Source organism: Podarcis bocagei (assembly GCF_964188305.1).
Source record: "Podarcis bocagei genome assembly, chromosome: 14".
Taxonomy (NCBI): domain Eukaryota; kingdom Metazoa; phylum Chordata; class Lepidosauria; order Squamata; family Lacertidae; genus Podarcis; species Podarcis bocagei.
Window position 1 is genome coordinate 29,259,073 of NC_138139.1, and position 108,548 is coordinate 29,367,620.

The 108,548-nt window shown below is 43.6% G+C and overlaps 4 protein-coding genes and 1 long non-coding RNA gene across 6 annotated transcripts; 2 read left to right on the forward strand and 3 right to left on the reverse strand.

The window, feature by feature from the left end:
• Positions 1-8,924: 8,924 nt before the first annotated feature.
• CIAO2A (cytosolic iron-sulfur assembly component 2A) lies at positions 8,925-13,972 on the reverse strand. The gene is made up of 5 exons (XM_081171342.1): positions 13,675-13,972; positions 11,944-12,108; positions 11,240-11,289; positions 10,153-10,198; positions 8,925-9,424 (listed from the first exon to the last, which is right to left on the reverse strand). The coding sequence occupies exons 1-5, from the start codon at positions 13,832-13,834 to the stop codon at positions 9,327-9,329; spliced, it is 519 nt and encodes a 172-aa protein (XP_081027468.1). The 5' UTR covers positions 13,835-13,972; the 3' UTR covers positions 8,925-9,326.
• Positions 13,973-14,169: 197 nt separating this feature from the next.
• On the forward strand, positions 14,170-49,787 carry SPG11 (SPG11 vesicle trafficking associated, spatacsin). Its single transcript, XM_081171352.1, has 40 exons — positions 14,170-14,495; positions 16,076-16,260; positions 19,161-19,391; positions 20,437-20,632; positions 21,021-21,158; positions 21,533-21,981; positions 22,173-22,318; positions 23,025-23,157; positions 23,647-23,802; positions 24,632-24,810; positions 25,518-25,694; positions 26,689-26,760; positions 27,140-27,267; positions 27,622-27,794; positions 29,180-29,378; positions 29,824-30,027; positions 30,502-30,608; positions 31,494-31,639; positions 31,862-32,014; positions 33,843-33,909; positions 36,132-36,297; positions 36,606-36,811; positions 37,178-37,286; positions 38,254-38,413; positions 38,808-39,080; positions 39,260-39,460; positions 39,885-39,992; positions 40,313-40,475; positions 41,279-41,493; positions 42,084-42,855; positions 43,417-43,559; positions 43,727-43,928; positions 44,098-44,235; positions 45,402-45,535; positions 46,006-46,113; positions 46,783-46,951; positions 47,620-47,708; positions 47,929-48,084; positions 48,199-48,350; positions 48,789-49,787. The coding sequence occupies exons 1-40, from the start codon at positions 14,275-14,277 to the stop codon at positions 48,967-48,969; spliced, it is 7,305 nt and encodes a 2,434-aa protein (XP_081027478.1). The 5' UTR covers positions 14,170-14,274; the 3' UTR covers positions 48,970-49,787.
• Positions 49,788-50,518: 731 nt separating this feature from the next.
• On the reverse strand, positions 50,519-58,941 carry EIF3J (eukaryotic translation initiation factor 3 subunit J). The gene is made up of 8 exons (XM_081171321.1): positions 58,812-58,941; positions 58,595-58,704; positions 55,542-55,596; positions 55,250-55,341; positions 53,728-53,842; positions 53,370-53,528; positions 52,416-52,489; positions 50,519-51,505 (listed from the first exon to the last, which is right to left on the reverse strand). The coding sequence occupies exons 1-8, from the start codon at positions 58,834-58,836 to the stop codon at positions 51,374-51,376; spliced, it is 762 nt and encodes a 253-aa protein (XP_081027447.1). The 5' UTR covers positions 58,837-58,941; the 3' UTR covers positions 50,519-51,373.
• A 4,451-nt stretch (positions 58,942-63,392) lies between these two features.
• On the reverse strand, positions 63,393-103,004 carry CTDSPL2 (CTD small phosphatase like 2). 2 transcript variants are annotated; one of them, XM_081171220.1, is made up of 14 exons: positions 102,765-103,004; positions 96,938-97,115; positions 84,937-85,144; positions 82,127-82,265; positions 80,049-80,198; positions 79,609-79,824; positions 77,788-77,866; positions 76,546-76,657; positions 76,234-76,320; positions 71,154-71,216; positions 70,987-71,066; positions 68,532-68,658; positions 67,672-67,767; positions 63,393-66,206 (listed from the first exon to the last, which is right to left on the reverse strand). In XM_081171220.1, the coding sequence occupies exons 3-14, from the start codon at positions 85,120-85,122 to the stop codon at positions 66,141-66,143; spliced, it is 1,401 nt and encodes a 466-aa protein (XP_081027346.1). In that variant the 5' UTR covers positions 85,123-85,144; positions 96,938-97,115; positions 102,765-103,004; the 3' UTR covers positions 63,393-66,140. The 2 variants fall into 2 exon arrangements, with proteins under 2 accessions (XP_081027346.1, XP_081027345.1); XM_081171219.1 differs by lacking the exon at positions 96,938-97,115 and having other exon boundaries at positions 102,765-103,003.
• A 155-nt stretch (positions 103,005-103,159) lies between these two features.
• LOC308573909 lies at positions 103,160-108,255 on the forward strand. Its single transcript, XR_014002219.1, has 3 exons — positions 103,160-103,856; positions 104,199-104,432; positions 107,875-108,255. It is a non-coding gene; the product is annotated as an uncharacterized lncRNA (long non-coding RNA).
• Positions 108,256-108,548: the final 293 nt, after the last annotated feature.

Below are 108,548 nucleotides of genomic sequence, written 5' to 3' on the forward strand. Positions count from 1 at the left end.
ATTTCATGCCATTTCTACTCGGCACGTGGCTGGAAAAAGTAGCGCCGTCTTTCATTCTCATGAGATTGTTCTCCAAACGTCTGTTTCCTGTAAACACTGAGTCATATCTGGTTGCTATTGTGGATGGTGATACCTTTTTGCTTTTCTAGACCATCATGTTAATATTGTACTAACTTTGCAGCACAAAGTCGGAGAGAATACAACAGCTGGGCTCCCATCCTGCACACTTGCAAATTTGCCAGTACAAGGGAAGGGAAGTGATGCTCTGCGCAGTCATTTGGCACCAGCTTGGCAGCAGGAGTCGCGGAAAGGAGGCGTACAAGGTGCCATCCAAGGCAGCGGCGTAGCGTGAGTTCTCAGCACCCGGGGCAACGCAAGTAATTTGCGCCCCCTAACCCGGGGCAAGGCAAGTAATTTGCGCCCCCCCTAACCCGCGAGTTGCCGCTGGCGCTGCCGCCCAAACGACGCCGCTTGCCCGGAGGAGGAGGGGGGCAGAGAGGCGAGGAAAATGCAACTGCCCAGCAGCTGCAGCAGCACCGGCGGAGGCGGGGCTGTGAAGAGGGGCTGCCTGGCGCGTCCTCCGCGGCGAGCGCTGAGAGCCGCTGCCTGCCGGGCGCCTTCAGCCCGGACGCGCGCACAGCTCGTCGGTTCCGCGAGACATGCGGCTCTGCTACAGCCTGCGCCCGAGGCTCTTCGGCGACTCCAGAGGCAGCGAGCGTGCCCCCCCCAGATGTTGCGCCCGGTGCGGCCGGCACCCCTGGCACCCCCCACGCTACGCCACTGATCCAAGGGACGCCACTCCAGATTTGTATAGGGCAGGGGTCAGCAAACCTTTTCAGCAGGGGGCCGGTCAGACCTTGTGGGGGGCTGGACTATATTTTGGGGGGGGAAATGAATGAATTCATATGCCCCACAAATAACCCAGAGATGCATTTTAAATAAAAGGACACATTCTACTCATGTAAAAACACGCTGATTCCCAGACTGTCTGCGGGCCGGATTTAGAAGGCGATTGGGCCGGATCTGGCCCCTGGGCCTTAGTTTGCCTACCTATGGTATAGGGTTTACTCCTTAGCCTTTTCTTCTCCAGAAGACGTCTCACAAGGCAGTGGAGGTTTAGGATCACAGTTTTCCTTTGCCTAGATGAGCTACCTTCTCAGGTTGATGAGCCCCACCTGTTCTTCACTTCCTTCTACAGCACATATGGAAACTGCCTTCTTGATGTTGTTGTTGTTTAGTCATTTAGTCGTGTCCGACTCTTCGTGACCCCATGGACAAGAGCACGCCAGTCACTCCTGTCTTCCACTGCCTCCTGCAGTTTGGTCAGACTCATGTTGGTAGCTTCAAGAACACTGTCCAACCATCTCGTCCTCTGTCGTCCCCTTCTCCTTGTGCCCTCCATCTTTCCCAACATCAGGGTCTTTTCCAGGGAGTCTTCTCTTCTCATGAGGTGGCCAAAGTATTGGAGCCTCAGCTTCATGATCTGTCCTTCCAGTGAGCACTTCTTGATGTAATCAGTACCAAATTAGGTGGGAACCTGCCAAACATATGTTTGTTTTCTAATATGCATCCAATACCTCCACCCCATAGTGGTGTAGTCCATTGGCTTTGCAGTGCCTTGTGAAACACACACTGAATGAGTAAATTATTCTGAAACTGCAATAAGCAAGGCCTTCTTAAACCAGATGTTAAGGGGAAAGTATGGCTTATATCTCTGCCCTTGGGCAGTGGCGCAGCGTGGGTTGTCAGCACCCGGGGCAAGGCAAGTAATTTGTGCCCCCTAACCCGTGGATTTGTGCCCCCTAACCCGTGGATTTGCGCCCCCTAACTCTAACCCCCAGATGTTGCGCCCGGTGCGGCTGGCCCCCCCTGCACCCCCCACGCTACGCCCTTGGGTGATGCTCAGTCTGGCTGCAGCCAACAAATATATAACAGATTTACAGACTAATTCTGCATTGTCTGATATTGATACAGTGGATGGTATAGTTGATATTATAAAACACAGAAGAAAGTAGTTGTTCAGGAGTCTGGGAACAAATTGCATTTTCAGTACAGTGGTACCTCTGGTTACAAACTTAATTTGTTCCAGAGGTCCGTTCTTAACCTGAAACCGGTCTTAACCTGAGGTACCACTTTAGCTAATGGGGCCTCCTGCTGCCACCGCGCCACTGGCAGACGATTTCTGTTCTCATCCTGAGGTAAAGTTCTTAACCTGAGGTATTTTTCCAGGTTAGCAGAGTCTGTAACTCAAAGTATTTATAACCCGAGGTGTTTGTAACCTGAGGTACCACTGTAACTGAAGTTTTAATATATTAAGTGGTTTGATCTTCAAATATTCTTGCCCTTTTCCAAAACAAAAAATTAAAAAAATGTGTTGAACACTTTCACATTTAATTCTGTTACCAAGAAGATACCCCATTTCACATGTCGTTTACCAAAACAAACATTTGGTCTTGTTGCACATTAATGCTGCCTTCAGCTGGTTTCAATAAGGAAAAGACGCCAAAGCAGGGGAGGAGAGAGTGCTCACCATACTGTATTGTTGTTTTTTAAAGTCCTAAACAGCAAAGACAGAAAGACCATCCTAAGATAACAATGTAATCCAGATGATTTTCAAAAGGAGGAAATTACTTTCACAGCAAGAGGAACCATTATTATTATTATTATTATTTTCGAAACCTGCGTTCTTGTAACAGGCAGCATCAGCCAGCTCTTACCCTTTGGGGCACGAGGCGTCTGCATGAAGGAAAAGCTTTCAAGCAGATTTTCCAGCGGGGGTGAACATCTGCGAAGCCTCAGCCATGCAGAAAAATGAGGGCTGGAGCTCTCGCAACCCCCGCAAGAACCAGCCATGGAGGGAAGGATCCTGTGGGAGTGGGGGGGGGGCAATGAACACGCAGGCACACTGTGGCCCCTCTCAGCTTCATGATGTCCCTTCTTCACACATGGTGGCCGGAGGAATTAGAAGAAACGTGGAAACACTTTTCTTTCCAAAGGGAAGGATAAGCAGGGAAAGGTTTTCCCAGGAGTTCTTCGTACTATATATTTTTTCCTCCCTCTCTCATAACACCAGGACTTGTGGACATCCACCAAAGCTGAATGTTGGAAGATTCAGGACAGATCAGAGAAAGAACTTCTCTGTGCAGCATATAAACTGTGGAACTCACTGCCACAGGAGACAGTGATGGCCTCCAACTTGGATGGCTTTAAAAGAGGATCACCCAGATTCAAGGAGGAGAGGGCTATTGATAGCTGCTAGCCTTGATAGAGGTTATACTCTGCCTCCACAGTTGGAGGCAGCAATGCTTCTGAATACAGTGGTACCTTGGGTTAAAGACACTTCAGGTTACAGACGCTTCAGGTTACAGACTCCGCTAACCCAGAAATAGTACCTCGGTGTTATGTACTGAGTTGAATAGGATCCAAAAGGCAGCAGTCTGATTGGTCCTAGAACAATAGGATTCAGAATGCAGCAGTCTGATTGGTCCACAGGAGCCACCCAATCCAGCTCCAGGTGGAAGTGAATCCACAACCTGATTAGCCTACAGGTGAATACCGGAATTAGGCAATCACTTGGGGCCCATTGTGTAAATAATGTATATAAAAGCAGACATTCTGGGGGAACTTCCATTCCTCCTCACCACTATGAGCTGAATAAAGAGTATGAAATCCACTCTCGACTCCAAGTATATTTCACTCGGGTTAAGAACTTTGCTTCAGGATGAGAACAGAAATCGTGCTCCGGCGGCACGGCAGCAGCGGGAGGCCTCATTAGCTAAAGTGGTACCTCAGGTTAAGAACAGTTTCAGGTTAAGAACAGACCTCCAGAACCAATTAAGTTCTTAACCTGAGGTACAACTGTATCAGCTTCTGGAAACTACAGACAGAGTGCTTCTGTGGTCTAATCCAGCTGGGTTTCCCATATGAATCTGTTTGGCCTCTGTGAGAATAGGATGTGGAAGTAGATGGGCCATTGGCCATATCTCTTCTTATATAAAAAAGCTTTTCACCGCCCTCTCTGTATGTTTCTCTTTCAAGTCCTATTTGATTGTTGTACATCGCTTGGACACCTTAGGTCAGCTTCCTCCAATCTGGTACCCTCCTGATGTTTTAGGTGACCACCCCTCAGTCCGCAGAGCAAAAGTCAACATGCTACAACATCTCATTTTCACAGCCTTCAGAGGACGGTCTGTTTCGTGCCTCCGAGGGTTGCTCATTACAAAGGAAGAGTCATAGTTCCAAATCCTTGGAAATCCCAACAGATGTTTGAATTGTCCCAAACATTTATGAGAGTGTAACTGAGTACCACCCCCTGCTTCTCATCCTTTCTGAGCAGCAGATCTGTTTCCCAAGCCCCAGAGAGAATCATGTGTCAACCACAGATGGGAACTTTGTCTGCGGTGTGCTCCATTCACCGAACACACATCCTCTACTATGAGAGAGGAAAGGAAACGCTCAGCTTTCCAAATAATACAGAGCCATGGGAAAAGATTCCAGGTGTAAATTAGTGGAGAGGGATGCTGTTTAACAACCTTTGTTTAGGTGGAGCAGAGATGGATGGGGAAGGAGGTAGCTAGGCAACAGGCTGGAACCACAGATTCCATAACAGAAATACACTTGAGGCAAGTTTCTAGGATCTGGCTATTTTTTTTAAGGACTGGAGGTGTGAAGAGATACAATTCTACGGGTTATCAACACACTGAAAATTAGTAATTCACAAGGTTTCATTGGCATCCAACCAAGAGCTTGTAAGACAAAACACACACTTCTTAAATTGGCAAGCTTCTAACAGGAATATGCAGCTCCCCCCCCCAAAAAAAAATTGTCCTCCAATACGAAGGATTGGAAAGGAGCAAACACTGGTTTAAAAATAAATAAAGAAAGAAGGATAATGGTGGTGAGATCCAGGAAATTGTCAGGTCATTTAGCTTAATGCCTATTCCAGTAAAATTGATTTTAAAAGTGTGATTAAACATTGAGGTCTCCAGCCTTTTTTTGGGGCGGGGCGGGGTGCATCTGAAAATTGAAGAAACTGTCATAGGTATTGCAATAAATAAATAAATCCCATTTATATGAAAATGATTCACAGATGATACCTAACTCTGAGTAGGTTGGCTAAGATGTATAAAGCAGAATCAGATATGTGTTGGAAATGTAAAAAAAAATATGGAGGAAACTTTTTTCGTATGCGGTGGACATGTAAAAACGGTAAAAGAATATTGGGGAATGATTTATAATGGGTTGAAAAAAATGTTTAAAATAACCTTCCCAAAAAGACCGGAATCCTTCTTATTGGGAGTAATTCAGACAGACACTCCTAGGTGTCAGAAAGGTTTCTTTATGTATGCAACAGCGGCTCGAGTTCTGATAGCCCCAAAATGGAAAGTGAGTGAGGTCCCTGGTAAAGAGAAATGGCAACTTAAGATGTTAGAATATGCAGAATCTGCAGGTTTAACATACAGAATAAGAGATCAAGAAGAACATATATTTAAAGAATAGTGAAAAATATTTATTGACTTTATGGAAAATAACTGTACACAGCATTAAGATAAAATCAGCAGTGTAATCAATTTGTGATGATAAAGTGGAGAACTGACCTAAATAGTTATAGTAAAATATACGGGAATGAAAGATATGTAAAATGAACCATGGAAGGAGGAGGAAAGTCACTGGATATTCAAAAGTATGTAAAATGTTTATTTTGAAATGTAAACATTGAAAATGTACGGTAATTTATTTTTTTTACAAAAAATCACATAAGGAAAAATGGTAGTTCATCATCTCACCCCAGTCTACAGGTAAAACACACCCTCCAATCAGCTATAACAGACAAAAAAGCACCCCCCCCCCCAAGGAGACACCCTCCAACTGAAGACCGTCATATAATTGGATTCTTTGGACCCAGCTCACATTCAGCTCATGAAGCTGCTAAGATGTCAATGGTGGCACAATAAATGTGTGTGGGATGGGTGGGTTGATAATTATTGTTAATTGCACATGAAGTTAACTGAAACTTCAGTGGCAACTCCTTGCCTTCATGTTTCTAGCTGGAGAACATTCCAAGTTACCTCTGGATTTCGGGGATGAGATGAAATGCAGCCCCCAGATACCCAAACAGGATGGATAGTTGCCATCTCTGTCATTGCTCAGGGTGGTGTAGGGGTTAGTGGGTGAGACCTGGATTCAAATCCCACCCCCCTCAGTCAATGAAGCTCATAGGGCGACCATGGGCCAGTCACTGCCTCTCAGCTTAACCTACCTCACAGAGCTGTTGTGAAGATAAAATGGGGAGGTGGGGAGAACCAGGTACCAGTGGCGTAGCGTGGGTTGTCAGCACCCGGGGCAAGGCAAGTAATTTGCGCCCCCTAACCCTAACCCCCAGATGTTGCGCCCGGTGCGGCCGGCCCCCCCCTGCACCCCCCACGCTACGCCACTGCCAGGTACACCTCCTTGCAAGAAAGGCAGGATATGAAAGTGTAAATGATAGCGGGAAAAGCCAAAGCAATTCACAGCTGAACTATCGTGCCCGAGTGTGAGGTCAGCTGTATTACTAACAAGGTGGAGGCTTGGGGTTTGGAAATGGCCCCCAGACCTCTGTATCTGGCCCTTGGGACCCTCCTCAGGCCATGGCACTCACCAGCCCTGCTCTATGGCCTTCTGGAGTGCTTCTGTTTGGTTGGAAAGTGTCCTTGAACTATGATCCAGCCTCTCGCTTGCCTGGATGGAGAGAAGAGTGGGTGGAAGAGAAACCTCTGGCTTCTTTCTGTGAGGCTGGAAAGCTGTCTGCTGTACAAAGGCAAGTGTCGCATCCATTGCCCAGTTTTGTGTCTGGCCCTGGCAGATGGTCAGCCACAAGCAAATGTGTCTCTGCGACTGAGAAAGGCTCCCCAGCCCCCCTATATAGACACACAGAGAAGCAGGAGGCTAGAATTGCCCACAGGAAGTGTTAATTAGCACAGGAGTGTCATCTACTGGCTTTGTGAGGAACAGCACCAGAACAACAGCAAAGACAGTTTTTACAGTATGGGGATTTCTCCTTCCAACAGGTTCTGGTCACAAAAATCTTGCCTTGGTACAGCAAGGCTTCTGTGGTTGAGACAGCTGCAGCGCCAACTTGGCTGAGAGATGGAGGGGGAAAACACAGTCCAAGTCTTCCCCTCCACCTGACTATAAGAGCCTAGGTAAAGGCAAAGGGACCCCTGACCATTAGGTCCAGTCGTGGCAGACTCTGGGGTTGCGGCGCTCATCTCGCTTTACTGGCCGAGGGAGCCAGCGTACAGTTTCCGGTCATGTGGCCAGCATGACTAAGCCGCTTCTGGCAAACCAGAGCAGCGCACAGAAACGCCGTTTACCTTCACACCAGAGCGGTACCTATTTATCTACTTGCACTTTGATGTGCTTTCAAACGGCTAGGATGGCAGGAGCAGGGACTGAGCAGCGGGAGCTCACCCTGTCACGGGGATCCGAACTGCCGACCTTCTGGTTGGCAAGTCCTAGGTTCTGTGGTTTAACCCACAGCGCCACCCGCGTCCTTAAGGTAGTAAAGGTAAAAGGTAAAGGATCCCTGGATGGTTAAGTCCAGTCAAAGGCGACTATGGGGCGCGGTGCTCATCTTGCTTTTAGGCCAAGGGAGCCAGCATTTGTCCACAGACACCTTTCTGGGTCATGTGCCCAGTGTGACTAAACCACTTCTGGCATAACAGGACACTGTCAAGAACAGAAGGCACGAAGCAGAATTCAGAGAGCATTGCAGTACAACATTCCAGTAAAAAGATTGTCCTTTATTGCACCGCTATGACTATCTTCCTTTCGTTCCAAGATGAAAAGCAGCTATTACTTACAGCTTAAAGTTGAAGGAAATATTTAACTCTGATTCCTTAGAATACCTCTAGGTTCTTTTTAACTGATTAAAATCCAACAAAATTGGATATTGAAAAAAGCTTTACTTCAGAAAATTTATACAAAACTTTCCAAAGGTTCTCAGTGTGCATCAGAATTCCTCATTAAGAGTTATCTTGCTCCTTTCCCCATCACGCCTTTAATTAATGCCTCTTTTTCATGTTTCAAATGACATTTAATTTTTTTAATTAATTCTTATTTTGCATGACTTCACGAGCCACTTTTACGTGCACTTGTTGATGCTGCTGTAATAAATAAAAAAACAAAACAAGTTTGTTATTGATACAGGAAGAAAAGCAATATACCAGCCAAGAAATTTCACATTGCAAGGTGTTGTTAGAAAATTTTGCATGAACCACTTTCTTTTTGCAAGTTGGCAATAACCTGAACTTGATCAAACTTAATTAAACAGAACAAACTCATTGGCAATCCAGCCCTAGACAGTAAAGTACCACTGGAGCCTGCAGAACTTACTTCTGAGTTTATGTAAGTTCTACAGGCTACTGTGATACTTTACTGTCTAGTAAATATCTACAAGGTTGCAGCCACCACATTATTTTTATCTGTCTTCAGAAATGCCTAGTTAAATATATCTTTTTTTAATCTACTTTGGTTTAAAGGTAAAGGTAAAGGTACCCCTGCCCGTACGGGCCAGTCTTGCCAGACTCTAGGGTTGTGCGCCCATCTCACTCAAGAGGCCGGGGGCCAGCGCTGTCCGAAGACACTTCCAGGTCACGTGGCCAGCGTGACATCGCTGCTCTGGCGAACCAGAGCTGCACACGGAAACGCCGTTTACCTTCCCGCTTGTAAGCGGTCCCTATTAATCTACTTGCACCCGGGGGTGCTTTCGAACTGCTAGGTTGGCAGGCGCTGGGACCGAATGACGGGAGCGCACCCCGCCGCAGGGATTCGAACCGCCGACCTTTCGATCGGCAAGCCCTAGGCGCTGAGGCTTTTACCCACAGCGCTACTTTGGTTTACACCATTAAAAAAATTTATAGGGAAGTTTTCATATTGAAGACAACTTGTGTTTCTAAAACTCTGTACTTTATTTATCTCTCACACTGACAGCTAATCAAACACATTCCATCATACCAATGTGTAAAATTCAATCTTCAAAATCAGTTGTGTTTTTTTAAAAAAAATTACAATGTATATTCATGAGGTGTCAACATAATGGTTTCATAATAATTTTTTTTTTATTGTGAACTTCTCACAATCCTTCAAAATTAATCTAAGACTATACATGGCTCACTCTCCTTCGTAAATTAAATGGATTTTTTTAATAAAATAATTTATTAAAAATATACAGGAGGTACAAAGAACTGTCCAGTATCAAATTCAAGGCCTCCATTCCCCACCCAAAAAGACATGAACACCAAAGTGCTAGAAAGATCCCAGGTCAACAGGAGCTGCTGTCACGGTTGCTAGTCTGGATCCAGAACACACTGCTCCACAATCTCCCGCAGGTGAGGATTCTCCATTGCAGCGGCAACTCTCTCTTTGTCATTTATCTGCTTGTTAACTGTAGCACGACGAAAAACAAACAAGTCATCTTTGGTTAATGATGAACAGAAATGCACTAGAATATCGCAAAACACACACACCCGATGTGTATGCACATGAAGATGCAAGTCCTACAGAGACAAACACAGATTTGTCAAGGATTAGAGCTCAGTGAATGCCTCCCACAATCTGCTGTCCAATGCCTGCAACTTTTAGATCTCATCACCGTCTTACGGGGCTTTTAGGGAAGGGTAAGAACATTAGAAGTGGCCAACCACATGCCTATTGTGGGAAACCAGCAAGCAGGACCCGAGTACCTCTCTAATTATTTTTTAAAGCCATCTAGTTTGGTGTCTCCTGTGGGAACGGTACATTGGATTGTTTTTTTAATTGCTTCTGCTTGCAGGGAATTTATGTTGGCCAGTTTCAACAATATTGTTTTTAACTTTGTTTTTTAATTTTATGTACTTCTGCCCTAGAACCTTTGGGCATATGATAAATAAACAGAGAAGTCATGCAATGCTAAGATTGCAAGAGATCTTGCAAACAAGTATGAAAGCAGAAGCTAATGTGTTCCAGCTCATATGCATCACTTCCTATGGTGCTGGGTGCCAGGTCCTCCCAGCCTGACTGCCACACAAGAAGATTGAAGACATGCTCAACGGGAAAATTCAACACACACACACACTTGGTGATGTATATCAAGAGGCTGCTTTATTGCCCAACGCAAGCTGAAGACATACTTACTGTCCTCCTCTGTGGAATGCGCTCCCTCTGAAATGTAGATTTCCAACTACATGAGAGAGAAAATGACTGCTTAATATGTTTTTATAGCACAGGTGTGCATCTGCACAGAATATACAACACTGTTTCGATGGCTTGCTATACAGTGGACCCTCTGGATACGAATGTAATTTGTTCCAGGGGTCCATCCATACCCCGAAAAATCTGCAAGTAGAGCTGCTGCTTCTGCAAATGCATGCGTGATAGACTGTTTCTGCGCATGCGCAAGGCGCGCAGAACACTTATGCGCATGCGCGTGTGGTGAAACCCGGAAGAATATGCTTCCAGGTTTGTTGCGTTCGCAACCTGAAAGTTATGTTATCCAAAAGTAACGTAACCCGAGGATCCACTGTAATGGGCAAGTCTCACTTGTGTTTGCAATATGAAAGGTCTCTCTTTTTCTCTGCAGTGCAATCTCCACATCCACTCAGGGGTTTGTTATATGGTAAGGAAGCATGGCCTCTTACAATCTGGCAGTTCTCACATGCCTGCCAAAGCTGTGTACATAATACAGTCTCCTGAGAATCTTATGGTACCTTAAAGACTGTGATTAGCTGTGATTCCTGCCCTGCAAGGGGTTGGACTAGATGACCCTTTGGTTACCTTACAACTCTAAAATTATATGATTCTTGTACAAATTTATTATGACTTAAACTTTGGTAGACTACAAACCACTTCAGCAGATGCATGAAGTGTACCTGATGAAGTAGACTGCAGTGAGTGAAAGCTTACGCAACAATAAATGTGTTAGTCACAGAAATCTGTGTTGTTCTTCCTGCAAGAGACTAGCATGGTTGCAATCCCTCTGGAAATCCTGCCAACAAAAGCACTCTGGGTTCTTCATTTCACGTCCTCTTTTAAGACCACATTTTGCATGAGCAACAGATAACACCATCCCTTGAAATTCCCCATACAAGCAAACATGCAAAACATTTGGGGGGAAGTTGGAAGTGGAATGTGTGGCCAGAAAATGCCCTCTAAACATGCATTTCTGGAGAGTCAGCTGCAGTATGTTTTTAGAAATACAAACAAAAGCGTACAAATTGCGTACCTTGTGTTTAAAAGGCAAACATCTCTGCAGCTTGATCCTCAAACACAGCCCTGCATTTTAAAGAAAAAAGATGTCATTTTTCTTTTCAAGCACTACCCTTCCATTATCTTTCTACCAAAAGAGTTGGTGGCATGTGGTCATATTGCTCAACCATCTGTAATTGTGTTTTATAAACACGTGAGGGAGAGCTGGCCTTGGTTCTCAGTGTATCTTGCTCTAAAGATAGCAAGCGTTGCCTCATCTAAACTGTGAAAAAGGCTGGGAGATGAAGTGAGCTGCATCCATTTTCGAGATCTGCTTTCAAGCACAGAACTGCTTTACAATTTGGTAATAAGCTGTGAAAGACTGAAGAGTTTCGCACCACACACTGCCAGGGCATGAGCTCTGATTGGGATCAGGACACTAATGTGTTGAGCTTTACACAGGGACACAGTCTTCAGTCTGCCTTGCAAAAATAAGGTTAAATTGGTTCCAGAGAAGCCTATCCCTAAAGGAAACATTTTTCAACATGAAAGGTCCTGCAACCCATTCATATTTAATAATTCACAATACTGCTGCTGCATGTTTCAATGCACAAATCCAGAAATGCTTCCAGAAGAACTGAGTGTCCCTTTATTTGCCTTTCCAATATCTTTGTTTACTTAATGTCATGAAACTAACAACTTCACAAATTGCTCAAAGAACCCCCTCCCCCCAGATCTTACCTATGAGAGTGGCCAAAGAGCAATGAGGTACCGTTGGTGTAAACCTGATTGTGACCAAATATTCATCTTCCCCAATTTCATGCACTTCAACACAGCTTTCTGTTACCACGTCTAGTTCTTCTAAAGTGTTGGGCTTCTCTGGGTCCCGGATAGTTCGAATTATATCTAAGCAGAAACAAACAGATCACAAGTGTCTGATTATGGGGAAAAGGTTGAGTGATCAAACTCTAGGCCTGGAGTCAGCTGCAAATCCACTTGCGTGTGACATAAAAGGGAGTTTGATGCCAGCCTTGCCAAGACTCTTCACAATCTGGTCCCTCTCAGCCTTTAGGAGGAACAAAGGTTGCAAGTGACATTTCAAATGAGAAATGAGAAAACAACATATGAAATGTGTTTTGAGGCTCATTGCTTCATGACCAGTGAGCCTTGCAAGCAAGTGGGTACTGTGGAGTGAATTTGGGGTTTGTTTGTTTTTTGGTCTCTTCTGGATTGGAAATAATCTTGCCACTGTGACTCATGCATTGTTATCCTCAAGAAAGGAACTATCGCAATAAACCTGGGCAAGGGATTACCTGAGTGGGGGGAGGTAAGAGGCATGGAGGCTGGAGATGTAAATATCAGACTTTGAAAAGCTGGTATCACTGTATCAAGTTCAACAGCTTTGTTGAATTAATTAAACTAAAACTATTTTTAAATTAATTAAACTAAATTATTTATTGTTAAATTAATTGAACTAAAATTGGATTTTGAATAAATGTGCAATTAATTGTTACAATTTGGAATTTGATTGTTATCTTCCTTCATGGGTCATGCAAACCACCATTATGAATCATGCTATTTACTGGGAAGGCTAAGGGCAGTGGGAATGAGTTTCTGGAACTAAGAGTGTGGTGGCCCCAAAAAAGTTTAGGATCCACTGCAATAAACTCTATGTGGGGCTACCCTTAAGAGTGACCTGGAAGTTAAAGGCAACGCAAAATGTATTAGCTGGCATACTGTTGTCACGCATGTTACAGTGTGCTTAAAAGAGCCTCATGTTGCTGCCAATAAATTACTGGATCAGGGTTAAGTTTCAACTTATAATACCCTAAACAGGTACCTGAAGGATTGCCTTCTTCCCTATCTCCCTGTCTGGCAGCTAGGACTGTCTGGTGAGGCCCTCCTGGCTGTGTCCACAGATCCCATGGGCCGTAAGCAAGGGGAAGAAGGCCTTTTGGGTAGCAGCCCCCTCTCTTTGGAATCCCCTTCCTTCAGAGACATACAGGCAAGTGCCAACCCCAGAATCAACTGGGCCTCTGCCAAAAACGCATTTATTTCCTCTGGCTAGTCATTAGTGACAGTGGGCTGTAGAAGTTATCATAAAAAATAGAAATTAAAATTTGTACATTTTAAAGTGCGCACTCTGACACACTTGGCTGCTGGTTTAGTTTGTGCTGCAGTCTCAATACATTTTTAGCACCTTGTCGTTTCAGACGAAAGGAGGTGCGTAAGTTTAAACTGTTCTCGGTTTATTGTTGATTTTATGTGTTGAATGATTTACAGAGCTGCTTTTGGGGTTTTTTGTTTTTAATTTTTATCTTACTGCTTTCTTCTCTTCGTACACTCCTTCAAGGTTTCGGTTTTCTTTTTAAACAACCCCTCCTCCAACTGCGAGGCAAGCCGGGTCCTGGGCCGCGAAAGACCTCCCGCCCCGTGAAGACTGGATAGGGACGGGGGTGGGGAGCCACTGACCGTAGACCTCCAGGGCCCGCTCCTGCTCCTGCTCCATGGCAGCGGCGGCGGTTCTGCTCGGGGCCTCGGGCCGGTGGTGGGCCTGGTGGTCGTCCTCCTTCTCCCGGGCCTCATGCCCCCCGCTAGAGAGCGCCCGCCAGAGCAGCCCCAGGGACAGCATCCCACCCCGAGCCAAGCCCGCTCGCAGCCTCCATCAACCGGCCCGCCTGCAGTCACTCAGGCGGCCCTCGCGGGCACTTCCGGTCTCGGGGTGGGCGGGGCGCTCCACAGGCAAAGCGACGCTGTACTGTACTCACAAACGCGCCCTCTTCTCAACCAAGACTACATTTCCCGCCGCCCAACGCGCTCGCTCCCCCGGCTTTCCGCGCGGCGAGGACTACATCTCCCGACTCGCAACGCTCTCACTCGCCGCCTGTAGTGCGGCAGCTTATCCCCGCGAGGCATTCTGGGAAGGTTAGTCCGAAGGAAGAGCGTCGGCCTCCGCCCTCCCGGCTTTCGTTCTCTTGTTGTGGCTCTGCCCCAAGATGGCGGCGGCCGCGGTAGGTTTCTGAGGAGACCCACGAACCCGGCGGTCGCGGTTCTCTCAGGGAAAAGAGGAGAATGGCGGCGTCGGAGGCTGGGTCGCTTCGCGTTCTGCTGCAGCCGTTCCGCAGCCCCAGCCAGGGCATCACCCGGGCCAAGCTCAGCGGCGGCCGAGACGCGCTGGCGACCGTGACGGGGGCGGAGCTGCGCTTGACGGGGCTGGTGTCAGCCAGGCTCGACGGCGGGCAGGACGGGCCCAGCGGGGACGGCAGTATCGCCCTGCCCGGCGCCTGGGAAGAGTAAGTGGGGGTGGAGCAAGAGCCGGGCCTGGGGGGTCCCAAGTCCAGCGTCGACCCACCCCCCCATAGGTGGTAACGGACTCGACCCCCGTCTCCCCCCAGCGACAGCTTCCCCCCCATTTAAAAACGTTTCGTAGTCGAGGACCAGGCACCCACCCACATGGTGATTTCAGAGGCTAACTTACTATTGCTTTTGAAGCACAACAATCCTTCTCCGCAGCAAAAGGGTGTTTGTCCCCACGTAAATGTCGGGGCAGCAGAAGGAAACGGTGTTTGTTTGTTTGTTCGTTTGTTTGTTTTTTCATAAAATTTATGCACCTCTTGATTGTTTTTTAAAAAAGGCCTCAAAGCGGTTTACAAAAAAAGAAAGATAAAACAGTGGAATTATTAAGAAAATTTAACCATGATTTTAAGTTTCCGAAAAGTTAAAATAACAGTTTAGGCTTGCATCAAGTTTCTAAGCATTGGAGTAGGCTTGACTAGACAATGTTTTTAGCAGGCACTGAAATGTTTATGTGTTATAAACAAAAATAAAACAATAAACTTACAAAAAGAGTACAGTACAGTGAAGGTGCCTGCCACACTAAAAGTTTGAGTTCTTACAAAGGCAGAAAGTGTTATTTTGTGGCACCTGTAACAGTACCAATTCCGCTGATTGCTTCAGCACATATGGGTTTGTTGCTGCATTCATGATGGTGCATTGTTAAAAAATGCATATGACTTCAGTATTATCACCATTAGGTCTCGCCAACCTTTTGGGGGCCTTTATCACCTTTGCAAATCGGAGGAATTGTCATGGGTACCCCCCCCCCCGCATTGCAACTAAGGACACACCACACAAACTATCCTGTTGCTTCTTTAAAACCTCATTTTAGGAGAGGGGGCTGGAGACACATAACCAAAAGCCTCTGTTGGCAACCCTTGAATGTAGAAGTAGTTGTAAAGCATGGATTGCGGGTGAGGGAGAGAAGAGAAGTGTCAGTTTTGGCCTTCATTACGGCAATAATGCACATAGTTGTCTAAAGAGGGGGGCGGGGCTGTCAGACCATTAAGTCCAAAATGATCTAGCCACACCACTGAGGATGGTTTATCCAATCCCCCCCCCCCATTACTGCCCAGTTTCACTTGAATCAACCACTTCTCTGGCTCAGCATCCCATTTTGCAACAGCCCCACCTGCTGTGAGGCTTTGAGCCTGCATGTAAAATGAGCTGTCAGAATCTACAGTTCCCCAGTTCACCTTCTGGTCCCTTCCTACCTCTGTTGTTATGAAATTGAGTTGCTTGGAATTTTTCTTTGGATAAATAGGAAGTATTACTACTCTTGTTAGAGAAATAGACAAAATTGTAAACCCAAGTAGATTATTATTGGTTTCACTCCCTAGAGTTTTTGTTTCATTGATTGTATGTTGGTTGTCCTTTTCAACTGCTGTGTTCTTCTAAGCTTTGTGATCATTTTTTGTGCAAGTGGACAGTAATGTAATTCAGTTAAGTAATTTGTCTCTAAAAGGCACAGCATCCTTAAAATTTCAAAGAAGAACAATTGGAGGTATGGCTCATGTATTGAGTATTGCTTTCCTAGCTTCACGTGGGAGAGTGTGGAAGATGAGGACCTTCCAGTGGACAGTCTTAAACTACTTGCTGTCAGTAAGACCCATGAACTTCTCGTATATGAAATTAATCTAGCGGTTGGAAAATGTGATGCAACACTCTTGCAGAGCTGCAGTGAAGATACGCAGAAACAACTCATCAAATTTAAAAATATTAGTGAGTATAACATTCATTCAAGATGTAAGATACTACAGCTCAAGAACTACCGCCCTATATCGCTGCTTAATGTGGATTACAAAATCTTCGCAGATATTTTGGCTAAAAGATTAAAAAAGGTGTTAGCAGAAGAAATTCATATAGACCAAGCAGGCTTTCTCCCGGGCAGGCATTTGTCTGACAATACGAGGAATATAATTAATATTCTAGAAAAACTACAAGTGAATATTAATACTAAAGCAGTCTTGATATTTGTGGATGCAGAGAAAGCCTTTGACAATATTTCTTGGAGTTTTATGAAGAAGAATCTACAGGGGATGGGGGTAGGACAAGGTTTTGAAAATGGTATAGGTGCAATTTATTCAGAACAAAAGGCAAAATTAATTGTGAATAATGTGATGACAGAAGAGTTTAAGATTGAAAAAGGGACACGACAAGGTTGCCCAATTTCTCCATTGCTTTTTATATCGGTCTTCGAGGTTTTGCTAAACATGATTAGAAAGGACCAAGAGGTTAAAGGTATACAGGTGGGAGCTAAACAGTACAAATTGAAAGCATTTGCTGATGATTTAGTATTGACTTTACAGGAGCCAGAACCTAGTACTAAAAGGGTATTGGAACTGATTCAAGAATTTGGACAGGTTGCAGGTTTCAAGTTGAATAAGATGAAAACCAAGGTTTTAGAGAAAAATTTAACTATGAATGAGAGAGAGAAGTTTCAGGAGGAGACAGGACTAACATTGGTTAAAAAATGAAATATTTAGGGGTTAACATGACTGCTAAAAATGTGAACTTATTCAAGGATAATTATGAAAAATGTTGGGCTGAAGTGAAAAAGGATTTAGAAGTATGGAAAAATTTGAAGTTATCATTGTTAGGCCGAATTGCTGTGATAAAAATGAATGTGCTGCCAAGGATGTTATTTTTGTTCCAAACATTACAAATTTTGGATAAGATGGATTGCTTTAAGAAGTGGCAGAAGGATATTTCTAGATTTGTCTGGCAGGGCAAGAAGCCTCGAATAAAATTCAAGATATTAACGGATGCTAAAGAAAGAGGTGGATTTGCCCTGCCAGACCTTAAATTTTATTATGAATCAGCTGCTTTTTGCTGGCTGAGAGAATGGCTGCTTCTTGAAAATACTGAAGTGTTGGATTTAGAAGGTTTTAACAATGTATTTGGTTGGCATGCATATTTGTGGTACGATAAGGTTAAAGTACATAAAGCATTTAAAAATCATATTGTTAGAAAAGCATTGTTTAATGTTTGGATAAGATATAAGGATTTGTTAGAAAAGAAAACCCCAAGATGGTTGTCCCCAATGGAAGCGAAGGCACAGAAAAAACTCAATATGGAGGCCAAATGGCCGAAATATTGGGAAATTCTGGAACAAGATGGAGACAGAATAAAATTGCAGAGCTTTGAAAAGTTGAAAAACAAAGTGTGAGATTGGCTCCATTATTATCAAATAATGGAGGCATACAAATTGGACAAAAAAGTTGGTTTCCAGGTGGAAAAATCAAAATTGGAAACAGAATTGTTAGATTCAAAAACCAAGAATTTGTCAAGAATGTATAACTTGCTGTTGAAATGGAACACTCAGGATGAAACGGTGAAATCAGCTATGATTAAATGGGCACAATATGTTGGACATAACATAATGATGGCTGACTGGGAACGGTTATGGACCACAGGTATGAAATTTACGGCATGTAATGCCCTAAGAGAAAATTTAATGAAAATGATTTACAGGTGGTACATGACACCAGTCAAGCTTGCAAAAATTTACCATTTGCCCGACAATAAATGTTGGAAATGTAATGAGACTGAAGGTACATTCTTTCACCTTTGGTGGGCGTGGCCAAGGATTAAGACATTCTGGGAGATGATATATAATGAAATGAAAAAGGTATTTAAACATACATTCATTAAGAAACCAGAGGCCTTTCTCCTGGGCATGGTCGGCCAATTGGTGTTAAAGAAGGATAGAACTTTCTTTATGTATGCAACAACAGCAGCAAGAATACTCATCGCAAAATATTGGAAGACACAAGATTTACCCACCAGGGAAGAATGGCAGATGAAGTTGATGGACTACATGGAATTGGCGGAAATGACTGGCAGAATCCGAGACCAGGGGGAAGAGTTGGTGGAAAAAGACTGGAAAAAGTTTAAAGACTATTTACAGAAATACTGAATGTTAGAAAAATGTTGGAATGAAACTATATGGCTTTAGTAGAAATGTTACAAGGAATTAAGTATAAATAGATTAATAGAGCTTTAAAGAGAAAAACATAGTTAGATGTGGTAAGACAATTATAGGATAGAAAACAGAGGAAGATGGAAAGGGATTGCTGAAACAATTAACAGAAGTGGAATACAAAAGGGGAGGTGTGAGGAGGTCGAGGAAATAAGGGAAAGAAAGATAAGATGTTGAAATTGGATTGTGTTTTAAATGGTTTTTATTTTGTTTTGTTTTGTTTGTTTCTTTTTTCTTTGTATTGTACTGTATGTTTTTTCTTTCTTGGTGTTTTGTAGTGTTGTGTTTAATTTGTTGAAAAACTAATAAATATTATTTTTTTAAAAAAACAAGATGTAAGATATTAGTTTATTAATTTGTTTATTGATTTGGAGGCCATTCTGCAGCTGTGTCTAGAAAACAAAATACGTTATATGGTATCTATTGCAGACCTTAGCCCATGAGTTGTAACATGTTGTAGACAGGTAATGCTTATAAACGTTGGTGGGGCTATTTCAAACATTGAATGCAGACGGCCTGACTTTTGCCACTTGTGGGATGGGTGATCCATTTATCTTTATTCGGACTGTGTTGTATTGCTTGTTTATCTGCACCTATTGTTACTGCATATGAAAATATCCCTTTTGTCTTCGTCATGCAGGTTTATCTTCAATCTCCTCTTTGCGAGTGCTGTCATTTAAAAATGGCAAAGCTTTGATGCTGCTCAACAACTGTATTATTGCACAACTTGCTTTTCTTGGAGGAGAACTGAAAGCAGAAAAGTTGGAGGAATGCTTTCTTCTTGATCTGTCATCAGAAGCTCTGGAAAGGATAGTAGATGTTGCCTTTTGCAGAGGTGTTCTTTTCTTGTTAGAGGAATCTGGATGGATATGTATCCTTTTAAACTGAGTTTTAAAATCCTGTCCTTCCTGCAGCACAGAGTGGTTTGCAAAACAAATGTATAATATAAGCAGTAAAATAAAACACTAGCAGATAGTTGTCTGTGTTGCTCAGTAATGCTTAAGAAACAGACAAATACTGAGATATATAAATGGATATTTTGTTGTTGTTGTATGTCTCTTAATAAATAAAGTGCTAGCCTTGAGTAATACAAAAGGTAAGATGCAGAAATAGTCCAGGATCAAAACAAGGTCAAAACCCATTAGGTCACAAGGCAAGTCAGGATGCTAATGCAAGGATTTTGTTCAAGCACTCTGGAGAGGAGAGGAGAGGAGAGGAGGCTGAGGGAACACTCCACAAGGGAAGGTGTTTGAAAAGGGGTGAGAGGCTGCTAGGTTTGTCGGCAAGGGGTGACATAACTGGACTCCTGAGCCCCCATGGGTGCCGCAGAAAATGTAGTTAGTCAAGGGAGCCATGGACTCAAAAAGGTTGAAAACCTCTGGCCTGAGAAGTTTGGTCTTCTCATGAGGAGGAGCGTCTTCACAAGTAACACTTTATTTTCAAGGAGTCCTTGTTCTTTGGGTGGGTGCACCTGTACCTTTATCCGCCAGCATGTCACCAGACTTGGTGCTAACTAAGCCTCTGCCTCTGATTCTTTGCAGGGGCCCTCTCTGTCTTGCAGAGAAGATTGGGATGCTCTGATACCTGAAGGTCCCAGATCCCCCTGCTCTGTCTCACTGTGCATTGACACAGCCGGTTTCTCTTTCATTCTTGTTTTGTGGAGCTCCAAATCTTTCTGTGAAGAGGATTGTTCTAGCCATGTGCCTGACAGTTGCAATATCTTAAGAGGTGTCCAAATGCATGCAGTTTGGAATGGTTCAGTCTACTATTTTGATTTGAAACAGTGCCCAGTGGTCTTGCACATTAGGTCTAAGTAAGCATGCATAGGATTGCCATGTCGGGATGGTGGGTTTTCCTTTGCATGTGTGCCTGTTCATGAGACTCAGAAAGTGTCTTTCTTTGACATTGTTGCAAAGATATTTTTGATGCTACGGATGGTGCCTACCTTGCCCATGTTGATGTCTCCCTCTATCAAACAGAGGGGCAAGATGAGAAGCGTCTGGACATCCTGTCTTCTCTTACACTGTTAAATATATCTCATGATCTCAGTGTTGCTGTGGTTGCCAACAGCTCCAGTTGTGTCGTGGCTATTGACCTCCATTTATACTTCAAGTAGGTTGGCCACAATATGCTATAAAGTGGTATTGGGCAGGCAGATTTTCACTTTTTAAATTCTTTGCCAGTTCTAGCTTTTCCTCTCTCTCTCTCTCTCTCTCTCTCTCTTTCTCCTGAAAAGTCTGATGGTCCTGCTCTCTTGAAACATTTAGAAAAATGGTTAAAACTTTTTATTGTGCTGGGCGTTTGTGGTCTTAATCTCACTTTCTCCCCCTGCTGCTTAAATTGCTTTCAATGACTTTTTAATGCTCACTGTTTTTTATTGTTATAATTTATTGTCAGTTAAATTTTTTTTTAGATTAACTGTTATAGGGAACTTTTTGAGGGTTGAAAGGTGGAGTTGAAATCATCTTATTTATAAATATACACTCCCCCCCCCCCGCAGAGAATATCCTGAGCATTTAATTTGCAAGAAAAACTTTGACAACCTTCCTGTAGAACAGTTGGAGGGGACAGATGAGGATGACCTCAGAAGTTCAGATTACAGCATGAAACTTATGCAGCATCCATTTCGGACCGACAGGTATGTCTACAGAACTTCTGCCTTGCATCATTAATCTATGTGGAAAAGAGGGATATGTTTGTTCAGTCCTACTTGCCACTTTAGCTCTCTGGTTCCTGCTGTTACTGCTGATACTGCTGGTAAAACAGCTTTAGAACGTTAGGATGAATTAGTATAAGCTTAGACATGTGGCATCATTTCCAAATAGATGCACAAGTATGTCTAAACACCGTCCTCCCCAGGACTAGTTTGCAGTTGTTTTGATGGCAAGAAACTATTTGTACTTATCCAATCTGTTTATCTGTATTACAAATCTTTTTTGTTCAAGCAATACAACTATAGATAATTCATATTCATTGTTTAAAATGTTGATGTGATTTTTCTCCTTTTTCCAGATCCTGGAAGGCACATTTGTCTTCATTGTTTGACATAACAAAAGGATCTAATTCTTCAAATTTGGCAGCCAACGTTTTCCTGCCTTGGTGTCAGTATCCTTTGCATCTAGAGCACTGTGACTGTAAGACTCGTGAAGCTTCTGAGGCCTCCTTTCTGCATGATGCTGCTCATGTCCTTTCAAACTCAAGAAGAAAAGATCCCCAAAACACAGGCAAAAGAGACAGACTATGGAAGAGCATAGATTTAGGAGGACTAGAAGATGGTGTGAAACTCGAGTGTAAATCTGTGACAGGATTTAGTGCATTGTTCACTCTCTCAAGTGAGAGTGAAGGACTGATTCTTTTTCTGTGGGACTTGGAGACCCAAGACGTGATGCGTTCTTGGGTGGGCAAAAATTCATTTTTTGTGGAGTGTAACGGAGAGGAGCAGTTATGTCCCATCCTTTCAGGTGAGCATCTTTTAGTTGCAAATAAAAACCAAAGCCTGCAGTCTAGAAACCAGAAGCATTTCTTTGTTTGTAAGTACTGACACCACTGAGGGTGATGCAAGAAGATTGCATTCAGTCTCATAAAGTACCATATAGATCATGTTTGATATGACAGGTGAATAAGTTCTTCTTTTATTTATTATAACCCTTAGAGCCCGGCCTCTCCTTGGTTCTGTTTGGCTTGACTCAAGAGGAATTCTTGAATAGACTGATCATCCATGGAAGTGCTGGCACTGTAGATTCTCTTTGCCAGCTCAATGGATGGGGAAGATGCTCTATTCCCATACATGCCTTGGAGGTAAAGAAACACTTGTGGCCCTTGAGGTTCTGTGCCTCCCACATCCCCCAGTGCTGGGAGTGGTGGGATCTTGCAACTGGCAGGGGATTCTTTTTTTCTTTTTCTTTTTGACAGCCTCAAATGTTTACTTTGCACTTATCTAACCTGCAGCCTTTGCAGGCTACTTGGAAAGGGCACCTCCCAAAGTAATATGTGGAGCTGCCGTGTGGATAAATTGTGGAGCATGGCAAAACTGACTGCTCTTGATGACTCTGCCTTCCAGCCCTAGTTTTTTATTCTGCTGCAGTATTTTCGGCATGAGGTGATCCTTCTTTTCCTGATTTGTGCTGCACATCCTATCTAGGAAAGTCCTCCTCCCACAAAAAGACAAATGGTAGTTCTTACCTGCTGGGCATCTATTTTTCTGATAGGTAGGAGGACATTCCACCCTCCTTCATGAAGCCTCACTTAATGGGTCCATAGTGGAATAGTGTTTGGGGAAAACAGGCTCTCTTGTCTTCTTGCAGGACTTTTTGGCTTATTTAATTGCATTCTTGCATGGATGCTTTTTTTGTAATACTTTGTTCTTGTCTTGTTGTTTAACCATCCTGGAAATCGGTAGAAAGTAACATTTCAATCCGCAAAAAGAATATCAGTCCCTTAGTTAAGAACTTCTGTTTCTACATGTTGCTGCATTTTTAACAGTGATTCTGTTGTTGCTGTTTAGGCTGGCTTAGAGAACCGTCAGTTGGACACAGTGGATTTCTTTTTAAAGAACAAAGAGAATATTTTCAGTCCCTCTGCAACTTGCTCCTTACAAGATCAGCCTGCAAGCACTATGTCAGATTTTTACTTCAAGAGTAAGTAAAACAATGTAAATGCTGAAATGGACATTGATTTGACACAGACCTTCACAAAGCATAGTGTAGTCTTCCCCTGTCTGATGCCTTCCAGATATTTTGGACTACGGTTCCCATCAGCCCCAGCCAACATGGCCATATGTTGTCGAGACTGATGGCAAGCCAAAACATCTGGAAAGTTCCATGTTAGGAAAGACTGGTGTAGTGAAGATGAAAGAAGTTCACTGTGGTACAGCTCGTGTGAAATTAAAGCTGCACAAGCCACATAGAAAATAATGAGAGCTATATAAGGGCATACTATGTTCAGCGAAGAATTCTTGGGAGAGATGGAACATGCCTTGTGTATTCAGAAAGTGCAATGGGGTAAATGGATGCCATAGAAAAGATGGAGGCAAGCTGTGCTTTCATTTCTGAGAATCCTTTTTTGTGGGGGGTGGGGAGGACATATTAAAGTGATCATCTGGTCATTTCCTGCTTTTTCTCACACAGGCATGGAAGAGCTTACACCAGCCTTAGATTTGCTTTGCATGGCAATCCGAGAAAATGATTTGGAAGCACAGAGCAAGCATTTCTCTGAGCAGCTGCTGAACCTCACCCTGTCTTTCCTTAACAAACAGCTCCGTGAAATTTGTATCCACAAAGAAGGTAACGGTTGTGCTTGTGTTGCTTGAATTATCATCATTCCCTGCATTTCCCCCGTAATGGGCCATGAAACCTTTCTACTATTTGAGCTATTTTCATGTACAAGCTGTGTGCTCCTGCATGTGACCTTGTTGTTTTTTTGGTTTGTTTTTTTAAAAAAACCCTCTCCAGTGGTAGTGTTTGATGAGAGAGGAGGAGGAGCTATTCAGGCCTCAGCTCAGTGAATAATGTATAATTGTTTTCTCCCATTACCATAATGTCCAAATCCTATACACACATACTTGGAGGTGTGCCCTTTTGGACTCTGTGGGATGTGCTCGTGAATAAACACGCAGACAATCACAGTCGCTGTATGGGCTCTAAAGCTGTGATTCATAAAACGATTAAGTCAGTTTTCCAGAATTTAAGCTGACTTAACAACCTAGTCCTTTGGACTAGCTGGACCAACACCTGTACTGGGTCAGGAGGGGTCAGTACCTTATAGTCAGTTCATACTGTGGGCTTTGGCACTTTTGCATCTTGTGTGTTTCTCTCTATACTATATTTGGACTCCTTTGTCATCATGTTGTTGACTGAGTGCACCTGTGTGAGTGGGCAGGTGAGTAGCTCAGGCAGGCTTCCCTGTGTTCCTGCTGTCACTGTCACCCCTGGTAATGAGGAGAGGAATGAAAGGGAGAATGTCTTTCTCTCTGCACCAATGCAAGTAGAACAGGATATGGTGGGATATGTCTTTGAATATGTTAATGTTCATTGGGCTGCCCTTAGTGTTGCCAGTCTCCCAGGGAGATGTTTTCATTCCTTCCTTTAAGTGTCTTCCTGATATTCTTCACAGAGCTGGATGAAAATCTGGACAAATGTGTTGATATTTTAACCAGCTACATCAATAAACTTAGGATGTTTATGATAAAGTTCCCTCACAAGTCTTCCAGTGTCACCAGCTTCACGTGCGATCTTGAAGAAGACGTGCCCTGCGTAGAACAAAGCCAGAAGTGGGAAAAGTTCAATACAGAGGTAACCGGAGAATCAGTTTCAACAACTCCTGAGCATATATTGTCCAAGACATTGTGTCTGTTTGCTAAACAATTTCATTATCCCAAGGAAAAATTAGTGACCTAAAGCCACATTTATGGCAGAATCCAGCCATAGTTAAGCATTTGGAAGTCCTGTTGATTTCAGTGAGAGAGCTAGAGACTGTGTGCCAAACACTCCCATTGAAATGAAAGGCAGGTAGCACAATAAAAACATTAACTTGGTGTGGAGCAATTTTTGAAAAGTTGTGTGCTAAGGAAGGATTTGAAAGTACAACTTGATAGTATAGCAATGGAAGACTTTGACCAGTTCTGGCTGCCTCAAACAGAAAAGGATATCCTGGAACTGGAAAATATGTAGGAGGGCTACCAGAATGATCAAGTGGTAGCATGGAGGGAAAGTAGCAAGAGAGACATTTCCCCCCTTCCTCATAATCATAGAATTGTAGAGTTGAAAGGGACCCCGAGGGTCATCTAGTTCAGCCCCCTGCAATGCAGGAATCTCAGCTAAAGCAGGCGACTTCCTGTGTTTTTAAGACTGGGTTGTGTGCCCTTAACAACTTCCACCCACTTCGCCTCCACCATTCCCCAATTTGCCTCTCCTGATCCTTCAGGAAAGAGGTTGAATGTCAGGCATGGTGTTTTTCAAAAGCAGCTAGTTGCATTGCATGCCTTTCTTTGCTCTTTCAGCAAACGGTTGCTGAAGCCATATTAAACAACAAGCTCCCGGAGGCTCAGACCTTCTTCCGGATGGCAGGTAACCCTGCCCAGAATCTTAAGGTGCTGACCCAGATAGGACTGGATCTGGTGTACAAAAGCCTTCTGAAGGATGATGTCAAAGAAGCCTCCAAACTCTTAAGAAACATGGTGAGTAATGCATGTCCAGAGCGTGGCTTGATCTACAGTGCTTACTTCAGTGTATTTGCATGTACAGTGGTACCTCGGGTTAAGTACTTAATTCGTTTTGGAGGTCTGTTCTTAACCTGAAACTGTTCTTAACCTGAAGCACAACTTTAGCTAATGGGGCCTCCTGCTGCCACCACGCCGCCGGAGCCTGATTTCTGTTCTTATTCTGAAGCAAAGTTCTTAACCTGAAGCACTATTTCTGGGTTAGTGGAGTGTGTAACCTGAAGCGTATGTAACCTGAAGCGTATGTAACCCGAGGTACCACTGTACACACAGCAAGGGATTGGCTTTGCTTCTTCAGGTGCTAAAGATTGGCCATTGGGGGTCCTTGGTGAGTTAACAATGGGAGTTGAACTCATTAAGGATTTTCTTTGTCCTGTCATATTCTGCTTAATTGGGGGGACAGGGAGAGAAGTATCTAACATAGGAGAAAAATAAGTGTGGGCATGATCCATTGAAGGGTAAGCACACACACACACAAACGCACACTGACGTTTATATATGTGTGCGTGTATGCATTTGATTCTTAATTGGGTGGGTAACATAGTTCTGTTGTCACTTTCTGCAGTCATCTTTTAAAAAAGGGTAGTATTTTCCTTTTATGTACATAAATTTGGATAATCACTTTAAGTCTTGTTTTCTTGCCATTTTTATATTTGGTTTTAATATCTTTTCGTATCTCTATTTTTATTATGTAAGTCACTTTGAGACACTTTGCTCTACAAAGCAACCAACAGTAACAGTAATAATTTGTCTGAGGTAGGGAGGCAGGAGTTTTTAAGGGTTGAGCATTTTAAGCCCATTTCTCAATCTGTTGAAATTTCTCCAGTCTTTTGCAAGCTGCAGCCGAGCCCTGAAATCCTTTGTAGATATGCACAAAAGAAAGCCTATGAGAGAAAATAAGCCATTAATACTTTCTTGTGTAAACTCTTCTACCCTTCCCCTCTCTTGACAGGGCTTCAATGTGATGGAGCAGCTGCGCAAAATATGTTTCTACGTAACTGATCACCGTGTTCGTGACTTTTTGGTGAGTGCGGGGGAAACCTTTGCATGGGTTGTGGTCCTTTAATTTCATATGTCTCACCTGCATGTGCAGGGTACATTCCTGGGTGACTTCTGCTACTGCCTGCCCCCACCTCACAAATTGTGTTAGTTTTCACCCAAGTCCCGGTGATGACTTCACTTTCATGTTGTCTCTTTGGCATTAGTAGCTGATGTGGAAATCTTGTTGCGGTGACATCAGTGCCATCAGGGATCCACACCACATTGTTTTGTTCTAGACCACTTCCAGTTCCTGCTTATATTTTTGATTTGACAACAAACCCTTTAAGGAGTTGCTTTTCCGGTGCCTTTGATGTTAGGGTGCAAACTGCATTGCTAGTTAATGTTTTGGTCTGACTCTCAAGGTGAACATACTGAAAGAGGAAAACTACTTTTCTGAAGCTGAGAAGGAAATGATAGACTTTGTGCATAAGGTGGAAAATGTCTATGCAAAAACTTTCCAAGAGAAGGAAAAGACTACAGCCCAGCCCAGGTAATAGATTTTCAGCCTCAATTTTTAAAAACATCATCTTTACCAACAGTGATGTGATGAGAATTGTGTGAGGTTTTGAATTTCTATCCATGCAGCAAAAAAACGCGAGTCCTTGTTTGCTCCTGCTTTCTCCAGCTGCAAGCTTTCTTTCCGTGGAAAGTGTGAGATGATCTTCCTTCTTACTCAACTGGTTGTTAGCAGTTCCAGCTTAACTGTGCTGTAGGCTGCAAACTTTCACTGTTCATTGGAATTGGTTGTATTGGGAACAAGGTGGCTAGCTTGAAAATCTGAACTCACCAGGAAGAGTAGATAAATGACATGGACCTCATAGAGGTGTTTTGTTCTCATTTTCAGTTCCTGGAGAAAAGAACAAGATCTGTCTATCCACATTCCTGTTCTTAATTCATTCCTGCAATGCAATGAAGACGGAGTTAATATTGCAGAGTATAGCATTATGTTAAACTGGGCTCAGTGGTGGGATCAGGTTACCCGAGAGACGATTCTTCTTCCTGTGCAATCTCCTGAAGGCAAGTACTCTGCCATAAATATGTTGTGGTCAGGGAGCTTTGTGTCTTAAGGCTGTTCTTTTGGGACTAACAATAGGCCACAATGTTTTAAAGCAAGTGTGGGGATATCTGACCCCCAAGTCAGATGCAACCCTCAGAGGCTTCCCGTCTGGCCCCTGAAGCTTCACTTGCTCCCCACCCTCAATTTCTGTAGTGGCTGCAGAGGGAAGGGAAAAAACAGGAAATGGCAGGCACTGGGGACTTGTTTTCGATTAGGACTCTATGCTCGGCCAAGAGCGCCAAGAGGGCCAAACATGGAGTCCAGCACTCTTCCGTTGCGCAGCTTTGCTAACTGTCCGTGCCGATCCAAACGTCCTTCCTCCTCTTTGACCGGTAGCAGAGCGATCACAGCGGTTAGAAGCAATTGCAGTGTGTGGGTAATAATTCAGAACAGACACAAGGCATTCCTTATCTTCTTAGCCTTTAATCATGTAGTATAACAGCATAAATCACACCCGGCGAAACCTCGCACATTCTTCCTCTCGCATAGCGTACCAGACACAGACAGACTGAAACACTCAGAGCAAACCACTCCCGTAAAAGTCTGTGACCACGCCTCAGGAAAGAGATGTCACTCAGAACTCTTTAACCCTGTGAGTTCTGAAACCCTGTTCTTTTGGGACTAACAATAGGCCACAATGTTTTAAAGCAAGTGTGGGGATATCTGACCCCCCAAGTCAGATGCAACCCTCAGAGGCTTCCCGTCTGGCCCCTGAAGCTTCACTTGCTCCCCACCCTCAATTTCTGTAGTGGCTGCAGAGGGAAGGGAAAAAACAGGAAATGGCAGGCACTGGGGACTTGTTTTCGATTAGGACTCTACCCAGCATGTGAGGAGCTTTTAACCCCCTGTTACCTTCTGCAGCCCACATCTGGGATGAGCCCTCTCCCTTGCCTACAGTTTGCATTGATAATAAGGGATCTGTTGAAAGGAATGAATCGGGAGTATCCTGGATTTGGGCCAGAGTGGGGAGCAAAGGGTCATGTATTCAGTAATCAGAGCATAGCTGCCAAGAAGACCTTTTACCTTGTCCTAACTAACTCTGCCTCGGCCACAGACAGGATATAGACAGGAACCTCTCTGATAGAGTGAGGGCAGACTGATGTTGGTGAAGCAGCCCCTTGGGTATCCTGCACCCAGATTGCTAAGGGTTTTAAGGATAAGACCTAATTCTTTGCATTACACCAGGAAACAGATTGGCTCATACACATTTACTCTTCCTAAGGTTACAGTGCTTTATTTTACAGTGACAGTGGGGACTAACCCTGTGACCCTATACACAGTGTGCACCTACAGGCATGCACATAGTTTATTGTACTGACTACCCTTTTTAAAAAACCACACACAGAACGCAAATCATGTGATCCAGAGGTTCTTTGGATGCACCTGTCATCTTGGCATGACTACTCCAGTATGAGCTCATGGATTGCAGCAACTCAGCAACAGGAGAGTAACACAAACTGGCCACGGCTGACAACAGAGACCATTGAGCGCAGAACATTGTGTAGCCACTACATGCAAAATGAAATATTGGACAATTTAGCCAGGTATGTGCCTTGTCAAGTCTTGGTTGGGGGAACCTCTGGCCACGGGTCTCATTCAGTCCACTAGGCCAATTCTAGCAAACTGTGCCCACTTGCCAATTGTATGACATCATTTGACATCAGTCATTTTGATCTGCCCTGCAACTTTCTGTAGTTTCCTGGGTTGGACTTATAATTGCCCATAATTTTACATAATCTATGTTGTGAAATTGGCCTTGGCCACTTTCATCTCTTACCCACCCACCATTGGAATGTGGCCCCTGAAGACTAGCCAGGTTTTGAATCTGACCTTTAGGCTGAAAGGGGTTCCCCAGTCTAGCTCTAAATTGATGATCAACTTCTGTCAAGCTTTCCTAGTATTGTTTATTGGTGGAAGTCTCCTTAACAACTTTGTGAAGAGATCACTGGCTGCTTTGCATTAAAAAGATTGCTTTGTTTTTCTTGGTAGCAATGGAATATTTGTGCCAGTGGAACTAGAAGACTTTGAATGCCTTCTCCAGAGATTGACTCTTGTTGGAGGAGTGATGCAGAATCCTCATCCTGTTCCAGAATATATGTCCACCAGTGGCTTAGATTTCCATGCCTGCTTTATCCTGTACTGTTTAGAACATGGGCTGGACCATCTTCTCTACATCTATCTCGACTACTATAGGTAGGAATACATGACCTGAAGTGGTTTCGTATACGCACATTTGTATATGTGTCTACCTGCTTTGTCTACCTGTGATGGGAGTTGTAGTTCAGGTTGGTGAAGCCTCGTCAGACATCCTCTTTCCACCACCACCTCCAAAATGTTTTCAGAACAAAGGCAACAGAACATCTCCCCATGCCCCCAGACTGTTGCCTTCCTGAGCTTTGTTCAGGACTCTGCGGCTGGAGCATCATCTAACTTTGTAACCTAAAGGAGCAGAGATGTGAGAGTGCTTGTCCAGTGGGGTCTGTGTGGCCAGTACACCCCTAACTAACTAAGATAGCAGTCTCTTTTACTCCTGCCAAAGCAGTTGGTCTTCTCAAAATCCATGTGGCTGCTTGCGCAGCCTTCTATTGGCCCATATTTTAGAAGGTAGAAATAACTTGTTTTTCTTTTTCATTCTATGAAATTGATATTTTGTCCTTGATTTTGCAGTTTATTTCCTCCAAATTGCCCTCTTTTGGATGACAAAGCACTTCACGAAGCTCATCCGTGGTTTGAGTTTTTAGTGCGGTGTCGAGCCATTGCCAGCAATTCTGGAGGTAGGAACCTTCATCTGTGATTCTCTTCTGAGCCAATGTTCTTTGAGCAATTCTGATTAAAAACAAACATTTGTGAGCCATTGACCATCCCAAGTGATGATGGATTCTCCCTTAATGGTCAGCTTGGAACTCACCTGGGCTTGACCTTTTCTGTGGATGCTTAGGTGGTCGCTGTGGGGATGAGCACCTTTTATACCAGCTTTGTCTGGTCTGTGGGCTTTCTGGCATCCTATTCTGAGAAATGGGGACCCAGCCACTGTCAATAACAGTCTGCTAACCTCAAAGATTAGGTTTCTGCAATGTGCTTTATGTGGGGCTGCCTTTAAAAAATGTTTGGATGCAACAGCTGGTCCAGAACGTACTGGGCTTTCGACATAGGAATGAAATCTTTTTTGTTCTTAACTGACTCCTGGTTGATTTCTGGACCCAACTCAAAGGGGTGGTAAGTCCTGCTCTAGGTTCCCCTACCTACAGCATTGTGGTGGGGGAACTGTTTATAGCAGTGCCCAATCTAGGGAACCTTCCCCACAGGGAGCTTTCAGAGAGAGGGTTGTATATGCCATGGGTTGGATTTTTATTTTTATTTAAATTGGAGATAACATTCTGGCTGACATTAGAAAAATTAACTGTTGATCAACTTATTATTGTTGCCATATGCTTGGCCTTTAAAAGTTTTGCTGTGTTTTAACTGGTTTTAATATTGTATTTTAAAATTGTTGTAATGGTGAAAGGCAGGTAAGAAATCAAATAATAATAAAAATAATAAATAATAATGTGTGAATTTCTTCTCTTTGCCATCCGCCTTTGGAGCCTGTTCTTGGGCAGAAAACAGGGTATAATAATGGAAAACAAGGCAACAGTTTTTTCTTTCTTTTCTCCCTCCAGATGCAAATAAGATTTTCCAAGCTAGCCTGGCAAACGCCCAGATCTTGATTCCCAGCAACCAGGCCAGTGTGAGCACAATGCTGTTGGAAGGCCGAACGCTCCTTGCTCTTGCCACCACAATGTACACCCCTGGAGGTATTGACCAGGTATGCTGTAGAATATTGGCAGGCTGTTGATGACCTTTTCCTTTCAAAGTGACAGCAAATGTCAAAAAGATCTTAAATGCCAGCAGCCTCAGAAAATTTGGGTTGTGTTCTTTCTCTGAAGGTGCAGATAAAGCCTTGTGCCAGGTGCTGTGGCTTGTGCCAATGAACTGTTCGGTTCCCATTTCCTTGCAAGTGTATTCAGGTTCTTCTTCTTCATTGTAGGTCCTTCAGAATGGAGATGGAGGAGAGAAAGTAGATGCCCAGCTCTTCAGGATGGCCCTTGCTCCTTATCCCAAACTGAGAGCAGCCCTCTTCCCCCAGTTTACCAGTCATGGGACCTTGCCTTCCGACATTTCTCTCTACCACCTTGTCCAGGTATAAATATATACCTATCTGCCCCCAATACAAATAGAATCATAGAATTGTAGGGTTGGAAGGGACCCCAAGGGTTATCCAGCCCAACCCCCTGCAATGCAGGAAACTCATCCAACCTCTGCTGAAAACCCTCCAAGGAAGGAGGTTTATCACTTTTCAGTCTTCTCTTCCAGGCTAAACGTACACAACTCCTTCAACTGTTCCTCATAAGACTTGATTTGTAGACCCTTGATTTGTTAGTGGCCCTCCTCTGCCCATGTTCCAGCTTGTCCATATCCTTCTTAAAATGTGGTGCCCAGGTGGGGTTTGAGCAAGGCAGAATAGAGTGGAACTATTACTTCCCTTGATCTGGGTGCTGTAATGCTATAGTCTAGTTACAGCAACTGCCACTTTACCCAAACTTACACCAGTAAGACTTGAAAAAGGGCTGTATTGGGAAAGTGGGGCACAGGTTTGAGTTCCTTTCCTGCAAAATGCTGAAGGTGACCTCTGCAAGGCATTGCTTCTTCCTTCTGGGTATTCTGCAAGCAGCATTAATTTGGGATTGGATAGGGAGAGGCTGCAGCCTCCAGCTTCACAGAGCAGCTCCCTAATCACACAGTCACAGGAGCAGGTAGGAAAAAAGCCACATGACTGAAGCTGTGTGGATCTCCTAGGGGCTTAGCCTATGACACACCTCCTTCCAACGTACAGGGGCCCAGGGCTCCCAGCAGTGTACACTAGAACATATATACATACATAATTTTATTTGCATGTCACCTTTCCATAGTTAAAGCCATCCTCAAGGCAGCTTGTAACATTAAAAATGACACATAATTGCAAGCGTAAGTTGTCATAAATGGTAAATAAAACATCAAATAGTGCACAACCAAATTAAACAGTTTCCACATAAATCATAATAAGATTTAAAATAAAGGCACAAAACAATTAATAGAAACAAGAACAACTACCCTGCCCCCAACTACACCCCCCAACCTAAGAATCTGTTCAGCAGCCTCAGCTTTTGTAGCTGGAGTCAGTCTTCCCAGGCCAAGTGGAAAAAGCCTTGCAAGGCAGGGAGCAGTACTGCCGGTGACATGGCTCTCATACCACCACCCCTTGGCCACTTCTCCCCATCTTAGCCACAGCTACATAGCAATAGCCCTGGCTTGCACAAGTGGAAGGGCACCTGCTTCTCCCACCATCACTTACCACAAGAGCATTTCATGGAGCTGCTGTGTCTTGTTGGATGCTTAAGCAGGGATCAGCAAACTTTTTCAGCAGAGGGCCGGTCCACTGTCCCTCAGACCTTGTGGGGGGCTGGACTATATTTTCAAAATAAAATAAAAATGAACGAATTCCTATGCCCCACAAATAACCCAGAGATGCATTTTAAATAAAAGCACACATTCTACTCATATAAAAAGACGCTGATTCCCTGACCGTCTGCGGGCCGGATTTAGAAGGTGATTGGGCTGGATCTGGCCCCTGGGCCCTAGTTTGCCTACCCATGTTTAAGAGTGAAATGCCCTTTTGCTCGCCCTCTGTGGATAATTTTCTCCTCTCAGCTTGGTTTCACTTGACACGGATACTTTAAAATATTAAGTGGCTTAAATATTCTTTTGAATAAATAAAATCCTCTGGAGCTGCACTCTGCTCTGTGGAGTGTATGTATATAAGACTGGGTTTGAATTTGATGTGACTGTTTCACTCCAGAATATCTGGGTCAGTGTGTGGCAGCAGCTGTACTACATGTGTAAGATGCTGCACAAGATGTGTGCTCAGTCGAGCAGCTTGGGTTAACATGTTAAGCAGGCCTTGAAATTAATGTTGTGTTCTAATTTTTCAGGCGTTAGTTCCATTTGATCCCACAAAATTGTTTGGCTGGCAGTCAGCAAATACGCTTGTCATACCTGGTAGGTAACTTTTGCCGTATCTTGTTACTATTTAAAATGAGTATAAAGTACACGTGTGTGGAATCTCCCAGTATTTCATTCTGTTAAACAGACATTTCTCTGGGGGCTGACAAGATGCTGAGAGGTTTGGCTTCCAGCAGAATCTTCTTTGCTCTCCCTGTTGCATCTGATCTTTCAAAAGGTGAAATTGAGCCCTAGAATTAGGCAAGTTTGTATTCTAGCCTCTTAGCTGTTTATCTTGAATCTAAATGGTGTCCCAGACTGCCACTCTCCTAAAGTTGGCAACAAGAAAATTTCTGTGTTGTCTTTTTGCCAGTTATTAAGACTTGATCTTAAATGGTTTTTGGCCATGTTGTCTTGCACCTGTAATTTAAATTGTTTAGGGATTACTATTTTTTTAAAAGTTTATTCAGTGGATGTGGCTATTGGACAGCCAAATTCTTGAACAAATTCTTGAAAAAAAAGTTCTCCTTCCCTTGGAGCTCCCTTTCATCATTCCACTTCTTGGCTTTCACACACAAACTTCACGCTGTCCAGTAAGCCACTGCAAGTCAGACAATGGTCCTGTGGTTCTTCTGTATCAGAGGAGGCCAGCCTGTTCCAGCAGCAATGAAATGTTTACCATTCCAAAGTCTCAGTCCAAATTCTTTACAGGGTTGCAGTCTGGATCAGATGCAGCCACTGCTTTGGAAACTGGCCCCACAGATTTTAGGGCATGGTTGGCTGCTTGAAAACTTTAGCTCTGTATCCACATTTACTAAAGTGTCTTTGGCTCCAAGTGACAGCTGTAATAGTATATGGATGAAAATGGACTCTCTTAGAATACCTGCAGCAGCACTGGACTGTGCCCCTCTTTTCTTTAAGCCAAGTTCAGTTGCACAACAAGTTTAATCAAATCCAGTCCTTCAATATAATGTTTTCAAGAGCTCTTGGTTCATACAAATAAAAATTTCTCTGCACTTTTTAAAATTATCGATGGAAAATGTATCCAATTTATCAATTATTTGTACAAGATGCCACTTGTGTTTTACTTCTCTCACCCTGGATGTTCTGCATTCCCAAGTTTTATTTAGAAGGTTTGTTGACAGTTTGGTGGTCTAGAGAGAGTGAAGGTCTAATGGAAGTGGAAATGTTGGGTAAAGTCCTCCCTTCTTGCCATTTTTATTCTGGAATTTGAAACCTATTAGTTGTCCTCCTTCTGGCCACTACTGGATAGGTCAGTAAGTTTTTATACAAGTGGTTCGATAAGCAGATAAAACTCCTGGGGTTTCACTGGCAGAGAAGACCAGAAAGCAGCTGGTTAAAAGACACCATAATTTATTGTCCCAGGGATTGTCCTTGTGGGTTTTGTTTTGTTTAATGGGTTGTGTGCTCTTCTATATAGTAATTGTGTTCATATCTGTGATGTATCTAGATATGGATTATAGAGTGCAATAATAAATCAAGATACTTTATGCAAGTGGAACTTGCTTTTAGAAACCAGTGCAGTTCCCCTCAGAAGTTTTTGGCAGTGGTGTGGCTGCTTCAGCTGCAGCTATTAGAAGGGCATGTGGAGGCTATGTGGGAAAATAGCCCCCACCCCAGTCTGCTTCCATTGGCAGCTGGACAGCCTGTAACTCTGTTGCTCTTCCAATGTTGGGACCCTATGGAGGCTATGGGGTAGTTTGCCAGCTTGGCCTTATTTGGCTGGTGTTGATGGGAGTTGTAGTCAAAAACATCTGGAGAGCGCTAGTTTGGCAAGGCTTCCTCTTTCAAGGGTCGAAAGTGTCCATCCCCAAGGCTATAATTGCTGTTGCTGGTGTTTCAACTGTAATCCCATACGGTGCTCTGGCACTCAGGTCCTGTGTTGGGGCTTCTGTTTGGCCATTGTGAGAACAGGATGCTGGTTTAGACAGACCTTTGTGCCTGATCCAATAGGCTCTTAAGTTTTTATGTAGATTGCTGAGATTTTCAGTTACTTCCTGGTGTAGACACTGAGCAGCAAAACTTCCTACCAGAAACTTTTCCTGCGCCAGCCCCATTGAAACCCACAACACTTATACATGAAAGGACAGAGGTGCCTTTTTGTAGCTTTTTCAGTGGGCTGATCCAAGAGAAGTGCCTTTGGCCAGGTGTGAGGCCAAGTTTCAAGGAGTCAGCCAGAAGAATTGTGTCTGGCACTTGGGCCTGTGGAGCCTGCTATTTTTCTGTCTACTCACCACCATGTTCTCCCTTCTCTTTAGATACCTGTAGTGACCTTCCTCACTTCTCAAGTGCCACTTTTGTCAACAAATATGCTGTAGTTGAACGTCTGGATTTCTCCTACTTCTTGCGTCATGAACGCCCCTCATTTGCTTTTGGGACTTTTTTAGTCCAGCAGCTGGCGAAGAGCAAAACTCCAAAGCAGCTGTGAGTATTTGAAAGCAGCAGGGATTTGGAAAGGAGCCTCTCATGTTCTTGACAGAACATTTTCTATGGAGAAATCTTTGTATTGCAATAAGGTATTGTGTTGCTTTAGATAGATGTAAGCTGCCTTGTAAGGTGGGGTATTAATTTATATAAAGTACTTTTCAGATTTGGACCCCAGATTTTTCCTGACCTGCTTTACAGTCCCCTTGGCTTTGATTTTGACTGTGTGCAGAGTTGGGTCCTTTCATTGCAACTTCTCTGCTGTTCCAGATGCATGATGCTAACGGCTGCTGCTTTTTCTTCCCTAGGATCCAGCAAGCAGGCAATGACGCCTACTCCTTGGCCCTCTCCTTCTTTTATGTGCCGTCTGTGGCTTCCGCCTGCGCCTGCTTTTTGGAACTGCTGGGCCTTGATAGCCTCAAACTCCGGGTGGATGTTAAAGCTGCCAACGTGATCCTGAGCTTCATGTCTCGAAGAGAAGAGCCTCAGCATAACTCGATCAGGCAGTCCTTGGGTAGTGTTTCTTCTACATGTTTTCTATATTGGAGAAAAGAGTGTAATATTTGATGGGCGCACAAGAGCAGAAAGCCCCCTGCCCTTTTGTTCCTGAATGGCAAAGTCCACATCCACAGTGAAGTTAGAACTGTTATACTTATTTAATCAGTTTGTAGACTGTTTGATATTTTTAAAATTCCAAGAGATTTACAAAGTAGACACCATAAAATCACAAGGTTAGAATACCAGCAAAACAAAAATACATAATGTTGATAAAAGCGCCAAAACGCTAAACCAAAGGTAGATAACCTATTGGAAGAAAAATATAACTTTGAAGTATTCTGCAGCCACATGAAGCAGAATGCTTTGCCTTTTCTGTTTGCAGTTGAAAAGCTGACTCAGCTGGCAGAGGGAGAAAAAACAGCAGCAGAAGAACTCCTTGTCTGCTTGGAGGAAGCCGTGTGGGATAAGATGGAGCACCAGGAGATAAGCAAGTGAGTCAGCCCTTTGAGCCCAGTGGTGGGAATTTGCTATACATTCTTTGTGGCCTTATATTACTTCTATGAAGACTTAAGGATTCAAATTTGGAAGGATTGATTTGATTTTTGAGTAGATTTGATTTGATTTATTATATTTCTATGCCACTTTTCATTCAAGTGAATCTCATAGCAACTTACAAACAATAAATAACAATAACATAATAGAACATCACAAATACAGCTTAAGGTTGAAGTGTGATGTATAGAACACAAAAAAGGAGGAAAACAAGTATAGCTTGCATGCTGCCTCCACCCCCTTTACTTTTTAGCCTGGAATCCCTGCTAGCTGCATATTAGCAAAGAGAGATTCCCCTTCCAAATTCTGTTTCTGTGTTTCAGTTTCCTGTATCTCCACATTCACTTGAATCACAGGGGATGGAGAGGGGTAGTTAAGAACACCACAAAGCAAGGAGGGGCAGAGAAGAGTGTAAGAAGCAAAGGGCCCAATTAATCCAGTGCTGTTTCCAGATACCTCTGAGGCACGAGAGCAATGGCACTCTCCCACCCATAGCAGCTGCCATTCATAGGAATGACACTGGAGGTAGTAATATCTCGCTGTCATAACCAGTAGCCTTTGATAGCTTTGTTCCCTGTGAATGCTGACCCCTTTCAAAGCAACCCAGATCATGGCCATCGCTATGTTTTATGTTAGCAAATTCTTGCAATGTCTTTCCTTTTGTTTGTCTCTACTCTTCCTCCATTTATCTTGATTGGATGACCTAAGTGTGGTCTAGTATTATGTGTTCGTTTTCTGCAAACCATGCATAATAATAATGTTCTATGCCTTCACTTGCCTTTTCTTTGGAGGGCTGTTGTGCTAGTCCCTTGATGGTTTTGGTTGTTCTTGGCAAGTGTTTTTTATGGAGGTGGAAGCTTAAGTCACTGGCTGTTTCAGTAGAACTAATACAGCCCTTCCCCATAGGACATCCAGCGAGGCAAGGAAGCAGTGGTCTCTGGTGGCCCAGTTTTGCAGGCTCCATGGCCTCAAGCTGAGCATGTCATACCTGAAGGTGTGTGCGAGATCCAGCGAATGGCTGCAGTTCCTCATTGAAGCCCAGAGGTACAACTACCAACCCTCTGAGGTAAGGAGCCCTTCAGGCAAAAGTGATATGGCCGTCTTTATTAATTTGGGGTTTAGTCTTTGCAGTGGCCCCTTTGAACAGACATTGCTCTTGAAATAGGGGGAGAGATCACTAATGTGGCTTCATTTGCCCTGGCAGCAGAAAGACAGGTACAAATCTATAAAGGCATTAATATAGTAGAGTTCTAATTTGTGTTTTGTATATGTACCACTTTGCTGTGACTCATGAGCTCAAGACAATAAACTAGACTTCCAGGTGCTTTGTTCTGCAACTCCCATCAGTCCCTCGAGGGCACCAAGTTGGTGAAGACTTCGATAAACCATTGTCTGCTTGCCTCTTTGCGCTGTTTGTTCACTTTATATTGTTCACCTAGTTTGTTCTTTCCCTTCCCCAGGTTGCCCCCATCCTCCAGGAGTTCCCCCCTCCTCTGCAGGACCACTTGAGGCTGGCCTTGGAGAGTTTGCAGTCCTCAGTTACTCCATTGGAGGACGGTCAGGGTGGCAACTCCCACCGGCCGAGGCATGAGCAAAAGCCAGGCACCCACACCAGTGATCTTTTCCGCATTCTCCTTTGGTGTCAGGAGCAGCCGCGTCCCTGGCATTACCTTCTGGGTGAAGCTGTGAAACACCAGGCTCCCATCCTGAGCGTCCTTGCTGCATGCTTCCAGGTAAGAATGCTCTGAGGATGGCCCTGTGCTTCTGTTGTTCATTTATTTTCGTAGGCCGTATGTGTGATATTTTAGAAATATTTGCAAGTACATTCCTCAACATGGGTCACTTCCTCCTTGTATCTAACTTTCTTTACCTCTTTTCCACTCCTCTCTGGCCACATTCACCCGTTTGGAAGGACACGAGTATTATCCATTGCCTCTGTGTTTGGCTCATAACTTCCTTGGATAGCTCCACCACTGCCCAAGTGACAGACCACTTGGAAGGCTCAGCTGAAACCCATGAATGGGATCTTCAGGACTTGGCCGCCCTCTGGCAGACACTTCTCCAGAGGCAGAAAATCCAAACTCTTCTTCGCGGCTTTCAGTTCTTTCTGAAGGTAACTCTTTAAGTCCCTTTACCTGATATTACTTGGGCTGCCTCTGCTAGGTGCACCAGAAACCGCCCCAGCATGCAACTTCCATTTGTTTAACTTGTGCTGCTTCACATTTTCTAGAGTGCCTTTGAAAATAAATGTAACGGGTTCCTGTGTGTGTGTGTGTGTGTGTGTGTGTGTGATTTCTTCAAACTGAAAGCTTCACGAGACATGGAGACTGCACATGGAGCCGCCCAAATGAACCCTCCATTCCAAGTTAAGGAAGGGAAATGGTCCAATTTCTGCCCCCTGCTGTGGTTACACTTTCAGAGCCTCAGGAGCTAGATTGGGGGGGGGGGTGTTCAATGTCAGAGGTGTATTTTTAAATAAATAAATGGTGCAACACTTGTGAAGAATGTTGAACATAAATTCGCATCAATCTATTCAGGACTCCCCTTTGCTGATGATCCTGGAGCTGTACGAGTTGTGCATGGACTACAGAAACTACAGCGAAGCGCAGAGCAGACTCCTTGCATTCCAAGCCAGTATCTCAAGAGTAAGCAGACCCTTCCCTTTGCTTGCTGAAGCTTTTGAACCAACTCTTTAATTACAGAGGTAGCTAGCATCTCTAGGCTAGAGCATGGTCTTCTCTTGAGTGTGTGAGGTTTAATTTTTCCAGTTGAAGGATTGTTTGAGCATGCGGGCACACACGTATGGCTGCCCACCCTTCTTCCTTGGGTGTGTCCTTCCCAGTTCCCTACCACGCGACTTCTTTGCATTGTACAAGTTGGCTTACTTTGTCAGAGAGATGAAGGAGAGGGTGGGGGAGAGGCATGTTTTGGCACTTGGATAACTTTCAAAATGATTTTTGCACAGCTGCAAGCCTTACCCGAAGGTCCACCTCTCCTCTTGCCTGTGCCCTGGCTGGTGTCGCAGGCTTCATTTCTTCTTGAGCTGATGCTCCAGCAGTGCAGGACTCAGTACGAGCTGGGAAAGGTCCTTCAGCTTTTTGCAGATACGGACACTGTTCTCCCTCACGGTAAGGACAGTTTCCTTTGGTTCCCTGTCAGTAATTTGTTACCTGCACAGCCAAGACTTCCTCTTGAAATCTGCTTTCAGTGCCTGATACCAGGCAGCCCTCAGGAGGTGGTAGTAAAGGAGCATCAGCTGTTGAGTTCATTCTGCTTTTAAGTGTAGTCAAATCATTGGTTTCCGGGGCATGGAAATAAGATGGGAATCCAGGAGGTTTGGAAGACCAGAAAAAGGGATGCACATGTGTGAAAGCAGCCCCTTCCTTTCCAAGTCCCGCCTCTCCTTGGCATGTTGGGAAACCCAGTCACTTCTCTCTTTGTCCATCATGTGCATTCTCAGTGCTGCTTAGAAAGGCAGGGACTGATCTGCATGAGAGATGATTGTCTTCTGCTTCATTTTTATACCACCTTTCATCTAAAATGATCCCAGGTTGGCTTGTGAACTTTAAAGATAGAAGAAGTAAAACATGGGAATAAACTAGTGAATTAGAAGTAACAGCAGCACGTCAGCAATTTAAAAGCATTGGGGTGAACAAGAAGGTTTTTGGTCTGGTGTCTAAAATAAAATAAAAATACTGATGCCAAGTGGGCCTCCCCTAGTTGGGGCTCTGCAGCCAAAAAGACCTCCCTTCCTAGGCCTCCCTTTGTTGCCCTCCACTTCACTTCTGCCAAAGCTGTTGCTCAGCAAAGGGCCACAGCATGGGCAGCTTGATGGGGATCCTCTTTGCTCCTTTCCAGAAAAACCTGTGTCATTAAAGCACAGACTATCCAGTTAAAGACCTGTTTCTTTTTGGGCTGCTTTTGTGCTTAGGGCCTGATATGAAGAAGCTGAGTGCCCTCAGTTTCACCTTGAAGGACTCTCCTGTCTCCATTGACTGTGCCATTCTCAGCAGTTACACCCCAGAGAATTTCCAGAAGGAGTGCAGAAGAATTCTGGAGGAGCTGCAGGACCAAAGCTCTTTCCTAATAGCACGGAAGGTGGCAGAGCTGGCAGAGCTGCCTGTGGACAATGTGGTGATCCAAGAGGTGCGCTAACCTTTTGACAACTCATGTTTTGGTTGATTATGTTCCATCTCCAACCAAGGCACAATTAGAATGTGGCTTTCCCATCTATTGGACTCAGCCTCTAGTTTTGGTGGCTCAGTCCCAGATCCGGTGCTGCCTTTGGCTACATATGAGTAAGTAAGGGAACTTGGGGACCAAGAATGAGGTGCTTGTAGTTTCCTGCTGTGGGGCAGTGAGAGGGGAATACGTATTTATCTGTCTCAGTCTCAGTCTCAGTCAGTTTTATTGCACATAGCCAAAGGCTGCCGCAAGTATTTATCTGTCAAAGCCATCACCTTGGACTCAGGCAACCAGTGCAGGTCTCTCAAAGCTGTAGGTACATGTTCTTGAGCCATCAGGCCCATCAGTATGCTAGCAGCTACATTTGTCATTATCTTCCATCTCCACACAGTTCTCAAGAGCAGTCCCATGTTATGTAAACAGGAGTTGCAACCAGGCTCTCCCTATCGACAAATGGCCATAGCTGGTGAATCAGTAGTTCAGCTTCCTTTCATTGGTTGTCATGGAAAGATGGGGCTGAGAATCCCTTTGATCTTTTGTGTGTTTTGCAGGTCCTCCAGAATATTCATCTCTTGCAACAAATTGGCCACTGGCCTCAGAAGCGGACAAGGATCGAGTTCTGGGGAAAATGCCACGAAAACTATATGAGAAATGCAATCTCAACCCAAGCGGCCTCCAATTTCTTCTTAGCTCAGGCAGACCTTCTGTCTGAGTCCTTGGATGAGGGGAGAACATCTGGCATCTCGGAGAGGCAACTTCTGCTGACCTTGGCTGGCCACTGGTTAGCTAAAAGCGATCCGGTTCCGCTTCAGGAGCTGGAAGGGATTGAGAAAGAAATCTGGCTTTGCCGCATCGCTCAGCAGACCTTGAACCAGGGCCCTGAGAAGGCCAAGCACAGATTCTCCCACCAGATTTCTATGAGCGGTGAAGTGTCCTTTGATTCCTTAGCCAAGAATTTTTCCTTTTCCAAGCTGGCTGCCTTGAACGTGCCCAAGTACTTGCAGCTGGAGGGTTTGCCCTCACACAATGCATCCTTGCAAGCCACACTTTCTGCGGCTGATGTGGAATCGCTGAGCTTTCTGGTTGGGCGCCTGCTGGACGAGGGGAGCATCCACGAGGCCAGCCGGGTTTGCCGGTACTTTAACTTCTACAGCCGAGATGTCTTGCTGGTCTTGCACTGCAGAGTGCTGGCCTCTGGAGAAGTCCTTCGGAGTGAGTTTCACTCAGAGGTTCATGCCATCCTTGCAGCAAGAGACAGAGAGGAGGCGAAGGACAAGAATAATGGAGGGGGAGAGGACTCTTCAAAGAAAAAATCTCTGAGCAGTAAGTAGCAGGAGCATTTGGAGCTGCAAATTGGACAAAAGCATCTCTCCTCAGGAGTCCACAGAGGACCCTCCTGGGCCATTTCTTCCTTTCTCTGCCATTTTGTGGGTCTTGTCATTGCCCGTTCTTTAGAAATGTAGGTGTTTCTTAGATCTCAAACTTTGCCATTTGTTGCATTCAAAACTGCTGCAATGTTTTTCCTTCAAAAATTGGGAGGGGGGAAGAGAAGGGAAGGCGGCAGCTGATCAGTAGAGAACCACTGAACATTTCCAATGCTCAGGTTTGTCATAGAATCATGGCAGTGTCGAGTTGAAGGGACCCAAAGGGTCATCTAAACCAGTCCTCTGCAATATAGGAATCACAGCTAAATAATCCCTGTGTTTAAAAATCTCCGGCCTCCAGAGCTCAGAAGAGCAAGAAATGTGCCCTTATCCCACCCAGTGTTGGTTTTCTCCTCCCAGTTTTGCCCTGTCCATCTCCAGTCTTGTCTTTCCCCCCTGCCCAAGCAACCCTCTCAGCCTGCTCATTCCTTGCTACCCTGAGTCTCTGTTTCCTTTTCAGCCTCGAGCCTTGAGTCCTGGTCTTTTGTAGGAGGTCCAGGCCCAGAGAGCGAGGTGGTGAGCAGCCTGCAGGCCCTGCTGGCGGAATGTGTCCACGGGCGGAACTACTGCCGGCAGGTCCTCTGCCTGTTTGAGCTGTCCAAGGTGAGTGCGGGTTGGGAACTGGGGAGGGGCAGCCATTGTGCTACAGTGGTGGGAGCTGCAGGATCTCTCCAGTGGGGGCCTTGCCTTCCAGCATGGCACTGAGGGGCCCTTTGAGGAGGAGACGCCTCAGGATCCCAGACGTAAGACTTCCCCATGGTCTTTTGCAGGAACTGGGCTGTCCCTTCAGTGAGATCTCTGCCCATGATTCCGAGAAGCTGCTTCGGGTGATCCTGTCTTCTCAGCAGCCGGACAGGTGCAAAAAAGCCCAGGCCTTTGTCACTACACAGGGAATGGAGCTGGAAACCGTGGCAGAGATTGTGGCCGAGGAAGTCACCCGAGAGCTGCTGGCCCCTTTGCAAGGGAAAGGCAGTGAGTCCTGCTTTGTTGTTATTGACCAAGGAGAATAATCCTATAACTTGTGGGGAGGCGGAAAGACTCAGGATTGGGTTTGGGCAGGAGTGGAGGTGGTGCTGTTTCTTCCCCTTCCCCCTGTCAGCTGGAGAATATCCTGTCACCAATATGTCATTTGTATATACAGAACAAAAGCAAATTCTGAACCCAGCAGAGGAGAGCCAGGCATTCCTGCAGCTGGCTAAACTGTGCCAGGACCACACGTTGGTTGGCATGAAGCTATTGGACAAGATCTCATCTGTGCCGCACGGGGAACTTGCATGCAGTAAGTCAATGATGGGCAGGTGGAGGATCCTTTTTGGCCAGGGATCAAACATCCAGTAACAGCACACTAGCATGCTGCATGGCTAAGGCTGCGATCCAAAGCCTGCTTACTTGAATGCAGATCTTATTCAGGTTCTTAGGACTATGCTTCTACATAAACATAGGTGGGGTTAGGCCTCAGGAGGAGGGTGCCCTTTTTCTGTTTGCTGTCTTTGTGTGGTTTTCATTTGGAAAATGCAACCACCCCACCCCACCCTCGATCATGTTCATTGATGCCAGGAAGCTGGAGCTGTGGTCGTGAAGGGTTTGACCCACATGCTGCCGTTCTCCATCTGTCTTAGCAGTAGTACAGGTTTTTGCTGGAGCCTTTCATAAAAGAGCATTTAGCAGTTCTGGGGGGAAAGGGAGTAGCCTCTGACTTCACCTAGCTGTCCTCAAGGCAGGGAACAGGTTTGTCTATGAGCATCTGAGGAGCTTTTGCCTCCAAGAGCTGCTGTCCCTGTCCAGTGTATGTGAAAGTGACAGTTGTTGTTCCACTTTGCAGTTGAGGGACCAGATGCCACACAATCTTTGGCCAAGGGAGAAATTTAAATTGGGGCGGGGAGGGGGTCTCCCTTGTATTGGAGAGCACCTGCAAAACTGCAAAAAATGTGCTTGCTGATGAAGACCCCTGTGGCGATCACACACAGGGCCCCCGGATGTTTGACGGTCTATTGACCCTGTGCCGCCACTGCGATTGCTTTCTCCGCTGCCACCACCCCGTATCTCACGGGAACGCACGGAGTCCAGTCAGTTGTTAACATAAACAAATAATCAAGTTTATTTTTAAATGCAGGAACAAGCTTATAGTTTCAGTTAATTTTACTTGGCAGTTTCTTATTCTTAGTTCCTAACAACTCCAGACTGATTATTCCAACTATCTATCTGACTCCACCTAACAATTCCTCTCACTCTCTCACAATACAACTCTACCAACCCACACCTAAGCCTCCCAAACCTCAACTCAACTCAACTCTCAACTCAACTCCACTGACTTTCAAAAACTCCCACTCTAACTTTTATTCCCTCCTTGCATTCTCACTGGCCAATCACATCACACTTATTTTAACCCTTTCCTTATGACCCACCTAGGAGGCAAACACCACAACCCCTTTCCTCCTTTTTCAGCTACAGAGCTGCTGATCTTGGCCCACAACTGCTTCAGCTTGACCTGTCACATGGAAGGGATCACGCGGGTTCTGCAAGCTGCCCGGCTGCTCACAGAGGAGCATTTGGCACCCAATGAAGAATATGGCCTTGTGGTACGTGACTGCTCTAAAGCTGCCCTATTTGTGGGAAATGTGAACTGGTTGCAGGGACACACCCACACCCACACACCCCAGGCCTTCGAAGGGTCCTGCCGATTCCAAGACATCCCCTTGCTTTGCTGAAAAAGGAAGGTAGTGGCAGGTCAAAGACTCCCAGAGATGGTTCATGCTCTGCTGCTCTCTGCATTGATGTTAGCAAGTAGCTCCTCTTATAAGAAGCAGTATGTGCAGCCTTCATTGGCTTCCCCTGGCCTGGCAGGAAAGCTGCCTTTGCTTTCCCCTGACCATCTATTGGAAATGGCTGATCAGTAACCTTCCACAGACTTCTGTTGTGCCCCCTAAGAAGGGGTGGTGGCGGCTGCCATGACCTTCTGGCTTACCTCGGTGTGCATGATGACACAGAGTAAGGCCCTTCTGCCTGCCTTGCTGTACAAGTCCTTATCTCTTCTTCCTCCCTACCAAAGGTTCGGCTTCTCACTGGCATTGGCAGATACAACGAGATGACATATATCTTTGACCTGCTGCACGAGAAGCATTACTTTGAGGTGCTCATGAGGAAAAAGCTGGATCCGGTGAGTGCAGGAGACGCAAATCTGCCTCATCCTTTCTCAAGAGTTCCAACCCTTCCATGAGAGGGACAATAGAGGGAATCCAAATGTAAATGTGTCATTGAGTCTGAAGCCTTTATTTTCAGCAGGATGTGGATGAGGCTTAGTCTGCCTGCCTGCCATCACATGGGGATTATCATCCTGAGTGATCCAAGGGAGGGAGGTTGAAGCCAGGATATGTGCTGGCTCTTTATTCTGAAGGGAACTTGACTGGCCTGGGACAGGTGGCAGTTGTATGCAGCTCAAAGTATTTCTCTATCTGAAGGCTCATTCTCAATTCTCCAATCTGCTTCCCCCGCAGTGCCTTCAGTCTTCCCATTTGTTACCTTCTTGCCAAATCATCATTCCAGTCACAGCATCCCCACTTCAGAATGTCCCTGCTTAGTAAAGCCATAAAGCTAAAACACTCCTTTTTTCATAGTGGCTTTTTCTCTCTCACTTGTTGAAATGCAGCTATTCCTTTCCTTAACACTTGTGGCTCCAGCTCTTCTAATCCTTTTTAGATACACTTTTTTTTTGGGGGGGGGGGCTGGGGGCTCTGCCTGAGAGCTCTAGCTTCCACTGTTCTCAGCTGCAAGCTTTCTCAACTCCTCTTTGTCACATCCACTCCTTGCCTCCCTCCCACTTTGGCAGAGCGGGACCCTCAAGACAGCTCTGCTGGACTACATCAAGCGCTGTCGCCCGGGGGACAGCGAGAAGCACAACATGATTGCCCTCTGCTTCAGCATGTGCCGAGAGATTGGGGAGAACCACGAGGCGGCAGCCAACACCCAGCTGAAGCTCATTGAATCCCAGCCGTGGGGTAAGTTGCCAGACGAATGGGTAGTGGGTAGATGGGCAGTCTGTCTGAAGAGAAATGAACTCCTTTGCCAGCCTGGTGCTGTTCAGATAGTTTGGACTACAACTCTCATCAGCTCCAGCTAAAGAGGAGCCAGTATACTCCAGACATGCAGAGAGCCCACCTGCCCAGGATAACAGGTGCTCAACACCCTGGTTCCTTATTCACCGCTTGTGAAGAAGATGTGATGGAACCACGAGAGCAGCTCCATAGTTTAAGGAAGCAACTATCATTCTAGACCCCAAAATTCTGGTCCCTAAAACTGACTGTTCGTCCTAGCAGTATGAAATTTAGCACATGGAGTCTGTTCAGTAAGGTGTATGATATGCCTAAATTTCAGAAAAATCAGGCAGTGGCCAGTAGAGCCACAGCAAGTTTAAAACTTGGCATTAGGGAGGCCTATACCTGAAAGTACACAATGCCCTGAATCAGCCTAGGTTGATCTAATGAAAGGCATAATCTGCTTGCTTTGTGCCTATCATTTGAGTCCTCACTGAGGTGCCTGGATTAGCTTTGGTGGATACATCTTTGGTTCACTTGCTACCTCTCTTCCCTCCCTCTGGATTTGGCATTTGGTTCTGTATTTGCTGCCTTCTCCCCATGAAGGTATTCAACACCTCTTTCCTTTTCAGAGGAGTGCCTGCAGGATGTGCCCAATCTGAAGAAGCTCCTGATGAAAGCCCTGACCCTCTACATAGATGCTGCAGAAAGCTATTCCAAGGCAAGTTGGGAGTGGGACTGAGTGAAGGTGGAAAGGCGAGCGGCAGGGCCTTGTTAGTGTTTGCTTCAGGGATTGATGTGTCCCGTAGAGTTACAGAGTTGGCATCAGATGTGAGAAGAGGGCTGTGACCAGCGAGATGTTTGCAAGTGTGTGTGTGGAGAAGGGAAGGCAGTTGCAGCCACTCAGCTTCATCCGTGCATCTTTGACTCCCTTCTCTTAGGACTTCTGTGTGCGCCAGTCTTTGCGCTGCAACAGGCTGACAAAGCTCATCACCCTGCAACTCCACTTCCTGAACAGCAGCCACAGCACCAAGCTGATCAATCTGAGCAGGAAGAGCCTGCTGGAGTGTATCATGTCCCTGCCCAGGTTCTACCAGGTAAGGATGCCAGGCACCATCACAAGAGCCTGTGGTGTCCTATTGATGGAAGAACACAGTGCACATTCCTGGGAGGATGATGTCAGCTGGCATTTCTCTTCCGTCTCTCCCCAGGCTGCCATTGTGGCTGAGGCCTACGACTTCATCCCAGACTGGGCTGAGGTCCTGTATCAGCACGTGATCCTGAAGGGAGACTTCAGCTACCTGGAGGAGTACAAGCAGCGTGGCCTGCTCAAGACCAGCACCTTTGAGGAAATAGCCCGGAAGTGAGTCCAAGGGAACCATTTGCAGCCCACTTCTCCCAGTGGGAGACATTCCCCAAATCAGGCTTTCTGTAGAGTCGAGATCCTCACTCTAATCCTCGGTTGAAGGTTGCAATCCTGCAAGTTGAAATACAAGCAAAGTGGAGAGCTTTTAAGCTCTCTGCCGTGCTTGGGAAGCAGGGCCCACTCCAGAAGGTTCACACAGGAGCAGTTCCAAGGTTTATATAGGACCCTTGGAACCAACCCCCCACCCCGGTAAGATGCAGTCATACTGTATGTACTGAAAGTAGAGTTCTCCCTCCACTGGGCACCATTTTGTCCCAAGGGCAACACCTTCCTCCCTTGCTGCACTTAGCTGGCAGGTAGAAGTGGGATCCTGTCCGAGGGCAGAGTGTGGAGGACGAGGCTTATGTCTAACCCCTCTGTGACCTTCTGTTCCAGGTTCAAGCAGCACACAGCCAATGAGCCTGCTCTGAAAAACCTGAAGCGGCTGCTGACCTACTGCGATGACATCTATGTGTATTACAAGCTGGCTTATGACAACCAGTTCAGCGACGTAGTGAACACGCTTCTAAAAGATGCTCAGACAGGTTGTTGTCTGAAGGACCTGCTGGCCAACTAGACGATGCTTGGGAGAAAGAAGAGCCACAGCCATCACTGGTGTTGTAGGAAACTCCGGTCAGTACAGGCAGGGGTTTGTGCAGAAGCGGTTACATTTGTTTCAGTATCTGAAACGTGCAACAAAGCGGACGACAGCATTAATCAATGGTATGAAATAGTAAGGAATATTAACCTCAGGGTTGGTTTCGAGTTAATTTGACAGTTGAAGTTAGAACTTTTTATTAGGAGAGAGCTTTTCTCTCTGGGAATCCTTGTGTTGAATATAGAGGTTACTTAAAAACTAAGCTGGCTCTTGAAGCTGCAGCTGAGTTTCTGGGTTACAAAATGATGAGGGCAGGCTTTCTCTTCGGTAACCTCTCCCCCTTGCATATTGCTGGATGATATGAATAACTGGAGAACCATTTGCTGTATAAAAATATTTTTTGTGCAGATTTAATATTGAACATATGGTATAAACTTTGCCATACCTGCTTTTCCCTGGTTATGTATAATTTAATGTTCTCAAAGTATTTCGGGTACAAGGTAGGTGGAGTGTCATAGAAACTTGGAGGCACTATCTGAGAGTGCTGAGCTCCTCTAACCCTTAGGACTCCAGTGCATGAGTTGATCTTGCTCATTTCTGCAAAGCTGTTCCTTAGCCAACACCAGTGCCCAGCTTTTACTACCTTTCAGAATGAGCATCAACAACAGTGGCACTGTGTGTTTTTGTCTGTAGGAAGGTAGTTAAATGAGGAGTGTTTATAGAAATGGTCTTCCAATGTTTCGGTTACTCATGTTTTGCTGTGTGTTTCTAAAGTCACCAATACAGCTTGAGCTATGGCGGTGTTTACTTGTGTGAAGACTACAGAACATTACAAGGCTCCCTGTAGTTTGGGTACACAGTGAGCCAAAGAAGCTCTTTTGGGGAAAGAAATCTCTGCTTGACTACAATTCTTGCTTGCTCCTCAAATACATATCCATTTGCAAGCTTGTAGCTGTTAGTGGGGGCAAGTCAGAGGGGATAGGAAGAAAGAAAACATAGCAACCTCTTACAGGTTGATGGTTTTATTGCTTTTTGGCAAATTAAAATTAAATCTTCCCATAAGCATCTGATTAAATAACAGCCTTTTGACCCTAGAGAGCAGGGGTGGGGAATCTCTGGACATGATCCATTTCCCCCAAACCATGCCTGCCCACCAGTCTAGTCCTTCACCCCCACCTTGCTTACAGCAAGCCTGCCTAGCATCTCCCCATAGATCCATCCCTCAAATAGCAGTGGAAAGGAAGAGGGATATGGGTAGGATAAACACTACTTGTTGGCCTCTGGCTCTGCTGTTGGGGAAGAGCAATCAGTTGCCCAAGCAGTCCTACTTCACTCCTCCCTGCTTCTAAACCCCTTTGGACTTTTTTTTGGCAGGGATGGAGTTACTGCAGTTCACAAAAACTAAGACATCTGTTAGAATTCTGTGGTGCCACAAGACTTTATGTCCAGTGATTAAACACCCTGCAGTGGGTTTGCCCCAATCCAGCAACAGTTCTTGCCCGAGGTGGAAGCACAGCCAAACCAAAGCTCTCAGTCCTCACAATAGTGATTTTATTAAATTAGTTGCTTTTATAAAACATTACAGATGTCATAATTGTTAACATAACAATTTACCCAACTGTCGTAACTGTTGCAGTTTGCTAAGCAGGATTCCTGTAAATGAAAAAAAAAAAAAAGAAAAACAGCAAAGTCTTGTGAGAGCTCAACTAAAGCCACCACAACCTGGTGACAAAGAATTCTCCCAAAGAGTCAGGAAAAAAATGTGTATAAACTAAACTGTTTAGATTTAAGCCACAAGTTCCCCCCGCCCAATGCAACAGAACCAGCCTCTGTTCTGACCCAAAGAAAGGGCTATTTGCTGCTTTCAAAAGCTCCAATGTCCAAGTGCAGAATCTTCTCCCTCAGGCCATTTGCCAACCTACTGAAACACCTCAAGCTCTAGTTTAATAGATAAAAGCCATTTTTAATACTAAATACACACCATGCCCCCTTGCTGCAAACTGCTTTTGTTGTCTGGATAGTCAGTGGAAGAGGTACAGTTAAGGCTGTTATGACTAAACTGTGCTGGTAAGAATACAATTTTGGCCTTGTTGAAATTAATTAGTTTCCAATTCAGTGCTGCTTCTGCTGCTATGAAGTCAAACATGAAGAAAGTTCCATTATTTCCTATGATTAAGCAATTGAGCCTCATAATTTTACTCCCTTGGCATTGAGATGGGCATCCCAATGCTTCAGCAGCTGAGTGGCGACAGGCTAACCCAACAGCACAAATATACTGCCCTTTTTTTGATTGTAGCATTTGGCAGAATTTAAAGGAAAGAAGTTGTGCTACACATTTAAGGGATTATGGGCAACAGAAAGACAACAGGAGGGAGAAGAAATGTCACATGAAGTCTTCAAAGTCTTGTACATAGCCACCGTCATAACCACCATAGTCTGCCAGGTCGTCTTTCATAGTCGCTTTTAAACCACCTCCTGGCACCACACCCTTTTTCTTCTTTTTGGCTTTGTTTTGCTGCGGGAAAGACAGAAGCAGTTTAGGAAGGGAACAATAAAGCCCAGCCTCAGCATTCCTACCCCCAGTTAGTGAAAAGAGAACAGCACTTTCTATAAACACAGAACATGATTTATTTCATGCAATTTATATGTCACTAGATTCTTAAAAACAAACCCACCACCCGCAAAGCGATTTACAAATAAAAGAATGGCCATTGCCTGAATTTTCTTTCATGGAGAAAGAGGTAGTCAAACACAATATTCTGTACCATCTACTGACTATGTGTGTACAGTACTGTGTTTCACCAGGAAAATTTATGGATTTAATTAGGCAGCGAGAATCGAGAAACTGAACACATTAAACATGGCAATCTTGGGATGCTTCAGCAAAGGTATTGCAAAGATGCACATGGTAAGAGGGATATGGCAAAGAGTTCTAGCATCAGTCCTTCCATTTATATCATACAATCCTTCCCTGATCTGGCATGGTCCAGATGTATGGCACTACAGCTCCCATAATCCCAAGCCACTGAGGGGGACTTGGGCGTCCGACAACACCTGAAGGGCACCCAGTTGGGGAAAGTTGGATTAGCAACTTACAAAGGTGTACGAACCGAATGCTGCCAGGGTCACTGGAAAGAAGCATTCTACAGACGCTCAGCATCACCTAGAGCAGGGGTCAGCAACCTAAGGACCATGGGCTGGAAGCAGCCCGCAGAGGTTGTTTGACCAGCCCACGAGCCGCCCCCAAACCCAGTTGCGCTACCTGCTGCACTAAACTGGAGCAGTGCAGGAATTTGCTTCCGCAGTGCTGGAAATCATGCCTGTGCACGTGTGCAATCCGGCCCAGGCAAGATAAACCTTGCCGACCCCTGACCTAGAGGGCACCCAACACAAACATTCTCAGAGGAAATTTGCTCAAGACGTACCTTCTCTTGTTTCTGCTTCTCGCTGCATAGCACTGTCAAGGAATTTGTGACCTTTTTCAAGTCATCAACTTCCACTAAATTGGAAATAAAAGCACAGTAAGGATGGTCATTCATATGGCTTTCCAAGCACTGGACCCAGTTTGTTTCTCTTACTGAACAATGGGATTCCTATTTACAAAACAAGTGTGGCATTTTAGATCTCCACAGGAAGCCCCTTTCAGAAAAAAATGCTTCAGACGGAATGGAAAGAAGCCAAGGGAAAGAAGGGCTGAAGCTTACTAGCAAAGCATTGTGGGTGTTCAGATGCTTGTGGCCACAGGTTCAGCCGCTGCCATCTCCAGGTTACAAGCATCTCAAATGCAGAGCTGAAAAAGACCCCTCTGCCAAGCAGGGTAGACAGCCCTGGGTCAATATTCCCAGGTCAAGGCGGCTCTTCCTTATACTGCTTGTAAGTGGAAAACAGGAGACAGATGAAATAAGCAATTGCTCACAAGCTCTCACATCTCTGAAAGGAATACCCGTCAAGTCTCCCCCTTGGGGAGGCCGCCCAGCTGCTGTGACAGAGATATAAAGGACAAGGCTGATCATAGTGGCACAACCCAATCACAGAAAATATTTTAGGTGGTCATGTTGGTCCAGTAAATAGAGATTATAATCCCAAAACCCCTCAGGCAATGCCGATTAGGACTAACTAAAATGCCACAAGGATGCTGACTGTTACGTAAAACAGCAAAACGGAGTAGAAGGGGTGCCAAGTGTAAAATAAGTCACAAAAATGCCCAAAGTGCTGCAGTTTGAAACAGTCTTCAGATGGAGCACAGGACATATTATACAGACTAAGAACACCAGATTAACCCCACCTGACCACCCAGGCTCTCCCAATTGATCCCCATTTTATCTCTTCCACATGTTTAGAAGAAGAGCAGAGTGCAAATTTGTGATAAGCATACTTACATGAAATACATACATCTCGAACTAATGCTTCCAAAAAACCAGCATAATATAGGGATTTCTCATACTGTGTTATTTTCTCTTTTAACAATTTGCCGAACTCCGTGAAGTCATCTTTGGAAGATGGATTCATGGCATCTATTCCACACGTGCTATTTACACCTGTAGAAAGAACAGCCAATTGATCAGAGTGGTGTTGGAGACAGGGTGGCAAAAATCAATTACCTTTCTGTGGTGCCCAGAAGTGAGGGGCAAACCCACCCACCCCATTTCAAGTATCAGGCTCCCTGGTGGCAAATATGACAAGAGAACATACTTGTGTATTCCATACATGTCCCTGCAGCAGTCTCTTAACACTTACCAAAGGTTTCTTTTGCTAACTCAAGGTCTGCCTCTTCTTGCAATTTCTGCAGCCGTAGTTTGTCTGCTAACTGTTCTTCTGGCGTAAGTTCTTTAGAGTCTTCCGATTCCTCTAACTTGAAAGAAGTAACAAAATCAAGATCAATTACATGCAGCAGCTCTTTTGTCAATGCTGCTTAATAAACTAAATATGGAAGCCAATGTGGGTTTTAGAAAGCTTGGCATTCACATAGTGAGCAAACAATGGGAATATTTTGGATCTTTACTTTAATGTCCTTACATGAACACCCCCTCTAGAAAAAAAATTCGACCACTTAGTTGAGCATGCCAGGGTACCACAAACAGGTTTAACTCTTGCTTTATTCAACTATATTTAAAAAAGTGAAACTTCAAAAATAATTGTGTGTGTGTGTATGTGTGTGTGTGTGTGTGTGTGTGTGTGTGTGTGTGTGTATATATATATATAAAAATAAAACTAAGCAACAACATAGCAAAAATTGCAGAGTCCAGTATGAAACAAAATGGATAGTCATGTGAGACTTTAATAACACTGCTTCTACAGGGTCAAATTGACCCCCCCCTTTTTGCACAAGTTAGCTTTTCAGTCAGTCATTTGTGTCCATCACTAGGCACAAGAATGATGAAAAACAAGATAAAATACTTCTAAAGCAGGCATAGGCAAACTCTGCCCTCCAGATGTTTTGGGACAACAACTCCCATCATCCCTAGCTAACAGGACCAGTGGCCAGGGATGATGGGAGTTGCAGTCCCAAAACATCTGGAGGGCCAAGTTTGCCTATGCCTGCTCTAAAGTCAATATAGTTTGGTTAAAATACAAACACCCCTTCCCCTTCCTTATTGGAGCCTGGGAAGAGGCCTCAGCATCAAGATGGGGCCTTTAAAGATCCACAAGACCCCTGTAGTGCTCAGGGTGGTCATCCCTATTTACCCAGTGTGACAGCTGGCTGTTATGAAAACTTTTTGCAGTTTTTGGTTTCTTCTGCTAGCTTGATTGTTGTCTTAAAAAACACTTTCCTTTTTAATTATAATCAAGTTTGCCGGTACTTTCTGTTGTTGTGGTTGGTAAGATACAACACTACAAATCCCAGCAGCAAAATCAAGGGCCTTCCCCTCAGAGAAGTCATGTTCACCTGGGGAGTTGGAGGGTGCCTCTCAAAGCTAACCTCACCAGGTGATCTACATACAAGCAGAGGGAACTGATTTGGGGCAGCTACGTATGTCGCAACTCACTCAAAGCAGCAACAACTGGAGCAGCTCAGTGTGACCTCATGGGACAAACTTGGAACATCCAGACAAAGATCTCACTGTGTGGACAGAGCTGGCCTTTGATAACTCAGATAAGTATTCCCCATCCCCAGCTCTTTGACATCCTCATAGGCAAAGGCTATTGGGGCTTACTCCTTAACAAACCAAAAGGGCAGGTAAAACTGAATCAAGGCACTGAAATTTATCTGGTGCATGAAGTAGGATCTCCACCCTCTCCTATCTCAGAAATGCCTTACCCTTTTTTTAATCTCCTCTTGCTTTTTCTTCTGCAGTTTTTCCCTCTCTTTTATTTTTTCTGCTATTTTCTTCTTTTCTGAAACTTTGGGTTCTGCAAACAGGGCACAACATTATTTCCTTCCATTTTATTTTTCAGTGCTAAGGATTCAGAACAAGAACTGCTACCCACACATCATCCATAGGTATCCAATCCCATCTGCAGGAAACATGCATGAGGCTGCCCAAGCCACAACCAGCATCCTCCTGCCCCACAAAAGGAGCAGAGTCCCCCTCCCCCGCCATATTTCTCACCTGTCTTTACATCCGCCTCCTTTTCTTCTTCCTCTTCCTCATCATCCCAATTATCCTAGATGGGGGAAAGAGTAGGTAGGACTCGTTGTCAGTAATCATGCCCAATGCAGCAGCCCCTGACCCCAACACTAGATCCTTTTTCAAATAATTCAATGCAGTCTTTGGAACCGGAGTGGAGAACTTGGGACCAGGCTTACCACTGAAGCGGCCAGGTACATTTCCACCACTTCAGATCACTGAGGCCTTATGCAAGGAAAGTTGGCAGAATTATGACTGCTCTTTAAGAGTCTCACTGCTCCCACCCTTAAGAGTTACAGGAACTGAGAGATGGACTCTCAACTAAGGCCAAGCTCAGCCAGTAGGCTGGCTTCCTTTATGACCCACTCAACAGAATGTTTTTCCAAGGACAAAATAAAATTTTCATTGGAAAATGAGAAACATTCCCACAGTGTAAAAAGCTATAGAATTTCACCCTGTGTGGATGCTGTTCCAGGGAGGAGCCCTCAACCGGAGCACTAAAGCCAGCCATCAGCTGCTTAGCTATTTCCACCAAAGACATCTTAAGACAACATCCTTGAGCTAATATAGCTGCTGCACGATGGCATCTCGGCATCTCACTGGAGCCAGCTCAGCTGCAGACTCGGGTCCTTCCGGCCTTGAAGAATTGCAACAAAGCATCAGACTTAATTGCTAACTCCAAGTAGCACACTTTAATTACCAACATAAGTGAAAAACAAGAGGGGAGGAACTGGACTTCCCAGTCCAGAGTGCTTTGCTCACCCAGCAAGTACAAGAACACAAGAGTTCTGCCTGGAGCTGCAGCTCCAACACATGGCGCATTGGCTCAGCAAGGTCATCTTCCCTTGCACACTATTCTTTCAGTCTGCAACTAACAATAAAACAAGAACTGCCTTCCCTGCCTGGAAGTTCTTACTTGCTGCAGGCAGCCAAAGTAGTGGCTATTTACAAACCTGTTTTTGAAACAGTAGCAAGGGAGTCTCCTATTTCCATTCATGGGGAAACTTTTTCAATAATCAACAGCAATGATTTACAAGTTACTCATCTCTGCATCCTTGAAAAACTCACACTCTGTGTGTGGATAGAGACCAACTTATCTTTTGCAAATAACGTTTCTGACAAAATATACAAGTGTCAACAGATATTTGAAGTATAAGCCAAGGAAACTGAATGTGGCTATTTTTACCCGCAGGGATTATGACATACATCAGGCAGTCACTCATCTCCCACAAGTAAACTAGTGTGCCTGGCCATATTCTAGGGACAGGCCCTCTGACATCCCACTTCCAGAGTCTAGCTTCTCAGCAGCAACCCTACAAGCAGCCACACCCTCTTGCCTGGCTTGACACACCTCCATGCCCATGGCTGATAAGGGCAAGACTGAACATATGGCTCTGCCCCAAGTCCATTTGCTCCCCTGATACAACCATGGCTGGATCCCCAGAAAAGCAAAACAAATTCATGACAGTTATTCCAGCTCTAAGAATATGATCACTATAGAAATAAACTATATATAGACAATATGCTCATTCTGAAAGAATCTGGCAAGGTAGCTGCATCAGAGAAAGCTAACAGAAACCAGAAGAGACTCAAACATGAACCATCAACAGGGTTATTAACTTACATTAAACTTCCATCAGAGCACCAAAGTTTGTGCCCCAAGATGACAGACATGGAAAATGTTACTGTTCGGTTGTTTTAAGAGAATTCAAAAATATATTAAAAACTCTTCCATCATTAAGAATTTTAGCACGTCCATGATTTTTGTTGGAGACAAATCCAGTAAGAATGGCTTGATCAATTGGAAATATCTCCCTCTCAAACACTGCACCGTTCCCCAGCTTTCTGTTGTTAAGCCCCCTGCTACATCACAGAAAGGTACAGTTGCCTGACAAGTTTTATTTCATGATTTACCTTGTCTGCTTTTAAGGGGAAATGTGCAAAACTCAACAAGAACCTTGCCTGAAAGATACTAAACCTATTTCATGTTCTTAGGTTAACCTGAAGTCTGAACCTGCTTGATTCAAACTACCTATTTCACCTGCCTGGGCACCAGTGTAATGTTACCTGGTGTAGGAGATGGTAGCTGCTCCCACCTTTATGCCCTTCCCCTTCATGATCTCACACTCTTTCCAAAACATATAGTAATTAGATACTGACTGGTCAGCGGGCAGCTACAGCTGGGTAACCCCACCTGCCTTTCTCTCTGCGGGCTGTGAGCAAGGGAGGCCCCACAGCCTAAGCCAAGAAACGGACCCAGCCAGCTGCAAGCAAGAGAAGCAGGACTTGACAACGAGAGGTCTCAAGTCCATAGAAAAAACGCGGGGTGTCCTACAAAGATGACCCCTACCCAGTGGGCCAGGGCCATATAGGCCTTGCTGAGATCTCCTTAGGCCCGTTCTCCCCTCCCCACATATATACAGGCAGCGTAAAGCATTTGGCCCTGGTGGTGCCACATGCCCCAGGGCCAAATCCTGCCCTAGATGAGCAAGTGCCAAAGCCGAGCCCGACACAACCAAGTCCCACGCGACTTCTCCCGCGGCGGGGCCAACTTCCAGATCGACTGGGAAAACGGCTTCCATGTCCGGGGCTCCCTGGAAGGACTGGCAAGGGGGCGGAAGGGGGCGCCGAGGGGCCGCGCTGGCCGAGCAGCCCCGGCACCTGTTGGGCCGCCACATGGCAGAAGCGGAAGCGGCCCAGCAGGCGGCGGTCTAAGCAGCCCCCACCCCCCTTACATACAGGATCCTTTCCTGCTGAGTCATCAGCCCCTTTCCCGAGCCGGAGGAAGACCCAGCCCGAGAGGGAGGAGACCCAGCTCGACATATGGAGGGCCGAGGAGAAAGGACGGGGAGGCAGATCCAACACGCTCCCCCCGCCCTGTTCCCGCTCGGAGAAGACCCCCCCCAATCCGCTTCAAAGTCCCCACCCCTGTCGCGGGGGGAGGCAGGGGCGTCTCCATAGCGACCGGGCCTACGAGGGGCCGGGAGGGGAGAAGCCTCTTGACAGGCCTGAGTGGGGGCCCCTCCGCTGCCCACCTTGACGTCGTCGTCCTCGTCCTCGCCGGCCCATCGATCCACCACCACCCCGGCCGGCGTGGGTAGGAGCCGCCTGGCCACGGGGTCGGGCGCCTCGAAGGAGTCCACGTCTGTGGCGGGAGAAGGAGGGAAAGCGGCGTCAGCAAACGGCGCAGGGCCGAGGGGAAGGGGGGAGGGAGTCGCGCCGCTGGGCCGGACTAGGCCGGGCCGGACTTACCCCAGGAATCCGCCTCGGCCGCCATCTTGCCCGCTTGCTCGCTCAGGCCAGTCAGGCAAGCAGGAGGGAGGAGAAGTAGGCGTCAGGCGCGCGGAGCATGCCGGGATGGAGGAGGCGGAGTGGAGCAATAGGCGGAACTTCCCGCCGACCCGCTCCGCCCCCTCTCAGACCCCGACGGCGACGTTGGCCATAGATTTACTAAAATGGTGACTTGACCGCGGGGACCCAGCTTCCGGCTCTGTTTAGGCCGGATGGGAGTTACCCGAAAAAGCAGAGGGAGAAGCAGGGTCTCTGCAGACTCCCGGCCGCCGCCTTGACATTCATTTATTCTACGGGTGAGGAAAAACAGCCCCAGACCTCATGGTTTACGCTCTGACACAATCACGGCGCAAAAGCGAAAGGGGTTGCAGGGCGGAGATCGGGGAAGCGGAGCAGCCTCAGGCCCTGGAATTCTTGGCATGGCCAGCTTGGGGGAGGCAGAACAGCTTAAGCAGAGGCGGCGACAAAAGTTGCTGGTGGGGAGGCCCTGCGCTCCAAGTGCAATGCCTGCGGATGGCTGACCCTTGAGGGAGGAGCCCGTGGAGTTTATTCCATGCTGCTTCTCCCAACTTGCTGCCTTCCAACTTCCAGCAGACCCCAGCCTGCGCCACCATGGGGATATCATAGAACTGCATGGAGTTGGAAGGGACCCCAAGAGTCATCTAGTCCAACCCCACACAATGCAAGAATCACAGCTAAAGAATTCCTGACAACCGCTACTTAAAAACCTCCCATCAAGGTGAGGCCACCACTTTCTGAGGAAGTCCGTTCCACTGTCCCAACAGTTCTTACGGTCAGAAAGCTCCTCCTGATGTTTAGTCACAATCTCCTTTCTTGTCATTTGAATTCATTGGTTCGGGTCCTTCAATCTAGAGCAGCAGAAAACAAGTTTGCTCCATATTCCATGAGACAGCCCATAAAATATAAAACACAGTGCACTTATAGAAAATATGAAACACTTATGCCTGCAGGGATTTGAGCTGGTGACCCTGCGGCCTGTCTTAGTGCCCTTCACTTTTGCATTACTGCAAGTCTACTGACCTTTCCCAGCTGTTGTCTCCACTTTCATGGCTTCGAATGCAGAATAAAGTTGACTGTTGCTTTTTGCTACTTGAAAACAATGGTTCTGTTACATTAGGCTTTTTTGTAGCCTTACACCATGACTGCCTCCTGATCGCTGCTATTCACTGCTATCCTGAGAGCCTTTTCACACATGACACTGTCAAGACAGATAGTCACCACCCTACCTATTGTTTAATTCAATCCCAGCCTCTCATCTTTGGGCAGAATGACAGCAAGAGCACCAGTGTGGTGTTTGAATTTGGGAATTAGAATAGCTGGCAGGCAGCGACAACCATGCCTGGGCAAGTATGCCTGTCTCCTTTATGTTTTGCTTTGAACTGTTGTGACTGAAGTGGGAGCTCACGGTCATGGAGCCTCAGGACTTTGCAACAGGCAAAATACCCACCTTTAACTCTAGGGGGCGCCCTGCCACCTCCTTGCTCAGCTCTAATCAGCAGTCAAGACTGAGTTACATCTGGCAGCTCTGAGAATCTGCAGAGGTTTTTAAAGCACTTTAAGCACATGCATGTTTCAGATTGTGTGATCAATTTTGTAGGGGCCGGACAGGAGACTGCAGAATACACTAGACCTGCCCTGGATGCTGCAATCAAAAGGGACAGATAGGCAGTTAGCAGCCTCCAGGTCGCTGGGAATCAGGATTGGTAGAGCTGGAAGGGAGCCGAAGAGTAATCTAGTCCAACCTTGTTTCTCAAGTGCCTCTGAAAAGCCTGCCTATAAAGAGAGGCACTTTAGGGAAGTCAATAGCAGGTAGCCTGCCAAATGACCAGCAGCAGCTTTCACCAACCTGGTGCCCTCAAGGTGTTTTGGACTACAACTCTCATCAGTTTTGCCTGGGCTTTCTCTGCTTTTTGCCACTGGATGGGTTTTGAGATTCTTTGATTCAGCTTGGCTCAGGGCATCTTTTGCTGACCAGGGGGCTGATGGGAGTTAATGGTCCAAATCATTTGAAGGCACCACTCTAGCAGAGGGTGTGTTAAAGTAAAGGTAAAGGGACCCCTGACCATTAGGTCCAGTCGTGGCCAACTCTGGGGTTGCAGCGCTCATCTCGCTTTACTGGCCGAGGGAGCTGGCATACAGCTTCCGGGTCATGTGGCTGGCATGACTAAGCCGCTTCTGGCGAACCAGAGCAGTGCACGGAAACACCATTTACCTTCCCGCCAGAGCAGTACCTATTTATCTACTTGCACTTTGACGTGCTTTCGAACTGCTAGGTGGGAAGGAGCTGGGACCGAACAACGGGAGCTCACCCCGTTGCGGGGATTTGAACCGCCGACCTTCCAATCAGCAAGTCCTAGGCTCTGTGGTTTAACCCACAGCGCCACCCGCGTCCGAGGTTGTGTTAGGTTCTAACAAAAAACAAACACTAGTTTGCCGTCACCACCCCTTTTGTATTTAAAAAGAGTAAATCTCTTTTGTGTGTGAATTACTTCTAAGAGAAGAAGATAAAGATTTGATTTAACTTAAAGCTGCGTTTGTTAGGAAACCTGATGTCTTGAGCATGCTCAAACCAAGCACTTGCACAACCCTGCTCAGGGAAGTTTTTAGTTTGTGATGCTATATTGTGTTTTTACTATTTTTTGTTGGGAGCTGCCCAGAGTGGTTGGGGCAACCCATATAAGTAAATAATAATAATAGGAGAGATCCACAAACCTATGGAGATGTACGTAAGATAATAGATCTAATTTTTACTGTTTACAAAGCGCTGCACACCCATTAACTTTAGAAAAGTTTTGTTAGAATTTAATTCTTTTTTAAAAAGCTGGAGTTGTGGATAGGTGGTGCCAGATGACTTGCTGCCCCCATTTCTGATGTTTACTTGAGTGAGGGAATTCAATATCCTAAGCTGTTCAGGAAGGAATGTCATTTGCTGCTTAGGGGTTAGTAGTAGGTTTTGCTTTAGGTTTTAAGTTCTTTCTTGCTGTTCACCTCTAACCCACAAGCCAGTGTCAGCCATATTATGCATGCAAAATCCTTGAAAAAGAAACTTAAAACAAAGGAAAATGTATAGTAGAAATAACATATTATGCCCTTGTAATAACTAAACAGTGGGGGTAGTGTCATATATTCTTGTTAAACAGTTTTCATCAGGGAGCGAGAAAAACTGGTATGTCCCATTACATAGTTCTTTTCAAAGTAACATTCAGAGTCTCTACTGATCATTTCACTGGAGGGTTCTTTTTTAAAATTACTAAGCCATTTGCAAAATGCCTAAATATTGTGATTTGCTTTAGCCAATCTATGGCTGCTTTCTTATTTTTATTTTAATAGTCTGTATATTTTAATACAGTATGTGATTGGTCAATCATAAACTATATTCATAATTAACTGGTTTTTTAAAGGCACCAAAAAAATGAACAATGACTCACATTTTGAGCATCAGAAACCAGTTTACAAAAGGATGCAAAACATGACAGCCAGTGAATGAAGAATTAAGACACTGATCTGAAAGTGCTCAAATCTTCATGAATACAAAGTAGCAGCAGTTTGTTGTGATAGCCAAACCCAGACTAAACCCTACAAAGGGAAAGTGCTCCTAAAATAATTCTTAGCAGATTGGAACTTGATACGGTTCAATAGCCAAACCAAACTATAGTTGAGGAAGCTTAATTATGGTTTGGGCTGATACGTGAATTGACCAAGCATACTCTGCAGCAATTGGACTCAGACACCATGGCTTGTGCTAACTAGGCCATGGCACAATGTCTGACTTGGCAAACCATAACTACAGCTGTAGCTTTACCTCCAAGAGAATGGAAACAGGGATTGCTGAGCACATGGAACATAAAAGGAGGCAGCAGCTTTAAGCTGTGTCTGCCTGTCCATTTGGAAAAGAATCATCTGGTTTGGTGATAGGGTTTTTAAAAATCACATCAAAGATGGAAAAGGGTGGTGGTGACAGATGAGGAAAATTTGAACAACTTTGGACTTTTCTTTATGCAAGTAGGAATTCAGCTGGAGTAAGTGATGGAATACAAGTTTGTGTCCTTTACCTTTTTTCAGTGATAGTTCTCAAAATGCATTTGGCCTAAATGGTTTGTTCTCTATAACAAAAGGAAGACCTTCCCATACTACCTTGTTTAGTTATTCCAAATTCAAGAAAAAAACAACCAAACCATGCCAAAAGATTGAAATCACAACACCGTATGACATTTACAATAACCATAGTAGCATTTTTACATTTCCACTGAAAAGGGACAATGGGAATTAAAAATCAGACTTGCACCAACTTACAAAATGATACTTTAATATGTATTTACAGAGCAGCCTGCAATGGTTGATTTAGCTGTCCTAGGTAGGACTGTAGATTTCCCTACAATTTCTAATAATCGTTGTTGTAAAAGCTCACATTCTTTCTTCTTTTCTCTTTTCAGTGATCACATAACAGGTAGGTTAGTAATATGCACTGTGTCAGCTTCACGAAAAGCAGTGGGGTTTGTAATGGATTTAAAAAAATAAGAATAATGGAAATGCACAAATGCTTCAGAAAGGTACTCTAAAGAAGATGCTGTACAGTTTTTCCTTCAAGTCACCAAAAAATGTCCAGCTATTTATTTGGTGGGGAGGAGGTTCTACTCACTTATTTGTGAACTGCAGAAAATAAAGAATCTCTCTGTGCCTACCTTCCACTGAGGCAGGTACATTTTGCTCCCATCGCAGCTGCCATTATCGTGCTGCTGTCACCCCACTTTTAGCTGGTGCTTCTATCAAGCTGAAGAAACTCAGCCTGGGCAGGTGTCCCTGCAAAGCCTCCTCGGTCAACTTCTGTATCCAAGTGTGAACAGAAAGAGTGTGCAGGGGATGCCATGCCTCTTCCTAGAGACCACTGGGAAAAACTGCTGTGGGTTGCTAGCATCGGTAGGAGCAATAAGGGAGTGTTTCTTGGTTATCACTAGATGTATCTTTTCCTTTAAAAAAAAATGTGGGAAATTTAAAATGTAACATTTTCAAAATCAAATGTATCTATATCCCTATTTTTAGCAAAACAGGAAGGGAGTGGTTACAGGGGTCACTTCTCTGCAAACACATACACATTTATAATTATATATGTATATATATATTAATATACATATACATATATATATATAATTTATTATACATACATATATATGTATATACACATTTATATATATATATATATATATAAAATTAGTAACATTATGTACATTTTATTTCAATAAAGACGTTAAGACAAACAGCATAAAGATGTTCAGATGCCCTAAAGATAAATACATTTCAGAGATTCTCATTAAAATGAATTTGTATCATTTTCCTGCAAGCAAAATACCTTTAGCATTCTAGATAGCAAATGCCTTTCTTTCTTTCTTTTTCTTTCTTTCTTTCTGCAGAAAATCCACCAAAATTTTGTTTCAAATGAATAATGATTTTCCACAAAGCAGGCTTGCTCTACATGCTTACTTTTTTTTAACAGTTCAGTGACACAATGTGCTAGCTACATATACAACAGAGAATATAGTAAGAAAACACTCAACCTGATGAAAAGTTAAAATCTTCATTAATACATTGGAAAAAGTTGATATAACTCATGCCTTTTAAAATCAAAAAATACAAAAATTAAATGTTTTCCTAAAAAGATTTTCCTTATTTTAAGGACTCATTTGAAAATGAAGTTGCGTGTAATTTGTACAATAAAATTGTACAAGTAAACAGGTAATATACATAAAAAATTAATTGACATACTTCTCAATTATCAGTTGTCCACCTTTAATTTCCAATACTGTACTTTCTTTAACAAGCATACAAAATATCAAACTTCTCTTTAGAAAAAGTGCCATTCTGCAACACCCTTTACACAAAAACAGCCCGAGCCTATGGCATGTCAATGCAGTTTAGAGGCAAAGCTTACTAACTTTTACAAATTTTTCCCTTCCATAAAAAGCCTCCTAAAAAGGAGATTACACTCCATTAAAAAAATATCAGCCTCTTTGTACAAGCTGCATTAGAGAACCAAGGCTTGAAAACCATTTCCATATAGCATAGAAAACCACTCTGATAGCATATCAGCTGCACTGGTGGCAAAGGAGTGTACTGAACCACAGGGTTATGCACAGTTACTGTGGTGGCCCTGTCCCTGCTAGGCAAGAAGTTTAGCGTTGATTGTAACAAGCTGCATAGCAGAGAGACCAACCCACGCAAGACAGTTTCAAATACTGAACTGCTCTCCACAATACTTCATTCTTGGAGGACACTGAAGGCAGAAGTAACTGAATTGCATTAGACCAAGCAAGCTCTCCCCAAGGACTTGTATTATGCACAGTAGACTCTGAGGTATTGATCCTTGTCCATCAGCCAAGTGCACCACCACAATAGATCATCTCTGTCCAGAGTACATGCCATCACAATGGTTTAAATATTCTGAATATTAGTAATTCTTATATTTTTTCTTATCTAGCCAGTCTCTTGATTTTTTTTGAAAAGATTTCCACTACAGTAGAATATTACAGAAACAAAAAATATATATTTAAACGCAGATTTCTAAATGAAACTTACATGGAATAAAACTAGATAATATTTTTAAACAAATATACAGTATGCAGGCAGTCAAAGCAGGAAAATGGCCATTCAATTGTATAATAAAAAACTAATAAAACTTGGCTATTCCCAGAAAAACTATGAAGCCGCCTCAACTAAAAGGAATGCATAATGAAATTCTAAACTCTAATACAAGTCAAAAATGTAAGAAGGTTATAAACCTTAACAGGAAAAAAAAACATTTACTGGCCATTCCTGTTGAAATGAGAATCTTAAAAGTAACACAAAGTGGCTATAAACCCACTTAGAGAGCACCGAACAGAGAGAAAAGAAAAAGAGTCCATTTTCAATCTCTGTTATTTCATAAAATCCTGTGTGTGTGTTTATAGGTCAAACTGCTGGTGGCAGAAACAGAATTCTTTAAAAACGGCAGATGTCCTGTACATAAAAAAAATTATTGGAGTTGCACTAGTTCTAAAGACGCTTCTGTTCTAGCCTACCTACTGTATGGATTCCATTTGGCGAATATTATTATATAAAGTTCTTCTGTAACCCTTGATTATTGTTGGGCACCAGAGATAAGAAAAGCGAGACAGGGTACAAAAATGCAAAAATTTCAACAGTAATGGCAATGTTTTTGTTTTAGTCCAAAAAGAAAAGAAAAAAAAAAGGTCCTGCATTTTCTTCTCCTTCAGCTACCTGGCAAAGCATTGGTGTTTAGTCAGGGGGTAGTAAGTCGTGCAAGCGAAATCTGTCTCTGATGTGAGGTCGAACATCTTCATTCTAAAAAGAAGCAAGGAAAGAAAAACCAGTAACTTCCATGTCTCAAATGTAAGAAGCAGCTCCACTTGTAAAGTGCACGGTAGTTCACCACCACGGCAGAAGAAAAGATGTCAACAGAGATTCTAATTTTCAACTGCTCACCAGCAATTTTTCCACAATTCTCTTTTACTCAATGTTATGCCTAAGCCTACTTCTATGCAGAATTTCCAAGTACACTGACTTCTTGCATGCATGTAAAATCCAGCAAATGATTTTGCTTTTGTTCCTCTCCAACCCAATTCCAGAGACTCAAGGCAGCTCCACTACTCTAGCCATCTTCTGCAAAATTCCACATTGCTCGGCCTCCTGAAAGCGTTCATCCTTGAGCTTTGGCAGACTTTACATTTACTAATGCAGAAGCTATAGCAGGAGCGGGGAACCGCCAACCCGTGTGCTAAATTGGAACCTGTGCTGGGCCAAATTAAGCCAGGCAGGCTACAGGTTTCCCGCCCCTGCGCTAGCTTCTTTTTCCCAAACCACACCAACCTGCCCCACACCTAATGAGATATGCAGCATCAGGTGTGGGGCAGGTGCACAAAGTGCCAAACCTTAGAACCTGATTGCTGCCACCACCAATTGGTGAATGGGCACTTAAAAAGGTAGAGGGACCCCTGACCATTAGGTCCAGTCGTAGCAGACTCTGGGGTTGTGGGGCTCATCTCGCTTTATTGGCCGAGGTAGCCGGCGTACAGCTTCCGGGTCATGTGACCAGCATGACTAAGCTGCTTCTGGCGAACCAGAACAGCGCACGGAAACGCCGTTTACCTTCCCGCCGGAGCGGTACCTATTTATCTACTTAAACTTTGACGTGCTTTCGAACTGCTAGGTTGGCAGGAGAAGGGACCAAGCAACGGGAGCTCACCCCATCGCGGGTATTCGAACCGCCGACCTTCTGATCGGCAAGTCCTAGGCTTTGTGGTTTAACCCACAGCGCCACCCACATCCCTCTGAATAGGCACTAAGTGCAAGCCAAATGGATTGGGTGCACTACTAAATTCCCCATGGGGAATTCCATAGTGCAGCCAACCCCACAAGAAAGCAGAAGTCAATGACTATCAACTAACATATGCTAACTTCAAGCTCCATGGGACTTGTTGTACTACTGAGCTCCCCAAACAGAACTCCACAAGGAGTTGAAGGGGCTTGCAAAGAGCAGAGGAAAAGCTCCTTGCAGGCAGCCCTGCTAAGTGTTTTGAAGTGCCCATGATCAGCTGATCAGTGGTGCTGAAATCACTGTGCAGAAATATCTGCAAACCCTGCATGATGATCTGGAATCCCAAACAATGTTTTTTTAGGGAAGGCTTTTTACATCAACATCAGCATCCTGAATTATGCCCAGAAAGCAACACAGGGCCACTACACTTGTAATGCTATCAAGTTTTAAGAGGAAAAATTCTATCAAAAGATTAATCACTAAAATACATACCATTTCTACAAGTTTCTCCAGAAAAGGAATCAATTTTAGGAGCTCATTGTCATTTTTATCCATGAACCAGCTCTCTATAGGAATTCCATTTGAAAGCTAGAAAAAGCAAAATATCAGAGGCAAGTTAAATTATTTATATATTTTTATTTAAATTTATAAACCCATCCTTCATTCAGCTCACAAGGCATATTATAATTAAATACATGCAATTAAATGGGCCAACACCAGACATATGGTCAATTTACAAGAATTTCTGGAGCGAGTTCAGGCAAGTAGCAATACCATCTTACTGTGAGTTTCATTTTTGGCAATTCCCCTAAGAGCCCAACTGTCCCCAAATATGAAAAGCTGTAACAGTGGGAAAGAAGGCTGGGGAAAGCAGCTGGAAACTTCAGTGCATTAAGTGCATCTTGCCTTACTACAGATTGTAGCCACAATCAATACAGTGCAACTTCTATTTCTGTCAACGGATCATATCAAAACTTTGTTTGTTTCCTCTCCATTCCAGAGATTTCATGCTTAGTGCTGAAACATCCTGGCCCATAATCCAGGAAGGCGTGTGAGGGCAAATCTCTTAACATGAGCAAAACTAATACAGGATAAGGTCAACAGCAGTGTCCTAATTCTGATTCAACCACATAATTTTACATAAGCACACTTTTCCAATATTTATCATGAAATATTGTGATAGCAAACTGCCCTTCAAATTGTAAAATACCGTATACGTTTTGTGGTGAATTAGGTACTTGCCCCCACATGCATAAACAAAAATCATGCTTTTTTACTTGCTGAGGCTACAGATGAAGTTACGTTAGCATTTGTTTTGTCTGCAAAGTCAGCTGCGGAGAAAAAACACTCACCTGATAGGCAAAGGCTTGTGGTGAATTGTCAATAATAATAGTTTTTGAGAGATCTCTACCAAGGATATTTAAATCCTTTATGTAGTTTCCTTGTACACAAACACAATGCTCACGGAAAAGTCGATGCCTGTATTTGGTTAAAAGAACACATTCAGATTACATGGAGAAAAATGTATATGAAGAAAATGCTGCTTTTTACAAGATTTCCTCTCTTTCACGGGATTTAATGTTAAGAATTGTCTTTTTATTAAATGGTAGTTTTTTGGTGTGTGTGGTGAAAAATAGATGTTAAAAACACAGCTAAAGGTTGCTGGTTTTTGGCTGAAAAACAGGATTTTAATTCTCTGCAGTACAATATATTTACCATATATACAATCATGCAAAACCAAACAAGGCCTTGTGTTCTTAGTGATTAATTTGACCAGGAGGTGGAGCACCTGTGCTGTTAACTATGGAAGAAAATCAAGCAATGATGAAGTGTTTTTACAATGATCCCATAACATTTGGAGAGAACCCAAAGACAGCCAAGCCTCAACTGCCATCTTTCACGCACAAGTCCACCAGGAGAATTCAGTTGTTGTTCTTATGTTGTTGTAGTTTTCATGTTTGAGCCTAATTTATTTGTATTGATTTAATTTTTAATATAATCTGCCAAAAGAACTTTTGTTATTGTGTCGGATATAAATATTATGAATAAATAAAATAGGATGGCTCATTTTCAGGGTTCCAAACATCCAGCTGTGTCTTCCTTCAGAATAGTACACACTATCAGACCAACAGACCCCTCCCCCCAAGTTTCTGTTTTTCTTTCCCAATATTCCAACATTTTGTGGCTCGTGGACACTACTGAGCATGCCCAGCAAACATTTGGGAGTTTTTCTTTTTTGCTATTAAAAATGTTTTGTACTTCTGCATACCTCGGGGTTCACCCAAGCGTGCCGATACCTCCCTCCTGTTCCTCAGTAGCCCAATTCTGTCTGCACTCAGCCACATGAGTTCACTATTAGAAGGAACAAGTGGGACCTGCAACAAAATGTTGCATCATTAACACGAGTGCTTCTCTTCAGACTTCTAGTCAGTCACATATTTTTCCAGGATACAAGGTGCTGCTAGGGACTCAAGCAAGTCAGTCCACCCCACCCCCCATTCCAGGCCAACTGAGAATCCTATTTTTCATTTACCAGTACACTCCCTCATATATGTAGGAAGCGCTACCTCATTGGCAGGTAGCCCCATTTTTCTCCCATGTGGACCCTTCAGGTGATGCTGGACTCCAACTCCCAGCACCCCCAGCAGCTAATCAATGGTCAGGGATAGGGATGATGATGGTCAGGGATGGTGTGAGCTGTAACCAACCACATCCAGAGCGCCCCCACAGATTTCCCACCCCTGCACTAGACCATCTGAGTTGCTACCGCATATATGAATAAAATGGATAATCAAATCCTCCAATAGCAAACTCAAGGGGATTGAGTGATGACAGGGAACTGAAGCCAAAATGGGGTCACTGAGAATCAAGAGGAATATTTAAAAATGCTTAGTGATCCCTAAAGTATGCAGAAATACAACACTTTAAAAAACATCCTGTGGCGATCACACAGGGTCCCCGGACGTTTGACAGTTTATTGATCCCCGTGCCACCACTGTGATTGCCTCCTCATTGCCACCAACCCGTTTCTCTCGGGTACACATGGAGTCCAGACAGTTGTTAACATTAACAAATAATCAAGTTTATTTTATAAGCATGAACAACAACTTATAAGCATGTTCCTAACAACTTCAAACTGATTATCCCAACTATCTTTTTGACTCCACCTAATAGTTCCTCTCACTCTCTCACATTAAAACTAGACCAACCCACAAACTTATCCTCCCTCTTTCTTCTCCAACTCCCCACTGACTTCCAAACAACTCCAACTCTAACTCTAACTCCTCCCCTTGGGTTCCCACTGGCCAATCACTTCACACTCACTTAACTCTTTCCTTATGACCCACCTAGGAGGGCAAACGCCACCCCCCCCACCCCGGAACATAAGAGTCCAATGAGAACTGAGCATGCCACCAGTGGCCACTGCAAGCTGCTATGGAACGCTGACGTAATTTGGTAAAGAAAACCAGGAAATTGAAGGCTGGGGTGGGTAGAAATGGAACGAACTGGCCTGCTTGAGCCCCTCAGAACTTGGGGAAGGTATGGCTGGCAGGTGGGAACCCTGAACATGAGCACTCAGTAGGGCCTGAGGAGACACTGCAGCATTTTGTTGCAGGCACCCATTTGTTGTTGTACTGTTCAACGTTTCCAAGGTTTCAAAATAGCCTGTTGTCAGCATTTTATCTGTGTTTCCATGTGTATTCAGCTATGATAACTAAAATGCACTCAGGTTCTACATCATAATAGTGTGTGCTGCAATTCTGATTTAAAAAGAAATAACAGCCACCACTTGGTCATTAAGCTTACCTGACCAGTTGCTTTTTGGGGTCTAGTATGTTCAGCAATTTGTCTGCATATACCTTCTTTGAAGCAGTAAAAAGAATGATCTGAAAATGAAGGGAGGACATTGTTATTATCTGTTCTACTGCTGAAGGCTAAGATAATCATACAAGATCCAAATTAAGTCCCTTTACCTCGTAGATTTGGGACATACGCTCCAAAAATTCTCTGAAGAATGGTCTTAATCTCACATAAACCTAGAACAAAAAGAAAAAGCAATTTTAAAATACACAGAATAGGGACATTTTGCTTCAAATGGCAGGGGTTTCTGAAACTATAGTTGGTGGACAGCAGTGAAAATTTACAGTAAAATACTTATTATATTCAGTAATTGAAGAAGAAATAGTAATGCTAGAGAGGGTGTAAAATTCTTATTACTGTTTGCTTGTAAAATTGGAAAACAAAACAAAACAAAAAACAACCCAGTTATTGTTTGGTTCGTATGCTAGTTTGTCCATATGTTTTATGATAAATCAATAAAAATTACTATTACTACAACTCACTCAAAAACTTGTAGCATCATCTATTGCACTTGATACAATGGCAATTGTACCAGGCAGTATCTTATTTTTATTTATAAGAATATTTATAAACCACCAGCACATAAAAAGTATCAAAACAGTGTACAGTAAAATCATCATAAAAGTTTTAAAATCTTAAAATTATAGAATCATAAAATACAGAACACTTTGTCTCACCAAAACTGTATCAAATTAATTTTCTACAAACAAATAAGTTTTCCACAGGCAACAAAATACCAGGATTGTAGGTGCCTGGAACAGTGTTCCAAATTACTGAAAGCCTTGGTATGCTATTTCAGCAAGTTCCCCTATACTGAAAGCCTTGGTATGTGGAGAAACTAAAAAAGTATGGGATAACTGGGACAATCAGGAAAGCTTCTCCAGATAAGCACAGTACATAAGGAATAAGGCAGTCCCTTCAGGTAACCTGGTCCCAGGTCATTTAGGTTTATACACCTTTATAATACATTGAGCTTAGTTCAATAATGTACTGGCAGCCAGTGCAGAGCTTTCTTCATCTGTGTAATATGCAGTGTTCCATCAACAATTCGGGTGCAGCATTCTGCACTAGCTACAATTTCTGAACCAACCTCTAGAGCAGCCCCAAACAGAGTGTGTAGTTCAGTCTAGAAGGTGACCAAGGGCAGTACTATTGTGGCCAAACTATCCCTCCTGACATAGGTGTGTACAGGATGGAAGCCTTAGCTGTACTCTGTAGCTTCCACAAGAATGTTCCTCAGCAAAAATCCCCGTTTAAAGCAGGGATGTGCCACCATTTAGCTCACAAAGGACACATGTGAGTGGTTAGCGGCTGCATGCCTGTGGGCAAGGCTGGTGTTGGCTGGGGCTGGAGAAAAGGAGAGCTGAATGACGTGCACCCCAGTGCCCAACGGTGCCTTCATTATGTATCTTAGGCACCAGGCAAACACATCCTCCTTCTCCCAGGCCTTTGGCTAATTAAACAATCTATGGCCTTTAAAACTGCATGAGGTGGGAGGTATTGCTTTAGTTTGTTACTATGTTATGTATTTTTGTGCTTTTATATTGTAAATCGCCCTGTGGTCCTTAGATGAAGCCAAAAAGCGAACCATTGCAGCAAATTGGGCTCAAGAAATGGAAGAGATACAGCAGCAGATGCTTTGCTGTTCATCTGCTTTGGTGCCTGGGGCAAGTTATGGTGGGAAGGGCCACCTGTTTTGTATGCAGAAGGTCCCAGGTTCAATCCCCAACATCTCCAGGTACAGCTGGGAGAGAAAATACTGAGTTCAGCAGACAAACTGTCTAAGTCTAAGTCAGCTTCCTATGTTCTGGTGTTCCCAGGTTATCCCCAGGCGCCTTCCTCCCTATGTAAACAGCACGCCCCAGTCTGGCAAACAGCTCTTTAGCAAGGTATGGGAAGAGTGAGTGTGATGTGGAGGAAGGGGTAACTCTCCCTGAATACCTTCCAGTCCATCCAAATTGTGCTCCCTCAGGTGGGTGGGTGGGGGGTGAAATTCAGCAGTGAGGGTGGATTGAGTGCCTGTGGTGAGTCACACTGAAGGGCATGAGAAGGCTGCTCTCTAGTGAACTAAAGAGAAGTCTTATTCACTGATTAACAATCCCTTCATCAGAACCTCTGCAAGTGCCAATACAAGTTATTAGTACCCAAGTGTGTACTGAGTACTGACTCATAGAATCACAGAGTTGGAAGGTACCCCCAAGTGCCATCTAGTCCAACCCCCTGCAATGCAGGAATTGGTTTCCATCCAGAAGAACAAACAATATTTGGCTGCAAAGTGGACAAAGAAGTTCTTGGGTTCATATTATTTCCAGTTGGTGTCAATAATTTAAGACAAGCTACCAATATGCCTCCGTCTAAGGGAAAAGCACAAATGCTAAAGGAGTGAGCAAGGCCTTTAGAAAAACCTCAACTCTAGACAGCTGCTATATTTTAGGATACTTAATTCTATAGTATCTTTCAGTGCCCAACTTGGTTTACAACTCTCATTTGCCTTCAAAACCACACTGAGAAACAAATTAAGCAGATCACCACTTCCAAAGGACCACATGATAGGGAATTTAAACCCCATACTGCCATCTTGAATCAGTACTGTCACCACAGGCCTTTGCAATCAACAGAAGATGATCATTAAAAAGGGTGGGGAGAGCAAAAGAGTGAACTTGCATGGTCTCAGTCATTCTTCGCACAGTTAAGTAACTACTTGAACCTTCCTTCCTACTATTATTATTATTATTAATTAAATTTTTAGTCAACAACTCCAAAGCCTCCTGATGACTTACAATAAAATAATTTAAAATATCAAATAAGCAAATACAACCTGTAAGATAAATACAGCATAACCAAGTTTTTAACAAAGCAACAAACTAATAACAAAATCCACTCAAGTATGGGCACAACCCCCATTAAAATTTAAAAAATCGAGCTATCCTGGCAGATAGCATTAAGGGCACCAACTGAGAAGAAGATAGTAAACTGCCTGGGAGGAAAGACAGGTATTTGCCTGCTGCCACAAAGACTGGTGCCAGGGGAGCAACTCTGGAGAAAGCACCCCAGAAATGGGGGACAACCACAAAAAAAGTCTCTCTTTTTGCCATTCTGATTTTCAGCAAGATCTTGGAGGAAGTCTTCTGGATGACCAAAGGACCCAGATAAGCTCAAGCTTGGCTGCAGTAATGGACCACATCACTACAACACTTGATCATCATTGTGACCATTTGCACCAAATTAGTTCTTAATAAATTATGTAGCAAATAAAGAGGACTCTGGTCCACAAATGGCTTTTGATTGTTTTTGCCTTTTGGAGTTTGACTGAATAATGGTTTTTCACAGACTAACAATAATATTATGAAGCTGACACTTCAAACTTCCTTGCCATTTTCACTGGGCCCATATCAAAATAGAAGAAATGACACTCAAACGTAATAGGGGCAAACTCTGTTTATCTATAGCCATAGATGGCCGTGACTGCAATTTTAAGCATACTTGGAAACTGGTTTCCCCTCAAAGCAATGAAACGTACTTCCAGATGTGAGCATTTGGCTTGAGAGGCAAAATGCTTAAGGGTTAGGACCAGGTCTGGAACATTTACAGCTGCAGTTCTTAACCTGCTTACTCTGGAGGAGCTTTTTATGAGACTGGCAGTGGAATAAGTGGATAGAGGATTACAAAGGTTAATTTATAGAGGTCACTAAACTCCTAACTAAATGCCCAAGTTTGCAAAAATCAAGTTTTATGGTGCTAGCCCTGTGCTAGGCAGAAAAGGACTGCCAAGAAACCAATCACTCAATCATTTTATTTGTATGCCGCCTTTCCAAATTTAAAACTATGCTCAAGGCAGCTTACAACATATAAAAAAATTGCATAACTACTAATGTAACAAAAGTAGTTATAAACACTAAAAAAAATCAAAACTATTGAACACTTTCCACATAATTTTTAGGATTTTTATTTTGGATTTTACAATTTAACAGCAACAGTAACAACCCCACCCCAAACAACACCCCCTAAACAATAGCCCAGCCCAAGAACCAAGGAGGGGTTCTACATTTATTCTACCCAAGACTCAAATGTGTTGTTGCTCACTTCAGCAATATTTATATAAAGAAACCTCATAAAGTAGTGTTTACTTCTCAGCAAGATGTAATATTGGCAAGCCACAGAAAAGAAGATGATGCTATCAGCCAATTTTCAGCTCCTGCTTTTACTCTCCAAAATATTCTAAGGTAACTTCCTAACTTATCTAATTAAAGAGGAAGCTGAACATTGGTGTCACTAAACATGATTTCTTCTGGGGAAATACCTTATTTTAACCTCAGAATTTTGGTGGGTTTTACAGAACAAAAAGACAAAATGCAAGTTTTTAAATTAGGGTAAAATACCTGGACAAGTGTCCATTTAAGGTGCCTGATGTCATTCTCCAAAGATACTACAGAGGAGTTCAATATCGTGCAAATTGTATGAAGGGAAGCTGTTGCTACTCCCAGGTACATCACACAATAGGGACCTGAGAACAACAGCCGGGGTCAGTGCAGCATCTTTGGCAGTTGCTGGAACACACCTCCAACTCTTCCTCTTTCCTCTGTTCTTCACTGACCGAATTGTTGTACACACAGTAGATGGAAGCTAATAATATGTTGTGAAGCACAACCAACAGCTAGCAATCTGGTAGTCTCCATCAACAAAAGCAACTCCTGCCACACAAGCAGCACCTAACTATGAAGGAAGAGATGGATCTGCACATGTTATTCCTAGGTCTGTATTTTTAATCCCTTCTGAGCAGAATAGCATGGGTCGATTTTACTCAGGCAAGGCAGAAAAGCAAATCTGCACTAAGCTCTTCGGCAGTAAAATTATTTAAGCTTCCAGAACTCCTGCCTCCACCTGCTGGCAGGGAGAAAAGCTGCCACGTAGAAAGATAGCTAAGAGGAAGCCTTCTGGCTTCCTCATGCTTGAGCTCTTTACAAATAAAAGAAAAGGAAGTGTAAAAGTATGCAAGTGTACAAGGAAGAAGCAGTGTGTCACAATACATCTAATACCTGAGGACTTGCCTGACAAAATTTCAAAGAATGTAATCAATACTGCTTAATTGCCAATGTTCCAGGAGGGCAAGAAGACACCATGTGCATGACAAGTGTTTGCCCATTTAATTTATATAAGCAGTTTTATACTTCACCGGAACGTGGTTTTGATTACCTGGTAAATGACATCTTGGAAAAGGACTGGAAATGTGAGTGCAGCATCTTCCAGTTCATTTAGACTACAGTGGACTAGTGTTTCATCCTATAAAGAATTAAGAAAATGAGATGACTTAGAAGGCAGGTAGAAATAAAGTATGTTCGGAAATGAAGCCCTCCCACCTGCAATTTGCACAGCATACATCTCCATCTCTCTCTCTCTCTCTCTCTCTCTCTCTCTCACACACACACACACACACACACACACACACACACACACACACACACACACACCTTTCTATCATAACTAATGCCAATATGTATTCCTTACCAAGTCTAGAACTAAAGAAAATTCTGGTGTGCTTCTCGTTTTCAATGGAAGAGCAGGCTTCCGATTAAGTTGTTCTTCTGTTAGTGGTGGAACATGTTTGATGAAGTAGTACCTAGAAGAAAGGCAAACCAATATACGGTTTGGTAATTTATTACAACTGCTGCTTTACAACTCTTGGGACAAATTTGGAAAGCCGCCCTGGCAGGCTAATGTAATGGACCACCAGGGAGGTAAGAAGACATCTTCAGCAATCCCAGTCCCCACTGGATGCAGGATGGAAATAGACACACAACTAATCTGGGAAGCCCTGGAAAACTTTCCTGTATGATTCAATGGGATGTGGCGTGCGTGTGCAATTGTAATGTTTTGGGATCAAATGAAGATGTTTTGAGATAAAACCTTTTTATTCACTCATCTAAGGACTGTTGATTTTTCTTTTACCTGCAGGTCTTTTTTATGTATAAACGTTTTATGTACATACAGGCAGATCCCCATTTACATGGGGATACCTTCTAAGGCATCGCACGCACCAGCGGGATGATATAAGCCCACCCCATTCTGCCCCACCCCCTTGCAGTGTGCCTGTCAGCAGTCATGCACGTGCTGATCATGTGCAAATGGGGAAGTACCTGTATGTGAGTGGGAGCTGTAAATGTTGCAGCAGCGTGGCATGCTCCTGCTCAGGGTTCTAGACAGCTGACTCGGCTCTCTTCCAAGATATTCTATTCTATTCCACCACACACCCCCTCAGTTTATTCCCCCCCCCCAGACATCAAGAATTCTGTAACCAGTAAGCATGCAGTCCTCACTGGGTTGTTTTTTTCAAATGCCTCCATACATTTTCCTCTTTTTTCCATTTCTGCAAACCATATGGTTCCCTTGAGCACATCAATATCTCATCCTTGTTTCTCAGCAGCCAAGTTTGGGCCATACTCTTGTCAGTGCTCACTAGCTGAGTTTGCTGTTAGAGAACGTAATGTATATTTTATTCTTCTTAAACCTTGTAAACTCCACTGAAATCAATTTTGATGAAGAGCAGTATAAAGAGGGTTCAAATAAATAATTGTTGATTTTACTGCTATGGCTCTACAACTGAGGCTGGTAGAACTGCTGCAGTATTGTGCTCAAAATAAATGTTAAGTACTGCAGTCTTCAACACTGACTCACAAAGATGGCAAAGTATTTTATTTCTCAAAATGTCATATCTAGAATTACAAAGTGAAATCAAACATGAACACATACGGATCAAAAACTTCCCAGTCTTCCTCATAGGCACCTTCCGCATGAGCTGATGAGTAACCACTGTCCGGAGATACTGGTGCTAATAAACACAAAAGCTCCTCATTAGTTCATCTGAAGAGGGGAGGAAAGCTCCAGTTAGCAGCTAAGTGGAATATTCAATAATCAAAATATTTCTAGTCTCCATTTTTGCCTTAAATTACATTTAATCACATTTTCAGGATTGGTTTTTTTTTTGTCTGTTCTATTTAATCTGTGTGGGACATGGGTGGCGCTGTGGGTAAAACCTCAGTGCCTAGGACTTGCTGACTGTATGGTCGGCGGTTCGAATCCCCGCGGCGGGGTGAGCTCCCGTCGTTCGGTCCCAGCTCCTGCCCACCTAGCAGTTCGAAAGCACCCTTAAGTGCAAGTAAATAAATAGGTACTGCTTTATAGCGGGAAGGTAAACGGCGTTTTCGTGTGCTGCACTGGTGCTGGCTCGCCAGCTGCAGCTTAATCACGCTGGCCACGTGACCCGGAAGTGTCTTCGGATGGCACCGGCTCACAGCCTCTTGAGCGAGATGAGCGCGCAACCCTAGAGTCGGACACGACTGGCCCGTACGGGCAGGGGTACCTTTACCTTTATTTAATCTGTGTAAGCTTCCATCAGTCCTGGTGTGGGGGAGAGGTAGGATAGATGTAAAAATATAATACTACTAAAATAATTAGTGGGAACCTCCCCAGAATGGTCCTACATATAACTATTTCACCTCTAATAACAGCTTTTATCAATCTATTAAAGTCTTAAATGCTAAGTTTCAAGTGTCAGCTATAATTTCATTTGAATGTTACAACAGAGCATAGTTAATGACACACTGAAACTAGAATGTACAAACGTAAGACAGAAAAAACCACCATCCATTTCTTCGGCTACATTCTCATCCACCAAAGAGTTATTCCCCTTGGTTTTCTTTTCTTTCTTTGGCACTAAGACACTCAATGCAATTACAGTGGTACCTCGAGTTACAAACATCTCAGGTTACAAACACTTCAGGTTTCAAACTACGCTAACCTGGAAGCGTCACTTTGAGTTGAGAACTTTGCCCCAGGACGAGAACGGAAATCGTGTGCCGGAGGCGCAGCAGCAGCAAGAGGCCCCATTAGCGAAAGCACGCCTCTAGTTAAGAACAGTTTCAGGTTAAGAATGGACCTCTGGAACAAATTAAGTTTGTAACTAGAGGTACCACTGCATTTAGTTCTAAGTTGTGAAACTCCCTCCTCACAGAGGTGCACCTGGCATTATATATCTTTCAGTGAAGGCAGAAGATACACCTCTTTCCCCTGGCTTCTGACATTTGAGATGTACATTTTTAAGACCCCCATTATTTCTGTGATTGTAAAGTGTTTTCAACATGGTGTTTTATTGTTGTAAGCCACCCTAGGACCTTAGTGTGAAGGGTGGATAAATAAGAATGATAGTAACAACAACAACAACAACAATTGTTAATTCATGCTCAGGTAAACTAGATTTGCACCATTCCCATTCAAAATTGCAGAGCACTGTTCACCAGAATAAGTCCAGATAAAAGCTCTCTGCTCCTGCAGTCCATGGCTATAGAAACGCTTGGAGTATCTCAAGGAAGGGAAGTTTAGGACATCATTCTCTCCCAACAAATCATGGAAAGGTAGCTATGCAGACCGCACAACCATGCTGGTCATGGAGAATCCTGTGTCCCTGAGCCATTCGGTTCAGAAGAGTGAGGGCGTACCCCACCCCAACCCCCCAAAATTAGTCATGTACATAAGATTTAAAAACAACCACACCAAAATATGCCTGGTTCTTACCAGTGAGAGGAGGCAAATCACGATCAGTTACATCCTCTACTTCCTCCAAGCCATTGTTGATCGTTGATCTGACTTGCACTGCTTGGCTAGTATATGATGCTCCATTGGCTGAAGTTGCAGTGCTAGTGATAATCTCATCCACCTGCTCCATATCAAGCTGCTTCACTATTTCTTCAGCTTCAACAGCTTGCCCCGGAGAGTCTGAGCCGGCTGTCCCTGAAATGATGTTTTCGGTTCACAAATTGCTATTGCACTTAGGTAAGAATTAACATTCTTATTTCATTTTTAGCTTCAGAATCTTTAAATATTTTTTTAAAAAAGAGTAATCAAAACATACCTATCTTTTGCCCAGCATTGAGACAGGAGATTACTTTATCTAAATTGCTATTTTATTTTTAAGTGTATATAACACATTAAACATGGTTTTGCATAATACTTGCCATTTTTATTTGCTGGTGAGAAAAAATTGAAGACGGGAGAAAATATGGTCCCCAATAAAGTAGTTCGTGGAGGGCTGCCGGTTGCGGGATTATCTTCCAATTTTCCATTTTGCCTAACATGCTGGTTTGTCAGTTCATAATTTCCAGCTTCTAGAATGCAGACACAAAACATTTGACTTGACAGTATTGTACAATGCTCACATTGTTCCTGATGTCATTTTTACTACATAGGTTGGAATGTCACACAGTATCTTCAAGTAAATTTCCAGGGCCAGAACAAGACATTTTGCTGCCTGAGGCAGACTTCTCCTTGCAGCCATACTGGAGGCGAAAGGGGAGCTGGCATTACATCCAAACACAGTCAATACGTATGAGTAGCAATAGCAATATTTTTGTTTCTTATCAGGATTTCAGTAGGCAATATTTTCAATCCATACAAACACATGCTTAGTTCAACAAATACTTATTTCAGGAGTTTAATCCTCTTAAAACTAGAACAAGAGGTTTCTGCGTTTTACAGTAAAAAAAACACCACAAAAACCCCTGCAATTAAACACCAGAACAGCCACTCAATATCCAGGAAACCCATAAAGAGCTGATGAGATTAAATCCTATGGCCTGCAGTCTTCAAGGCAGTAAAGCAAGCAGCATCACAATTGGTCACCTCTGACTACCAAATCCCTATTAAAGATACAGTTATTTGCTCACAACATGTATCCCAACAATACACAGTGGCTGCTTGCACCATAATCTATCTGGAATATCAGATAGATACTAAAGTCAGACACCCACTCACCCGCAGGCTCTATCCACTCAGTTGTCAGGACCTTCTTAAATATGGAAGGGAAAGGGAACTGAAGGGTCAGTTTCCCTCCCACCCAAGGTAAGAACAGCTCAATTTGCATATTATTGCCTAGTGGAGCAGCCAACTCACCCAACTATCCTCTCCTTTCTAAGGGAAAACAATACTGTTTTCTTTCTTTTCTTAAGTGATCCATTTGTGTAAAACAAAAATGCAGTTCAGCATATTAAGCATTAACTGTCCCCAATGCAAACAATATAGCCCATTTCATTGAAGGAGGAAAAGGAGTGTGTGATCCTGCTAACTATGCAGCTACAAGCTATGCAAGAGTACTCTGCTCCATTGCCAAACATCATTAACCACTACAGTGTAGGTGGGGTGGGGTCAGCCAATGTGCTGCCCTCCATATGTTGTTGGACTTCAACTCCTATCAGTTCTAGTCAACATGGCCAATGGTCAAGGACAATGGAGCTGTAGCCCAAGATTTGGAGGGCACCATGTTGGCTACTCTGTCAAGAGGTTTGAGTGGACACGCATCACATTTCAAACCCTAGTTCAGTAAGGCAAAACACTCTTTTAGCCTTTGTTTATAACAAAATAAATAAATCTGGATTCTAAGATAAGTTTAATTAAGGAAGTTTATGGAGATATGGTTTTGTGTTCCCTTCTACCTACAGCAGATCCCCGGCCCCAATGCCCCCCAAAATCTTCTCTGGACAATGTTTGATGTTGTGCAGGGGGCTGCTGTGGGAGGGAGAAATCCTTCCGTACCATGCATGGATCCAAAGATGGTAACTAAATGAAAATCACAGCCCATCCCTTCCTTCCGTCAGGAGTCCTCCCTGCCCTTCTAATATTGCTCAGGATGGCCAACCAATACTCTGCAGAGCCTACTGTGGGTGGGGGTCACAAGTAGCTCGGGAGGGGGGGTAAGGGAGGAAAGGAGGGGACTGCAAACTTTTCTTCTGTGAATTTTCTTAAACTAACTTCTCTAAGGACCCAACCATTTTGACTTATGTCAGACTGGGCTACTGTAAACATCAAGAAAAAAACCTGCAATGTATTTTACACAATAAAGGCACTAGGTTTACTTCTAAACCACCCAAATAAGTTGGTTTTACATATTTATATGCTGCCCAATAACCAATGTGCACTCCTGGCACTGCAGGCTCAAATTTTCTCTTCCATGAAACCAGGACACAAAATCTTAATTACTTCAATGGTGTAGAAAGACCAAAGGCTTCATAGGAGTCACTTGAGTAGAATATTTACAAACCTCCATTCACTTGACTTTTCCGCCTAACTCGAGAAATCTGTTTGTTAGGTTTTTCTCCTGTTCGAGGAGTGGATGTAATCAAGTTGTCATCTATATCACGTTCAGTTCTACTCCTCTTTGCAGGATGTTCTCTTTCATCCTTAAAGAATAAAGCATAAACAATTTATTATCTGATATGTAGGTTACTAACAAACTTTCTATGCCCTTTTAAAAACTGATCCTCACTTTTATGCTCATGGTGGTGGCACTGTTAGCATCTACCACATTTTCGTTTCCACATATCTCATTTCATAAGGTTCAGCTCTGACTGTTTTGGCAGAAAATATGTCATAAAAGGCTGAAATAAAGGGGCCCTTCAGTTGAAAGCAAGTGAAAGCTGCACAGGTCCCATCCCCGCCTGGGACAAAAGTGTGGTTGGGTGTGTTGGTTTCTTGTGTGTGCTCAAAGACTCAAGTTGGAACCTTCAAAGTCCAAGCTTTTGGTTTGTTTGTTTTTTAAAAAATATTCCTTATACTTATACAGCTCTATAGAAAAATACAGTTATAGAAATTGTTACACTATAGGAGGGAAGGGAGAAATAGAAGGATCAAACTTCTTTCTTTTCAACACTTGTATTCTAAAATTATAATAGCTGTATGAGGACTGGCTGCTTTTTTACCTATATTTGAGGTACTACAAACTGAAATTCTCTAACAACCTAAAATGTTGTCTTTAAAACTCTCCCAAAATCACTGCTTGGAGTTTTGTGGAAAGTTATTACTGGGAAACACATGGCTCTACTAAAGTATGAGCTTTTTACAAAATGTCCTGCATTCTTGTGTGAAACAAGAATAGGGTGGATGAGGAACTTTCTCTCTTGAGATAATCCCAATTAAAGTCTGCTCCATTGTCACCAACCTGAATGATGGAAATTTCCCAGGAAGTTTCCATTCTTATCACTGAGAAGACATGCTGAATCACTTTTCCAGCACCCTGGGAGGAATTCATCTGCACACTCTTCTTATTGTTCCATCAACAAAATGACCTCTTCTCTTCTCCCACTGTGTGCTGTTCTGGGAGTTCCCTCCAGAGAAGGTTGGGGGAGGGGGCAGGCAGGAGAGGAGGGAAGCCCCTTCCTGCTAGCATTTGCATTGGGGATTCCTGCCCTTGCATTACATAATTCCTACACCAGCTACATAGATGTTTATTTCCAGGTTCAATTTAATGTGCTGGCATTGATCCTTAAATCCCTAAAACATTTGGAGCCATGTTAGATGAAGGTCTGACAGCTCTCATAATAACCTACTTGAGATTAGCTTTATGAAATAGCAAGGACAGAGCCTTTTCAGTGGTGGCCCCATGTTTTTGTACAGTGGTGCCTCGCAAGACGAAATTAATTCGTTCCGCGAGTTTTTTCGTCTAGCGAATTTTTCGTCTTGCGAAGCACGGTGTCGGAAAAGTTTTGGAAAAGCTTCAAAAATCACCAAAAACCTCAAAAAAGGCTACCACACCGCGTTCTATGAGTTGCTCCTCGAAGTCAAGTCGCAACTGTATTAACGGTGTTAAGAAAAAGGAAACAAACTTGCAAAAAACGCAAGACGTTTTCGTCTTGCGAAGCAAGCCCATAGGGAAATTCGTCTTGCAAAGCAGCTCAAAAACCGCAAAACCCTTTTGTTTAGCGAGTTTTTCATCTTGCGAGGCATTCGTCTTGCGGGGCACCACTGTAATTTCCTTCATAGGGAACTTTACCAAGTCTGCTTTCTTGCTATCTTTACGATTACTTCCCCACCTGCTTATCTCAGTAGCCTTGCAGCTTCAGGCCACTCACTGCATCTTATTTTGTATGGGAAGCTTGCCCTCCCCCTCCCCCCCCCCCGCAAAGTGAACTAGAATTCTAAGGCCATGCTAGCTTTGCTGTGCCAATCCCTTTGAGAAATCTCTCTATCCCTTCATGAAGTGGCAGTCTAGCTATCCCTAATATGAGCACTAGATGCCCCAGCCAACACAACTGGTAGGGCCACTCCACACACAGGCCTTAGTGGATGTGTTAAGATTTATTCTGTAAGGTCCAGTTTCTATTCTGGCATTATGTTTACAATTTTGGTTCAAAGGGACCAACATTTATACAGGTATAAAGGAGAATTCCTGGGTGCCAAGATCCAAGTTTAGGGCAAGTACTCTTTTGGTGAGAGAACCCTAACAGAAATTTGAAATCACAAAATATACAGCAAAGTAAAGTGTGGAAATACAGGCTGTAGAACCTTAAAATGTGCCAGTTAAAGTGAGTATCAAATTGTCCCCTTAAAAGGCTTATTTCCAAAGTTTCCCACTGGCATACAAAAACACCACACATCTGGTAAGTTAAAAACGGCTTACTTATAATCATTTCAAATGTCAGATTCATGTGCTTTTCCATACAGCATTCAGAAAAAGTCACAGGAAGTAAAACTTACCTTAGTTACAGAGTGGTGAAAGTTCCTTGGTTACTGGTATAGGAAATCAAGAGTGGCTTGTGAGAGCCATGCAGTCTGAGCCGGAGCAACCAACTCAAAACTCTTCACATGGGAGCTTCTCAAGTAGACCCTTCCAAGTTGAGCAAAGCTGGGCAGGACAGCTTGCTCTATGGTCTTAACCCCTTCATGCATTAATTAGACTTAAGTATGTTGGTTATGTGAGGCTGCTTATTCCACATACAACTAATGTGTTTACATTTCTTTTTTATTGTGAATTTTTGTGGTTTTAAAACTTTTTTATGTAAATCCCTTTTGGGAAGACTATGGTGATAAATATTCCATAGATAGATTAGCATGATCAAAATATTTGAAGCTTACCTTTGGGGTGCTTCCTTTAATAAACTTTTTGATTGAAGATAATAAGCCTGTTTCATTTTTCTGAGGTTTTCCTCCCCCAACAGGTAAGCTCTCTTCTACATCTGAGTACTTTCTCTTCACCCTCAGTGCACGCTGTGTGTGATTTTGATTTGACTGCTGAGAAGCTTTCCGCGTTCTCAGCCTCATTTTGTTGGTATCACATGTAAAACTGTAAGAGAACAAGCACATAACATTAACTAAAGCTCAAGAAGTACTAATCATCTATGGTTTTATAGCATTTTCAATAATTAATCCAAAGCTGGGGTAACTGTTTTTCTTTTTTAACTATTTTATTTATTTAAAATAAATAAAAGAAATGTCACATGCACAACTGGTTCCTAGCTCCCTAAAATGTTAAGGTTGGCATGTAGGAATTTGAAAATTCAGCCATTCCTGGCTAAAGAACATATGTTTGAGTCTCCTACACACTATTTGATCAAGGTCAAGACATGAGAACTTGAGGGGTCAGGTACCCATTACTCAGGTGAGCTATATTTTCACAGGGGACATTAGCACATGCTCAGGATATTTGCAACATTTCTATCCAGAATCTCAACATGCCTTTCAGCAGGACTCTTCATGGATGCTGCTCTGGAGTAGGTCTTCTAGCAAGAAAGGGGCAACCATTCAACACTGAGAAATCTAAAGGATGCAGTTTGTGATTCTACTCTCACAAAAGATAAACCTACCCCATACATAGGGCCTCTCTGACTCCCAGAGATCAGTATACCTAACAGTTGTAGAAAATTTCATGGGTTTCTAAAGAAGAAGTTAAAGCATCATCTCCCCATTGCTATGACAAGTTAGCCACTGAAGAAAACAAGGCAGGCGCCTTCCTGCAACTTTTCTGCCCTGACCTGGAACAGGGTCATTGGTCTTACTGGCTCTTTCCCCTGAAAATAAGTTCAGCATGACCAAGAGATGGAAGTACGGAACTGAATAAAAAATTATTTTCTCTCATTTATGTGCATTAGGACACATACTGACAAGCCCGGTCTATCCCAGCAGAGCACAAAGAAAAATACCAGGCAGTTTATTTGTTTGCTGCATTATCACTGTGCAAATTAAGGTGTAAAACAGCCATGTCCTAATCACATTCTAATTGAACACTTATGTTTCAGAGGGCAAATGGAATATGTTACTTTGTACATCCATATTCGCAAAAGGGTAATTCAGTGACTGGCACCTGAACACACACCATATCAATTTCCAGCTCTCCTACACACTTCCTGCATGGCTAGAGGCAAGCCACAACCTGTCAGATCCTCTGCTTACCATCTGGGGAACAAGTATGTTTGTGTGGCCCACCAGAGGGAGGGAGAGGAAATGAGCTTTCACTAATGTTTGTAAGCTGCTAACAAACAACAATGAGGAGGGAGACAAGTCTGCTAAACTCCAAGTGCTCTGTGCGAAGGGTATCTAACTTTGCCAAAGTTAACAAACCAGTAAAAATATTACATCATGAAAACAGTATGCTTAGGTAAATGGGATTCCATTTGTCAGTGTTGATAACTTCAACTTCTACATTTATAAAACACAGGACTACACTGTGAACTGATTTTCTCTAACAATTGTGGTTGTTGTTTAGTCGTGTCTGACTCTTCGTGTCTCTAACAATAAAAAGCCTTAATTAGCAGTTTTATTGACATTATACCTAAGAATCACCACCCATAAACAGAGCTGTGAAATCTTAACCAGGTAAAATGAAACACGAAGGTGTAGTCTTGCCTTAATTGTTACTTTCCATTTGAAGTAGCTAAGATAAGGAGCATACAGTTTCATGCTGAAACTCTTTAATTTTAAGTTAATTTAAAAGAAGCAGTTATTGCATGAGTATGGGGAGGAGGCGTTAGGGGAGGAGTAGTACCTCTGGTAGGGACACAGCCTGCTCTTTCTGCGGTAGTTTGTCCACCTTTGGTCCTCACCCTGCACTGAGCTCTCACCAAGGTGGTGCCAAACGTATTGCTCTGCTTTCTTTTGGACCACATCAGCAAGCTAGAGGGTGTTCTTATCATCTGGGCCCAGGACCTCCACACACACTGCCCAGGCTTGTGCCCTGGGGAGGTCACTTCAGTGCTGCTAGCACAGTGGTTTGATTTCACTCTCAGAGGCGTTCTCCACTGTCTCTCAACAACAGAGTGCATTACCCAATTATAAAATGTGCCTTGGGAATTTTGTTAGGATATTATTAACAGGGCAAGATCCAAGCAATGCCAAGTCTTTTAATGTCCCATTGGTTTCAATAGGACAGTGTTATCCAAAACAATTCCATTGGAATTAATGAGGCTTCCAGGTGTTTGTTGGAATGTATCCTTAGTTTGGGGAAAACATATTACCAGTCCTCTATCCAAAAGGTGTGAAAGGGAACACTGCACTTCTTTACAGAAAGCAATAGAAGGCTGCAAACGTGCACACAGAGTAAATATTTTTGAATGGGAGATTAGGTGTCTATATTGAGAGAGCATGAGCGTTATCCTCTAAGCTGCAGTTCATTTAACTGGGCCGACTGCTAGTGCCAGAGAGTCTTTGGCTTACTTCACATCCTGGCTATCAAACCTCAGTTATAAATATCCTTAATGGACTTAGCAACAGGTACCTACAATCCTCTTGATGACAGAAGTTTGTTTTCCCATTACCTGATGCACCCAGAACACAAGGGCTGTTTTGACTTGAATTGCACACAAACAAAACACAGATGAATCAGCACAACATTAAATATTTGTGCTAAAGGAACACGTTCACTCAATTCAGACATTTACTGGTAGCCCACCATGCTGAAGGAGATTGATTCCTCGTAGAAGTTTTATGCCTTTAACAGTTATATGACGGGCAGAAATTCAACTGGTGCAGCATTCCCTTCCACAGCAATGCATATATAGCACTAGTTAAAGGCTGATAAGCCTGAAATTCTAATGGGAAACACAAGACAAAGAACTGCCTGATCTGAGAAGGTACCTCATGCTCTCTTCCTATGAGACACAGTAGTGAAGTGTGTGCAGTGAATTCCAGGTTCTATCAGATCTGAGCTGCTTTCCATAATTAGACACGAGGCTTCCTTTCTGGCTTGCCAAAAGTTTGGAGCAGCGCACTAGCAACCAACAAAGAATGTTGCTACCTGTACAACTCTAAGAAATGCTAGAAAATCAGATAATAGTGACAGAGGGCAGTAAAGAGAGATGCATAAGGATGGGGAAATGTGTAAAATATTTCTTCCATATAATGGAAGACATAGAGAACTACTGTATTTACTTGAATCTAACGATCACCTTTTGGGGCCAAATTACGTGGTGAAAATTAAGGTGCGCATTAGATTTGATGGAACATTTACATTCGCCAGCAAACACTTTTTTTGGTTTCAAGGTTCTGAAAATTGAGATGTGCATTAAATTCGATGGCATATTAGACTCGAGTAAATACAGTATTATTTGTTATATACAACTGTGAAATTCCCTTCCTATAAAGAGTATGAACACCTTTCAGAAACATATCCTTTTCAACAGGCTATAAGATTGGACCCAAACTAGTAAAAATACCTTTTCTAACACCTCCTTCCATAACATTACAAGAAAAGCCTTTTTAATCTGCAGATGTGTTTGCAGTTTGTGCCTCACAAACACTGAGCAGAGTTCTAAGAGGCCGATCAATCAGCAGGAGTTCGGAAGTCGTGTTGTAATTGGCAGCTGTTGCTGCCTGTCACTCTAGAATTGTATATTTCAGCCCACCAAGCATAGATGTGTGGAGGCTGGAATTGGGAGGCATGAAGCAATGTTTCTATGAATACGCCAAGTCATGCAAAGCTGACACTCGATGAATTCTGACAGATTACAGGTACATCAGTGGCAGGATAGAGTCAAACTGCCTGCTTTTCCTAAGAACATGGGTTTGAGTTGGAAGGGCAAATATAGTCCCAACTGGAGCTCCATCTAGACTGCCTGAGATATATCAAGACGTGTGGTGTGGTTTCTGCTTGAAGTGGAAATAGCTACACCTCCAGTGTAACACCACACATATTTCACTGTAAGCTTCACTCACTTTCACAACACAGAAACACAGCAGCAACTGTCCATATGCCAATTCATGTCTAAGTCCAGACCTGGCCAATGAAAGGATGCACTGAAGCTGCATCAAATTGAAAAGAACAGGGCTTCAAGCGTTAATCAATTTAACTGAACATTCATCAACCAATGAAGGGAGCAGGAGGCCTTTAAACTGTTGGTGCAGGACTGAATGACATTTTAAAAACCAAATCCGTTTTGACTCTTTTTATTTAAAACAAGTGTGACAAAGCATTTTCTACTAGTGATGATGAAAAAGCTGTTAATTAAACTCTAATTTATCTATATTTCCTTCAATATCCACAAAAACACTATTTGTAATATCCAAATGTAAATAGATTTAATCCATCTATTGACATTAAGATGATTAGACAATTAAAAACTTTGGACAGCAGCAAGTATGATTCCACAAAAAAGAAATGAGTTGAGATGAGCTTTACATTATAATATTCTTGTACACTTGCCCCCTCCCCCACCAAGAATTTTAAGATCCTGCACTGACAATTCACAAAACTTTGTTAAGTTGCAATGCCTAAGTCCAATGAACTCAGCAGGGCTTCCTTTTGAATATATATCCGCAAGACTGAACTGTTAGTGGCTTATAAGTTTCAGCAAAACCTGTGCAGTTCCTGTTGGGATTCTGGAATGAAACAGCTGCTCCTGGAGACATTAAGCTCTCTGGATTTATAATCCATAGCACTGGACATGCAGAAGCCTATTTTTGGAAGTAATTTTCCTCTTGTTTCAAAGCTGATGTAGTATAGCCAGACTGCTAAAAACTTCCTGAATGTGCCCTTTAGGTTTTTCATGGGAAGTCATGACCCTAAATAATAATTTTATTGGCATCTTTAATTGCTTACCTCAGGCATGTTTGTAATTTTGAGCAAAACAAAGTAATTATAAGACTTAACTGGCTTAATTTTTGTGGTTCCCAGGCATTTATTCTTACACTATAAGCTTTATCAGCCAGTAATTATTTCTGCCTACTATTTAACACTTGGTAGGCTAACAAGTAAGGACTAACTGGCATACTACACAACACACAAGTAGGAAGAGTCCTGAAATGGTGTGGGAGTCAGTGTAAAGTTATCTTAGGCATGGACTTGCTGCTGTCTGAATTGCAGCATCTTTATGGAATGAATGCAAGAATCACCGTGCTGGGTTTTGTTAATGGTCAGGGGGTACCTTTACCTTTTAATGAAGAATTAGAGAAAAAATGTTTTTAAAGGGTTTTGGGGTACTACTGACCTCTAAAACAGTTTGTAGTGATATTAAGGGAAGTGAAATGTCTACTATGAAAATGGACAAAATATTCTATTTTCACCCTTCGTGTGACTTTCTCACAAGAACCACTACTGGTTTAAGATTCTACAGAGATGAGAAATATCTAAAATATTAAACATAATTTTGTGGAGTTCTTTTGACTTATGTGTATTATCAGTCTGAATTCTCTATGGTAAGCAGAAGTGACCCCCAAAGCTGTAAGAATAAGGCATACTTTTCTTTAACTAGGCGTTCGCGCTCTCTCTCTCTGTGTGTGTGTGTGTGTGTGTGTGTGTGTGTGTGAGAGAGAGAGAGAGAGAGAGAGAGAGAGAGAACCACATGGCAATTTATGGCTTATTTTGATTGAGGAATATCTAGAGAATGAAGTTGCAGAAGAATAGCACAAAAGTGTTTTCATTTTTTGTATCACTGTTGGGATATTTATTTATATAACCTCCAAACACTAACCGGTAGTTAATGTCTAGCCCACTGTGCAAGCATAAAAAATAAGTCTAGTCTATTGTGACCGACCAGAATGTTAAAAATAATTTCCTTACTCCAAAGAGATGAAAACCTGTCCAACTCATTCAAGTCTCATTCTGTGATGTTGTTGTCTGTTACCACCAACTGGAAGTTTAAATAACCCCTAAAATTTAACAAAGGCACTCTTATCTTTTTTGAAGATTTGCTTATGCCCAGAGTGCCCACTACTGGAGGCAGGCATTTGTTCTTCCCATGCAGCAGCAGCAGCAGACTGCATGGAGAAAAATAAAACAGGCAGCAGCACCTGTTAAATGGCAGCAATTTGGGGGAAAAGACAATGCAGAGTGTTGTGGCAACTTAAAGGACTAACAGTTTTATTATTATATAAGCTTCCATGGGCTGCAGCCCATTTCCATCAGATACAAAAACTGTTCTCTTTGAATATTATACACATATATACAGAGGGGGAAATTATAAACAGTAGGGCCTTGAAATGCAGGAAGGCTATCACATGTCTCTGCAAAGCTAAAATGTATATGAGACACACACACACTTCACAACAGGAGTAATTTAAATAGTAACCAATTGAAAAGCTACAGACACTACCCCCCCCAAGGGTAGTGAAGCATCATAGAATTGTAGAGTTGAAAAGAACCCACTGCAATAAAAGAATCTCAGCCAGCTCATACATGACAGATGACCATCCAACCTCCAAGGAAAGGGAGTCCACCACCTCTCAGGGGCGTCTGTTCCACTGTCAAACAGCTCTTACTGCCGGAAAATTCTTCCTGATGTTCAGCCACCTCTGATTCCCCTGGTTTTCCACCCACTTTTAAATAATATTAGTCATCTGTATGATGTGGCGGGGTGGAGAGCCAGAGGTCTTTAGATGTTATTATTTATTAAATTTATTAATAATTTTCAAACATGACCAAAAAAACCACAAAAAGTATTCTAAGCAAAAAACAAGAACACATACATTAAAACCAGATTATTTTTTAAAAAAACTTGTCTAAAAGATAATTTTATTTTTTTAAAGCTAGATTAAAACATTCCACTATGCAACAAGGCCATAGATAATTAAAAGCCAAAGGCCTGGTGGAAAAAGTTTGCATTTCCTTAACAGGTATGCTCACCCATGCAAAAAGACCTGGTGTCTAAAGCCAATTAATCTTAAGTAATCCATCAGATTCTACATCAATCTTGCCTCCACCTTCTCCCCAAAAGAAAACAGTGTTCAAAGTTCTAAAAGTAGCATGACTTGTGGGGGAAATTGAGTGGAAACTAAAAAATGTAATTCATCAGAGACAAATGCAAAGCTCTGCACATAGTGAAGCAAACATATATTCACAAACAGTAATAAGATGGGAGATACAGTCATACCTTGTGTTGTGTCCACTTCATGTTGCATCTTTTCGCGTTACGTCCCGCGGCAACCCGGAAGTACCGGAACAGGTTACTTCCGGGTTTCGCCACTCACGCATGCGCAGAAGCACCAAATTGCGCTTCGCGCATGTGCAGAAACACCAAATCACGCCATGTGCCTGCGCAGACGCAGTGCTTTGAGTTGTGGGCATTTCACATTACGGATGGGCCTCCGGAACGGATCCCGTCCATAACAGAAGATACCACTGTACCCTGCTTGGAAACAGCACATATGAAAAGGCTGCAAAAGGCCTACTGTGATTTTAGGCTGCATTAATCGAACCACAGTTTCCAAATAACAAGAAGCAACAGCTCCACTTTATTCTGCATTAGTACACCTCATCTGGAATTTTATGTCCATTTCTGGGCACTTTAAAAAGTGGTGTGGTACACTGGATTGGCCTTTCAGGGCTGCTGTCATTTTGTTGTATGGAATTCATATTGGCCTGTTTTGATATTACTGCTTAACTTTGATTTTATGTATTTCTACTCTGGGATCTTTCAGCAAAGGCAGACTATAAAAATGGCAAATTAAAAAAACCATCAAACCCGTTTCCAATCTATGCCTAATCATCAACTTTTTAGATGACTTTGACCAAGCCAAATAAATTATACTCCGTTCAAACTATATTTTAAATGTTAAATGGGATTACTAATTACCTGTCTCATATGACTCAGTGGCAATGTTCATACGGCTATAACCATGGTCTAGCACACTTTTGGGGAACCTAAGATCTAGGTGCAAAATGGAGCCCCCCTGCAGGCCCCTCTATCAAGTCTCTGGCCACACCCCTTCTTCTCAGGCCACACCTCTCACAAGCCCTATTTCTGTAGTCTACTCAAGTGTTCGATTGGCTGGAATGTGTCCTTGAACTGTGATTGCATGGATGAAAATATGTGAAGGGGTGGGAAGAGACACTTGTAGAAACCTCTGACTTTGCATGGCTGGAATGTAGCCTACTCTACAAAGGAAAGAGTAGCATGTATATCTATCCAAAACAAAAACATAGTGTAAGAATGACCCCTCAGGCCCAGACATTGAGCAACTTGTCCTCGAGGTCACACAGCATAACATTAATTTGACTCAGCTCAACTGGTTGCTGGTCATACTTCCTACTAATTTCATTAAAACTAGTTTCCAAATAAACACACTTAATACTGCAGCCTAATAGAATTTTGTATTAAAAGCTAAGTCACTGATTAAATAAGGACCATTGAAAGCACACAGTCTAAAATAATTGTAGGAATACTACTTTGTATGTATTTGTACAAAGTACATCATGAAAAATGTATATGCCTGAATCAGACTTGCCCCTTCTTAAACACAATAACTATATTGGTCTAACTTGTCAAAATGCAATATAGAAAAGTTATTATTTACACATGGCAACTATTCTGCTCGTAACTATTTCCTTGGGAGTCAAGCCGAACTGAATGAAAACAGTGTGGGGAGGGCAAAAGAAGAAGATACATGTTTTGTTTTCACACATTGAAAGATCTAAAATTAAACTGAAATCGTGGCACAATTTTCTAATGAAATGAGCGTTTCCCCCCAAAAGATATACAAAGGCCTCATTTGGACTATGCCTTAACATTATGTGAACAAACCTCCCGTCCCCAATGTGATCATGAAGAGATCTGCTGATGTCACTTCCATTTTCAATAAACCATAGCATGAAGTTGACTAGTTTCAGTAAACCATAGTTAAGACTACCCAGTTTCCCCAGCTGCAGTTAGAAATAGAACAAAAGCTTCCCATTTCCTCCATACATCCACACCAAAGGAGAGAGGAATATATGAGACTGAGGTTCATTCACAAAACACTACAACATTGGTTAGTGTTTAAATAAGGACCATTGAAAGCACACAGTCTAAAATAATTGTAGGAATACTACTTTGTATGTATTTGTACAAAGTACATCATGAAAAATGTATATGCCTGAATCAGACTTGCCCCTTCTTAAACACAATAACTATATTGGTCTAACTTGTCAAAATGCAATATAGAAAAGTTATTATTTACACATGGCAACTATTCTGCTCGTAACTATTTCCTTGGGAGTCAAGCCGAACTGAATGAAAACAGTGTGGGGAGGGCAAAAGAAGAAGATACATGTTTTGTTTTCACACATTGAAAGATCTAAAATTAAACTGAAATCGTGGCACAATTTTCTAATGAAATGAGCGTTTCCCCCCAAAAGATATACAAAGGCCTCATTTGGACTATGCCTTAACATTATGTGAACAAACCTCCCGTCCCCAATGTGATCATGAAGAGATCTGCTGATGTCACTTCCATTTTCAATAAACCATAGCATGAAGTTGACTAGTTTCAGTAAACCATAGTTAAGACTACCCAGTTTCCCCAGCTGCAGTTAGAAATAGAACAAAAGCTTCCCATTTCCTCCATACATCCACACCAAAGGAGAGAGGAATATATGAGACTGAGGTTCATTCACAAAACACTACAACATTGGTTAGTGTGATATCCAAATGAGGCTAAAGAGTACCTCCAATTCTCTCCAATACAGTGGTACCTCAGGTTAAGAACAGTTTCAGGTTAAGAATGGACCTCCAGAACGAATTAAGTTCTTAACCCGAGGTACCACTGTACTTATTGATGTAGCATATAGGACATTCAATGTCACCACTGCATTTTAATATGATGGTTGTTTGTTTTTATTTGCTTTTATTGTGTAAAATGTTTTGAAGACCTCTACTGTAGTTGGAAAGGTGGAATATAATTTTTTTTTTAAATGACAGTGTATGGTTCTCCCACCAAGTAAATTATTTATCTTGCTGTGATCCTAAAGGTTCAGTTTGGATTAAATGCATGATACTAATACAGTGGTACCTCGGGTTAAGTACTTAATTCGTTCCGGAGGTCCGTACTTAACCTGAAACTGTTCTTAACCTGAAGCACCACTTTAGCTAATGGGGCCTCCTGCTGCTGCCGCGCCGCCGGAGCACGATTTCTGTTCTTATCCTGAAGCAAAGTTCTTAACCTGAAGTGTATGTAACCCGAGGTACCATTGTAATTAAAATAAGTATTTTTACTAAATTGCTTCCCCATTTAAATCTACAACAGCATTTATATTAGCAATTCAGAAGTAGAATATATTGCTACATAACTGATAATTAATTGCAATACAGCGATCATGACACTCGTATCACTCTGTTCCATATAGTTGATCACACAAGATATCATACATCAAGGTCGGACTGCTGCAATGTGCTGTACGCAGGACTGCCATTTTAATTATATGTCTTGTCATTACAGTTGACTCAAAATGCTGCATCCTGCTGTTGACAGGGGTCCATTACTTGGAGCATGCAACTCTGTTGCTACTTCAATCCACAGTGCTCCAAATGCAATTCCAAGCCCAACTGAAAGTGCAGGTGGTTACCTTTAAACCCCTATATTAGGGTTGCCATATTTCAAAAAGTAAAAACCAGAACACCCCAAAAGTTGTTGAGGAAACCACCAAAATTGTGGAACTTGTTGTATATATAAGATATATCTGGTGAATATGAAGGACAGAGCCTTCTTGGTGATGTCACCCTTGGGAAGCCAGTTCAGTGCCGCCACCCCCACTACCACTTTCCCGGTTTTGTTGTGTTCAGACATATGTTTGATGTTATCCAATCTCCGAAGTAATGGTTTATCAAGATGCTGTTTTGGTTTTCTGGTGTTTGTTTAAACTGATTATTTTATTTTTGGATTGTAATTTTATTATGTTTTGTGAGCTTCCTCGGGGGTCCTATTTGGTGCCCCCAAACAGCATTTAAATATATTTAAAGAATAAAACACTATTGCCCCCAAATGAAACAAACTTAGTAGATTCTCCTAGACCCTAAGAGGAAACATCTTATGAAAGCCAATACTATCCAAATGGACTGACTTCAGAAGTCTGGTTGAGAGATGCTCTGTAGTCTCTGGTTGGCAAATATTTTTTTTAATTATTTTTTACCAGAGGGAAAGGCTGAAAGGACAGTAACATTGGTTTCACCCAAGCTAGGGCACAGGCAAAGAGCTCTTTGATTTCCTCATTCCTAATGTAAGTGTAAATAGAGGACTTGGCAGGCACCACCTAATGCACCTTATCCATTCATGATACAGGAAGACATGGCAAAATGATGTTTAATCCCTCCCTTCCACATTAACTTCATGGACAGCTCTATCAAAATTTTCATTCTTACACACCTTACTTCCTTTTACTAGTTTCTTAGTTAATGCACTGGAATGAGAAACTGATGTGCATATTGAGAGGGCAGCCTGAGATTGCCTGGGTAAAAGAACAAAACTGTTTATCCCTACCATAGGCACAAACATGAAGTTCAAAGTCAGTAAATAGCAATAAGGAGCAACATGGGGGGCGGGGGAAGAGAAGAGAAGAGAAGAGAAGAGAAGAGAAGAGAAGAGAAGAGAAGAGAAAAGAAAAGGGATCAGTCACAAAGCCATAAATCTGGAAGAACAACTTTGTAATCTCATGCATAGGTCAGACTTAACAACAGTAATTTGAAACTTATTTCCTCATTTTCAGAGTTTGTATTTCTTCACCAAACATGAAGAAAGCTCACCCAAAATGTTACCGTAGCTATACTGAATTTGAGAGAGCCACTCAATAATAATGACAATGCAAGACTATTCGTTTGGAACCGTATTTTTTATTTCCTTCCCTACATATATATATCCATTCAATTAGGTCATATGCTGCTTGAGAAAAGCCACTCACAGAAATGGGTCTGGAAATTTCCAGGGTGCCTGGACACCTAGGTATCAAAGGATTTCGTGCTGCAAACTCTGATGGCCCTTCTTGAATACTTTGTTCAGATTTCTGGGTTGTTGAGATATTTTTCCAGACCTGCTCCAGAGGAGACTAACATTTGGAAGACTGAAGTGTCATGGAACTGCTGAAAACAACAAGCCAAATATCAGGCCAGGAAAGTTTGTTTACATATATCCAACAACAGTTTACCAATTAATATTGTATGCACATTTCAAACAAGTCTGCATATTCTTGAAACAGAAACAATGTCTCTGTTTCAATCATCCAATGCACACACTGTGCATGCACACACTGACTATTCTGAAGGATCTTCCACATACTTCACATAAGGTTTAATGTCTACCTAGCAATGTAGAAATATGCTTTCCTATAAATTACTTAGTCCTGGTGTGCAAACACCTTAAAGTCATTAAATATGTGAGAAAGAAGCTTCCTCATGGTCTACCACTGAAAACCAGTAAAATGCAAACTATTGCAGGTACAGTATATTGAAAATATGATATCACACCTGCCCTACCAATTATAAACTTTGGCACCACAAGTGTTACTCTGAGGAATGACAACTTTGTTTCAATATATTTGCAAGTAGTACATACCCAGTATCATTTCTCTTTTCATGTACAAGATTTGAATTGAAAAAACTGAAGCTGCTCCTGGTTTTCAAAACCCACAACTAAAAGACCAGGACAAGAAAAATACATTACCAGGCTTCTACAGGAAAAGGGAAACAGTCTCTCTCAAATTGGGATGTGCTATAAATAAGACGTTTGAAACTGTATGCAGTAGATTTATCAGTGAAGCCTCATTGTATCCTAAATGGAATCTGGCAGGGAGAGGCTGGGGAATGGAGTCCCTGACTCCAATAGGCTCAGGTTGGCAATGAGATGCTATGTGAAGAAGAGGAAAGATTTGTTGAGTGGATGCAACCCAATGAGGTGGAGATTCACAAAATTTGAAAAAAATTGGAGGAGCAAAGAATTTCATAAACCAGAACCACACTCCACCTGCAAGGAGAAACCACTCACCACTAAATAATGGCAATAAAATGGGATGTATCAGAGCAATGATGCCACATAGGGGTTCTACTCAGAGTAGACCCACTAAAACCAATTAAACGGGCAGGGAAGATACATCAGGGTGGCTGTTGGCTGCCCTGGGCATCAAATACAGAAAGGTGGCTTACAAACTCTTATTAACAAAACAAACAAATCCTGCATGTCCCAGAGAATGTGCTCAGCTAGGAAACAAGACACCATGTGGAAGCAAACAAGGAAGTAGCATCACTAACCATCCAGCTGCCAGTTTGCAGGGGACATATGCCCCATGCCCTCTGGAAAGGGCCCCAGCTCACCTCCTGCTTTACTTCAGGGGAGGAGCTACAGCTCAAGGAGCAGTGCTCCTGCTTTGATTGCAAAAGGTCCCAGGGTCAATTGCTAGTACAGTGGTACCTCAGGTTACAGACACTTCAGGTTACAGATGCTTCAGGTTGAAGACTCCGCAAACGCAGAAATAGTACCCCAGGCTAAGAACTTTACTTCAGTGAGAGGCCCCATTAGCTAAAGTGGTACCTCAGGTTAAGAACAGTTTCAGGTTAAGAACGGACCTGCAGAACGAATTAAGTTCTTACCCTGACATACCACTGTACAGTGGTACCTCTGGTTGGGGACACGATCCATTCTGGGGTGCCGTTTGCACCCCAAAAAGTCCGTAACCAGAGCGGCGCTTCTGCACATGTGTGAAGCGTGATAGAGAGCTTCTGCGCAGAACGCTTCTGCGCATGCAGAGAAACCCGGAAGTGAACACTTCTGGGTTTGCCGCATTCTTAACCCGAAAAAATGCAATATGAAGTGTTCGCAAGAAGAGGTATGACTGTATCTCCTGTTAAAAGGACCACATCAAATGATGGAGAAAGGACTCTGCCCGTGATCTTGGACAGCCACTGTCAATCAAAGCAACTAATAATGGCCAGATGGGCAAATGATCTGCTCTAGTATAAGGCCATTTCCAGTGTTAGAAACTGAGATATGAAAGCTAGGAGCCAAATTAAGGTTACCAGATTTTTTTCCAATAAATCTGGGGACACTTTTCAACTTCTCACTAAATATATGGATTTTGTCAGGGGACTGATTTGTAAATCTGGGGACTGTCCCCAGGAAACCAGGACATCTGGCAACCTTAAGCAAATGGCACCTTAAACCTAGGTTATGGGTGCAACAACAGAATGTCTAGTGTACTTATTTATAACAAGAATACAAAGCTGAAAATGAATAAACTGCAGATAAAATATTATGTTCATTTTTTACATGATCTAGTCCTTCCCCTGCCCACCCCCTAATATTCTTAAGAGGGTCTCTTCTCCAGTCTTCAGAGAGTAGCTGGAAGTGGGGAGGCAGAAATATGTCCTCCTTTCCTTCCACTCTGCAGTTTAAATCTGAAATCTTAGACACAGTACTTGTGCCCAGAGCTCAGAAACTGCTTGCACTAATGAAATTCCCTGTCGCAAAATGCGCCTAGAACAATGGGAGTTTCAAACACTGGCCGTTCCCCAATTTGCCCAAACCTACACCCTCATCCTGGGAAAACCCTATGGCTCTATTCTTCTCAGGCCCCTTGTTCTTCCCTCACCCAACATTTGACCCTACCTAACTTCCCATCTCCACTCCAAGACAGGACTAGATCCTTGCCATTTCCCTATCTTTAGTTGTTAGGGCAGGAGGAAGAGCTTTACAGTAGGCAGATGCCACACAAGGGGCTCCAACTACTTCTACACATTCCAACAACTACCCACACTCACACTCACCTCTCTCTCTCTCTCTCTCTCTCTCTCTCTCTCTCACCCCTTTGGGATGCACAGCAAATTTGGTTGACCAGGGACAACAAATTGTGGCTGACTAATAAACCTAGCCAAAATCTGAAAAGCCCCCAAAACTATAACTCTAAAAGTAATTCTCTGATGCAAAAGTGGAAGCTCAGGAGAAGAAAGAATATGCCCATTTCACTGAAATGAAGTTTGTTTTCTATTTAGGCAATGCTTTATTACAGGCTGGAAAAGTAGCACTCAAATGTGTTCTGTCACCCATGTACAACATTTATTAAAGCATCACAGGTGTTCGGTACCTCCATTCTTTCATGTGCAGATGAGATACAACTATCATACTTCACAGGGCTACCATTAAATTAAACCAGTAACTTACAGTTTCATTTCTGTGGGCCATTTTCCATTCAAAGCCCTTTGTTTACACTAATAATTAACCTTTGCAGCACCAGCCCTTTGTAATAGATTGGAAATAAATATTACTATTTTTGTTCAATACAAGCTAGCAGTAATTAATGCTCACAAATGGATTTGAAACCTTCTAGGGAAAACAGGAGTCAAACTAGTGCTGTACTCATATATCAACAAGAGATGACACTTTCTTCAAATTTCTCAAAGATTTATTTTTCATGAGGCCTTTGACTTGGCTCCCTTGTTCCTATGTCCTATAGTGCTCTTCACCAACTGGGTGCCCTTCTGGTTGTTTTGGACTATAACAAAAAAAGGGAGCTGTGGTACAAAACTTTTGGAAAACACCAGGTTGCCCGGCTGCAATTAAACCTGCAACCAAGCTTAAGCCATTGCAACAACCGCTTATTCCTTCCCCGTTTATCTCACCTGCCCTTCCCCTGCTCTCAATGTATCAAATTTTAGATTGTAAGCTCCTCAGGGCATGTCTCCCTAAAGCACCACAGGCACTGACAGTGTTATATAAATAGCAATAATAAGAAAGTGAATCCATAAACAAAGTTGGAGTTGTAAACTCCCGTATTAGAAACTCAGCACTTGGGAGTATTATTAGTTTAGAATTCGGCAGACACATTCAAGCACTGTGCTTTGAAACTATTTCCACCACAAGCCATGGGCAGGTGAAGCACTGCTGATGCCAAACAGGTAACTACATTCATTCAGATTTAATTGCCCAAATATTGAGAGCAACAGGCAGCCTCAGTGCAGAGTTGTATACATTTGTTCAGCAACACAATCTGATAATTCCTACTATTTTGATGCAGCTGATGGATGAGTAAAACATACCACTTGACTCCCAGTCCCCATAAACCATATATTGTTGTACTGATTGCTGTGAATACTCTTTATCTCCGTAATAATAGCTTAGCTACTTGAGTTCAATGAAATATTGTCTCACTTTTCCTATCAAAGGACCCCCAATTGCTTTATTCTTGGTATGCGTTTGGCAGACAAAGCCACATCCAAAGCATCACTGGCAGGTACTTGGTTGCCTGGACACATTCTTCAATGCCATTGTGAGCAGTCAAAATTTGTCCTACCCCAGCAGAGGTATGGCCCCTTAGCTTAGAACATGCCACAAGTCCCTAAGGATTTGAGCTTAATTCTATGGCCAAGACAATAACCTCTCCCCACAGTCTCAACAAATACATTAAAAAGGAACACTGGGTAGCCCCACATTGGACATTCCTAATAAACAACTATAGAGATGAAGGGCAACCACAGACCAGGAGTATAATACATGGCTTACAGGAGCTTTCCATGCCTGAATAAATTCCAAATGACTCACAAAAATGTTATGTCAGATTCTGAGTGGGGAGACCCAGGTTCAATTCCACCACTCAGTGAAGCTCCTTGGGTGACCTTGGGCCAGTTACCCTGTCTCAACTTAACCCTCCTCACAGGGCTGTTGAGAAGCTAAAATTATAAATGTTGCCTGGAGCTCTCTTTTTTAAAGGAGCCAAAAATGCATATATTAAGATACCTTCCATATTAAGCAGCGGATCCACAATACACTCCTCAGCATGACAGGAACCGTCATCCCACACCTGGTTGTGTATCAAGTGCTTAGGCACAGAGCATAGGAAGCCGTCTGATACAAAGTCATACCACTGGACCACCTGCCCACACAGATAGGGAGCAGTGACTCTCCAGGGTGGCATGCAAGAGACCATCCCAATCCCACCTGAGATGTGACTGGGAACTGAACCTGGGACGTTTTGCATGACAAGCAGACTTCGCAGGTGTGTTCAATGGCTAATCCCCAGCCACAAATCCCAGGCAAGAAGGCCAGTGTTACCATCTGGGGTGGGGTGGGGGGTGCCTGGGGCATCTAGCCCCAGGGCCTTCCAATCTTCATCCAACACAAGAGTCCAACAACGCCTAAGGATCCATTCTGCTTGTCTGCCTGCTCTTGTTGAGGCTTTGCACATGCTCTGGGGCAATCTCTCTCTCTCCCCCGCCCCACTCCAACACACTCGTCTAGGGCCTGACCACAAGCAGGAGGCGTGCGCGAGTGGAGCTCTCAGCGCCAGTCCCACTCACAAGCATGCAGGCAGGCAGAGAGAGAGAGGACGCAAGCGCCTCGTTCGGGTGCTGCTGCTCCTCCTTCTGCGGCGCCCCCAAAACAAATCCAACTCGCGAGTAGAGAGAGAGAGAGAGAGAGAGAGAGAGCCCACCCCGGAGGAGGAGCAGCGCGGGCGGGAAGGCGAGCGAAGAGAGGGAGAGAGAAGCTCCCGCTCGCTCGTTTACTCACTCGCCCGCCCCCCTCCCGCGCTCGCCTCGTGAGTCACTCGGGCGCGAAGGACCCCCCCTCGCCCCTCCCCTCCGGCCTAGGCCCGACCAGGGAGGGGGGCGAGCCCAGAGACCCCTCCTTCCTCTCTCCCTTCCCCCGCGGCGGCAGCTGAGGGGCCCGCTGCGCTCCCCGCCTCCTCCCGCTGCCTTCCCTGTCCCCTCAGAAGTCGCCCAGGGCGGCGTCGCGGCGGCGGTTACCTGTGAGGCACTGAGAGAGATGAGGGGGTGAGGAGGCGGCGGCTGTGGCGAAGGGGGACGTCCCTCACTTCTCCCGCCGCCTTCGTCGTCGCCTTGGTCGTCTCTGCTGTCCGTCAGGTGTCCGGCTACCCCGGCGGCAGGGCCGGGCCCCCCGCCACCTTGGTCGCACGAAGCAGCACCGCCGCCGCCGGGGGCTCCGTAGCCGCTCAGCAGCCCCGGCAGCGGCCAGTCGCCATTTCCCGCCTACCGACCTGCTGCACCGCACGGAAGGACCCGGATGATGACGGGAGGAGGAGGAGGAAGGAGGGGGCAGCGAGAGAGGGAGGGAGGTGCCTTGCTTGCCTGCCTAGGCCGTCGCAGTTACTGCGCAGGCGCACTCCGCGCGCGCGCCAGGCTAGCCCCGCGGGCGGGAGGAGCGGTTCCTGAGGGGAATCGGTTCTTCGGCTGTGAGAGGAAGAGGGAAGAGGGAAAAGGGAGGCGAGCAGCCGGCTGAGGAGAAGGGTAAGAAGGCGCCCTCAAGCAGCTCGCGCTGGTGGGGTCCTGCGTCTCCCAGAGAAATGCATTTTGGTCGACGCCGCCGCCACGGAACTCTGCACATGCTCGGGCGAACTTCTTCCACTCGCACAAGCCTCGCCTCCAGGGAGGAAGCGGCTGCTTTTGCTGTCTGTGGGAGGCCGCCCAGCGCCGCTGGACTGGCTAGCGAGAGGCAGCAGGACCCCGCAGGCCGGGGAAGGCAGCCGGCGCCAGGATAGGGACCGCAAAGGCACGCCCAGACCCTGGACACACTCTGGACCCGCGGGCCACAGCTACCGTAGGGGCCGCTCGCCCCTTCGGAGGCGCTCCGAAAGGACTGAAGGGGGCGGCGGGGAGGATTTTCCCTTTTTTTCGGACTTGCTGAAGCAGTTTCTTCGTGTGTGCGTGTTTAAATTTTCCCGCCCGTCGGAGAATGAGGAATGATTGCGTTGATTTCGAAGACGAGCAGCCACAGAAAAGATCAGCAGGAAACAGGTCCCTCGGCAGCGAGATCCTGTTCGCTGCCTAGGGCGTTTGGACAAGGCGGCATAGAGCAAATCCAACAGGTGCAGTTGGCAGGTAAGGCTGTTGTTTTTCCAGCAGCACAACTTCATAGGTACTGCAGCTCCAAGGCAAGGAAATGTTTAAAAGAGAGAAGGGCCCACAAAAATATTTGATGGAATTTTGCATAACGGTTGCAGAAGTCACAATCCCTGCAACTAATTAATTTTATGTCACTTTAAAAATGTATAATCTGCTTTAGAGGCTACATATCTAGTTATATTTACGTGACTGCTAATCCCGTTACATTTGGTAGTACTTAACGCCTTGAGTATTTTCCCCCATGCATGGAAAGGTAACTAAGTGATATCCATAAACAAGATGGTTAAGTGGACGTTCCTGTGTTTCACCTTCCCAAAGGATGCTGCTTCTGGCTCTGCCACCTAGCGGATTGAGATGGACTTGTATACCACTGAATCAAAGCGCTGACCTCACAGTGGCCTTCCTGAAACCTTTGAAGGGGTTTCTTCAGTTAGAACTGCCTAAAACAATGCATTCCTGGGGAAACAGACCTTTTTGTTTTTCCAGGCACACATTTTGTTTGTCCTCCCTTATGAAGTGCAAAGGTATCCAGCACTGTGATTTCATCTTGAGGTGAGTCCTTTGTTACATCTCTAGCTGTATGTGTCTGCTCAGCAAGGTGCTATCTGTTTTCAAGGTAGCAGAGTTGCAAGGTCTCCAAGCTAACAGTGTCCAAATACATCTTGTGAAAGTCCATTCAGACTTTTGAGTCTAGTCCACAGAAAATCACCATCATGGTCAAAAACATGTGTATCAAGATTTTGACTGATTTTATCCCCAAAGCATAGTGTCAGTTGCTCACTTGGTAATGAGTAGCCACCCATCCAACAAAATAGCTGTTAGTTAAAACATCACCACAACAATATAATCAGGGGAAGAACTCTCTGGCTGATCTTTTATAGCTTTAACAGTCACATAATGACAGAAAGCATTCAGTTTACTGAATCCCTGCCTGCATTCCCTTACTTCAGTATCAGAATACATTTTTTATTATAATTCAATATTTGTATGGTGCTTAAGTTGGTCACTAGTTACCAGTTCCTTACTTGCATGAAAGTTCAAAACACACTTCAAGCAGAAAACATCTTTTAAAAAAGAGAACTAAAGTTTATCTGGCCCTGAACCTCAGAATAAGCTTTTGTCTATCACATATTGTATATCTCCATGAGTGACAGGCTATCGCCTCCAAGAGTCACAGTAGTTTTCTCCATCAAAATTGCTGTTTGCTGAATACTACCAAGTGGGTGAAGACCTCCACTGGCAATAACAAAAAAATAATTTGGGCAGTGCACACCCCAAATCTTAAATTCCACACCTCCAGGTATGTGGAAAGGCATTTAACTATGCCCTGCCCAGTGTAGCATTTGGGTGCAGCACTGTCAGAAGTGGCAGCTTGATGCCTATAAAAGCTCAAATGTGCTGGGCACCATCAATAGCAGAAAAAAGGAACTGGGGTTGTATGAGTGAGGAGGGTACTAGCACTTGAAAATGTCTGTGCCTAAGAAATGCATTGGGCTGAATGTGATTCAATGCTATCCAAATGCTGGATGCATGGGTGTATGATTGGTGGTAGACCAAAGGTTATTTTAGAGTGTGCACTCTTAGCTCCTTTTTTTGGACATATTTTGGCTCCCTAATCCAATTCAGTACCATTTCATAGAGGACACTATCCTGATGCTGTGGATGTGGTGGGCCAAAGTACATATTGTGGCTATTATTGGCATAGGGTTGCTGCATACAGCACTGCACTATGCCCAATAAGCATTGAATTAGGCATAATTAAATGCCTTTTATAAATACTTTATTGGAGGTGTGGCCTAAATCTTGTTTTTGGGGTGTACATGCCCAGTTCCTTATTCTTTTCTATATACATTGGTGGTGGGTCACATTTGACCTTGCACTATGCTGAAGAGACATTGAGCTAGACATACAGTGGTACCTCAGGTTACATACGCTTCAGGTTACAGACTCTGTTAACCCAGAAATAGTGCTTCAGGTTAAGAACTTTGCTTCAGAATGAGAACAGAAATCGTGCTCTGGCGGCGTGGTGGCAGCAGGAGGCCCCATTAGCTAAAGTGGTGCTTCAGGTTAAGAACAGTTTCAGGTTAAGTACGGACCTCCGGAACAAATTAAGTACTTAACCTGAGGTACCACTGTACTTTTTCTAGACAACACTCCTCTTGATATGTGGATGTATGATTTGGCGTAGGTCAAAGCTTATTATGGTGTATTTCCTTATCATTTATTGTCATTTGGGGTCACTGTGCATCTATACAAGGGTTGCACCAAGACTACAGTTTGAATTGGAGAACAATGATGTTATCGAAAGAGAGTCTATCAGTCATGATAAGGATAGACCAAAACTTTTAAGTTTTCTGCTTGAGCTGTTTCAAACTTCTGTGCAAATAAGGAACTGTGAACTATTAATCAACTTCTACATCATAATTCTTGTACTGTTGGCAAAGAGAGGGAGACTGCACCTTTGAAGATAAGACCATCAAATTGAGCTTAAAGGCCTGGCAGATGTGAGAAGATTTGATGGGGGTGAGGGTGGCATTGCTGATTGCTGTGCCTGGAGGCTACTCTTTGGCACGCTTCTCTGGGTTTGGGTTGTTCAGAAAAGCTGTTTGTGAGAGAAAACTGGTTATGTTTATAAACCGGGATGTAGGGAAGCTGTCATGTTGGGATCTGCTTTGTGGTTTTTGGAAGAATGAGATTGAAGAAACCACCCAAGAAGCTGCTGCCCAGACTTTCCACAAGCCTTATCATGCCTTGTTTCAACCGTAAAATTGTAGAAGAGGGTGCTTATTAGAGCATCAATAGGCCTGGTCCATGGAGTTCATAACATGCATTCTGCTGTTCAATAAACTATATGTTTATGGGCCATTTGAAACAATATTTATTTATACAACAAACAGCTTATAAAATGCCCTTCAGCATAAAACTCCCATGGTATCCTCTACTTCAAACTTAAAATAAGTAAAATGATAAAAGCAGTAGGCCATAACCAGATGATAAAATCCAAATTTATAGTGGATTATGGGGCACAACTTCTGAATTGCCTAGAGCAACAATGTGTCCTGGCTTAGCACTCAAAACATTTCCACTGTGCATAAAAGAACCTAATCCAAAATTATGCAAAGCTTTCAAGTTGGCTGGGTGAGTTGCTTTCTGAGATTACCCTGTTTAAAACATATCATTGCATAGGGCAATGCCATTGCTATTTATAAAGCAGACATTAAGAATTTGATTTGGTATGCTTATTACCAGATACTTTACGACAAAGCTTTTTGCTCGCTGCAGAAAGCAAAATGCTTTTTTAATTTTTTATTCTAGCATATTAGGGCTGCAGGTTTAAAATCAAGATGTGGCTCTTAAGGCAAGCCACAGTTGGATTGGAAGCACCTCAAATGGTGCAGCATTATTTGTGTCAAGCTGGTACCTGTTTCCATGGTAATGGCATCACACATAAGTTGGTAGGTGTGTAAACCACTCATTTTGGAAAACAGCCCCAACACAAGCTTGCAGCTTTTAGATTGCTTGTTTGGAAGGAAATACAAGTGGATGCTTTCTAATATTTATTTTTCCACAAACCCTTCCCTCTTCAATCTCGCATGCATGGAATTGTGTACAGCAAGCATGTGCTGTTTAGATACTCAAATTGCACCACAGGCAGCAAACATGTTGCTTTAAGAAAAGGATGCCTACAGGACAGAGGCAGTTATGACAATTTAACACATCACCTTTTATGTACGTCCAGTGCAGATTCAAATTAGCAGTGTGAGGGTGGCTGTGTTCCTGCCCATTAATTTACAGACCAAGAAGCATGTATAGGAGAAGAGTTAGATTTGTGCTTACCTTGTACAAGTTCAGTTGCATTGCTGTAGCAAGACTGTCAGTTTGGTCCATGTCTGCTTTATATGATCTCCCTCCCCCCGTCCCAATAGTTAGCAATTGCTGAAGAAAGCTCAGTTTCCTGGAACAACATGCAGTTTCTCTACTTCTTCCCTGACAGGCTGCTTTACACAATTGTTGCCTGGCAACTGCCAGCAAGGGAAGACTACTTTTGTCAGAGCCTGAGCAACATATAGCTGTATAGCCCCCTTGCCTTGCCTCAAAAGGAGCTGTTTCCTGGCAACTGCCACCTGCTAGCAAGGGAAGACTGCTTCCAACATGGGCTGAGTAAGACCTAGCTGTTCAGCCCCACCTTTGCCTAAAAATACTTTGGAAGGAACTGCTGCTTGCTCAGACACCAGAGAAGGACAAGGGCTGAATAATCTGTTTCACACAAGTACCGTGCCATCCTGTCTAGATTACAGTGCGACTTTAATTTTGAGAATTTTTTAATAAACTGCTTTAAGAGGTGCTCAGGACTGTAAACTGGAAAGCAAGTACTCTAAATAAATGTTAAGACTGCATGTCTACAAGCTGAAGCACAGTTTAGCAAGAAGAGTAGATTCTTGGAGCAAATATTGCTGTTGTGCTACCCAGGACTGAACCATGGGTTTGACATAGAATGATGTTCAAACCTGGGCTTGGGGTTTCTCTTACTCCAGAAAAACCAATAGCCCAGGTTCAGAGATAATGCTAAACCAAACAATGGCTTAGCCCCAGATAGCATGCCAATGGTAGCAGCAGATGGACACAGGAGGACCACAGTGCCTTTAGTCTCAATGCACTTGCACAAGT

Bases quoted from the DNA above. Each gene is read 5' to 3' on its own strand.
- CIAO2A (XM_081171342.1), bottom strand. From the start codon at position 13,834: ATGCTGTCCCTGGGGCTGCTCTGGCGGGCGCTCTCTAGCGGGGGGCAT. The intron at 10,199-11,239 runs GTACGCAATTTG...TCTCTCATGTAG, and splicing joins GTTTGCCTTTTAAACACAAG to TTGGAAATCTACATTTCAGA. The intron at 9,425-10,152 runs GTAAGTATGTCT...GTCGTGCTACAG, and splicing joins GCATTCCACAGAGGAGGACA to TTAACAAGCAGATAAATGAC.
- SPG11 (XM_081171352.1), top strand. From the start codon at position 14,275: ATGGCGGCGTCGGAGGCTGGGTCGCTTCGCGTTCTGCTGCAGCCGTTC. The intron at 36,298-36,605 runs GTGAGTATTTGA...TTTCTTCCCTAG, and splicing joins AGCAAAACTCCAAAGCAGCT to GATCCAGCAAGCAGGCAATG. The intron at 39,081-39,259 runs GTAAGAATGCTC...CCCGTTTGGAAG, and splicing joins TCCTTGCTGCATGCTTCCAG to GACACGAGTATTATCCATTG.
- EIF3J (XM_081171321.1), bottom strand. From the start codon at position 58,836: ATGGCGGCCGAGGCGGATTCCTGGG. The intron at 58,705-58,811 runs GTAAGTCCGGCC...CTCCCGCCACAG, and splicing joins GGCCGAGGCGGATTCCTGGG to ACGTGGACTCCTTCGAGGCG. The intron at 52,490-53,369 runs GTAAGTATGCTT...TTTCCAATTTAG, and splicing joins TCGAGATGTATGTATTTCAT to TGGAAGTTGATGACTTGAAA.
- CTDSPL2 (XM_081171220.1), bottom strand. From the start codon at position 85,122: ATGAGGCTGAGAACGCGGAAAGCTTCTCAGCAGTCAAATCAAAATCAC. The intron at 77,867-79,608 runs GTAAGAACCAGG...TGTGTTTATTAG, and splicing joins TGATTTGCCTCCTCTCACTG to CACCAGTATCTCCGGACAGT. The intron at 71,217-76,233 runs GTAATCAAAACC...TTTTTGTTCTAG, and splicing joins TCCAAGATGTCATTTACCAG to GTTTATGTGAGATTAAGACC.